Source organism: Saimiri boliviensis, chromosome 15 (genome assembly GCF_048565385.1).
Source record: "Saimiri boliviensis isolate mSaiBol1 chromosome 15, mSaiBol1.pri, whole genome shotgun sequence".
NCBI classification, from domain to species: Eukaryota; Metazoa; Chordata; class Mammalia; order Primates; family Cebidae; genus Saimiri; species Saimiri boliviensis.
The window spans coordinates 43,753,958-43,875,853 of record NC_133463.1 but is presented as its reverse complement, the minus strand read 5'-3'; the positions used below and the strand labels follow the sequence as shown (position 1 = coordinate 43,875,853).

At 37.2% G+C, this 121,896-nt stretch overlaps 2 protein-coding genes across 10 annotated transcripts; one reads left to right on the top strand and one right to left on the bottom strand.

Moving 5' to 3' along the window:
• The first annotated feature begins 7,584 nt into the window (after positions 1 to 7,584).
• On the top strand, positions 7,585 to 93,908 carry CHMP4C (charged multivesicular body protein 4C). 5 transcript variants are annotated; one of them, XM_074386936.1, is made up of 9 exons: positions 7,585 to 7,941; positions 31,981 to 32,158; positions 34,602 to 34,716; positions 37,635 to 37,788; positions 37,972 to 42,325; positions 45,032 to 45,136; positions 47,400 to 47,496; positions 82,801 to 82,937; positions 85,521 to 93,908. In XM_074386936.1, exons 1-5 carry the CDS (start codon positions 7,752 to 7,754, stop codon positions 38,034 to 38,036), a joined length of 702 nt encoding a protein of 233 aa, XP_074243037.1. In that variant the 5' UTR covers positions 7,585 to 7,751; the 3' UTR covers positions 38,037 to 42,325; positions 45,032 to 45,136; positions 47,400 to 47,496; positions 82,801 to 82,937; positions 85,521 to 93,908. The 5 variants fall into 5 exon arrangements, with proteins under 5 accessions (XP_074243037.1, XP_074243039.1, XP_074243038.1 ...); XM_074386938.1 differs by lacking the exons at positions 82,801 to 82,937; positions 85,521 to 93,908 and having other exon boundaries at positions 37,972 to 40,158; positions 42,249 to 42,325; positions 47,400 to 47,648; XM_074386937.1 differs by lacking the exons at positions 82,801 to 82,937; positions 85,521 to 93,908 and having other exon boundaries at positions 37,972 to 41,728; positions 42,249 to 42,325; positions 47,400 to 47,648.
• Positions 69,529 to 109,264, bottom strand: SNX16 (sorting nexin 16). Of its 5 annotated transcripts, XM_074386935.1 has the most exons (9): positions 109,062 to 109,263; positions 107,107 to 107,349; positions 106,880 to 107,019; positions 99,770 to 99,856; positions 93,902 to 94,050; positions 85,506 to 85,575; positions 74,685 to 74,821; positions 73,999 to 74,118; positions 69,529 to 72,863 (listed from the first exon to the last, which is right to left on the bottom strand). In XM_074386935.1, exons 2-9 carry the CDS (start codon positions 107,252 to 107,254, stop codon positions 72,767 to 72,769), a joined length of 948 nt encoding a protein of 315 aa, XP_074243036.1. In that variant the 5' UTR covers positions 107,255 to 107,349; positions 109,062 to 109,263; the 3' UTR covers positions 69,529 to 72,766. The 5 variants fall into 5 exon arrangements, with proteins under 5 accessions (XP_074243036.1, XP_010349184.1, XP_074243034.1 ...); XM_010350882.3 differs by having other exon boundaries at positions 69,531 to 72,863; positions 106,880 to 107,349; positions 109,062 to 109,262; XM_074386933.1 differs by lacking the exon at positions 109,062 to 109,263 and adding an exon at positions 108,504 to 108,831 and having other exon boundaries at positions 69,531 to 72,863; positions 106,880 to 107,349.
• Between the last annotated feature and the right edge of the window lie 12,632 nt (positions 109,265 to 121,896).

The following is a 121,896-nucleotide window of genomic DNA, read 5'->3' as shown; positions in this document are numbered from 1 at the left end:
AGCTTCTAAAGTTGCCCAGATTCCTTGGCTCATGACTCCTTCCTCAGTCTTCTAAACCAGAAAGTGGCATCCTCAAATCTTTTTCTCACCAAACCCTTCCCATTCCTTCTTTTGCTACGTTTGTCTCTAACCCTTCTGCCTTCCACCTTTAAGGACCTTTGTGATTTCACTGGGCCCATTTAGATATTTCAGGATAATCTCATTTGATGAGCCTTAACTTAATCACACCTATGGAGTCTTTCTGTGGTGTAAGGTGACAGAGTCACAGGTTCATTGATTATAATGCATACAACTTTGAAGGCCATTGCTTTAACCACCGTAATATACATTCTCAAACTTCTCATAGTATTTCCATAACATTTATCACCATTTCTGAGTTTATTTGCATGATTATTGATTAATATCTGTCTCCTCTTTGTCACTTGAGAACAAAGACTGTGTCTTATTCATTATATCTCCATCTCATTGCTCAATGCTTGGCACATGGTAAGACCTCAAAAATATCTGTCCACTGAATTAATGAATGAACAAGTCAACACTGATATATAACTGTCCCCAATGTTGTTATACTTTCAATCAGTATTAATAAAAGTATAAAATGCAGAACAAAGAACGTGAATATGGTAGTTTGTTCACTGTGGTTGGCCACTCAAAACCACTGGGAATATTTTGCTTGGTTCTGAGAACCACACTTCAAATGTGAAAGAGGCAAATTGGGGAGTATATTTAAAGGAAGGCAGTAGGATGGCAAAGGAACTAAAAACTATTATGTAAAACTGAGAGCATTTATAATCTAGGGGTGAGGCTGTACAGATGGGTAAGGGTGTGACGCAAAGGAAAACCTATTATCAAAACTACAATCCCTACTATTATCATGACAGCAGTTGTATGTGAGTTTGTGTGTGTTGAAAAGCATCATTTTTTGAAGCAATATTTGCTCCAGCAGGTAAATTTGTAACATTTTTTCAGGCAATTATTCTTTAGAAAGATAAATTTAATAGTCCTGATAAGCATACATAAAATTATTTTGAAATAATGGCCTAAATTGCATTTTGGCACTAATGGGATATTCAAGATAATTAATCTAATTAACTATACAAAAAAAATTTGATAGTACAACAGCACCCACTATTAACTTTACTCCTTGAAATTCTCACTAATGAAGAGAATCAAACATTTAAAACTATAAATTAGTTCCTAGAGAGTCTTTCTTTTTCTTTCTTTCTTTCTCTCTGCCTCCCTCCCTACCTTTCTTTCCTTCCTTCTTTCCTCTTTTTCTTTTTCCTTCCTTCCTTTCTTCCTTTCTTTCCTTCTTTATTTCTTTCCTTCTTTCTTTCCTTCTCTCCTTCCTTCCTTCCTTCTTTCCTTTCTTTTCTTTCATCTTACTCTGTCGCCCAGGATGGAGTACAGTTGCACAATCTCAGCTCACTGCAACCTCTGCCTCCCAGGTTCAAGCGATTATCCTGCCTCAGCCTCCCAAGTAGCTGGGACTACAGGCACGTGTCACCATGTCCAGCTAATTTTTTTTTTTTTTTTTTTTTGTATTTTTGGTAGAGACGGGATTTCTTCAGGTTTGCCAGGCTGGTCTCAAACTCCTGGCCTCAAGTGATCTGCCTGCTTCAGCCTCCAAAAGTGCTGGGATTAAAGGTGTGAGCCATCTCACCCAACCTAGAGAGTGTATTTTTTATAAGAGAAAGTGATTGCCTCCTTCTCTAATATTGGGTGCAATACCTGTCCAAAGTTTTTTTTCTTTTTCTTTTGCCCAAATTAAGGTGGGTCAGACATTTTGTGAGAGGCTTTGCATACTGTTCTCGTCTGAGATTTGAGGCTTAGAATTGTAGGTGTCTTTTTTTGGATCATCAGAATGATAACACAGATTCTTGGATCTAGAAAATGTGTTTACAGGCCAGGCCTGGTGGCTCATGCCTGTAATTCCAGCACTTTGGAAGGCTGAGGAGGGTGGATCACAAGGTCAGGAGTTCAAGACCAGCCTGACCAACATGTTGAAATCCCGTCTCTACTAAAAATACAAAAATTAGCTGGGTATGGTGGTGCACGCATGTAATCCCAGCTACTTAGGAGGCTGAGGCAGGAGAATCGCTTGAACCCAGGAGGCAGAAGTTGTGGTGAGCCAAGATTGTGCCACTGCACTCCAGCCTGGGCCACAGTGCAAGACTCCATCTAAAAAAAAAAAAAAAAAAAAAAAAAGGAAAATGAGTTTCCAAATGTTTTCATATGCTGTACCATCATTTGGATATTTTATCACTTATGTTGTATTTCTTTATTCATTAATTTATTCAACAAATATTGACAGAGTATATACAATGTGCCAGGTTCTGTTGTAGGAACTGGGAAAATACCAGTGAAAATAAAATAAATAAAAATTCCTGCTCTCAGGGGGAGCCTTCTGGAGGTGGTAGAGAGGCAATGGAGAAATAGACATTTAAAAATGCAAACCAGCATAAGATAGATAGTGGTAAGTACTGTGGAAAAAGATAAAGCTGAGAAAGAGGATTACAGTTCTTTTGGGGTATAGAAGTGAGACAGTTGGGTTGCAGTTTTTGATACGGTGGGTGGGAGAAGAATGTGATAAAGGTCTAAAGAAGGTGAAGAAGTGAATGAAATGGGTGTCTGGTGGCAAGTTTCTAGGCAGAGGAGCACCCGTGCATAGGCTCTGCAGTAAGAGTATGCTTGGTGTACTCCAGCCAAAGCGAGGACACCTGTGTGGCTGGAGCAGAGGGGATGGGGATGTATGGATAGGGAGACACAGGGGAAGTAAACTTAGGGGTCAGTATTATTTCATATAGGGGCATGAAGACATGTGCAAAGACCTTTGCTTGTAATTGGAGTGAGGTGGGAAGTCACTGGAAGTTTTTGTCTCAGTCTCCGTCTATTTGCTATATAGCGAGACTGTAATAGGGTCAAGGTGTTTATAGGAGAGTCAGAAGTCTAGTGGGATAATCTGGGTAAGAGATGATAGTGGTTTGAAGCGTGGTATTAGCTATATTGGTGGTAGCTAGTGGTCAGGTTTCCATCATAGTTACAACTTATGGGATCTGCTGATGGTTGGGATGTGGGTTAAGGTTGACTCCAAGGTTTTTGGCCTGAGCAGTGGGAAGCTTGGACTTATTAACTAAGAGGTAGAGGAGCAGGATTGGAGAGATTACGTGTGTTTCTCAATTGGGTACAAATCTCATGTGATTGTATTCAGGTATAGTGAAACTTTAGAGGTAAAGGAAAGAATAGAAATCAACTTTAAGTAGGTAATGCAATAAGAGTCGCATTGAGGTAGGTGGCTATATTTCACTTTATTTCCATTAAATGGATTACAGTTAAGTCTGATGAAACTTAGGATCCTTTTTATTTTATTTTATTTTATTTTTTGAGATGGAGTCTTGCTGTCTTGCCCAGGCTGGAGTGCAGTGGTGCAATCTCGGCTCACTGCAGCCTCCGCCTCCTGGGTTCAAGAGATTCTCCTGCATCACCCTCCCGAGTAGCTGGGATTGCAGGTGCCCACCACTATGCCCAGCTAATTTTTGTATTTTTAGTAGAGATGGGGTCTCACCATGTTGGCCAGGATAGTCTCAAACTCCTGACCTCAGGTGATCTACCTACCTCGGCCTCCCAAAGTGCTGGGATTACAGGCATGAGCCACCACTCCTGGCCAAACCTTAGGATCTTTAACTTCTTTCTGATTGGGGATGAACAGAGGTATAAAATACATGAATAAAGAGCTATGCAGGCAAAACCCAGTCACAGGCACCATCTATCTTCATTATGAATTAGGGCAATCAAACTTTTATTTTTGCAAAATTATAATTTTTAAAATCATAGCTACTTTTGTACTCAGTTGTGATTGAGTATTATATACAATGGATATTTGGTTCTAGGAAACAGAACTGCTGATAAAAAGAATGTGTACATGCTTGTTGAGCTGCTTAATAAATAACTATTTGATGATCATTCTGCAGTTATGTTTAAAGGGCAGTCCTTCTTCTGTTGCTATAGAGAGTTCATTTGGCTTCTAAAAATGGACATAATTTCAAGGGGTGGCCAAAATGTATCAATTAGCCTGACAGCTAGGTCTTTTTAACAGATCTATAAATTTCCAATTTCCTTTGCCCTGTTAACCATGGTAAATCATCCTGAACAAGATCATTCTTTTGAACAACAGCCTCCTTATTAGCTGAGATCAACTCAGATTAGAAAATGAAGAATATGCTAGGTGCTAAGAACTCTTTATGAAACCACATTTATAGGATGAGTACAGAATGAAGATTAATGTGTTATTTTCAGCTTCTAAATCACTGATTTAAAAATTTATTTTCCACATACCACTACTGGATTAAACACTAATATATATTTGGTTTGTTTACTTGCTTGCAAGTATTATCTTTTCCTCTTTGAGCTTATGTATTAGTGGAAAGGAATGATTTTTAATTTAAATGTATCTTGCTTTGCACACCACATGTGTTTCTGAAAGTACTATACATTAAATTGGTTAAATTAATTATTTTTTCACGTTGAATTACAGATTAATGAATAGCTTCTTTGTTTTAATGTCTGACTGATTTTCATTTGCTTTTGGAATATAATACAGGATTTTTAGCACATCATGTGGACCTTATGTGATCTGGACTCTGTATACCTTTGCAGGCAACCTTACCACACTCTCCTTTTCTGTCTCCAAGCCCCAGTGACACTGGCCTTTTCTCAACCCCTAGTACTTAAGACTTAAGATTTTTGCACATATTGTTTAAAATTTTAATTCTCCAACATTCCTTGCTTTTTTTTTTTTAAATATAGTACACATAGTACATTAGTTTCTTAATTGTTCGTCTTTCTTTAGCTAGAAAGGAGGCTCCAAAAATGAATGTATTTTTGTCTTTCTATTCACTACTGAATCTCTACATCTAAACGTGATGAATAAACAAATAAATTGACAAATGAATAAGGAATTCCTTATAATGGAATACAAATTTCACTTCTCTAAAAGATAATGCCTCATACTAACCTCTTCACCCATGTAATTTAATTAAACAAATACTTTTTTTTTTTTTTTTTTGAGACGGAGTTTCACTCTTGTTACCCAGGCTGGAGTGCAATGGCGCGATCTCAGCTCACCACAACCTCCGCCTCCTGGGTTCAAGCAATTCTCCTGCCTCAGCCTCCTGAGTATCTGGGATTACAGGCAAGTGCAACCATGCCCAGCTAATTTTTTTGTATTTTTAGTAGAGATGGGGTTTCACCATGTTGACCAGGATGGTCTCGATCTCTCGACCTCGTGATCCACCCGCCTCGGCCTCCCAAAGTGCTGGGATTACAGGCTTGAGCCACCGCGCCCGGCAATTAAACAAATATTTAATGAGTTTTTCCTCTGGTCAAAACTACGCAGGGGGAAATAACATCATGTATATAATGAAAAGACCATGCGTTTTCAAATAGAAAGATCTCTTCCACTTTTGCTGCCTGTTAAATTTGGTTAAGTATCAATTGAGCCTTGGATTCTTCATCTGTCAAACAGAAATGGAAATATCTATTTTGCAGGGTTATATAAGGATTTTGATAAGCATATATTTATTGATAAGCCTGACACATAGTCAGTGCTCAAAAGATGGCGGCTGTTATTACTGTCACTGGAAGATAAGCTCTTAGAAGGCAGATTATACTTGCATTCCCTGTGCCTTACTCTGAATAAAGGCTGATTAAACAGTCTAGCAATGGGAACCATAGCAGAATATGTGCTACTCCTCAGTTCTCAAGGGCCTTAAAAATCTAATCAAGAAAATGCACCCCAAAACATATTCATAAAATATTTAGATAATAAAGAAAAAAATACATATTACAATTTATAATACACATGAAATTAGGGCAAGATGTGTCTTACAGACCATACATGCTTTACACGGCCAGCTAGGAAATGATAGGAGGTGGTTGGCTGTAGTTACTTCGAAATGATCACGTTTGTGTGTTTTAAGATGTATAATGTAAGCCTCCTATGAAAGTGTTCAATTTCTTCGGCAAAATTTTATGCTATCTATGCCAATGTTGGATAAATAGATTAACTTGCTACTTTGTGTTAGTGTGATTGCAGACAAAATTGGGTTATTGATCTTGGGTATCAAGGTGAATTTGTCATAGTAATGGGCGCTTGTTTTTCCTCTTTAACAGCAGCTGGCTAATGATCACAAATAGGTTCTGATGATGTTGGGTAATGTTGGTCAAACAGTGCTGTATTGTGCAGAGCACATGGCAATGCTTGAAAACTAGAACATAGACAATTCCACTTCTTTGTAGTGTGCTTTGCCCAGGTTTGAAGTTGTGTTGCATCACCCATAAGCATTACATATGGCTGTCCTTTCATCATACCAAATTCTTTGCCAGCAGATCTAATAGATGGGACTGAGATAGAGAGCATAAACAAAAGAATGTTTTTCTGCTCCAGATACTCTCTCTTTTTTTTTTTTTTTTTTTTTTTTGTTACTTAAGTATCTGTGTAATGGCATTTGATATAGAGCCAAACACAAGGGCAGCCCCATTTAAGGTTTTCTTTCTTTCTTTCTTTCTTTTTCTTTCTTTCTTTCTTATGAGAGGGAGTACCACTTTGTTGTCCAGGCTGGAGTGCCATGTTGCGATCTCGGCTCACTGCAACCTCTGCCTCGTAGGTTCAAGCCATTCATCTGCCTCTGCCTCCTAAGTAGCTGGGATTAAAGGCATCCACCACCACGCCCGGCTGATTTTTGTATTTTTAGTAGAGATGGGGTTCACCATGTTGGTCTGGATTGTCTTGAACTCCCGACCTCAGGTGATCTTCCCACCTCAGCCTCCCAAGGTGCTGGGATTACAGGTGTGAGGTACTGTGCCCGACTTAAGGTTTTTGATACATTGATGATCACTCAGAAAACTTCAAGTTCCTAGTTATAGAAATGAATTCAACCACCAACACATCCCAGAAGCCCTGACATTAGGAAAAGAGATGGCCAACCATCTTTCACCCACTTCAAGTCCTTCAGGGATGATCTGGAATCTACTTGTGCTAACTGGTACCCAGGCACACATCAACCTGCCCAGACTACCAAATGCAGAAACAAGCCCAGTAGGAGCAGCTGTGCCTGGCTTGCCCACACACCTGTATCGTAGTGGCAGGCAAATGTCCTGGAAGCCTTTGTGTCCACACACTCATACCTACACGACATACACCTAGAGGAAAAGAGCTGAATATTCTTATTCACAAGAAAAGAGACCTGAATACAGGAACACTATGCTCATGCACACACAAAAGACACGCTTTGCATGTCCAGCCTTGCACACTTACACTTTCAGGTCTTGCCCCAGACTCCTGGACATCGGTTTGCTTTGCTTTGAGACATTCGCAAACTAGTTCTTCAATCCTGAGAGCGTCCTTAGTGTGGATAAAAGGCAACTTCCCTTAGTCTTTGCCTGTCTCTCCAACTTTTCTCTGCTCTGCGTTCGCTCAACTGCCAGGGGGCCGGGTGGCGCCGGCCAGCCGACCTCCCTCCCAGCAGTGCCCTCCCCGCCCCGCCCTTGTGCCGCGGGGCGGGGCCGAGCTGGCGGCCAGGAAATGCCCTGGAGTGTGTGTCACCTGTCCACGGTGACTTGTTGATTCCCGGGAGCGCCGCCTTTCCTGTCTGGGTCCCTGAGAGAACTGCCTTGCTCACCTGTGCCCCTGGCGCGGCCCTGGGGAGCTCCCGACAGACCGCCGGGATCGCTAGCTCTCCAGCTCTACAGCCATGAGCAAGTTGGGCAAATTCTTTAAAGGGGGAGGCTCTTCTAAGAGCCGAGCCGCTCCCAGTCCCCAGGAGGCCCTGGCCCGACTTCGGGAGACTGAGGAGATGCTGGGCAAGAAACAAGAGTATCTGGAAAATCGAATCCAGAGGGAAATCGCCCTGGCCAAGAAGCACGGAACTCAGAATAAGCCAGGTAGGCTGGGATCTGGCCCGCAGGCGGGAGTCCACCTGCCTCTAGCCCTTCCCTTGGGGACAGTCGGCCCACAGCACTGATGTCCCCAGGTGGCCAGGTTTGCTCCTGCAGCCTTTTCTACGAACTGGTACTGACTTTTAGGGTCGTGACTAGGATGAGTTGAGCTGGACGCTGGCCCTGATGGCAAAATACAAAGGGGCGCTAAAAATCTCAGTAATCAAGACGAACAATACTTTAATGCCATAGTTAAAGGACTCAGAACTAATGCCAAAAAAAGAAATGATGAACAAAATATCAAAATTTTAAATAAAGACAGGATTGATATTATTTTTTTCATTTGCCTTTAGCACTTACGTTGTTCTGTACAGCACTTCTTTATTTAAAATTCTCTTTTTAAAAATGTGATGCTTTGTTCATTGTGGATTTTTTGATATTTTGAATTAAAAAATATTGCATTAAAACATGATTTGTCTTGATTACTGAGCTTTTTTGCACCCCTGTAAATATTGCTCCTGGTTCAGCTCTTTCTAGGCCAGCCCTGCTGACTCCACTAACCACCAAGTTTTCTGCTGTATGTTTGTATATTAAATTACGCATTTTAACTTGCACCTAAATCTTCAGCAAAGCATATTCTATTCTAGTATATTGTGGTTTACCTTGCTCCTCAGCTGTCGAAAACTTTAGCTGGATGTTCTGCTGTTGAGGACTTAAAAAAAAAAAAAAGTAGAGAAATTAAATATTAAGTTTCCTATCACTGACTTTGGCACAAACAATGGGACTTTGAGTCAGTAATGATTCTTGGTGTTCCTGTTGCACCTTGAACACCTTGCTCTTTGCCAGAGTTAATTGGTTCCTTCAGTATAATCTCCTTCTACTGGAATCCTCTAAACAGCAGACGTGGCACATATAAAAACTCTGTGAGAAGCTGAAGTGATTTGCTCTTGTAACACCAGGTTAATGGCAGACACAGAAATGGAATTGGCAGTATAGGACTCTGCTTACCACCAAACTCAAATATTCACATCCTCCCTCCTGTTGGGCTTCTTTAGTCACAATGAAGCCTTGGGAAGGTTTGTCTCACTCTACAGGATGCTGCTATTGTTTAATGCAGGAAAGGAATGATGTCTCTAGGAGCTGACCTTGAGAATTCTGCCTCTCCCCATAAAGGTACCAGCTGATTTATGGCCCGCTTATTACCAACAATAAAAATCCTGTATTATTGCATATAACTTTTGTCCATATTATGGCCTGTTTTAGAGGTAAATGCTGATTTCTGCTTTTACTTTGTGTCTGAAAATATTCTGGGAAGTTATTCAATGTCAATTTCTAAAGAAAGACCATGTCATTATGGCTTGCTAAAAATGTTGTTGGTCATTTTGTTGCTTGGCCCTTCCTCTTCAGTTTGATACACACTCTGACCTTTGCTTAGTGTTTGTCAAGGGTTTTCTTCCCTTTGCCATCTCTTTGGATCTGTATATAGCTCTATTTATCGTGGTTGCTCAGCAAATATTATGGGTTTCTTTTTTTTTTTTTTGAGACAGAGTTTTGCTCTTGTTGCCCAGGCTAGAGTGTAATGACAATATCTCAGTTCACTGCAAACTCTGCCTCCCGGGTTCAAGTGATTCTCCTGCTTCAGCCTCCCGAGTAGCAAGGATTACAGGCATGTGCCACCACACCCGACTAATTTTGTATTTTTAGTAGAGACAGGGTTGGCAGATCCCGTCAGGCTGGTCTTGAACTCCTGACCTCAGGTGATCTGCCTACCTCGGTGTCCTAAAGTGCTGGGATTACAGGTGTGAGCCACCGCACCCAGCTGAAACAGATTTTAAAAATCTGAAAAATTGACCATTTGCTTCTAGGGAAGTGGTAAAAATGTAGATATACTTTTAAAGGCAGAGTGCAAAATAATGTGGGTTTTACCGATTTTTTTTTCCAGAAATATTCTTCAATTGGCAATGCACCAAAAATGGATCTCAATTTGACTTTATGAATAAAGACAAAAAAATTTAAAGACAATGCTAATTAAGACTACCAATCTAACTTCCTTAAATCAAGGACGTTATAGATCCAAGTATGAAGGGTGAATAACCTTTTTTTTTGAGACAAGGTCTCACCCTGTCCCCCAGGCTGGAGTACAGTGGCACCTTCTCGGGTTTCTGCAGCCTCCACCTCCTGTGTTCAAGTGATTATCCTGCCTCAACTTCCCAAGTAGCAGGGATTACAGGTGTGTACCACTATGCCTGACTGATTTTTGTACTTTTAGCAGAGATGGGGTTTCACCATGTTGGCCAAGCTGTTCTCAAACTCTGGACCTCAAGTGATCCTTTTGCCTTGGCCTCCCGAAGTGCTGGGATTACACGTGTGAGCCACTGTGCCCGGCCCTAATTTTTAATAGAAAAGTCATGAACTCTGTCGTCAGAAACTTCACTGGTGCTAGTTTCTAGAAACTCCCAAAGCTTCTAGAATGGCTCTGGGAGTAACAAGAGGCTGGTTAGCATGAGGTCATCTGTAATCTAAGCTATGGAAAGAATTCAATCTTAGGCCCATGCCTTGGTAACACACTCAATATCAGCACCTTCCATATAAGCCAGATAACTTCATATACTTCATAACTTCATGAAGATGGTTACTGTCTTCTGTTAGCCACCAAGTGATATAAAATTGTAAAATAAAACCTGATATTCTTAATACTAAATGGTCTGTAATTTATATGATAATCAGAGTGATATAATTTATGTGCATTTGAAATTTTATGAGAGATGGTTGGTCAGCTAACACTCTCTGAATGGCAAGCTAGCATTATATCAGAAAAGACCACAGTCCTAAGTCACTTCAGATTCCTTAAAGATCAGTTTCTCTATAACAACGGAAGCTTTGACAGCATTCCAAATTTCAAAATGAGTTTTACTGGTAAAATAGTAACTTTTAATTAGCACAATAAATGTTAAAAATAGGGCAGAGCATGGTGGCTCACGCCTATAATCCCAGCACCCTGGGGGGCTGAGGTGGGCAGATAACTTGAGGTCAGGAGATCGAGACTGACCTTACAAACTTGGTGAAACCCTGTACTAATTTTGTGCTAAAAGTACTAATTTTGTAATAAAAGTACAAAATCAGTCAGATGTGGTGGCACATGCCTGTAATTCCAGTTACTTGGGAGGATGAGGGAGAAGAATAGCTTGAACCTGAGAGGTGGAGGTCGCAGTGAGCAGAGATCGTGCCATTGCATTCCAGCCTGAGTGACAGAGTAAGACTACATCTCAATCAATCAATCAATCAATCAATGTATGTAAGAAATGGTGAATTTTTGGGGGGGGCAGGGTCTCGCTTTGTCACTCAGGCTGGATTGCAGTGGTATGATCAGGGCTCATTGCAGCCTTGACTACCTGGGCCCAAGTGATCCTTCTACCTCAGTTTCTTGAGTAGCTAGCACCACAGGCAGGCACTACCACACCCAGCTATTTAAATTTAAATTTATTTATTTATTTTTGTATAGATGAGGACTCCGTATGTTACCCAGACTGGTCTCAAACTCCTTGGCTCAAGCAATTCTGCCACAGCCTCCCAAAGTGCTGGGAAGAGCCACTGAGTATGGCCTCATTGGTGAAATTATAGATATTCTAAATATGTGGATTGCTAAAACAGTTTAGATATACTTCCAATACCCTCCCCCTACCCTCCCATGTATCAACAGGAGGTGAATCTACTAGGTGTATAATTAACACTAGAATGGTGCCTGAAACTAGATCTCAAATCAGTGCAGTGTCTGTCTAGTCTTTAGTTTATGTGGGTTTCTGATGGAGTGCACCTCTGACAGGGCACAGCAGGGAATATGGCTGTCTTCCTCAGTGAGCCTTTCAATGCAGGGTGAATTGGAGCGCCTGAAAGTACCTAGAGTTGGGACTTCATAGAGCTCATGGGACAGGCTGGCAAATTACTTTTATATGCTTGCCAGTGTATGTTTGTTTAATAATGTATATGCAGAATTTAGTCTGAAACTTGCTTTCATTACAACTCATAGCAAGGTGGTCCAGGAGTAGCTAATTCTCCTCCCTTCAAATTTATTACCATCATAATCTACCAAATTGAACCTGAATACACGTGACCAAATTGATTTTGCCACAGCTGCTATCCAAGGCTCTATTGATCCAAAAGAGTAACAGCTGGAGCTTAATTTATAATTTGGTTGAAAACTTTAAGAGGCCAGAAACTCTTGAATGCAGTTTATTTAGATTACTATGCTATAACTCTTGCTTTATAGGTAGTAATCTACTTTGTGGAAAAGCAAGCTTTTTATACATCATTTAATTTTTGGTTCTACTTCATCTGAGCCCTGTGTCTTAAAGTCACCTGGATGCATGGGGCTCACCCCCATTTATACTGATATAATTGGCTGGAGTGGGGATCAGACATCATTTTTTCTTAAGTGCCCCCACCTGATTCTGACCTGTGGGCCAGCATTAAGGAAGGGAAGCTTAAATCCATAGGAATGTTAATGATGTGAAAAATAAGATCTGTTCCTATCCCAGTGCTTCTGTCCTTAGGAGCTACAGAGTATCAATATCTCAGCACACTGCAGACCTCTCCTACCACACTGATCTGGCAACATGCCTTACAGGTCACCATTCCACCTATTTTTTTTTTTTTTTTTTTGCTTAAATATCCCAATCAATTTTTTTGCACATTTAGTAGAACGTATCTTGGTGTTATAGTTAAGAGCCTAGGCTTCAAAGCAGACAGCTAAATAAAGTCCTAGGTTTGATTTCCATCCCTGCCTGGCCACTTAATAGCTCTGTGACCCTAGACCAGTGCTTTTGCTTGTCTAATTCTGTTTTCTTATCTGCATAGCGGCAACGAGGACATAGATCTTCAGAGTTGCGGGGATGAATGGCATTATTGGGTGACATATTTGGTGCAATGCTTTATAAACATTAGCTCTCGGTATAAACTAATTACATTTTTAAAAGCTGTACTTGGCCCAATTTTGGCCAAATTTTGTCTTCTGGAATACCATCAAATAAATCTACTTCTTCTGTCCTATGAAGCCCTTTCACATATTTGATGGCAGCAATCAATTCCTCAAGTCTCTGTTTCTTGGCCCTGCCTTTTTCACCCTTCTCAGTGACCCCTCACTGTGCTGAGGTTTTCTCAGTAGGGGCAGGTCAGGTGTGAGGCAGGTGAGATCCGTAGGACACAATTGTGTGACCCTGAGAGTGAGCATCTCTTTATGCTTTGTACCCTACATGCCTCTTTGTCCCCCTGACCCTAGTCGTAGCTCTGTTGCTTGCCGTATCCCAGGCTTAGCAGCAACTCTAAATAAGTAAATACGTGAAAATGAGTGGATCTAGTCTGGGGTTATTCATGGGCTGATAAAGATTAATGGTTTCGATGGAGAGGAAGCAAATTTGGTCAAAACCCCTACTCAGCATCATTATACACGATTCCAGTGAAAATTGGGTTCGGAGGCTATTCTACCTCTTCATCAGATATCTGTCTGGTGAAGTGAGTCTCTAGAACAGAGAGTCCTCTATTGAATAAGGTCTCTCATTTTGAAGCCTGGGCTTTATTGGTAAGGATGAATTTGCTTTCAGAATCATGATGTGGACTTGATCTTCCTTGGAGAGGAGTGTGCACAATCCCATTCTTAGGTCAGTGGGAAGAACTTCCTCAGTCTCTTAATTTTGCTTTTTATTACGGTTGTCATAGAGCTGAGTTCTGCAGTCTTCAGACACTGCAGATCAGAAGGACATCTGTGTAAAGAGAGTCAGCTAGCTGAAAGTCAAACTAGTGATAGCAAAAACATGGCTCAGGTAAAATGACACAGCCATAGACTGCAAGAGCTTGATGAAAGTTCCCCTGGGAGATATAACTTACCTAGTAACCTTCATTCTTAAGACAATGTCTCAAAATGTGGTACTCAGATCACCTACATCAGAATTCTTTCTGTACATTTCACTCATAAGTATTCATTAAAAATTATAATTTAGTAGGTTAAGTATAGGGTCTAGAAATCTGAACTTTGAACAAGTAACTCAATGATCCCTTCCAGCTTTGAGAAGCTATGAATGAGCTGTTAAACTGGAAGGGATTACTCTCTATTCTGTTTTCTTCCTCACCCATTCGTATTGTTTCCCCCTTCCTCCATCATCACTCAGATAATTGGATGAAATATCTATCCACCTTCCCCTCTGCTTACTCTTTTTGTTTGTTTGTTTGTTTGTTTGAGATGGAGTCTCGCTCTGTCACCCGGCTCTAGTGCACTGGCATGATCTTGGCTCATTGCAACCTCCGCCTCCGGGTTCAAGTGATTCTCCTGCCTCAGGAGAGTGGGACTACAGGTGAGAGAGAACCTTCTCCCCAGTAGCTGGGACTACAGGTGCATGCCACCATGCCCAGCTAACTTTTTTTGTATTTTTAGTAGAGACAGGCTTTCACCTTGTTGGCCAGGATGGTCTCGATCTCTTGAACTCATGATCCACCCACCTCGGCCTCCCAAAGTGCTGGGATTATAGGCATGAGCCACCATGCCTGGCATGCTTGCTCTTGAAGAAACATTTAAAGAGCTTCTAAGAAGTCCTCAGATGTCCTCAATAGCCCCCTGAACCAGGTTTCTTCAGGGAAGTTCATGTTTCATATGGCACTATAACTCATGAAGGGTCTCAGACTTACCCAGTATTCAAATTAGAATCAGGCATTAAAATACATTGCTTTGTTTGCCTTTGATTATCTGATTATTTTCTACTCAGTATTCTAGGGCCTGGGAAAACAAAAAACAAAAAAACAAGTCTTATCCCTGGGGCATTAACAACCAATACCTAGGCCAGATCTTACTCCACAATCAACTGCCCCTTACCTGAAAAAGATAGATCAATGGAAACATGATCCTCTCCTCAATGATCCTTCATCCCCAGTTTTCCTCCCTTACCAGAAGCTCCACTTGGGCTTTCACCCCACAGTGGGAAAACCTAAGATATCTGCGCCTAGCCCTGGGAACTCTATTCACTTCAGCTGTTGTTTTAAAACTTTGAGCTTCCCCACTACCTCCTGTCCTCTCTGAGCCCTTGAAAAGGTCCAATATAGACTAACACTGTACTTGCACACTAAGGTGCTCGCCTGCGCAGAGTGGACTCGGCTTGTTATTTCTTTTGTTCTGTTAATACAGTTTCAGTTTGAATATGATTTTTCAGATACCCGTTTCCCTAGCTTTTTTTCCCACCGGATGTGGAAAGAGTTAAAACTCCCAGCTAAATTACTCCTCACATGCCCACTAAGCTGCACTTAGTATTTGACATTTATTCTATTAAACATCCTCTTATTTTCAGTTGTTTTAGAATTAAGATTTTAATTCCAATTTTATTGTCTTATATGCAAGCTATTTCTTTGAGTTACGTTAGCCACAAATTTGATCCGAAGCCTCTATTGTTGCTGTAGAAGTTGTTGTTAAAATATTGAGTAAGACTGAACCAAGGACAGAAACTTGGCATGCCACTAGAGACTTCACTTCAGGATGGCCTTTGCATGATAGCCACCATGTTTCAGCAGCTAAGGCGGCTGTCCCCAACCCTTTTGGCACCAGGGACCATTTTCTTGGAAGACAATTTTTCCAACGCTGTTGGGATATTGTAGGGGGGATGGTTTTGGAATTAAACTGTCCCACCTCAGATCGTCAGGTATTGAATTATCGTAAAAAATTCACAACCTAGATAGCTTGCAGGCGCAGTTCACAATAGGCTTTGCGCTCCTGTGAGAATCTAATGCCTCTACTGATGTAACAGGAGGCAGAGTTCAGGTGGTAATGCTTGGTGGCCTGTGGCTCACCTCCTGCTTTGCAGCCCAGTTCCTAACAGGACCATAAACTGGAGTTTGGGAACCCCCGCAGCTAAGGCATATCAACTGTTAGACAGATCAACACTCAATGAATTTAGGTGTTCATCTGGCTATAAATACACCTCACCCACATTTCTAGTCTTTTATCATCTTATTTCTCCAGCTTTTTCTCTTTTCTTCAACAATGCACTCAATATTCCTTGTGAATTATATTTCTAAAACTGAACTATATTCACACAACTGGGACTCACAAATGATGGCTTGTGAACTGATAGTGTGTTACCTTCATTAGATTCTCTGGAGAGCTTTTTAAAAATGCCACACCAGGAGATTCTGTTTCAAGGGATCTGGAATAAGATTCAGGATCTTGGCACTCAAAGCCCTCTGGGTGATTTTGAAGTGTGTAATGTTTGGAGGCCAGTGGATGGTTTATGATTTTTCCTTGAGTCAGTATCCAGTAACTCGAAGAAAAGAAGCCTATAAATTTTTTTTGATTTTTTTATAGCTGTGAACTCATTGGCTTAGAGTAATCATCATTTTCTAAATCCTTAGAAATTGGAGTATTTTTATTCTAAAATTTTGCTTTCAGTATATGTGGCACAGTTTGCTGATGGATTGTAGCAACTTCTATAAGAGCAATTGCTACTGTTTCTTATGTTATATAACATTACATCTAGTTTCCTTACATGAATTTGAAGCAGTATTGTAAATGTTTAAACATTTTATAATTATTCACTTACTACAAGGAAGAAAGGTGCTACATTTGGGGAAATATTTACATTAAGTAAATAATATAATTTCCTTCATTTATGCTATTTTGCAGTTTATTGAGTCAGCCAAAATAAGGTAGAATAAGTTAGAAAAGGTATTACTAACACCATGATTATGCCTAAGTCAGAGGATTACACAGTTTCAAGGAATTATGGCAGAATACTGTGAGCTTACCTACAGTTATTATTAGTATGGCTAGTTTGTTTCTCAGCATTTAGGACTACTTTTTTCAGGAGATTTTTTAAGGTAACAGAAAAGTACAAGATACTCTAACCAGTGATAAATAAGGCAAGGGATCTAATACTCAATTTAAAAATTACAAGGTTTGGATTTGGAGGTCAGCTTTGGAATGGGTAAGAATGAACTATTTTGGTATTCATTTTTTGTACTATGCCTAAGTATGTGTGAATCTATTTGTACTTTTTTTTTTTTTTTTTTTTTTTTTTTTTTGAGACGGAGTTTTGCTCTTGTTGCCCAGGCTGGAGTGCAATGGCGTGATCTCGGCTCACCGCAACCGCCGCCTCCCGGGTTCAGGCAATTCTCCTGCCTCAGCCTCCTGAGTAGCTGGAATTACAGGCACGCGCCACCATGCCCAGCTAACTTTTTGCATTTTTAGTAGAGACGGGGTTTCAACATGTTGACCAGGATGGTCTCGATCTCCTGACCTTGTGATCCACCCGCCTCGGCCTCCCAAAGTGCTGGGATTACAGGCTTGAGCCACTGTGCCTGGCCTTATTTGTACTTTTAAGGAAAAAAATTATCACATAACTTAAAATATAGAGGTAATATTGTTAATTTATTTTTAAATATCACATTCTCAATCTCCTTTAGTAAACTTAACTAGTTTTGTACTTTTTATGCATGCTGATAATTTTAGTTTCTCCTACTTTTTTTGATTATCATTTGATATGAGTTTTAATGAATACACAGTTTAAAAGTTTGCAGAAGAAGAAAAAATAAAATAAAAAACACAAACAAAAGCCTGGATTAAATATAAAACATATAGTATACCACTGTCTGAATAATTGACTTTTCCTGTGCTAGACATGTTGATTCTTTACTTCAAGCAACTGGTGCTAGTAGGGAATTGCTTATGGGAAGTATTTAGGACTCTGTCCAAAGTTTCTAAGATCGTGCTTTAAAGCAGTAAGGACTATTATACCTAGACCAGTGGCTCTTTTAACCACTGCTAAGCCCTTTTTTCAGGTATTTCTAATTTGTAGGAACTTCCAGGTAGTAGATGCGGGGAGAAGTCCCCACTACTATCGCTCTGCACAGCCTCCGTCATCTCTTCCCCAGTCTGGGAATCTAGTGACTTAAAATACCAACACTGTAATCACTACTTGCAAAACAAAACAAACCCAAAAAAAGCAAGCAAACAAGAATGGTAATTTAAAAGTTTCAGGCAAGGAAAAGTAGGTCATTCTCTGTTAAAAGATGGAAAGCCGTGCGTTAAAAGTTTAGAATTCTTGATTTAAAAATTAAAATTCAATACCAACCATCTAGCTTAAATGAAATAAAATTTACATGTGTATATTTAGTTTAGATGGATATTTGGAGGAATAAAATTATGCAATGAAATATTTAATAAGCACTTTGGACATTTAATCTTTCTGACTCTGTCACATGGGGTTATATGCTACATAGTCATACTGGGTGCGTCTTATTTGTCGTGGCAGTAATGTTGTTCAACAGGCCTTGCTAGCTTAGCAGGGCTATTTACATGATCATTTCTTTTCATATGTTTGATGTATATAAAGTGAAAGTAAATATAACCTTAGAGTTTGAACAAAGATATTATTGTAACTCAAAACTTCTACTGTATTAACTGTAAAAAAAAATTGTGACCATGGTCCTCTAATTTGTACATATTTCAAAGACCACATATGTAAGAGCCCATGTTTTATCATTTTGTAAGCAGTTTGAAAATGTTTACATATGAAAACTATATTGATTTGTTGGTGTTACTTGTATATGCAATCATTAAATAATAGTATAGTTCATCATCAATTTCAAGGTAAATCTATTCTTAAAGAATTTTATATACTAATAGTCAACTTGAGGAGCTATATATTTTTCAAGATTTGTTGACGTTAGTGTCTCAAAGGAATAGTCATAGAATCACAGACAGTGAGAATTGAGAGGGGCTAAAGGAATATAGTTTGCTGGTTCTCGAACTCAAGTGGTAGAGCACCTGCAAGCCACAGGCACAGTACTATGAAATACTGCTGCATCATATGACTAATGAATGCTTTTTTACAAGTAGACAATTGAACCATATTAAATACATACATAATACATTATATATAATAAATTACACCTGTAGGTACATACATCTAGCTTGTAAAACTAAGCATAATCAGCCATTTCTCAGTTTTTCTGTTAATATTTGCTGGTTTCTTTTTTTTTTTTTTTCCAGATAGTAAATATTTTTGGCTTTTTGGATCATCTCTCTCTCTTTTTTTTTTTTTTTTTTTTTTTAGGAAGAGGGAGAGAGAATGGGGGTATTGATTTATTGCCCGGGCTAGAATGCAGTCCAAATATGGGTATGCCTATAATTGTCCTTAATAATGGAGACATAGAAGAAAATGAGGGAAGGGAATAACAAACAAGGAGCCAATCAACATTTCATTTAAACTTCTAAGTTGATATGATGTGGTACTGATAAGAGTGTATATTTTGTGTATTTAAAGTGGAGAGTTCTATAAATGTTAATTACATTTACTTGTTCCAGATCTGAGTTCAAGTCCTGGATATCTTTGTTAATTTTCTGTTTCATTGATCTGTCTAATATTAATGTTGAAGTCTCCCACTATTATTGTGTGGGAGTCTAAGTCTCTTTATCAGTTTTGTATGTCTGGGTATTTCTGTATTGGGTGCATATATATTTAGGATCTTTAGCTCTTGTTGTTGCATTGATCCTTTTATCATTATGTAACGTCCTTCTTTGCTTCTTTTGATCTTTGTTGCTTTAACGACTATTTTATTAGAGGCAAAAATTGTAACTTCTGCTTTTTATTTATTTATTTTAGCTCTCTGTTTGGTTGGTAAATCCTTCTCCATCCCTTGTTTTGAGTCTTTGTGTATCCTTGAATGTGAGATGGATCTGGATGCAGCATACTGATGGGTTTTAGTTTTTTATCCAAATTGCCTGTCTGTCTTTGGATTGGGGGATTTAGTCAATTTAAATTTAGAATTAATAATGATATATGTGAATTTACTACTGCCATTTAATATTAGCTGGCTATTTTGCCCATTAGTTGATGTAAATTCTTCATTATATTGATGCTCTTTACTTTTTGGTATTTTTTAGAAAGGCTGATACTGTTTGTTCCTTTCTATGTGTAGTGGTTCTTTCAGAAGCTCTTGTAAAGCAGGCCTGGTGGTGATGAAATCTCTGAGTGCTTGCTTGTTCACAAAAAAATTTATTTTTCCTTCACTTATGAAGCTTAGTTTGGCTGGATGTGAAATTCTTGGTTGAAAGTTCTTTTCTTTAAGAATGTTGAATATTGGTCCCCACTCTCTTCTGGCTTGTAGGGTTTCTGCTGAGAGATCTGCTAAGTCCGATAGGCTTCCCTTTGTGGGTAACCTGACCTTTCTCTCTGGCTCCCCTTAGTATTTTCTCCTTCATTTCAACCCTGGTGAATCTGACGATTATGTGCCTTGGAGTTGCTCTTCTTGAGGAGTATCTTTGTGGTGTTCTCTGTATTACCTGGAGTTGAATATTATCCTTCCTTACTAGGTTGGGAAAATTTTCCTGAATAATATCCTGAAGCATATTTTCCAGCTTGGATTCATTCTCTTCGTCACATTCAGGTACACCTATCGAGCGTAGATTAGGTCTTTTCACATAGTCCCATATTTCTTGGAGACTTGGCTCATTCCTTTTTATCCTTTTTTCTCTAATCTTGTCTTCTTGTTCTATTTCATTGAGTTGGTCTTCGACCTCTGATATCCTTTCTTCTGCTTGATCAATTCGGCTGTTAAAACTTGGGCATACTTCACGTAATTCTCATATTGTGTTTTTCAGCTCCATCAATTCACTTATTTTCCTCTCTGAATTGTGTATTCTTGTTAACATTTCGTCAAACCTTTTTTCAAAATTCTTAGTTTCTTTGGATTGGGTTAGAACAAGTTCTTTTAATTCACAGAAGTTTCCTATTATCCACCTTTTGAAGCCTGCTTCTGTAATTGGGACACACTCGTTCTCCATCAAGCCTTGTTTCGTTGCTGATGAGGAACTGTGATCCCCTGCTGAGGGAGAGGCATTCTGATCTTGGGTATTCTCAGCCTTTTTTGTCTGTTTTCTTCCCTTCGTTGTAGATTTATCCATCTGTGGTCTTTATGATTACCGTCTTTGTAATTGGGTTTCTGAGTGGACGTCCAACTTATTGAATCTCAGCGCCGAAATCTGAGCAACCCACTGTGCCGACTAAATCAGCGGCGTTAAGATTGATGGTGCTTTTCTGACTCTGCACCAAGAACCGAAGCTCCGAGGCGCCGGCAAAACCACATCGCAGGTTACAAGAGTCGCGCTGGCGACCCGTGGGGCTCCTCCGCTGGGAATCTCCTGATGCGTGAGCAAAAGAATTCATGTGAATGTGTGGCGTCCTCTCGTTCTTTGCGCTTTCACTGGAAGCTACAGGCCCGAGCTGCTAGTGATCAGCCATCTTGGCTCTCTCTCTTGCTGGTTTCATATTTATACTTAAAAAAATTCTAGATGATAACAGGCCCACAAAGTTTATCGATTTGTGGGGTTATAAATAATACTGACAGCAAATTTAAAACTCATTCATTCAATTAGTTATATATTCTGACTGGTATCAAACAATTAATTGGGTTTTTACAAAGAGTATCAAATAGATTTTAATTAATGTATTGGTATGTTGGTGAAATATGTTAATTCCTCTTGCCCAGCAATTGACTTCTGAAGCAATTAATTACAAGAGATGAGAATTTCAGTGAGTATTTAAAATAAGTCTTTTATGAAAGCATTTCTTCCTTTTTTGACAACTCAAGGTTGAGAGCACTTTTATATCATGAACTTCCCTTCTCTGATTTACCTTCTTTCATATTCTCTTGCATGATATCCTGGTAGCAAGAATTGCCTCATCTTCAAAAACAACCTCCAGCTCTTTAGAATGAGGAGCATCATTTCTGTTGGAAAATAACCTTGATTTCCTTTGCCCATTTGCTATCTCTGGAGAAGGGAGAGGGCACTGATTATTCAACCTGTTTTTCTCCTCTTTTATGCGTTATAATGTTAATCAATCACCTTTTTTAAACACAAAATTCAGTCCAAAGTTACTACCTTGCTTATAGCAATACTGCACTTCCAAATGCCCTTAGAATATCTCTTATTTACTTTCTTCAATCTCATTCCTTTTTACTGCTTTCTTGGGCATCTGCTTAAGCATTATATAATCCTATATATCACTGTCGTGTGTTAGTCTTCTTCTAGATTGCAATTTACCCTCGATGTGACATTTAATATTGGTGAGACCTCCAAAAATATGGAGGTTACATATAAGATTCAGCTGCTGTGGCAAGCTGGATTGCAAACCTTTAAAATGAAGATGTACTCTATATTTGAGGTTTATAGTCCCTGATTCCTAATATATTTCAGCCAGAAACTTTTTATTGGTATGAGATTTGTAGTAGGAGAAAGGGCTGGGGAATGGAAGGAACACATTGTGTTCCTTCCTTTTTCATCATTCATGTTCTTTATTTATCAGGGTATTGAGTATACATATAGACAGTCACTGAGGACTTCATCCACATACAAGAAATGTTGCCATGTATGAAAAGAAATGATAATGTAAATAGAACTGCTCACTGAGCAAGGCCTGTTGAACAAGGTTACTGCTACAGTGATGTCTGTGAAGCCTTCCCTTACCCTCCAGAGAGAGCCTGTAAATTACTCTGCATACCCACTGTACATTGTACATGTCTCTTCTTATTCTCCTCTATGTCTTCTCTACTACTTGAAGTGAAGAATATAACTTACACATGTTAGTATCCCTCGGCACAGTGCCTATAGCATAGTAGATGCTTAATAAATGCCTGGGGGAATGATGAATAGGTGATTGCCCATTTCATATTTTGTCTCTCTCTGAGATTGTAGCCTTATTTCTTTGTCCCTCTAGTGCCTAACACAGTGCCAGGGATGTTGTAGATCTTTAATATATATACTTGTTAAGTGGCTGAAATGAATGAATAAAGAGTAATTTTTAAAAGTCAAGAAGTTCAGTGAAATTCATCTTGGGATGCCCCTGGCCAAATGAGTGTTAAAATTTTCTAATATTTCCCCGGTTGTTCTCAATCCCACCGGTGACATTGAGCAGATATATTTTGTTTTTATTCCATTTGGGAAATATCTATGATGATGCTTATTCAGATTCTGCTTTTCAAAAATTAAAACAATGTGCCATAAATAGAAGGTATTGTTTAATTAATGAGGTGAGTTTGTATATGAGCAAGAACAGGGCTTACACTAAAGTTCCTCAAATAAAACATGATCACAAACCTTCCCAGTTAAAAGCAAACAATGACATAAGCAATTATGTGTGACATATATTCTTAAGCATTCTCATACCTGGGCACTCTTCAGAGCCTCATCTTTTAGCTCTTCTCTAGAGATCATTCCTGGGACAGAGAAGAGCTATTACAATGCAGTTTCATATTTAAAAAACAGGTTTGTCAGTGTTCACTGGATATGATGGTTCCTAAAAGGTTCTTCCTGTGTGCTGACTAATGGATTAACAATGCACACATTTATGTACCCCAAATGAATGAAGAACAGGTTGACTTTTAAAACTGAGATGACTGGCTGGGTGCGGTGGCTGATGCCTGTAATCCCAGCACTTTGGGAGGCCAAGGCAGGTGGATCACAAGGTCAGGAGTTCTAGACCAGCCTGACCAACATGGTGAAACCCTGTCTCTACTAAAAATGCAAAAAGTAGCCAGGCAAGGTGGCATGCACCTGCAATCCCATTGGGAGGCTGAGGCAGGAGAATTGCTTGTGAACCTGGGAGTTGGAGGTTGCAGTGAGTCGAGATTGTGCCACTGCACTCCAGCCTGGACAATAGAGTGAGACTCCATCTCAAAAAAAGAAAAAAACAAAACAAAACAAAAAACCAAGACACTCTATACATTATATGAGCAATGACATTGAATCTCTTTTCTGCCATTTTTATTATTTGGCATAAATGACTGAAAGCCTTCCTCCCTGGGCAGCATAGTAGAGTTGCACAGGGCCGGTTAAATTGGTTCAAGTGGGTAATTCTTGCATTCTATTTCCTGTCCCCAGTGGGCTGTCATAAGGACTCTTACTGTATACTGTTGGCAATAATACATAAAGGACACTGTTCTGCAACTCCACTGCTGAAGGAACATCACTGTTATGTAAGAAGACAAAACCCCTGGCTGTTTCTCTACCACAAAGGAATACAATAGATCCCTTTGTCTTAGACAGAATATTGTCCAGGTATCACCAGCTGCTTAAAAGCACATGCAGGAGTTTGAAAGATTGAATTGCATCTTCCACACAGGTTAAATTTCACAGCCCTGAAAAATGTCCTTCTTTGCCAAATCAGGAACAATGCTCGATTTGCAGAATTTTTGCTTGCCTTTGAAAAAATACGGCTGCTTCTTTCCCAGATTGTTTGCTAGGGAACAAGTCTAAGGCCTGTCCAACTCATGATGTATCAGTGGCATCATCAGTTTATGTAAGACAGCTCACCAAGAGACTCACATACTTGGCTATTTGAAACAAAAGCCTCCTGTCTTTATGTTTGGGAGAAGCTAACTTGCCAGGCAGAAATCATAGTAAATGTCAGGTATCCTAGGACCAGCCATGCAGAAGTTACTGGTTTCATTCATGCAAGGTTTTTAGAAAAATATAAAGTAGCATGTAAATATTTGGGAATTTTGTATGTAAATTGAGATTTCTGGCTTCTTCTGAACATGTGGTAGGCTGGGACTACAGGTCTGCAAGGCAGCTTGGCTCCGAATCCCAGCAGTGCTGCTTCCCTTAGATCAGGTTTATGCTCCCAGGTCACTGGTGTCTCCAGTTCTTCCTCTTGACTCCCTTATACTGAGGCCAGTGTTTGTTGTTCTATGTTGCCGCTACTGCACTAGTTTTTATTTTTATAGAAGACAAACATTTCTCTCTTTTTCTTTCTTTCTCACAGGAGAAAAAATAAAGAAGGCCTTTTTCCCAACCTTCTTGCTCCTTCACTTAATTTCATTACCTCCCTGGCTCCTTCTGAGTTTGGGTCTCTGGTTGGGCCAATATGTAGTGTGTGGCATAGGAATTACAGTATAAGTTGAGATCCTAAGTGTTGGTGAATTTTAAATTTTCCCCCAATATTTTGAAAAGCAGAAACCATATGTTAACATAGATGTTTAAAATTATGTCCAAATCAGAAATTATTACTAATGGCTAACAATTGTAAGGTTTGGTGTCCTACCATGAGAGTCTCACCATTTGGTTCTGACAGTCTACAAAGGAAGTGATAATGATGAGGATCCCTAATATTTAGTAATTACTCACTATGTGCCACTGCACTGAATTTATAAATGCTATTTCATTTAATTCTCAACAACCAAATGAGTTACATCTCCATTGTTCAGTAAGCAACTTAGGTAAAGCCACATAGCCTTATATGTGAATGAGGGAGCCCAGATTTGAAGGTAAACCACTCTAGAGCATGATGTTCTATTGCTGTCTTCCAGGCATTATTGTTCTTGTCATTCAGGTGAAAGAACGTCACTTAAGATGAGTTCAGGTCATGCATCACAATTATTACACACAGGTATTAAGTGGTTTAGGTAGAATCGAAACATAGGTCTCAAGCTCCAGAGCTCCATTCTTTATACCATATTGCTTTTCTAGATTTTCAGAACGTTATCTAAAATTAATTTTTGCTAAGAAATATAACATATTTTTAAATGGAGTTTAAATGGAGAACTTAAAAATGTTGCAAAAAAAAATGTTTAGGATCAATGGATGGATACCAGTCCGGTTTCAGATATGTATAGTCACTGAACCAGCCTGACGAGTCAGGGAGGACATGCATTCTGAACATTCCACTGCCGGCTATGTTGGGTAGAGTTTAGCTATATAGATGTGGAGTTTAGCTTCTTAGGATACTCTAATGAATAATATTGTTTTCTTTACCTATTGAAATGGAGAAATGTTTTGTAATATTATGTTTCGATGTTTCGGTTATGATGAGTTATGATAAAGCAAATGGGTACTTTGTTATACAGTAGTCTGAAAAATAAGACATGCAAGCCCAATAATTAAGAATGTTATATAAATTGCTATTATTTATTTAGTTGCTACATCTCTACCATTTACAGGGCCTGGATAAGGTGTTTTCCATAAATCATTACTAATTCTTCTAATCACCCAGCCTGATATAATCCCTATTTCCAGAACAGCAAACTAAAGCTCAAAGAAGGGATGTGGCTTGCCTGAGAACACACATCTGTAAAGACGTGATAGAGGAATTTGCACTCTGGTGTTGAGAGGCCACACTCATTATATCATGCTGTTTTTATCTGATGTGCAAAGTTATCAAATTTGTTCACTTAATATCTATTCATTTGATTTCTGTAAAATGGCATATATCTACTCTTGGGATTCTTGTGAGAATTAAATGACATAAATCATATAATGCACATAAAGCACTTATCACCAATTTAACACATGGAAAATGCTCCATAAATGTTAGTTTTTGTTATGTATTTTGTTGGCCAGGTACCAGGAACTAGACAAGGTGCTGGGGAAACAGGTAAGTAAGATGTTCTATCTTTTCTCCAAGGGCTTATAATTAGGCATAAGCCCTTGGAGAAAAGATAGAACATCTTATATATAAGGAGAGGTGAGGTAGAATAGATCATATAAGGAGAGGTGAGGTAGAAGAGATTTTACAAATAATTCTACTATAGTGCGATAAATGCACCAGCAGACATGGATCCACAGATCAGCTGGTCATTATCCCTGTGTGGTGAGGAAAATCCTCACATAGCTCTGATTATTAATGTGGTAAGCCTCTTTTTTTCAACTTTTATTTTAGGTTAATAGGTACATGTGCAGGTTTGTTACATGGGTAATCTACATCGTTGGGGTTTGGTGTACAAATGATTTTGTCACCCAGGTAGTGAGCATAGTAACCAATAGGTTTGTTTGACCCTTAACCTCCTTCCACCCTCCCCTCTCAATTAAGCTCTGGTGTTTATTGTTACCATCGTGTCCATGGGTACGGCTCCCACTTATAAGCGAGAATGTGCGGTATTTGGTTTTCTGTCCCTGCATTAATTCACTTAGGACAATGGCCTCCAGCTATATCCATGTTGCTGCAAAGCCTATAATTTCATTTTTTAATGGCTGCATAGTATTTTGTGGTGTATACCTACCACATTTTACTGGTCCAATTCATGGTTGATGGGCATCTATGTTGAGTCCATGTCTTTGCTATTGTGAATAGTGCTGTGATGAACATAAGGGTGGGTACATGTGTCCTTTTAGTAGAACAATTTATATTCCTTTGGCTATATACCTAGTAATGAGAGTGCTGGGTTGAATGGTAGTTCTGTTTTAAGTTCTTTGAGAAACCTCAAAACTGCTTTCCACAGGGGCTGAACTGATTTACATTCCTACCAGCTCCATATAAGTATTCTATTTACTCCACAATCTTGCCAACATTATTTTTTGACTTTTTAAACATAGCCACTCTGACTAGTGTGAGATTGTATCTCATTGTGATTTTAATTTATATTTCTCTAATGATTAGTGATGTTGAACTTTTTTTATATGCTTGTTGGTTACATGTATGTCTTTTTTTGAGAAGTGTCTGTACATGTCTTTTGTCCACTTTAAAATGAGGTTACTTGTTTATTGCCTGTTGAGTTGTTTCAATTTGTTATAGATTCTGTATATTAGACCTTTGCCAGATGCATAGTTTGTTAATATCCCTATCCTGTAGGTTGTCTGCTTACTCTATTGATAGTTTATTTTGCCATGTAGAAACTCTTTAATTGGATCCCACTTGTCTATTTTGTTTTTGTTACAATTGCTTTTGGAGACTTTAAAATGAAATCTTTGCCGAGGCATATGTCCAGAATGGTATTTCCTAGGTTTTCTTCTTCGGTTTTTATAGTTTTAGGTCTTACATTTAACTCTTTAATCCAATTTGAGTTGATCTTTGTACATGATAACAGGAAGGGGTCTAGTTTCAATCTTCCAAAAGTGGGTAGCCAGTTATCGCAGCACCATTTATTGATTATGGAGTTCTTTTCCCATTACTTGTTATTGTTGGTTTTGTTAAAGATCAAATGGTTGTAGGTCTGTAGTTTTATTTCTAGGTTCTCTATTCTGTTCCATTGGTCTATGTGTCTGTTTCTGTACCAGTACCATGCTGTTTGAGTTACTATAGCCTTATAATATTGTTTAAAGTCAGGTAGTGTGGTACCTTTAACTTAGTTCTTTTTACTAAGCATTACTATGGCTATTTGGACTCATTTTTAGTTCCCTATGAATTTTAGTATACATTTTTTTCCAGTTCTATGAAAAATGATATTGGTAGTTTAATAGGAATAGTATTGAGTCTGTACATTGTTTTGGGCAGTATGACCATTTTAGCAATATTGATTCTTCCCATACATGAGCATGGAATTTTTTCCATTTGTTTGTAGCATCTCTGATTTTTTTCAGGAGTGTTTTGTAATTCTGTGATACGATTTGGCTGTGTTCCTATCCAAATCTCATCTTGAATTGTAGTTCTCATAATCTCAATGTGTCATGGGAGGGACCAAATTGAGATAATAGAATCATGGGGGTGGTTTCCCCCATCTTATCTCAATAGCAAGTTAGTTCTCCCAAGATCTGATGGTTTTATAAGGGGCTTCCCTTTTGCTGGACTCTCATTCTTCTCCTTCCTGCTGCCACATGAAGAAGGATATGTTTGCTTCCCCTTCCACCATGATTGTAGGTTTCCTGAGGCCTCCCCAGCCCTGAGGAACTGTGAGTCTATTAAACCTCGTTCCTTTATAAATTACCTAGTCTTGGACATGTCCTTATAGGAGTGGAAGAACAGACTATTACAGCAAGTTGATACCACAGAGAGTAGAGTACTGTTGTAAAGATACCTGAAAATGTGGAAGTAACTTTGGAAATGGATAACGGAGAAGTTGGAACAGTTTGGAGGGCTCAGAAGAAGACAGGAAAATGTGGGAAAGTTTGAAACTTCCTAGAGACTTGTAGAATGGCTTTGACAAAAATGCTAATAGTTATATGGACAATGAAGTCTAGGCTGAGGTGGTCTCAGATGGAGATGAAGAACTTGTTGGAAATTGGAGTAAAGGTCACTATTGCTATGCAAAGAGACTGGGAGCATTTTGCCCTGCCCTAGAGATGTGTGGAATTTTAGACTTGAGAGAGATGATTTAGAGTATCTAGTGGAGGAAATTTCTAAGTGGCAAAGTGTTCAAGAGGAAGCAGAGCATAAAAGTTTGGAAAGTTTGCAGCCTGATGATGCAATAGAGAAGGAAACCACATTTTCTGGGGAGAAATTCAAGCTTGCTGCAGAGACTTACATTAGTAAGGAGGAGTCCAGTGCTAATCACCAAGACAATGGCAAAAATATCTCCAGGGCTTGTCAGAAACCACTGTGGCAACCCCTCCCATCACAGGCCTGGAGGCCTAGGAGGAAAAAGTGGTTTCCTGGGCCTGACCCAGGGCACCCTGCTGTGTGTAGCCTAGGGACTTAGTGCCCTGCATCCCAGCTGCTCCAGCTAAAAGGGGCCAATGTGGCTAAAAGGGGATAAAAGGGTCCAAGGTACAGCTTGGGCCATGGCTTCAGGGGGTCCAAGCCCCAAGCTTTGGCAGCTTCCACATGGTGTTGAGCCTGCAGGTATACAGAAGTAAAGAGAACAGGACCACCATTCTCCAGAACCCAGAATGGTAGATCTATCAACAGCTTGCACTGTATTTCTGGAAAAGCCATATGCAGTCAATGCCAGCCATGAAGGCAGTTGGGAATGGGGCTTTACTCTGTAAAGCTCCAGGTGTGGAGCTTTCCAAGGCTGTGGGAGACCACTTCTTGCATCAGCATGACCTGAATGTAAGATATGGAGTCAAAGGAGGTCATTTTGGAACTTTAAGGTTTAATGACTGCCCTATTGTATTTTGGACTTGCATGGTGATTCTAGGCCCTTTGTTTTGGCTAATTTCTCCCATTTGGAACAGGTGTATTTACTCAATGCCTGTATCCCCATTGTGTCTTGGAAGTAACTAACTTGCTTTTGATTTTACAGGATCATAGAAGGGACTTGCCTTGTCCCAGATGAGATTTTGGACTTGGACTTTTAAGTTAATGTTGGAATGTTTTAAGACTTTGGTGTCTGTCAGAAGGGCATGATTGTGTTTTGAAATGTGAGGACATGAGATTTGAGAGAGGCCAAGGGTGAAATAATATAGTTTGGCTGTGTCCCCACACAAATCTCATCTTGAATTCTAGTCCCTATGATCCACATGTGTCATGGGAAGGACCAGGTTGAGATGAGTGAATCATGGGGATAGTTTCTCCTATCCTCTTCTTATGACAGTGAGTTAGTTCTCACAGGAGCTGGTGGTTTTATAAGGGGCTTCTCCCTTTGCTAGGCCCTCATTCTTTTCCTTTCTGCTGCCATGTTAAGAAGGACATGTTTGTTTCCCCTTCCACCATGATTGTAAGTTTCCTGAGGCCTCCCCAGCCCTGTGGCACTGTGAGTCAATTAAACCATTTTCCTTTACAAATTACCCAATCTCAGGTATGTCCTTATGGCAGCAGGAGAATGGACTAATACATTATTCTTATAGAGATCTTTCACCTCCCTATTTAGCTGTATTCCTAAGCATTTTATTCTTTTTGTTGGTAAGTCTCTGTTGAGTGTGATGGTGTGAAAAGGACTTTAAGCCATTTGATTTACAAAATTATTTTTGTTCTTCCCTAAAAGATTGATTAAACAAATTTTGTTCTATAAAAAAAGTTTGTATTTAACAAGGAAGACATGATAAAAGATGTAAGTGCTGTTCATCAAGAACTTAAATTGTGCTGTTGTACCTGGAGAGGGAGTTGGAACAGAGCTTGAAGATTCCCAAACTTCCATAGTGGGCAGGAAGGGGTGAGGAAGGACAGTCACCACTTATAAGAAAAAATAAAATGTCCCACACCCAGAAGGAAGCCTTTTTTTGGTAACTGTAGTAGTCCCCTGCTTGTGTACCTACTCCCTACCTCACCTTTTTCTTACACAGAGCTATTGGCAACTTTCCCTTTAGGAGAGAGGCCTTGTGGGGAACTCACATAATGACAAGATGCACAGCCACTTATATGAACTATTCCAGTCTTTTATAATATTTATAAATATGAACCTGTAATAGAAGATCAGAAGAATGATGAAGAAAGGTAATTGCATGAAAGAGGAGAATCAAGATAAGCAGCACAAATAATGGAACCCAAAAGAACAAAAATAATGTCAGAAATAAAATATGTTACAAATAAAACTAGTGTTAGTATCCTGAGGGAGATTAAGGAGGCAATTATATCTATAAAACAAGAATAGGCTGCCAAAAAGAAAAATGAGCAACTAAAGAACACATTCTTAGAAGTTAAAGGCATAATTAAGAAAATAAAGAGCAAAAAATAGAATGAATATAGCTGAAGACTAAACTAGTGATCTGAAAATAAAGTCAAGGTATTCTCCCAGAACATAGATAAAAAAGACAAGGAGGGCCAGGTGTGGTGACTCACACCTGCAATTTCAGCCCTTTGGGAGGCCAAGAGGGTAGGATTGCTTGAGGCCAGAAATTTGAGATTAGCTGGGGCAGTAAAGCAAGACCCTTTCTCTACAAAAAAAATTTTTTAAAAAATGGCTGGGTGCAGTGATGTGTGCCTGTAGTTACAGTTACTCTGGAGGCTAAGGCAGAAGGATTGCTTGAGCCAGGAGTTCAAGGCTGCAGTGAGCTATGATTGTACCATTTCATCTGGTCTGGGTGACAGAGTGACACCCTGTGTCAAAAGGTCTTTACTTTCTTTAAAAGTTCACTTTTCTGTTGCATGATCTGTACTCACATTTTTATCTATCCTTTTTCTAAAATCTGATATTTGCAAAACCATTTCTGTGGCATATGTACAGAACAGGAAAGCTGACTTCCCATTCTCTTACACTTACCAGATATTTGGAAGAAAAAAAATAATAAAATGTTGGAGACAGTGCTAATTGGTGCTGGTAATTGAGAGGACAATGTGACTTCTTTATTTCTCAAGTTTATTTTGGTATACTCATTGTCCTTAGTTATCAGCAAGTCTAAGTTCATAGTTGGTGCTGAGTAAACATCTCTTGAGTCTGTGTCTCTTTCTCTTTCCTAATAAATGTGGCTTCTTTTTTATTTAGCTGCATTACAGGCACTAAAGAGAAAGAAGAGGTTCGAAAAGCAGCTCACTCAGATTGATGGAACACTTTCAACCATTGAGTTCCAGAGAGAAGCCCTGGAGAACGCACACACCAACACTGAGGTGTTGAGGAACATGGGCTTTGCAGCAAAAGCAATGAAATCAGTTCACGAAAACATGTGAGTGATCTCTGGTCTCCCTCTGAATCATAAATTTCCTTAGTGTTGGGAAGAACCTTTGGAACCATATTATGATTTTGGCAGGAATGGATTTACTCATTTGAGGCTCTTTGACATGGTGAATGAAATAGTGTCTCAGAGAAAGATTAAAGGTTATAGCAACAACAACAAAAAAGACCTTGAAAAAAGGAAGGGCATTCATTTTTGCCTGTAATATTTCCCAGTTACTTTATGATTGCTGGAAACTGTACCTGTAAATATTTTAATTCTACGATTTAAAAAAGGCATGGCACTTTGGCTCATGCCTGTAAATCCCTGAACTTCGGGAGGCTGACGCAGGCAGATCACCTGTGGTCAGGAGTTCAAGACCAACCTGGTTAACTTGGTGAAACCCTGTCTCTACTAAAGATATTTTTAAAAATTAGCCAGGAATGGTGTTGGGTACCTGTAATCCCGGCTACTCAGGAGGCTGAGGCAAGAGAATCACTTGAACCCGGGAGGTGGAGGTTGCAACGAATGAGATTGCACCACTTGCACTCCAGCTTGGGCAACACTGCAAGACTCCGTCTTGGAAAAACAACAACAACAACAACAACAATGAATTTTAAAAAGGCTTCAATTTCATCCTCTGTGAGGGTGTTAGAACTATGGGATAGTGACTGTCAAACGTTGGAGGGAATCAGAATCACCTGGAAAATACATAAAGAGAACACAGATGCCCAGGCTCCTTGAACTAGGAAAGGGTTTGGGTCTATGTGATTCTGATGCTAACCAATGTTTGAGAACCACTGACATAGAAGAATAGTTACAAGCATGGATTTGGGTGTTAAATTTTCTGGGTTATAATCCCAGGCCAACAACTGACTATCCCTTGGGAAAATTATTTTGTCCTTTATTCAGTTTCTGTATATGTAAATTAGAGATGATAATAGTACTTACCTTGTGGTTATTGTGAGAGTCAATGAGATATTATATATAATGCACTTGGCATAGTTACTGGCACAAAGGTGGCACTCAGTAATATTCACAATTTGCTTAACATTCGCACTGGGAAATATATCTGTGACCTGATCCTTTTCTGATATTGCATATGAAAGTGGAACCTGGGTCAAAGATGCACAAGAGCAGTGAGTACCTACGAGATGTAGACAAATTTTCGTAGAATGGGAAAAGGTGAAAAAGCTGGAGGCTGGGGGAAGTGAAGACAACCTTGCTAACACTTTCTTTTCTGGATAATTCATTAACAATCAGCCTCCATTTTTACAGCTTCAGGGAGATCATTAGATTCATGATCAGAGTCAAAATTCTCTGTTGCTTTTGGGTACTAAAATATGTTACAAAATCAGCCTTTCTCTCCAGGCAGCTTGGCAACATCATACCATTGTATTACATTTGAAAAAAATTCGTTCCCAGGCCCAAAGTTTAGCCATACATTTTTTTCATGTTCCTTTTTAAAACATATTTGTTGAATATTCATTATTAATAGAATAATAAGGTTTAGAGATAAGGGATGGTTGAAGGGAAGTAAAGTATTCTTTTTTGATTATTGCATTAAAATATGTCAAAATGCTCTTATAGAGTCAGAGAAACTCACAGAAAATTAATTCCACTGTAAATCAAACTTTCGGTATTTAGGCTACTTAATAATGAGGGCACTATCGCTTCTCTTATATCCAATCAATTTTTTCTAGTTTCAGAGTTGTAGGAATTATTCAGAGACCAGCTACTACAGAAACATTTCAGAACCTGGCATGTGGACACCAACATGCTTAGGCAGGTGTTTCGGTGCAGTGAAGCTCAGGTGTTGGAAAATGTCTTCAAAGCTGCTGTTCATCCTGAGCCAGTGGCCACCTAGATTTCTCTCCTGCAGTTGCTAATTCTTCTGAGGGCTTTATAGGTTTAATCCTGCTCTCTTTAGTATCCTCTCAGGGCATCACCACTATGGGAAAACCCTCAGGGAGCCAGGATCTCAGAGCCGCTAAGTGTTACAAAAAATTGCTCTCTAGCCCTTCAACAAAGGGCTGCTGTCAGATAGGGGCTCCTGAGAGCTGCTGAAGCTCATCTAGTATTGGTGGTCCTGGTGGTCTGTGGCAATGTTTCCTGCAGAGTTGATACATAGCAGCATATATTTAAATTTGACATATGCCCTACCAGAAAAAAATTTAAAATGGGTCTATAAATATTAATAGTTATAAAATACTTTTATTTTTAGTGAGTTCCAAATGTAATAGGTATTTGCTTAGTGCTTTTAATATATGTGCATATACAGGATTATTAACTTTTAAAAAAACATAAATTATCTTTAAAGTTGGTAAATATCAGGAATATTTATCCTACTGAAATAACTAAAAGTTTATATTAAATGAACTGACTTTTTCATGTAGGATTGTATCTAAATTATAATTTAACATTCTAAAATGTTCATCAAAATATGATTTCCCAGGGATCTGAACAAAATAGATGATTTGATGCAAGAGATCACAGAGCAGCAGGACATCGCCCAAGAAATCTCAGAAGCATTTTCTCAACGGCTTGGATTTGGTGATGACTTTGATGAGGTACGTAACCCAATATGGAGAATGCAGTATTGTGGCTGCTGTAAAGAGTAGCTTCCCATCATATATGGTAGGCAGGTTCCCTTACTACTGAAGGAACAAGTGATATTTGTCAGAAAGTTACTTCTCTTAAGAGAAAAATAAAGTGTTAGTAGCTCTGATTTAAAGGGAAGATTAATATAGTTTGGCAAACAGCTACCTAATTAAGTTTTCAGCTATTGAGGAAAAAACAGCATGTGATTATGTAAAGTTAGTGACTTTTAATGGTTGAAGTCTAAACAGCCCCATTAGGAGGAACTAAATGCTCACACATCTGGGCAAAACAAAGTAGACTTTGTCATTCTGCATGAAACAGACGTATCATGCTCTATGGCTATTAAATTAGAGGTTAGGCTGCCTCTGTTTATTACTCAGGCTATGAAACCAAATAAATGTGGAGTGGCATTATTAACACACAGGTTCCATTTAGATTAATCAGTCCAATAATACAAACAGACTATAATTATAATGGTGATGTCTGCACTGTGAATTTCAATCGTTCTGCTCAAAGCACACACAAGTAGGACTAGTACACATATAGCGACATTTCCAAAGCTTGGATTAACATAGCAAATAATGCAACTTCCTTCATCTATATGATATTACAAATAATACACTTAGCAAGTAAGATGTGGTTCCATGGAATCCCCCTAAATGAGGATGGGTATCAACACCTTTTAAAAATGGTGTTGACAAAGGGTTGGAAAAAATACAGCTTGCAGGTCAAATTCTTCTCATGACCTGTTTTTGTGTATACTATAAGGTCGGGATGGGTTTCACAATTTTAAACTGTTGTTGCAAACTGACAACAAAAGAGACTGTGGAGCAGAAGAAAACATGCAGCCTGCAAAGCCTGCAACATTACTATTCAGTCCTTTACAGAAAACGTTTGCCAACCCCTGGTGTAGACTAATAAGCTTCTAATGAGTAAATTATGATGTGGTGGAAAGGACTCCAGGCTCATGTGGATATTTGGGCTCTATCGTCTATTAAAAACTCTGTGGCCAGGCGCGGTGGCCTAGCCACACGCTAATCCCAGCACTTTGGGAGGCCGAGGCGAGTAGATCACGAGGTCAAGAGATCGAGACCATCCTGGTCAACATGGTGAAACCCTGTCTCTACTAAAAATACAAAAATTAGCTGGGCATGGTGGCGCGTGCCTGTAATCCCAGCTACTCTGGAGGCTGAGGCAGGAGAATTGCTTGAACCCAGGAGGTGGAGGTTGTGGGGAGCAGATCGCACCATTGCACTCCAGCCTGGGTAACAAGAGCAGAACTCCGTCTAGAAAGAAAAAAAGACTTTGTATAAGTCCCTTTTACTTTTCTGACCCTTAGCTTTCTTATCTATGATAATGAAGATTATTACATCACTGGATTATCTCTAAAATATCTTAAATTAGTATTTGGTACCTAAAGAATGAAAATGATGGAGGAGATGATTATTCTGTTATCATATTGCTAAAGAAAACATCAATATGTTTCTGCTGTTGTTGATAATGATGAAGCACTATTGGTAATTCTGGGCATACATTTGGCATAGGATAGCTTGTTCTGCCATTACTTTATTTATGGTATTTGTCCCTAATTGTTTTGTGAGCAGAAATAGGACATCAGGGTATTCACTTTGATACCATTTTATTCATATGGCCTGTGGAAATCCAAGTGCACAATGGTATTGACTGTGCTATTTCATATGGCCCAATGCTATACACCTTCATATTTTCTTTTTATGAGGCGAATTTAATAGGTCAGACAATCTTTCAGCTTGCTTCAATTCTCATACCCACTGACTCAATCAAATGTTGTGATTGGCATAAATATCTTCTCTCTCCCCACAGTGTTACTACTCTCACTTTAATATTGGATTATTATTTGTTTATGTGCCTTTCTCCTGCATTTGAGCATAATCTCCTTGAATATAGGGAGTGTTGATTGAACTTTGTATCCCAGCATTTTCAAAATCTGTCCAGGAGCGAGTGCTCAATAAATTTATTGAATAATGAATGAATGAATTCTCTCATTCAGTATTCATTCATGAAAGAAAAATCTACTTGGATGAATATAAGGTGTCCCAGGTCATTTCTAATAGTGACAGCCACATAATTCCATCAATGGCAAGTTTATTTGTGACTCTCAAACTCTCTCTGAGAGGGCTGGACTTCACTTGAGGACTTATGCAGCCAGTGAGATCTGAACTATCTGAGTCATCTCAGAACTGCCATAAGGTGACTTACATCTTTTAAGGTCTCAAACTAGCCTTGTCTCTCAAAAGTTTTTAGGACAGGGAGTAGTTTAAGATTAAACCAGACTCTTTGGTACTATTACTAAAAGAAAGAAATATGGTATACTTATCTTAAATTGAACTTTTCTTAACCCAAATGTGTAGCCTAATTTATACTGGCTTTGGTAATTTGATAAAAGAATCATCTATCTATCTTTGATTCTTTTTACTTTCTGTGCATTATGGTTTTGCTATACCTGTTGTTTTATTTTCAATAGCATTAGCCCAAAGAAAAACATTCATTTCTACCAATTAAAGTTTTGTAGATTCTAAACAGTAGAAAAGAACACATTGGAAAAATGACAGGCAAGGTGTAAATTTCCCAGAAGCGTGGGGAGGTTATATATTCAGCTAGCACAAATTACATGAATGGCTGTTTACTGAAGTATTAGAAGATTAACTACAACAAATTTGCACAACGCAGAATATTCATTTTTTAATCATTGCTCAGTGTTGCAAAAAAGACTTAGTTTTAAAATAAATATTCCATTTCACTGGATTCTCACATATCAATTGGGTAGCAGATGTTCTTGTTATTGTGTTTGAGGAAACCCACGTCTTGAAACGTTAACTCTGTAATTCTTCCTTTCTCCTGTGTTCAGGATGAGTTGATGGCAGAACTTGAAGAATTGGAACAGGAGGAATTAAATAAGAAGATGACAAATATCCGCCTTCCAAATGTGCCTTCCTCTTCTCTCCCAGCACAGCCAGAGAGAAAACCAGGCATGTCTTTCACTGCACATCGAACCCGAGCAGGTCTGCTACCCAGCCGAACCACCTATAGTCAGATAGTTGCCTAAAATGGTAGCCAGGCCCATTCTTTTTAGGACATGTTTTTGATTTCATATTTAATACGTTTTATATGTAATTAATACCTGTTTCAAATGCTGAAAGTGTAAATGTCACCAATTACTAATTTTTATCTATTTTATGTTCCAGCATCTTCCCGGAGGGCAGAAGAAGATGATGATGATATGAAACAATTGGCAGCTTGGGCTACCTAAATTAAATGCATTTTTGATACCTAAATTAATGAGCTGTAGATAAAATATAATATATATATATATTTTGCTAAGTTCAGAAGTTAACAAAGGCTGTTTTTTTGTTTGTTTAATTTTGTTGTTGTTGTTTTTGAGATGGAGTCTCGCTCTGTCCCCAGGTGGAGTGCAGTGGCACGATCTTGGCTCACTACAACCTCTGCCTCCCATGTTCAAGCAATTCTCCTTCCTCAGCCTCCTGAGTAGCTGGCATTGAAAGCACCCGCCACCACGCCCAGCTAATTTTTGTATCTTTTAGTAGAGATGGCGTTTCACCATATTGGCCAGGATGGTCTCTATCTCTTGACCTCATGATCCGTCCACCTCAACCTCCCAAGTATGGGGATTACAGGCGTGAGCCACTGTGCTCGGCCGACTCTGTTTTATAATTACACTGAATGAATAATTGTGTTTTAAGCCTTCTAAATAAAAGTAAAAAAGGAGCCATGTGTACATATAGAATCAATGATGGAGGCTAAGTGTGGTGGCTCGCACCTGTAATCCCAGCACATTGGGAGGCTGAAGCAGGTGGATCACTTGAGGCCAGGAGTTTGAGTCCAGCCTGACCAACATTAAGAAACACCATCTCCACTAAAAATACAAAATTAGCCAGACGTGGTGGCACGTGCCTGTAATCCCAGCTACTTGAGAGGCTGAGACAGGAGAAAAGCTTGAGCCTGGGAGATGGAGGTTGCAGTGAGCCAAGATTGTGTCACCTGCACTCCAGACTATGTGACAGAGGGAGACTCTGTTTCAAAAAATAAAAAGTAATACATTTAGTATAGCTGGGAAAAGTAACGTTATTTCCTATGTGAATGAAAAGTTGCTGTGTGTATCCATGTAGCTATGGTAAATGTAAATATACTGTGTCTCTTTTGGGAGCAACTTCTAGTAGAGGAGTCTTATATGAGTCTATACATAAATAGTTTCGCTTGAGTTTTGCAGTTTGAAATCTTAAAGGAGCTTTAATTGACATTTATTATACCAATTAAGCTTGGAATGGGGCAATGGATGCATTTCCCAAAATGTCTGAAAGCACTAACAGCTTACACTGCTGAGTGAGAATCTCCTGGGTGTAATTTACCCACTTAGGGAGCTGCGTTAACACTCCCAGGCCATTATGATGCTGTTATGGCTTCAGTGTATAAATGCATGAGTGTTCTTCCTGTTCTGTTTTGTGCTCTCTTGTACATTTATTTACATTTTACAGAATATTCCTTGTAAATACATAAAAATATTGGCAATTAAAAGTATATCTTGAATAAAATTTTGGCCATAATTATTTTTAAATGAAAATAAATTACAAAATTATGTGTTACCCATAATAGATCATGGACCATCAAATGACAAATATCATTTAATAAGATATTTTAATATTCTCTACATTTGCTTACCAATATGGTAGAACAGAAAGAGCACTAGACCCAAAGGTAGGAGTCCTGGGTTTCAGTCCCTGCTCTGACACTAACATGAGCCAATAGACTCTCTGAGCCTTTGTTTCTTCACTGGCAAACTTAAGGATCGGACTTAATGATTTTCTAATGATTCCATCCTGCCAGAGGCCATGTGCACATTCTGTTCTCCTTGGCAGTCTTCCTACCCTGCACAATGCAGGTACCAATCTTACTTATTCCTTAAATCTTAGTTAAAATATCCCTTGTTTGGGGAACTTTGCTTGATTACTCAGACTAACTCAGGTTTCCCCATTATATGCTGTTGTAGTGCTCGCCCTTCTTTCATTTCTTACCATGATTCATATTACATATTTACTTGAATGATCCCTTAATTATCGTTGCTCTTCCCTCCTGAGCACTGCTAACCATGAGGGCAGGGATTGCTTTTCTTTTAGTTAAATAGTCGATCCCCAGCATTCTGCAGTTTCTCATCAGCAGGCAATCAATTAATATTTATTAAATGAATGACAATTAAGAGTTTACATGTTTCAGACCATGATAGAATAACAGGACCTAGATTTACCTTATACTCTTAAACCACTGGAAAACTGGACGAAATACAGGAAACAACATTTTTCAGACGTTGGACAACAGGCAGCACCGGACAATGTTTCTTGAGAAGGGACACCACTAATGTGAGCACTTCCATGGCCCCGGCCCCTGCCTACACAGGGAAGGGGGACCCAAGTAGGGCTTGGTGGTCTTGCTGAGTTGAGAAATTTTATGGGGAAGAGTACTAGAAAGGACGTTTCTGCAGAGAGAGAGAGACAGAGAGAGAGAGAGAGAGAGAGAGAGAGAGAGAGAGAGAGAGAGACAGAGAGAGAGAGAGAGAGAGAGAGAGAGAGAGAGAGATGCAATTAGGAGGGCATGAGCTATCTATGGTCTGAATGTTTGTGCCCCCATCACCTAAATTCATGCATTGAAATCATCACCCCTAAAGTGACGGTATTAGGTGTGGGGCTGTTTGGGAGTTGATTTCATGAAAGATGAATGAAATTAGAGCTTTTATAAAATGGGCCCAAGGGAGCTCATTCATAACCTTCCTCCATGTGAGGACACAATAAAGATGTCATCTATGAACCAAAGAGCGAGCTCTCGCAAGACACCAAATTTGCTGACATCTTGATCTTGGACTTCCCAGACTTCAGAATCATGAGAAATAAATATCTGTTGTTTATAAGTTACCCAGTTGATGGTGTTTTGTTATGGCAGTTCTAGCAGACTGAGAGACAGTGAGACAAAGAGAGAGAGAAACAAAGAGAGTGAAGTGGTGGTGGGAGGATGGGGAAAGAGAGAGAGGGAGAGGAGAGAACTCTGGACCTCAGCAGAAGAGTACCCTCAAATCTACCTCTGAGGACCGATCTGCCTACATGTGTGAGGAAACTACTGACACCAAGAACTGTTGGAAAGACAGATGGATCAATCTCCAGAGTGCACACAGGTTCAGGAATAGTTTATATAACTACTAGCCAGAGTGGAAAGACCTAATACAGGGAGCATTTGGTTAAGTCCTCAGAAGGGTATTGCTTCAGTAGTGGGGCCATGTTACACCTAGACTAAAGGGCAGACTTCACAAAGCCTAAAAGCAAACCTCAAAAGGATCAAATGATTCCAGCTGACTAAATTGCATCCCAGAACAAAGTCCTCAAATACTTAAAGGAATATAAAAACCATCAATTAGCAATAACAAAATGAATAAAACCTTAGCACCCAATAGCATAAAATTCACAAAGTCCACCATTGAGTCAAAAATGTTCAAGCATGCCAAAAAGCAAAGAAATTCAATCCATAACCAGGAGACAAACAGTAGGAACAGATTGTGAAATGACAAAAGGCAAGATTTTAAAACAGCTGTTATAAATATACTCCATATGTTCATTAAGACAGCTGTAATGAATATGCTGCATATGTTCAAGAAAGGAGAGGAAAACCATGATAATAAGAGAAAAGTGGAGAATATTTTAAAAGACCCAAATTGAAGTTCTGGAGATAAGGAGTACATGATCTGAAGTGAAAAATGCAGAACATCATTGATGGCATTAACAGCAGATTGGACACTGCAGAAGAAAAGATGAGTGAACTTGAAGACATAGCAACAGAAACAATTCTAAATAAAACAGAAAAAAAAAAACACTAAAAAAAAAAGAAAGAAGAGAACAGAGAAACAGTGAGCTGTGGGACCATATCAATCAGCTTAATGTGCAGGTAATGGGAGTTCTGAAATGGTGATGATGAGCTGGGTGGATGAGGGATGATTTAGCTGAGGAAACAATAGAAAAAAACCTTTGCAGAAATAACAGCCCCCAAATTTCCAAATGTATTAAAAATTATAAACCTTCAGTCCAATGAAATGCAACATCTCACACAGAAATCCGTCTATCCTTCAATAACAAAAGTTATTGTGGAATGCTAGATTGTCAAAACCTCATGAATGATGTCTGAATGTCTCTCCTCACTCTAGTTAAATACACATGCCTATCCAGTTTAGCTAGATTTGTGAGATCCAAAGAGTATCCATTAACCACATGAAATGAACACTCAATAAATGCTGATACAATTGAGAAACTGAATTTTTAGTTCTATTTAATTTTTGTTAGTTCAAATTTAAAAATGGACACTATTCATTTATTTAAAACTTTATGTTCAGAACACCTTGTGTATGTGAACTGACTTTTTATTTTTTTTTTAATTTTCTTTCTTTCTTTTCGTCTTCTTTGTTTTTTAGACATGAGTTCCCAATCTGTTGCGCAGGCTGGATTCAAACTGCGGGGCTTAAGCAACCTTCCAGCCTCAGCCTCCCAAGTAAGTGATACTATAGGCATGTGCCATTGAATCTACTTTTTTGACTGTAAAATTTATGTTGTCTGTATACAAACCAAGTACTTCAAATAAAAATATGCATCTCATTTAAAATGCAATCTAAGTGTGAAATATGCATTGTATTTCAAATAGTACATTAAAAAGAACATAAAATACCTCATTAATAATTTTATATTGATTACTCATTAAAATATTATTTTGGATGTATTGGGTTAAATAAAATGTATTGTTAAAATTTATTTCACCTGGTTTTTAAAACTTTAAAATAATGTGGCTCCTGGGAAATTTAAAATTACATAAGTGGCTTGTATTATTTTTCTATTGAGTATTCCTGGGCAAGACCAAATCCTGGCTACCAGCAAGTTTACAGATAATATATGACTTGAAATACTAAAATGCTAAAGTATTAAAAAGAAATGTTTATAAAACATGATATTTTACCTTGAAAAGGAATAAAAAATACTTTGAAATAAATTATAATGCTGCTCCTCTGTTGACAATAAGAAAGCAGTGAAACACAAGAGAATAGTTGTAAAAGTAAATCATCTTTGGATTGAAAGATATGAAAAAGAATAAAGATATTAATCAGACGTCTAACAGTATTTTTGGTAAAGCATCCTTAGAATTGGAAGACTTGTTTGGAAGTTATAAGTTCTGGTATGTTTGCTAACATTTGGTCCTACTTATAGGGCACCCCTCAGTTTGGGCAGTGCTGGATAGCTAGTCTGTTGGTATTCTGTCTTTTTTTAAAAAAAGGTTTTCTAATAAATAAGTTTTTTTTTTTTTTTTTCCTTTTTGGTTGTAGAAGTGCATTCAAGATAACTTAAGATAAAAAGTTGTTTTTATTGGAAGGGATTTGGATATTCCAGAAATGAAAGCAATGTTTAAAATGCAAATCTGAGGAGGGTCACAAACCTGGGAGGCTCTGGAGGTCAGGGTAGCTCTGAGTTACTCCTTCTGAGTATTCAACTGTAGAAGAAAGTAATCTATCACTACTGTGAGCAAGCTCTTCTACTGAAAAGTCAAATTACAGATGTGGAACATTTGATTGGCCAAGTTTGGTTTATGTAACTGACTCTGAAGTTAGCCATCTGAATCCTTACAAACTGAGAAGCAGTAAGGAGGTTGGTAAAGTATAGTGAAGATGATCCCAAGAAAGGAGAATGCATGTTGGCCACCTAAAACCTAAAAACACCACCTACAGCAATAAATGTCCATGCAATAACTGAGAATAATTAAATCTGAATTGCAGTGTTTCTTCATCCTTGGCAAACATAAAATCTGAGCACAGACTTCTTTAGCAGAAACTGGAGTAGCAAATAGTTTATACACTGCATTTGTATATATCTTACTAAAACAAAATGGACAATGTATTAAAGTTTGCAGGCCTAGCAAAAAAAAAAAAAAAAAAAAAAAAAAAAAAAAAAAAAAAAAAAAAGAAGAAGAAAAAAGGGAAAAACACAAAGAAGCCAGGACTAATAAAGATATCTTAGTACCATTACATTACATCCTTAGGGAATAAATTGATAAAATGTTAGTCAATTTCTGTTTCATCTCTCCACTTCCTTTCCCCCATCTTCTGAATTTAAGATGAATATTAATGTTTCCATTGGAGAAAGTGTTCCTTAAGATAGCTAAATTCCACTTCTAACTTCAAATTCACTTTACATCATTTGTTTTTTCATTTACTAGAAGTTTTATTGCACTATATACAGGACACTTGAGGTATTTTTTTTCGGAAGAAAAATGCTCAGTATGCATAAGAGGAGTACAGACAGGGCAAAGCAATAGAGTTGTTATTTAGAAGAGAGATGTACAAACAGTGAGCAAGTGGCAATGCTTCTGATTATGAACTATTCTCCTGAATATGTCTAGTTCTCATAGTCTATTGAAGGCAATATCTACCTTATTTATTTATGATATCAGAAGAATTAAGTGTTGCCTTTCAAAAGTCAGAAAACACTCCACTTGAGGCTTCTCTGTGGTGCACTGAAAGAGTGACATGTATGTGATTGATTATTTTGATTATATAAATACACACATAAACACACATGCTTAAATATGCATGTACGTAATCTGTGCTTAGATGCAAATTTTATATACTCTGTGTATATTGATACAACACGTGTGTGCCCTGTACTCTTTTGATAGTCTGCTGCTCTTTGTCTTCAATTACTTTCTGGTATTTCCTTACTCCACTTGCTTTTCTTTCATTTGCCTCATAAACGTAAATCTTTCTCACATTTTCCATGATTTAGTTATTTGTGGTCTCTCCCTTAAGATCTAGTCTCTCTATATATTATTTTAAATTATAGCTTTAACTATTACTTCAGTGGAAATGATTTAGAGTTCATATATAAATTTATTCACTCAATCAGTATTTGTTAAATATCTATTATACCCTGAGATCCAAACTAAGTATGAGGATTAAAGTTTAATAAAACATGGTCTCTGTCATTATGGATATTTATAGCCTATGACCTCTATCTGAAGCTCCAGTCAGTTAGAACTTAGAACTTAGAGCTGCTCTAGTTCTCTATTGGTTACAGTTTGCATGGAAATTTTTTTCATATTTTTACTCTTAACATATATCTGTGCTTTAATCTAAAGTCTCTTGTACACATCTTATAATGTATCATGCTTTCAAAAAAATCTATTTAATTTCTTATTCTTTTTTTTTTTTTTCAGATGGAGTTTCACTCTTTTCGCCCAGTCTGTAATGAAATGGTGTGATCTCGGCTCACTGCAACTTCTTCCTCCTGGGTTCAAGTGATTCTCCTGCCTCAGCCTCCGGTTAGTAGAGATGGGGTTTCACCATGTTGGCCAGGCTGGTCTCAATCTCCTGACCTCAGGTGATCCACCTGCCTTATCCTTCTAAAGTGCTGGGAATGCAGGTGTGAGATACTTCTCCTCACCAATTTCTACCTTTGAATTAGAGAGTTTAAAAGCACTGATATTTAATGTAATGACAGTATCTGCTATATTTCTGTTTTTTTTGTATGTTTACTGTGGTTTGAATGTTTGAGTTCCTCCAAAAATCATGTTGAAACTTAATCTCCATTGTGGTAGGATTAAGATGCATGGCATTTTGGAAAGTGATTAAGACCTGAGGGTTCTGCCCTTGTGAGTGAGATTAATATCCTTATAGAAGAGGTTTCAAAGAGCTGCCTGGCTCCTTCAACTCTTCTGCTATGTGAGGATACTGTGAGAAGATGCCCTCCCCAGACACTAAATCTGCTGGTGCCATAATCTTGGACTTCCCAGCCCTCAGAATTATGAGAAATAAATTTCTGTTGTTTATAAATTACCCAGTCTGTATTATTTTGTTATAGCAAGAGAAATGAACTAGAGTGATATGTCTGTTTTGTTCATCAGTTCCTCTATTTCTTCCTCTTTTGTGTTAAATATATTCTGAAATTACATTTTAATTTTTATTTAATGTAGCTGGCCACTAATGGAACAGAGACTTACTTCAAGGGGTACACAGAATGAAGAGTGAAAACTTATAAAATTAGTTTAGAAAAGTAACTAAACAACTACAGCAAGAAGCAATGACAAGCACTAAGGAATGAGTTATAATATTCAAATATATATTATTCATAATATTGCTTTCAGCAGAAAAATATGAGACACACAGAGAAACTCAAGAAAATATGGCCTATGGACAGAAAATATATTCAAAGGAAAAAGTACTGTTTAATTTTTTTTTAAACTACGTATTTTTGGGTTATTAGTGGTTTCCTTGAAGATTCCAATTAACACCCTAATTTATAACAAACTAGTTTAGATTAATACAAACAATTTCAATAGTTTACAAAAACTTTATTCCTATAGAACTCCATTCTTTTCCTCCTTTATGCTGTATAAATTACATATTTATACATTATGTGCCCATCAACTAAGATTTATAATTATTGCATTATGCACTTGTTTTTAAATAAAATTTTAAAAGGAGTTAAAAACAAAAAATGCATTAATGCTGTCTTTTACAGTTACTTATGTAGTTACCTTTACCAGTATTCTTCATTACTTTGTATGGATTCAAATTACTGTCTAGTGTCCATTTATTTCAGGGTGAAGGACTCCCTTTAACATTTCCTGTAGGGAAAGTCTACTAGCAAAAAACTCCCAGTTTTTGTTTATCTGGGAATGTCTTAATTTCTCCTTCATTTTTTTGGAGAACAGTTTTAATGTTTTGGTTGATGACTTTCTGATGAGTAATCTGTTACTCTTTAAGTATCTCTTGTACATGATGAGTCTTTTTTTCTCTTGCTGCTTTCAAGATTCTCTTTGTCATTGGTTTTTGAAAGTTTGACTACAATGTACAAGTATGTGTCTCTTTGAGTTCATCTTACAATTTGTTAAGCATGTTAAATATTTATTTTCATGTCTTTAATTTGGAAGGAGTGTGATCATTATTTCTTCTTTCTGTTCCTTTCTCCTCTCTTTTTGGGGTTCTCATTATGTATACATTGGTAAGCTTGATGGTGTTACATGGGTCTTTTAGGCTCTGTTCACTTTTTCTTCATTTTTTTCTTTTTGCTCCTTACACTGGAAAATCTTAACTGCCTGTCTTCAAATTCACTGACTCTTTCTCTGCCTGCTCAAATTTCCCATTGAATCCCTCTGCAAAATTTTTATTTCATTTATTACATTTTTCAACTTTAGAATTTCTATTTAGTGCTTTTTAAATAATTTCTTTCTCTTCATTGGTATTTTCTACTAAGTAAGAAGTTTTTATCATGCTTTCCTTTAGTTATTTAGAAATTGTTTTAGCTCTTTAAATATATTTGAAATCAGTTACTTAATAACTTTGTCTAATATGTCCAACATCTGCTCTTCCTCAGGAGCAGTTTCTATTGATTGCCTTTTTTCATGTGTATGGACCATATACTTTCTTATTTCTTCGGTGTGGCTGATAACTTTTTGTTGAAACAGGATATTTTGAATGTTACATATTTGAATTTTATAACCTATCCCTTAGTGCTTGTTTTTGTTGCTTCTCTCTGAACTAATTTTATGACATCTGTGTTCTTTGTTGTATGTCCCCCGGAAGTCTATTTTCCATTAGTGATCAGCTGATAATTGGACAAAGATTTCCTTAAATACCTGGAACCAAAATGTATTGTACAAAACAAAATACATATAAAGTGGTAAGTAACAGTCTCTGTACCTTTTATCAGTTCCTACTGATAATCTAAACGATTCCTTAACATTTCAGTAAGATTCTTGTTGCCCTGAATGTGACATGCAATGTCTTCACTACCTCACTACCTGGTAAATAAAGTTTATATTTGATTTTGCATTCAGCTGTTCATGCATCCATCACCAAATACTACTTGATGACTAGTGTTGTGAATTTAAACAAGACACAGATCCTCCTCTTAGATAGATCACAATCTAGTTTTGTGAATCTGGGAAGATTTCTTAATCTCTCTGAGGTTTCAAGCCTTCCATGACATAGTAGGAATATTATTGTCAATCTCATTGGGTTGACATGAGAATTAAATGGGAATATGCATGTAAAGATAGCGGTGTATCTGATATGAAGTTAATGCTTAATAAATGTTTTCTCCCTGCACTTGTCTATTCTCAGTGCAACAAAGGTACTTTAAGTAGCAACTCTCATCATCTGTCATGTGCTATTTATATGTCAACTGAGTGCAAAGAGTCTCATTCAATATTTTCTTCAGTTTATTTAAAAATGACTATGAAGTAGGTGTTAATATAGTGGATATTAATTAATTAACATAAGTAGCCATTAAAAGAACAGTTGAAAGTGACTCAAAAACATTAAACAGCTTCTTGAGGCCATGCAGCTGCTACGTTAAGATTGAGTTTGAATTTAAGTCTCCTTGAGTCTAATATCTACATTCTTAACCTCCTCCTTACATTTTTGTTGATACAAGTGGTTCCCTCACAAAATGACATAAACATAAAATTCTTAAGGAAGTAATAGTTCCAGAGTAGTAGTTCAATGGAATCTATGGAAAGACCTTTTCTTCTCTTTCTTTGGCTGTAGAGGACAACAGAGAACCAGAAGGGTCAGCATGGTAGAGATGGAATATGAAAAGAGTGAGTACCTCAGAGTGTCAGCTTAGACTGTAGTCTCTTTACTAATCTTTCTCCTAGAAGTTTATTTTAATTTGGACAATGCGAAATTGTATAGGATTAACACTGTGCAATAAGCTTCTAGAAAACTGAGCCAGACTGACAGGGCTTTTTGACATTTTAATTAATTAATTAAGTTTTCTGATGGCGTTTTTAAAAGACCATTTCTCAATTTAAAAAAAGACAGAAAGCAGACTCAAACCAAAAAATCATGCCAATAACAGTTCAAACACTGGTAAAGAATGCTCCCTGCAGCACTTATTTGAAAAGTTAGCCCTTCTGTAGCTTAGTTCTTAATAATCAAAGTTGAAGAGTTCAAGATCAGAAATATATATGTGTTTGTATGTATGTATGCATGCATATATAATTTTTATTTATCTTCTGGGGTACATGTGAAGGTGTGTTACACAGGTAAACTTGTATCATGGGAGTTCGTTGTACAGATTATTTTATCACCCAGGTATTACATTCAGTACTCAATAGTAATCTTTTCTGCTCCTCTCCTTCCTCCTACCCTCTATCCTCAAGTAGACCCTAGTGTTTGTTGTTCCCCGCTATGTGCATGTAAGTTCTTACCATTTAGTACTCACTTATAAGTGAGAGCATGCAGTATTTGGTTTTCTCTTCTTACATTAGTTTGCTAAGGATAATAGCCTCCTGCTCCATCCATGTTTACACAAAAGACATGATCTCATTCTTTTTTGTGGCTTCATAGTATACCATAGTGTATATGTACCGTATTTTCTTTATCCAGTCTGTCATTAATGGGCATTTAGGTTGATTTCATGTCTTTGATATTGTGAATAGTGCTGCAGTGAAGATTTTTGTGCATGTGTCTATGTGATAGAATGATTTATATTCCTCTAAGTTTATACCTAGTAATGGGGTTGCTGGGTCAAATGACAGTTCTGCTTTTAGTTCTTTAAGGAATTGCCACACTGCTTTCCACAATGGTTGAATTAATTTATGCTTCCACCAACAATTTATAGTGTTCCCTTTTCTCCACAACCATGCCGGCATCTGTTATTATTATTATTTTTTGACTTTTTAATAATAACCATTCTGACTGGTGTGAGATAGTATCTTACTGTGCTTTGATTTGCATTTCTCTAATTATCATTGATATTGAGATTGTTTTTCATATGCTTGTTGGCTACATGTTTGTCTTATTTGAAAAGTGTTCGTTCATGTCCTCTGATCACTTAGCGGGGTTGTTTTTCTCTTGTAAATTTGTTTAAGTTCCTTGTAGATGCCAGATATTAGAACTTTGTCAGATGTGTAGTTTGCAAATATTTTCTCCTATTTTATAGGTTGTCTGATTACTCTGTTGATAGTTTCTTTTGCTGTGCAGAAGCTCTTAAGTTTATTTAGGTCCCGTTTGTTAATTTTTGCTTTTGTTGCATTTGCTTTTGGTGTCTTTGTAAGATTATGTTTTAAAACTAAGGTTTAAATGTATTTAAACTATTTTTCTTCTCTTTTCTGAGGAGTTCTATTGGCAGGATCTAGAGTTCTCTGCCATAGCCAAAGGCTTCAAGTGGCTGTAATGCTTGAAGTCACCAGAGCAGATTTTAACATTTGGGGAGGCTAAACTTGTGACATGACTACCCTGGAAGACTATGGTCATTAGGCACTCATGAGAGCCTTCTCTTCTCTTACAATGTTTTACTTTTTAATTTCTTTAAAGGTATTTAGAAAAATAACATAAATAAGATGTGGATCAGGCTTGTGTTTAAGAAGAAGAAATATCATTGCTAAAATTTTGGGTTTCTAAAGGTATTGTTAAATAAAACAAAGCTTAAACTTAGAGAATGTTTGTGTCCTGTTTGATGTAATTATATTTTATTGATTTGATCTTAAAACCATGCACTTTAGAGTAATTTCCCTGCCCCTTCATGGCCAATAGACTAGACTGTGAGGTTCTTGAGGACAAGTTCCATAAATAAATGGCACCAACTAAACGAAAAAACAGAAGGAACAGTGAACTGACAAATATTTGTTGAGTGCCTGTGCTTAGTATCTATGGTTTATTAGCTGTGTGAGTGTTATAGTATTCCCTCGGGAGCAGAGTCTGAGATGGAGAGAAGAGTGTATGAGGCTTGTTAAGGAATGCTTTTGTAATTGCAACAACAGCAAAAATTGACAAATGGGATCTAATTAAACTAAAGAGCTTCTGCACAGTAAAAGAAACTATCAACAAAGTAAACAGACAACCTACAGAATGGGAGAACATTTTCACAAACTATGCATATGAGAAAGGTCTAATATCCAGCATCTATAAGGAACTTAAATTTATGAGAAAACAAAAACTCCATAAAAAAGTGGGAAAAGGACATGAACAGACACTTTTCAAAAGAGGACATACATGTGGCCAACAATCACATAAAAAAAAAAAAAGCTCAACATCAGTGATCATTAGGGAAATGCAAATCAAAACCACAATGAGATACCATCTCACACTAGTCAGAATGACTATTATGGAAAAGTCAAAAATTAGCAGATGCTAGTGAGGTTGTGGAGAAAAAAGAATGCCTATTCACTGTTGGTGGAAATATAAATTAGTTCAACCATTGTGGAAGACAGTATGGCAATTCCTCAAAGACCTAAAGACAGAAATACTGTTTGACTAACAAATCCCATTACTGAGTATATACCCAAAGGAATAAAAATCATTCTATTATAAATATACATGCAAGTGTATGTTCATTGCAACATTATTCACAATAGCAAAGACATAGAATCAACGTAAATTCTCATCAATGATAAACATGATAAAGAAAATGTGGTACATATACCATGGAATACTATGTAGCCATAAAAAAGAGTTAAATTATATTCTTTGCAGGGACATGGATGGCGCTGGAGGCAATTATCCTTAGCAAACTAACACAGGAACAGAAAAGTAAACACAGCATGTTTTCACTTATGAGTGTGAGCTAATGATGAGAATATACGGGCACAGAGAGGGGAACAACACACAATGGGGCCTATTGAAGGTGGAGGGTTGGAGGAGGCAGAGGATTAGGTAAAATAACTAATGGGTACCAGGCTTAATGCCTGGGTGATGATTTAATCTGTATGACAAACCCTTATGACACAAGTTTACTCATGTAACAAACTGCACATGTACCCTGAACTTGAAAGCTAAAAAAAAGGGGTGCTTTGGCATTGATATCTTTTAAAGAAAGAGAAGGAACTGAGATTGGACAGAGGAAAAGTTATATCTCAAAGAAGGCCTTTGAGCTGACCCCCTGAGATGCTCTGAATTGACAACCTAGTTGAGGTTATCTTACATAGGGGTCAGTCACTGAATGTGCCCTGGAAAGAGGGCATAACCTTGGGTGAAGAGTACCTCAGACAGCAGTCCACACAGATGAAACATAAGTCCTGTTTGTTGTTGTTGTTGTTGTTTTTGATGGAGTCGTGCCCTTATCACCCAGGCTGGAATGCAATGGCCTGATCTCCCCTTACTGTAAACTTTGCCTCCGGGTTCAAGCTCTTCCTTTGCCTCAGTCTCCTGAGAAGCTAGGATTACAAGTGCCCACCACACACTCGGCTAATTTTTGTATTTTTAGTAGAGATTAGGTTTTATGATGCTGGCCAGGCTGGTCTTGAACTCCTGACTTCAGGTGATCCACTTGCCTTGGCCTCCCAAAGAGCTGGGATTACAGGCCTGAGCCACTGTGCCCAGACTCAGGTAGTTCTTTATAGCAGTTTGAGAATGGACTAATAAAATATCCACCATCATAGCTGTCTCAGTTGTTTCAAATGTCCCAGCCCTTTGGGAGGCTAAGGCAGGTGTATTTTTAGTAGAGATGCCACTGCACCTGTCCAGTCTTTCCTTAAAGGAGGATTTGGGAGGTACATTACAGCTTCTGCCATGGTGACCTCAGATAATTTAACTTTGTTGACCCTTTGTTGACTTTGATGGCCCTAATGTTCTTCATTTGTAAAACAAATGCTAAATATCTTCATAGAATCAGTACAAAGATTAAAAATAGCCAGACATGTAACATCTTTGTAGCGCCTGGCAGTTGGTAAGAAGTCACAAAGTGTTCTCCATTATTGTATTTTCTTAACTTCTCCAACAAATATAACAATCTAACTGTAGGGCAGGAGGTTTTCAGGAATGAACATTAACAGTTTCTGCCCTCAAGAAGTCTAGTAAGGGAAGAGGCAGACACACAAAGACAATGGAATGTAATGTGATCTGTGTTCTAATGTTGTCTGTATGACTTAAACTGACCTCCTGGATGACCTGTTGCCTAAGCTGAGGACTGAAGGAGTTAGCCTGAGAAGTGGTGAGCATTAGCTAAGGCAGGGAGGTGTGGAAGGGAATGTTCATGTCTAGGATGGCTGGAAGATTGGATGAACAATGTTGAGTGGGAAGAGGTGAAGCTGGGGAGGTTCTAGGAGCCAGATGATAAAGGTCTTGATATCCTCATGTAGGAGTTTAGATTTAGGCTGAAGATATTGGAAAATCAATGAAGGATTTTTAAGCGGTGATCAATTTGCATTTTACAAAGCTCAATCTATCATAAAATACAGAATTTACTGGAAAGGGCCAACAGGGAGAACCACTGAGAAGCTGTGACCCACTGAGAAATCATCATGGCAAAAGATGATGAAAGGGTGAACGGAGAGTGGCAATGGGATTTGGGGGAGGTCGAGGGGGAGGCTTCCCTTCCTTGGGAGATAATTATAGTTATCTCCCAATTCTGGTTTTGGTGGCTCAGCAGATGGTGGCACAATTTTCTGTGAGATGAAGAATATAGGAAGAGAAGCAGATGTGGGGAGGAAGAGAATCAGTTTGGTTTTGAACACTGAAGTTGAGATGTTTAATGCCAGTTTATTCCTGTAGGGCTGGCACTCGGGATAATCTGTAGAAGAGCCAGAGTTTGGAGTCAGCAAATTGCTTCTGTGTAGCGAAGAGGATAGAGTGGAAGGGGGCTGACTAACATCTAGTTAGTGAAAATGGCAACTGAGGAAGAGGAGCTGGGTAAGTAGTAGAAAACCCGGGAAGTTTCTCAGTTTCTATGATGTGTTTTGATGTTACAGAAAACGGTCCAATTCCAACTAGTCAAGAAGCAGCTTTCTATATTTAAAATTCCTTGAGCAAAGCCACTTCTTTCAATGTATTAAACTATTCCTCTCAAGGAAGTTATGCAGTAAATAAGAGAGATTTTCTTTTTCAAAAATAAGGTGACAAAAAGTTATTAAATATAACTCAGAAAACTAGCTGAAGTAAAAAAAAATTGAGCCAAAGAATAAGGAAAGTTTTCAGAAAAAAATAAACAGAATGCGAGAAAATATAAATGGCTAATATAGGGAATGTTTCTGGTACAGAATTATTAAAATCCATTTGAAACAAACATATTTCAATGGTGTGTAGCTGGCATCCTAGTGAAAAACAGATAAAATAATAGAAATGAATAAATTGAAAGTTTATTAAAATTAAAAATTTTCAATAATAACATTTAGCATTTCGAATATGAATATGTCTAAGGAAAAGGTCAATTTCATGTTTCTGTCTCATGAAAATAAGAAGAAAATCTACAAAAATATTCTACACTAAATGAAATCTACTATTTAGGCTGTTTGAGACCTAGATAAGATGAGTATCCTGATGCAGCTAGGACGCCTTTTTAGATGAGGTAGTCACCTTGGGATATAGCTCATTTGGGTCAAGCAAGCCCATAAAACAGCCTCTCAGCACCAGGACCTTGGGACTTTCTATTTATAACGTTCCCGACGTCTCCCTTCATAGTTTTTCCTCTACAAAATGTTGTCACTACTGTCTCTCATTGTGCCACTAGGTGGCACTCTAAGCTCATCGTAAACGCTAGGACTGAGCACCAACTAAAATCGGCTGCAGGCATCTCCATTGTGCAAAATTGGTAACCGTTTGGTTTTATTCATTCAAACTTTACAATGGAAAATGATTGCTTCTAAACGAGGCAACAAGGCAGGCCGTATGGTTTAACTGAGTCTGAGAGTGTGTAGTCTTTGGAATACCGTTACTGCGTCGTCTCCTGCAGGGTGCATGACCTCAGACCCGGAAGGCAAAGCTGCCGGGCACCATAACAGGGTTGCAGTGACACCTGGGGGTGGCCCTCTCTTCCTGAGTGCTGCTGCCTTGGGACGATGGGAACTGGGAGATGCCTTGCTCGCCTAGGAAGTCTACTGCTGCCTCTCAAGCGGTTTATAAGACCCAAAGTTCTTGCCCAGTCCTGCGCATCTGATTAGAGGCGACTTCTCTAACCAGCAGCCTCAGAAGCAACGCTCTCCGCTCCAGCAGGGCAGAGGGGAGGCCTACTGCGGGACTGTAAGTGGCTGTGGGGCTCACACCCCAGTTAATTCGGAGAACAGCTCTCCTCGCTTCAGAGGTTGCAGACACTGAATTAAGCTTTCTGCATTCTTCATTGCATTTCATTTTCTCAGGAGTCTCTTAGGTAGCGTTTATTTACTTTGATAGATGAGGAAATGCAAGTTCAGAGAGCTTCCCTCTAGCTTGTGAGTTGCTAGGGTTTGGGCTGTGTATGGTTTTTTTTTGTTGTTGTTGCTGTAACCAATTACCACAGACATAGTGGCTTAAAAGGACACCAGTGTATTACCTTCCATATTGGTAGATCAGAGGTCTGGGTTCCCTTGGTGAAAGTAGCATGCATTCTCTAGGGAAGGATCTGCTTCCTGGCCTTTTCCATCTTGTAGAGGACATCTGCATTCCTTGGCTCGTGGCTGCTTCCTCCCATCTTCCAAGCCAGCAGCTCTCTGACCCTTCTTCCGTGGTCATATCGCTCCACGACCACAGGCAGGAAATGTTCTTTGCTTTTAAAGACCTATACGGTTTAATGAGGCCACCTATTTAATCCAGAATAATCTCTCATTCGCAAGGTCCTTAACTTTATGAGATTGGCCAAGCTCTTTTTGCCATGTAAGGCTACATATTTACAGGTTCTGGGGATAAGGATGTGAGCATCTATGCCGTGCCATTATTCTGTCTTCCATAAGCAGGGAAGTTTTTTCTTTTCTTTTCTTTCTTTTTTTTTTCTTTTTTTTTTTTCTTTTTTTAGCTTTTAGAACTTCTTAAAGCATATAGGCATTAAAATTGAGTCATAGAAAGAAAACTGATAGGGTCAAATCTTCTCTTATGCCAAAGATGAAGTGTGAACAAATAAGGAAAATTACAGGATCTCATAAGTAAAATACATGATACGACTTGAGTACAAATCACAAAAATTTGAAGCAAGAATATAATAGCTAGGAAAAACTGAATTCATTTGTGATTTAATGTTTAGTCAAATGTGGAGCAATTGACTATGAAGACAGAAACCATTATTCTCCCAATTTCAATGTATTTAAAGACAAGGCCCATGCAGAGAACAACATCTTTCTTTCTCTATCCCTTCCTCTCTCCCTCCCCCTTCCTTCCTTCCTTCCTTCCTTCCTTCCTTCCTTCCTTCATCCCTCCCTCCCTCCCTCCCTCCCTTCTTCCTTCCTTCCTTACTTCCTTCCTTCCTTTTTTCTATGTTCAGAAGGTACATGTGCAGGCTTGTTATGTGGGTAAGTTGTGTGTCTCAAGGGTTTGGTGTACAGAGTGTTTCATCACCCAGGTAATAAGCATAGCACTGACGGTAGTTTTTTGATCCTCATCCTCTTCCCTCCCTCCACCTTCAGGTAGGCCCTGGTGTCTGTTGATTTCCCCCCTTTTTTTGTCCATGTGTACTCAATGTTTAGCTCCCATTTAAAATTGAGAACATTAAGTATTTAGTTTTCTGTTCCAAGCAGGGAAGTTTAAATAGACACTTAATAGTTTATTTTTATATGAGTTGTAGCCACTTTCTGAGAGTAAGATTCTGTTTAGTATTTTGATTTTATATAAATATGGAGATAAGATGTAAGATTTATTTCTTGTTATTTAATATGAAAGCATCTAACCAATTTGTATGGTACCTTCTGAAAATCTGGCTAAATGTGATTGTGCAAGATTTATTAAACTCTTATTGTCTCTCAGGCATATTAATTAGGTGGTGGTCATGCAATGATCAAAAGATAATGTCTCATCCTTTAATACATTTGAGAAAAGGGAATAATATAAATAAATAAGTATAATGAAGTAATATTGGTGCCACAAGAGAAACCTGCACTAAAGAAAGTTACATTGAAGGAGAGTCCACATTAAACTATTATAACTATGAGAGTTTGATTTGATGATTGCTGTGTTTCTGTTCTAAATGTTAAATTTCCTGTCTGAATTTGGAAGGAACCTCTGCAGATTGGTAAGAGGGTGGAAGGTTCATCTTCTGGTTTGTCTGGAGGAGGAAAACAACTCTTAGATCAGGATTCATTCACTCATATGTGTCATGATCCACTCAAGGCCTGCATCCCTGCATTCATGGCTGTTGGGTCTTTGTTCTTCAGCTGAGGCTATGATGTGCCCATGGGGCACCCACTGGATTGGCTTGTTAACCCTCTCCCAAGACCTAGCACAGAGAAGGTGAAGAGCGCTGGCTCCCTCTCTGCTGCTAAACCTGAAGAGCAGGGGCCACAGCCCTTCTTCAGGAGCCTGTCCTAGAAGTCAGTGTGGAGTGTGGGAGCACAAGTGGGGAGCTGTGAAGACAGAGACCTTTTTAGAGTGACTGTGATGGCAAGGGAGGAGGCTAGATAGTGCCTTGCTCTACCTTCATCCTATGTCTGATGGAATTTCCTCTCTATGTAGCCCTTTTATTCTGCTGACTCATCCTCTAAGTCCTAGCTTTCTTCCATTCTGTCTTGGGGTCTACGGTATAGTCATAGCACCTAACAAGGTAGTGTTTGTTTTAGTAAGATCAGGATGACTCTTCATTCAAAAGCTGTTGGTCCAGTGCGTGCATGAATGGCATGGGAATGGGCAGAAGTTTCACCACAGGGAGGTGGGTATGATGCCTGCAGCTACCTCAGGCTGGGCGGAAGTTGTTGACCCTTGGTTGAAGGTGTTAAAGTGTGACTCACCAATCTCCTTCATCATCCGAGGCCCAAGAGGTAGAACTGGAATTTGGGATCAGAGACAAGACTGAGAATTCTCCTTCCACTGGCTGTGGTGGAAGTATAATTCACAGATAACTGCCCTGATCCATCATCCATGAAATGTTCACAGATACAACCAAATACAGGAGACATTTGTATGAAATAAAGCATCATTAGGCTTGGAGCCAAAGAGGCTTGTTTTCCACTCACTGTGTTCGTGTCACCTTTCTGGTTTGTGATTTCATCTGTAAAATGAGGGGTTTGGAGGAGAAGACTTGGCAGGCTCCTCAGGCATAAATGTTCTAGGGTTTGAATCTGGCACAGTAGATGCTGTCTGCAAGCTGTCACCCTACAAAGGGCCACTTCAGGAGAACTTTCCAAATCACAGTTGCTTCTGTGGGAATGGCAGGTTTGCTATGAAAGGGATTTGTGCCCCGAGGGTCAGCGTTGATACCTACTTTCTAAAGTACTTCTAGTTATAAGAGCCCCTAGGTCCATGTTACTTGTGAGTAGATTATAAAGTATTAATTGACTAGGATCTAAGACCATATACCCTATTTTGAAATGTTATCTCCAAGACTGGTCACAATCTGCTTGTACGTAACAAATATTTATTGAGACCCTGTGGTGTACACGCCAGCACTGTGACGTGATAAGCAGTGAAAGATTGCAGCGGTAATGGACTCAAGATAAATGAGTCCAGCCCAAGGTGGTAAGTGGTCCACAGGAGAAAGTTACAAGTGCTATAGGGCTAACTTCCTGGGAATTATGGAGTGAATAGAGCATGCAGAGCTGGTATACAGCATGTCTGGAGCTGGGGCTCTGGATGGGGATTGGTTGGCAGAGGAGACTAGAGAAGTAGTGAGTTTACAAAGGGCATTGTTCATCATAGTGAATGACAAGCCCATGCCGTCCCATCCAGTAGATAGTCAGTAATGTTTGCTGATCGAATGCCTGAATATATACAGACTACAAAGCGTTGAGTAATTGAAAGCAATGCCTAAAAGGTTTCTGAGGTCTTTCTGTAGGCAGAACCCAAGACCAGCAGACATTGTGTTTTTGTTGCCATCATTTTCCTAGTAACTCCATGCACAGAAACAGTAATCTCAGCATGTACAGGTATATTGGTTGAATGTAAGGAAATTCCTATTTCAATATATTTAAATTCAATCAACTTTCTTAGAGTGTACCCTTCCACTTCAGCAGAAGCTAGTGACCAAAAACAGTGGAATCAAGTTTACTCAAATAATATTTACTTTCAAACATTTTAAAGTTTAAAACTCCTGATGTGATTGAGTGAGGAACCAGCTAATGCATAAAGGCACACACTGTATGTTTAGTCACAGTGACCATTTTGTATCTTGAAGATAAATTTAGGAAGTGCCCTTCATATCAGCTGTTTATGCCTTGACAACACACAAAATCAATATTATTTTTCTGATATATTTGAAAGGTGAGACTGAGCCTAAAGAAAAATGTTTCCAAGAGAAGCTGAAGGGAATTTGTTACCTGATCTTAAATAGAGGAACTTTGTTAATTTCCCTGTTTCTTCGAGTCCTTAAATATCAGTCTTATTTGTTTGATGCATTTACATAGGAAGTTTCACTTTAACCTTCATTGTTTATAACACAATTATTAAGCATCACTTAATAAAACAAGATTTACTGGAAAGCCTTCAGAAGCAGGAAGCTGAGATATCCCTAGCTAAGGTTTGGCTTTCTTCCTCTATAGAAAGAAAATGTACAGAAAATGTTGTGTTTGAGGGTTTTGAGGTGAGAAAGTGTTTAGAACACTCATTGAACTGAAAAAGACTAGTATGGCCAGTGAATCAGAAAGAGAATGACGGGAGATGAGATTGAAAAGATGAGCTCCAATGTATGGTCAGCTTGGATGCAATGAAAATGTATTTCTCTGAAGTTATCTATTCAGACACAGATCCCATCACCACCAAGTAGGTCTTCAAGCTGCTGTAGGACTGTGGATAATTCAGTATTGCAGGTAGCATTCTTTTCTTGTTTCCAGACTGTGACTGAATTGTTATCTTTTCATAGCAGCTTAGCAGGCACTGGATGAGGCATAAATCTCTGACTGGCACACATCGTTATGTGGGCATGGAAAACACACGCTGCTGCACCACCTGCACAACACCCACACTGACCTGTGGCTTCAGTGCTGTTTCCTGAGCCACAGCAGATGCCGAGTGCTCTGTTAATACTCTTCACCTGTTCTTCTTTCAATAAACCTGATTGGTGGGCACTATTAAGGCCTCCCTTTAAATGAGCGCTGAGGCTCAGAAATGCAAAGGAATTTGTCCCACTTAAAGCAAGAGTGCAGGCTTTAAGTCTGTGGAATTTAAGATATATTTTGAAATAGAATTAGATTAAGAGGCAAGTGAGCTTGGCAGAACTGGTGAAAATTAGAAAACATTTTGCAGACAAAAAATGCTTAGAAAAGTAAACTCAACAGATTTTTTTGTTTGTTTGAGACTCAGTCTTGCTCTGTTCCCCAGGCTGGAGTGCAGTGGCACGATTTCTGCTTACTGAAATCACTGCCTCCTGGGTTTCTCCTGCATCTGCCTCTTGAGTAGCTGGGACTATAAGCTGCAACACCATTTCTAGCTAATTTTTTTTTTTTTTTTTTTTTTTTTTTTTTTTTGTATTTTTAGTAGAGACGGGGTTTCGCCATGTTGGCCAGGCTGGTCTCAAACTCCTGACCTCAGGTGATCTGCCCGCCTCGGCCCCCCAAAGTGCTGGAATTACAGGCCTGAGCCACTGCGCCTGGCCTCAACAGATTTTTTAAAAAGATGTTGAGCAAGGTATTGTAAATATATCCATGTAAGCAACATCAACCCTTAATGAGTTATCTAGCTGAAAAAGGAAAGGCAAGTGTCTTTTATGTTATTTATGTGTTTTAGTACTTACAATAAAAGTCTAATTTAGAACATAAAGTTGTTCACATATTACAAAAGGAATTTCTCTAAGACCCTGCTAAATAAATCCCTGACGCACAGAGTTGAAGGATAGGGGCGGACACACACCAGATGATAAACCTTCCAGACTGAGTGCTCTCTTGCTTTCGTCTGGCTCAGTTTTACCTGCCGTATTCTCCTGGTCATCTTTCTTTCTTCTCAGATGCTTGAGTCCACGTGATATTGTAACTTTTTTCTTTTTTTACTGTGCATACTTTTATTAATTCAATTGGAGGCAAACCCTCACTTCTTCCTCTGTCTTCTAACTCCTCTTCAGCCACCACAGTAATATTTTTGTCCCATTATAAGCAAAAAACCAGCCCTTACTTTGATTAAGAAGCATAAAATTAAATCTAGTGATAGGTTTATGCAAAAAAATTTAAAACCCTTTGCAATCATTTTATAAGCTCCTGTGCAGCAGGCCATGATATAAAAGAAACCTTCACAAGGCAGTAGGTCAGCCCTTTAGGATTGATATGCTTCACCCCAGCCTCATTTCACAGAAGGCAGGGAAGGACACAGTGGTTACTTTGCTCCTGTGCACTGTGGGAACCGGCAAACCTGCAGTCAGCTTCCATGATGACCCAGGAATTATTTGGGAAGCCGTTTCCTTGGTTACCTGTATCCCAAAGGCATAAATCTTTGGCCTTGTTTGTTGACCTATTAAGTTGAGGTGGACAACTCTGCCCACCTGTAAAAGCTCTTTGTGTTTGACCTAGCTTACTCTGAAATCTCCCACTAAATTATTCACAAAAGTTTCCACCTAACTTTTACCTCTGATTAAACTGCTTTTTCCAAGCCCCATGTGTCTAGAAGGTAAATATCTGTAACTGCTATTTCATTATTTTTGTTTAATTACTAGTTCAAAGCCGTTGTGTCCTGTTGAAAACATTACACAGATTTTCAATATTTCATGGATTCAAAAGGTATTTTAAGTTTAGTTTGAGAAATCGCTATTTAGTAATATGTAACTTGGAAATGAAATTAGAACAAAAGTCATTAGTAAACTGGATAGACCCTACTTAAGCCTTCAAAATGTAAAATTAGGGTAAACAAGTGAAATAAAATGGTTAGTTAATGAATGACATTAGATCTGTTCACCAATGTCAGTTTAATGAAATATTTATGATGTATATTTTAGGTTTACAGATGAACTCTTCTGAATGGCCAAAGGTAACAGTAGTCAGCTCAAGCTGAATGTCGGATTCTACCCATTTATAAGTGCCTACTATGAGACAGTCTGGATATAGCATATTCACACTTCATTTAGGCCACAGCAATGCCATAGCTTGGATAGCATTATCTTCCCTTTATGGGAGACAGACATATTGAGGAATTTGCCCTAAGTCAGATAGCAGATGGTGGGTCAATATACATATTAGCTTTTATTAGTTTAAAAGTAATATATGCTTATTGTAGAAAATTGAGAAAATACAGGTTCATGAAAAGAAGAAAATAAAACTTCAGAATTTCATCAAGTGGAGATAGCCACGGGTATTATATTTATTCTTTCTGTGTACAAATGCATAAATATATCTCATTTTACTTGTGAAACTGGAATCATAGTTTTGTAACTTGCTTCTTTCATTTAGTGATTGTCTTAGTCTGTTTTCTGTTGCTACAGCAGAATACCACAGACTACATAATTTAAAATAAACAGAAATTTATTTGGCTCATGGTACTGAGTACTAGAGACTGGGAAGTCCAAGAGCTTAGCAGTGGCATCTGGTGAGAACCTTCTTGCTGCATCACAACATGACAGCACGCATCACATGGCAAGAGAGAACAAGGAATTAAATTTAGCCACAAGCCCTTTTATAACCAGCATTAATCCATTCATGAGGTTGGAGCTCTCTTGACCTAAACACCTCCTGTTAAGTCCTACCTCCCAACACCATTGCAGTAGGGAATGGGTTTCCAATGCATGCTTCTTGGGGGACACATTCAAACCATAGAAGTAATATGTTGTGAATATCTTTAATCTTCCTTTTCTATTTTTTAAACTTTTATTTTAGGTTCAGGGGTACATATGCAGGTTTCATGTATAAGTAAACTTGTCTCATGGGGGTTTGTTGTACAGATTATTCTGTCATCCAGGAACTAAGCCTAGCATCCATAGTTATTTTTTCTAATCCTCCCTCCTCCCACTCTCCACCTACAAGTAAGACCCAGTGCCTGTTGTTTTTCTCTTTGGATCCATGTGTTTCACCTTTTAGCTACCACTTAAAACTGAGAACATGTATTTGGTTTTCTTTTCCTGTATTAGTTGCTAAGGATAATGACCTCCAGCTCCATCTGTGTTCCTGCAAAGGATATGATCTTGTTCTTTTTTATGGCTGCCTAATATTCCACAGTGTATATAAACTACATTTTCTTTATCCAATCTGCTACTGATAGACATTTAGGTTGATTCTATGTCTTTACTATTGTAAGTGGTGCTGCAGTGAATATTCACGTGCAAATGTCTTTATGGCAGAATGAGTTGTATTACTTTGGGTATACACCCAGTAATGGGATTGCTGGTTTGAATGGTATTTCTAGTTTGTTGTTGTTGTTGTTGTTTGTTTTTTGAGGAATTGCCACGCTACTTTCCACAGTGGTTGAACTAATTTACACTCCTGTCAACAATGTATAAGCATTCCCTTTGCTCTGCAATTTTGCCAGCATCTGTTGTTTTTTGACTTTTTAATTATAGCCATTCTGACTGGGTGAGATAGCATCTCATTTTGGTTTTGATTTGCAGTTCTGCAATGATCAGTGATATTGAGCTTTTTAAATATGTTTGTTGGCTACATGTAAGTCTTCATTTTATTGGGAACAAAAGAGTTCACAATTTTATATGCAGTATTTAACAAATCCTCTAAATACTGGAAACTTTTTAGTTGAAGTATTTGTGATAAATGTAATGCACATCCTTTGAATTAAATATTTACGCATAACATATATATCATTAATTTAAGTTCATAGAAGTGTAATCTCTGTGTTAAGGCTATGAATGTTTTTAATGGTTTTACTACGTATTGCTAAATCAGCTCCAGAAATATGATATTCTTAAAGAAATTTGCACTCCCATCAGCAATGCACAGAGTTCATTTCCACATACTCTAGTGAGAACACTGTTTTCACAAACATTCTTGCCAAATTTGCCTTCTTGTAGTTGTACTCACTTTAATTACTAGTAAGATCAGTTTTTTCATTCTTTAAATTTCCTCTTAAAGTTTGCTTTTTTCTTTTTGATAAATTGCAATTATACATATTCATGGAGTAAAATTTGAAGTTTTGGTACATATATATTATATAATGATCAAATCAGGGTATTTAGCATATCCATTATTACCTCATAAATTTATCATTTCTTTGTGGTGAGAATATTCAAAAGTCTCCCTTCTAGTTATTTTATAATATATGACTTGCTCTTAACTATTGTCACCCTACTTTGCAGTAAAACATCAGAATGTATTCCTTCTAATTGTAACATCCTTCCAACTGACCAACAGTTTCCTGTCTTTCCTTGCTCCCTCTCCTCCCCAGTCTTTGCTTCTTTAATACCAACCTCTTTTTTCCCTCTGATTCCACATATAAGTGAAATAATATATGGCATTTGCCTTTCTGTGTCTGGCTTATTTCATTTAATATGCTGTCTTTTAGTTTCATCCATGTTGCCACATATGGCAGGATTCCTTTTTTTTTTTTTTTTTAATGTTTAATGGCTGAAGAGTATTCATCGTGTGCGTGTGTACCTGTATAACATTTTCTTTATCCATTCATCGGTTGTTGGGCGCTTGGGTTGATTCCATATCTTGGCTATTGCCAATAGTACTGCAATAAGCATGAGAGTGCAGATATCTCTTCAACATACCGATTTTATTTCTTTTGGATATATTACCAGCAGTGGGTTTGCTGTATCATATAATAGTTTTACTTTTAATTTATTGAGGAATATCCATACTGTTTTCTACAGTGGCCGTACTAATTTACAATCCCACCAACACTGTATAGGTGTTCCCCTCTGTCCACATCCTCACAAACACATGTTTTCTTTTGTCTTTTTGTTAAAAGCCATTTTAACCGAAGTAAGGTGGTACCTTGTTGTGATTTTGATTTGCACTTCCCTGATGATTACTAATGTGGAGCATTTTTTAATGTATCTATTGACCATTTGTATTTCTTCTCTTGAGAAGTGTTTATTAAGGTCTTTTGCCCGTTTTTAATTAAGTTGTTATTGTTGAGTTGTATAGTTATTTAATATTCTGGATATTAATCCCTTGTCAGACTTACAGTTTGCGAACAGTTTCTCTCATCCTATAGGTTGATTCTTCACTGTGTTGTTTCCTTTGCTGTGCAAAAGTTTTTCAGGTTGAGGTGATCCTGTGACCCCATTTGACTATTTTTGCTTTGGTTGTCTGTGCTTCCGAGATCTTATTTTAAAAATCCTTGCCCAGTCTAATGTTCTAAAGCATTTGCCATATGTTTTCTTCTAGTAGTTTCATAGTTTTGGTTTTACATTTAAGTCTTTAATGCGTTTCGGATTGATTTCTGTCTATGGTTCGATGGAGGAGTCTAATCTCATTCTCTTGCATGTGACTATCCAATTTTTCCCAGAATCATTTATTAAGGAGACTGTCCTTTCCTCACTGTGTGTTCTTACACCTTTGTTGAAAATCAGTGGCTGTAGATCTGCGAATTTAGTTCTGAGCTCTCTATTATGTTCCATGGTGTATGTGTCTATTTTTATGCTAGTACCGGTGTTTTAGTTGCTATAGCCTTACAGTATATTTTGAAGTTAGGTAGTATGATGCCTCTAGCTTTGTTCTTTTTGCTCAAGATTGCTTTTGCTATTTGGGGTCTTCTGTGGTTCATACAAATTTCAGGATTGTTTTTCTATTTCTGTGAAAAATATCATAGATATTTTGATAGGGATTGCATGAATCTGTAGATCATTTTGAGAAGTCTGGCCATTTTAACAATATTAACTCTTCCAACTCATGAACATAGAACATTTTAAAATTTATTTGTATCTTCTTCAATTTTAAAGTCGATGTTTTGTAGCTTTCAGTGTATAGTTCTTTCATCTCCTTGGTTAAATTTATTCCTAAGTATTTTTTTTTTCTTGTAGCTGCTGTGAATGGGATTGTTTTCTTGATTTTTTTTTTTTTTTGCTATCTTGTTAATATGTAGAAACACAGCTGACTTTTGTATGTTCTGTATCCTGCAACTTTACTGAATTCAGTTATTAGTTCCAACAGTTTTTTGGTGGATTCTTCTCTATATAAGATCAGGTCATCTGCACACAGGGACAATTTGACTTCTTTTCCAGTTTGGATGACTTTTGTTTCTATTGCCTAAGTCAGGCATCCCCAAACTTTTTACAAAGGGGGCCAGTTCACTGTCCCTCAGACCGTTGGAGGGCTGCCACATACTGTGCTCCTCTCACTGACCACCAATGAAAGAGGTGCCCCTTCCTGAAGTGCGGTGGGGGGCCAGATAAATGGCCTCAGGGGGCCACATGCGGCACGCGGGCCGTGGTTTGGGGATGCCTGGCCTAAGTGCTCTGACCAGGACTTCCAGCATTATATTGAACGGGAATGGTGAAAGTAGGCATCCTTGCTTCTGGTCTTAGAAGAAAAGCTTTCAGTTTATCCCAATTCCTTATAATGTTTGTCATAGATGAACTTTTTAAACTATTAAATATTATTAAAATAAGCAAAGAACAGGGCCAGAATTTTGTGATATTGTGCTATTATTGTATCTCACTTGATGGAAGAAAAACGCCATCTTCTATGATAAATTAATTATGGAATGAAAAACAAATTATCCAGATGAGACACCTGGGCCCATCAGGTATATTTCCATGTTGCTTGTCACCATACCACATATTGAGCCATGTGTTTCTGGTCTTCATTTAAGTGCTGCTAACATATGAGTCCCTAATATGTTTTAGACCATTATAGTGTGGGCAAGGGATATGAAGAACAAGAGGGAGAATTAATTAATCTGACTCTAATTCTATAAGGCATGCCTCTCTTCTGAATTTTGGACTATTGTATCCAACTGACTGATGGACAGCTCCAGATTGCTTACCATATTCCAAAAGCAGCATGTCCTGAACTGCATCTACCCTCTGCCTCCCTAAAGCTCCTCCTCCCTCTGTAAGTCTCTCCATCAGTTAATAGCACAACAATCTCCTGAGAGTATCAGTTCCCAAGGCTTATATTTTCTGTCCCAATATTTTTTGTCATTGACCTCTCTTTTCTTTTTTTAATTATTATTATACTTTAAGCTCTGGATTGCATATGCAGAATGTGTAGGTTTGTTACATGGGTATATAAGTGCCATAGTGGTTTGCTGCACCCATCAACCCATCATCTGCATTAGGGATTTGTCCTGATGTTCTCCCTCTCCTTCCCCCCAACCCTCTGACAGGTCCTGGTGTGTGATGTTCCCCTCCCTGTGTCCATATGTTCTAGTTGTTCAACTCCCACTTATGAGGGAGAAAATGTAGTGTTTTGTTTTCTGTTTCTGTGTTAGTTTGCTGAGAATGATGGTTTCCAGCTTCATCCATGTGTCTGCAAAGTACATGAACTCATCCTTTTTTATGGCTGCATAGTATTCCATGGTGTATATGTGCCACATTTTCTTTATCTAGACCATTGATCTCTATTTTCTCTACTACTGCCCTAATTCAGGTTTTTAGAATCCGAATTATTCAATAAATGTTTTTGAACCCTGTGTTCCAGATCCTTTTCTAAGTGGGGAGGAGGTTAGAGAAAAATTGCAAAAGCCTGCCTTTGGGGGAAAAACTGGGGAGGAGAAAAGAGGAAACAGATAATAAAAGAGTAAATAATAACTTTAAGATTAAATTTGGCAACTGTTTTGAGGACTCTTTTAAGTTACCCAAAGAGGAAAAATTTAAGACTTGAAGAGGAAGAGCCAGACAAATAGCATTCCCAGACAAAAAGTTAGGAGACAAGAGAGTTTGAGACTCAGAGAATGAAAAGGTAGCCACGTGGGCAGGCATTAGAAAAGAACAGTTTGTAGAGGTGAAACCATGTTTGAATGTCAAGAAAAGAAGTGTAAATTTTATATTAAGTGCAATGGCAATCTTTGAACATTTTTGGGTAGAAAAAAATGATGTGATTAAGATTTTTCAAAAAATAAAAATAAACTGTGGCTCTCTTAAGAGAATGGATTATAGTTGGGGCAGAAGTGGAAATAGAAAGATCAGTTAAAAGACTATTGTGGCCAGGTTCGGTGGCTCACACCTGTAATCCCAGCACTTTGGGAGGCCGAGGTGGATGGATCAGGATATCAGGAGATTAAGACCATCCTGGCCAATATGGTGAAACCCCATCTTTACTAAAAATACAAAAATTAGCTGGGCATGGTGGTGCATGCCTGTAATCCCAGCTACTCAGGAGGCTGAGGCACGAGAATCATTTGAGCCTGGGAATTGGAGGTTGCAGTGAGCTGAGATTGTGCCACAGCACTTCAGCCTGGCAACAGAGCGAGACTGTCTCAAAAAAAAAAAAAAAAAAAAAAAAAAAAAAAAAAAAAAGGCTATTGTAGTTTTTCTCATTCCTATGTAAGAGGTGGCAAAGCAGAAGAGCAATGTAAGTATCTGTAGTGTTAGCTGGAGAACAGTCTGCTATCCAAAGGAACTATTATAGAAGTGTGGACTAGCAGATCAGCTAATTCTAGAGTCCTCCAGAATTACAAGCTTAATAACCCAAATGTGGGGCTTTACATTTCACATTTTAGCCACTATTTGACTACTGCTAATATGTCTTTAATTACAATTAGCTAGGCTGCAAACATTATTTAAAGTCTATGCTTACTCTCACCGTGTCTATTATAATAAAACATTATTGAATATACATTGGTTGCAATGATCTACTTTCAAGGCTTTTTTTTTGAAACAGGATCTCACTCTGATGCCCGGGCTGGAGGGCAGTGGTGTGGTCACGGCTCACTGCAGCCTCACCTCTGGTACTCAGGTGATTCTCCCACCTCAGGAGCTACAGGCAGGGGCCACCACACCTGGCTAGTTTTTGGAGGAATGGGGTTTCTCCAGGTATGGTCTCCTGAGCTGAAGCAATCCACCCATCTCAGCCTTCCAAAGTGTTGGGATTACAGGCATGAGACACTGCACCTGGCACTCCTCCCAAGTATACACACACACACACACACACACACACACACACACACACATTTTTTGAGATGGAGTTTTGCTCGTTGCCCAGCCTGAAGTGCAATGGTGTGATCTTGGCTCATTGCAACCTCCGATCCTCGGGTTCAAGTGATTCTCCTGCCTCAGCCTCCTGAGTAACTGGGATTACAGGCACCTGCCATTGCACTTGGCTAATTTTTGTATTTTTAGTAGAGATGGGGTTTCACCATCTTGGCCAGGCCAGCCTTGAACTCCTGACCTTGTAATCCACCCGCCTTGGCCTCCCAAAGTGCTGGGATTACAGGCTTGAGCCACTACTCCCAGCCTACGCCTGGCTAATTTTGTATTTTAGTAGAGACAGGGTTACACTGTGTTGCCCAAGCCGATCTCAAACTCCTGAGCTCAGGCAATCCACCTGCCTCCTCAGCCTCCCAAAGTGCTAGGATTAGAGGTATGAGCCACCATGCCCCATTTTTTAAAATTTTATTTATTTATTTATTTTTTAGGTGGAGTCTTGCTCCGTCACTGAGGCTGGAGTGCAGTGGTGTGATCTTGCTCTGTCAGCCAGGCTGGAGTGCAGTGACGTGATCTCAGCTCACTGCAGCCTCCACCTCCCAGGTTCAAGTGATTCTTCTGCTTCAGCTTCCCCAATAGCTGGGACTAGAGGAGCGTGCCACCACGCCCAGCTAATTTTTGTATTTTTAGTAGAGATGGCGTTTCACCATATTGGCCAGGCTGGTCTTGAACTCCTGACCTCGTGATCTGCCTGCCTCAGTCTCCCAAAGTGTTGAGATTACAGGAGTGAGCCATCATGCCTGGCCTGTATGTTCTAATAAAACAACTTAAATAGGAAAAAAAATTGAAGATGAAAAATAAAGCCATGATTACAACAGGAAAGCATAACCACACAAGTGAACTACAATTTGGCCTAGAGCTGCCAAAAGACAAAACAAAGAGGACCAACAAAGACAGCAATAGACTCTTTAAAAAGATACAAACAAATCAGGCTGCTGGGGCATGGTGGCTCACGCCTGTAATCCCAGCACTTGGGAGGCCAAGGCAGACGGATCACTTGAGGTCAGGAGTTCGAGTCCAGCCTGACCAACATGGTGAAACTACATCTGCACTAAAAATACAAAAATTAGCCGGGCATGGTGGCGCACGCCTGTAGTCCCAGCTGCTCGGGAGGCTGAGGCAGAACTGCATGAACCTGGGAGGCGGATATTGCAGTGAGCCGAGATCGCGCCACTGCACTGTAGCCTGGGTGACAGAATGAGACTCCATCTCAAAAAACAAAAAACAAATCAGGTTGGTGCAGTGACCACTGCTGTAGTGAGCTGAGATCGTGTCACTGCCCTCCAGAGATGACTTTGTCTCAAAAAAACAAAAACAAACAAACAAAAAACCCCAAATCAACTGTGTAGGAGTAGATGTTTTGCTGAGACTGAGACCCAAGAGAAGTTTCTCCAATGGGTTCTCATAAAAGGTACACTCTGTGACATACTTAAAAGTAGCCATTAGCCTTAAAAACATACATTGAAAATATGTATTTTGATGACTGTTTGCTATTTGGAGCCAACAGCATAGAAACAAAGTGTAATGCAGTAACAGTAATTCTATGAAGAGCCAAAATGTGGATCAAATATGTAGCTCTGTGAAGATTTCCTAGAGGATAAAATAAAATTTAGGTTCCTCTCTCTGCAAGTTGGGAATACAAACTTGTTTTTATCATCATCCACAAACCCATCTGTTCCTATAAGTAATAAAATCCATTTCAAAACCAAATTATTTTTATATCTAAAGCCATTGTTCCCTTTTAATATCACAGATTGAACTAGACTACACAGATAATTTTTCTAAGCCTGGTTTTCTAAATAAATGTGCTGTAAATGGCTAATCTCACTGTAGACGGTTACATTTTAAAATGCTGTTTTATGGTTGTACTAACTTTATGTAAGTTTAATTTTTAAAAAGTTAAGATTATCCACAGAAATGTTGTTTCAGTTACATCCAATTTTTTAAAATTATTAATATAGGTTACATTAAAGTACATTGCACCTAGTCACAAAGACTTTCAAAAATGATCAGCAATATAGAGGGTAAACCTAAAAAGAAAATCAGACTCATTCCACATCTGTGAAATGCAGCACTTAATATAATTCAATTTACAATAATCATAAAGGATAGGGAGAAGAATATAGAAAGTGGAGGGGAAAACAGTATTCAACATATGAACAACACAGTAACTGTTGCAATGAAAAAATAATTTATTAAATGAACATAATACCGGGAGTGAAATGCATTATAAAAGTAAAAAAAGGTAAATTATAAATATAAATAATAGTGGTTTACCTAATTAACAGATTTTTTTTTTCTTCACTCTTGCAAAGCTTTACATACAATCTTCTGAAAAGCCAGATTGAAAAAGTGGGTGGTTTACTTTAGAGCAGACAGGCAATACTACAATATCTAGAATTTGGCAAAGATCTGTTATATAAGATTCAAAATTGTACTGACTAAATGATTGTTCTTTTTAAGCCTTTTGCAAGTCTAGAATAATTTTAATAAGCAGATCAATTTGTTATATTCATATCTGTCTCTAAGTAAACATATTTCTAATACACTTTTTGGAAAATGTTCTCAGAGCATACCTGTGCACTCTGACAAAGACTTTAAAAATTTTTGGTTATTTGGTAAAAAAGTAGTTTCCTTTTTACTTCAAAGGTTAACAACAGCCATTGGATGTGTTGATATATGTCAGTAGAGTTTTAAACAGCCACATCTTAATATGTACATCAAGATACTGATAAACTTTTAGATAGTTAAAAAAAAAATGGAGATTGTTATTCTATTTCCCCAGTAAGTTTCCCTCAGTTTTTAGAAAGCATACCGACTGGGATTGCAAAATGCCAGCATTATTACAATGCGTATTAACAGCAATATGCAAAATAGTGAAAACAGAAAATAAATGAGTAACTTCACACTATAAAAATGAAACAAGGCACTTTCAATTACTGTACATAAACCTGAAATAAACATTTTTTCATAAAGCTGACTCACAGACCCTAGGAGACTTTTGTAGAAAGTGAAATAGTAAAGGCACTACATAATTCTTTCTCCTAACTCTACTTACTAAAGAAATCCACCAATGAAACTTGGCACAAAAGAGTTTAATTATCATAAAGTGCATCACTTGGCTAAATACGTTAAAAAGAAAATCAGCCATAATACAGTATAATAACATCTTCACATATATAGAAATAAAAATGCAATGCCAGGAGTCAAGCCAGTTAGGAACTTTGCAGTATATATGGCTTTTTATTTTGTTTTCTTTTTTGTATAAGACCCTATTTATTTAGACTCTATATTTTCAAAAGAATATGCCTTGATTAACAAAAAGAGGTAGTATTCTGAAAGAGGCAAACTCACTAAATCTAGGTAGATGTAAAGATTATGTGGAAACTAAACAAATATAACATATTAATAACCATTACACTTATTAAAGTATTCTGATATTAATGAATCAGCTTTTAAAATCAAGGCTAGTTTATCACTTTAGCTATATGACCGCAGCCCTTTCAAGTAGTTTTCCTTTGGTGCTAGATAGTAATTTTTTTCCCCTTAGCATTAACATTTCACATAAGCAAATTTTATTTACAGATGGTAAACATGTAAACACTAGAAACTCAACTAAATTCTATCTTTACTATGATGGTCACTGATTTAAACCATTAATCAAAATATGTCATGTCAGAGATATAAAGAAGTATCTATCACCCAGATAGTAACAAGCAATTAATTTCCATTTGATTAATATAATTGGTGATTTAACACATACATATATATATATATATACACAGCAGTTTGGAGCAACATATAGGCAAAACGCCATAATAATTTATGCACAGTATTTAAGAATGTGGGCCTTGATAACAGAATTCTAACAAGATTTTTTTTAGTGTATTAAATATAATTGGATAAAACACAATTATAAAGCAGCAGTGAATACATTTCCTATCCCAATAACTTAAAAAAACTTCTTTACATAAACTTCATACATGTGCATTCTTGCTTTTTCTGTATATTTTACAGTTCTTTTTTTCTTTTAAGATAGTATTTGCCACTCTTCTAAATTTGCTGAATCGTCTAAATGGAGGGGACTGCTTGTGGTGTATTAGTCTTCTTCAGCATCATACGCCACTTCTGCTACTTCTATCTCTGATACAGCATACTCAGGTTCACTAAAACTTAAGCATGGTTTATTATCAGCTCTGCAAAAAAAAAAAAAAAAAAAAAAAAAAGCAACATGTCAATGAAGGGATAGATGCATGCTATTATTTCATGTTACTATTACCTTTAAAAATCTTCTACCTTATAGAAATCATATTGACATACTTAGTGTAAAAGTATTTAATATAAAAAAGTATTTAAACATTCAATCAGAAATTTAATATTTTTAAGTTGTCATTGACAGGTAAGACCTTTGGAGATAGGTTTTTAAACTTTTACACCTCTCCAAATTACCACTGACCAATAAAGATCTACATGGTAATTACCTTTAACATAAAATTGTTCTCATAATTATAGTCTACCATTACCACTAAACTATTAACCATTACTCTGGATCTGTATGCAATAAAAACTCTATGTGGGCCAGGTGCAGTGGTTCATGCCTGTACTCTCAGCACTTTGGAAGGCTGAGGCAGGCAAATCATGAGGTCAGAACAAGACCAGTCTGACCAATATGGTAAAAACCCCTATCTACGAAAAATATAAAAACTGGCTGGGTATGGTGGCGAGCGCCTGTAGTCCCAGTTACTTGGGAGGCTGAGGCAGGAGAATCACTTGAACCCAGGAGGCGGAGGTTGTAGTAAGCCAAGACTGTGCCACACTGCATTCCAGTCTGGGTGACAGAGCGAGACTCTGTCTCAAAAAACCAAACCAAAAAAAAAAAAAAAAAACAAAAAAAACCAAAAAAACTAAAACCTCAAACCTCTATGTGCTTTTGTGCTTTCAAATAAATTACATTTTCATCATTCCTATTAGGTAGGAAGGGTGGTGGTTATTATATTATAGTATCCTACTTTTTGAATGGAAAACAGGTGATATTGAGGTGAGGGAGATTAAGGTAGTTTGTCAATATTTAAAAAATAATAATAAATTACCTGAGTCAGAGGCCAGTTAATGTAGACACAGCTGTGAAGTAAGTAAGAAGAAAACTTACAGCCTGATGTCAAAGATACATTTTTAGGGACAGCCTAAAATATCTACAATCCTTTGTTTGCTCAGCAGATTTGTGACACAGTTAACAGTGAACTCATAACAAAAAATGCTCTATAGAGTACTAGAATCACTTCCCTCCAATTAACAAAAATATTAAGCTATCATAAATGAAATATTATATACCTAGATTCTTCTTCCAGGACATCCTGATCAACCTCAAGTGCAGAGGACTCCACCTTTAGGATCTGTTCACCTTCTGTTTCTGACACGTCCAGTGATTCTTTAGGTTCTAAAGACATTGTTCTAAAAATATGTTATGGCAACAAGTTACTTTCTATGAACAAAACAGGCATATGTTTAATGTTGTGAATACATGCAGCTATAGGCAGTCTTTAGCCGTTAAGCCTTAATGCACTCACATAGCTAATAAACAGCTCACTCTGGGAGTATACAGAGAAATTAGTAGCTATGATTAATTTAAACTTACTTTAGCATCAATTCAAGATATGCTGACGGGATGGCAAACCAGAGCTTTCATATGTGAGAAGTTGGCATAAATGCCTAGAAAGTAAGATATCCCCTAAATAAAATAATGGTATTCCATTTAATAATGATTTATTTAATAATGATTTAACAATTATAATGAATAATGTTTATCTTGCTCAATAGTTAGTGGATTATTTTCCTGATGTTTTCCCATCCTTCAATGTTCAGCTTTCTAAACAAAGCATGATTTTCCCAATGAAGAATGCCAAAAGCCTACAACTTTCAGAATCAGAAAATTCCTAAATCATATTAAAATGTAAATGGCATTTATCCCAGAGTATTAAGAGTTGAATTAGACTAGAAATGCAAGTATCACAACACACCTGAATCTTTTCTCTAAAGTGTCTATATGAAGTTGCTTCTCATTAAGCAGTTTCTTTAGTGATTCCATCTCCTTTTGTTTTTCAAGTAGTTCTTTTTGTAAGCGGTAGTTAGTCTCTTCTAAAGTTTCACAAAATGCCTTAAAAGAACCAACAAACACATGCAGAAAAAAAATACAATTAATTACATATGCAGTATCTTTCTCAAGAGCATTATTGAAGAATCAAAGAACATAGATAATCAATAGTATGAAACTCCCAATGATTTGTTCTCTTTTAGGTCTCTCTCTTTGACCTCATCCTTTTAGGTCACTGCTATCTTAGCTTTCTTAGTCCCCATCCACCAGGGGGACATAACTACAAGTTCTTTTTCTTAAGACATATAGTAGTAAGCTAGTGTGCCTGAAGTGAGTATGTGATATCCCTCTAGCATAGAACTGGGATAAAAATGATTAGTAACTACTGCTTTAGTTTTTGTTCTCCTTAATCTATGTTCACCTAGCATACATAGTTACACTTAAAAAATCAACTGTGGTTACTGATTCCATTTGTATTAGCTCAGTAGACATACTACTGTAACAGCATTTTGGTAGTCTTAATCACTTGGGTTGCAGTACCAGGATGGAACAAGAAATGAGGAGCCAGGAACATTTTTGGGAAGTAAGTGACAAAAAATGATACATTCAGAAATAAAGCAAAGACCCTAAAGAGCAAAAGCATTAATAAAAGTCACTCAACAATACAGGAATACATCAAGAAAGATTGTTTGTCTCAATCTGGTCTCTAGGTAGACAAGGTGAAGTCTCACCTGAAGAATCTAATCTAAAAAGCCTCATATGTATTTTGGGAAAAATAATGTATCCCAAGGAAGACAAAAAAAAATAAATACATATATAAATACAAGATATTGAAATTGCAAATACCAAAATCAAATAGATCTCTAAAACACCAGGAAGACAAATCAGTTTACTATAAAATTGTAAGACAGCAGGAGACTGATGGTAGATGTCATAAAACAGTCTACATCAAAGGCAGTAGAAAACATTTTAAAGCGCTGAGAAAAGTAACTATCAAGGTAGAATTCTACACTCAGTTAAATCATACTTCAAGAATGAGAACAAAATTAAAAGACATTTGGACATCAAAGAACTAAGCATTACCAATACACATTCTCTGAAAGAACTACTAAATTACATACTTTAATAAGTAGTTAACTGAACCCCAAAGGAAAGAGTAAGATGAAAGTAGGAATGGTGAGGAATGAAAGTGGCAAACACTCAGGTAAATCAAAAGAAACATTGATTGTGTGAAATAATAATGATGGCCAATTTTGAGGAGGGCTGTAAACAGTTCGTTTCTAAAATATGAGAACATATGAGCATTAAATAAAAGACAATGACTACATAACTTAAAAAACCAAGGGCAGAGAAAAAAAGGAGAAAAAAAACTCATTAAATAACATGAAAGGAAAGAAAGGAGGAAAAAAGTAGCATTTTATAAAGCAGAATAAAAAGTAGAAAATGATAGGAATAAATACAAATATATTAGTAATTACTATACATAGAATAAACTCAACACTTAACACATATTTCAGATTGCACTAAAAGATAACTATGATGTTTAAAAGAGACGTATTTAAAATACAAAGGAAGAAACATACTTTATCAGAGAACAGATAAATGTTTGCCTTTTCTCCCCTACCAAAAGTTGTGGTTTTATTAATACCTGACAGAATGCAGTTCAAGGTGATAAAAAACATTATTAGGCACAAAGAGTCTCTGTCTAATAATAAAAGTAATAATTCACCAGGAGTATTTTAAATGCATAATTACAAGAAGAAATTGAACAAATCCACACCATAAGGGGTAAATTCGACATAACTCTAAGCAATTAAAGGACTAAACAAAAAAAATGAGTTAAGATTTAAAAGATTTTAACAATACAATTAGTAAGTTTGATTTGATGAACATATATTGAAGTCTGAGTCTAACAATTAGGAAATACATATTCTTTTCAAGCACACATGGAAAATTTAGAAAATTTATCACATATATTCAGATTACAAAGACTGAAGAACAATGTCAACAATAACCAAGAATTGTTGTCAGAGAGAACATATCTCTGAAAAAAAAATGCAAATAGACTAAAAAACAGTCAGTAGTATAGGGAAAAAGTGCTTGAAAATTAAAGAGAATTCTAAATTTATGGAGAAAATGAGATATTATAAGGAACAATTTAAGATATTAATGACAATGAAAACACTATTAAGCCAGGTGTGGTGGCTCATGTGGTAATCCCAGCACTTTGAGAGGATCATCTGAGGTCAGGAGTTCCAGACCAGCCTGACCAACATGGTGATATCACATCTTTACTAAAAATACAAAAATTAGCTGGGTGTGGTGATGCATGCCTGTACTACTCAGGAGGCTGAGACAGCAGAATTGCTTGAACATGGGAGGTGGGGGCTTCAGTGAGCTGAGATTGTGCCACTGCACTCCAGACTGGGTGGCAGAGAGAGATTCTGTCTCAAAAAAAAAAAAAATACTATTAAGACTTGTGAGATGCAATTTGACTGTAATATAAAAGAACTGTATAATATTAGAAAGAACTGAGAAAGCATCCAACTCCAGAAGTCAAAGAACATACTAAAATGAAGTATAAAAAAGAAATTAAGAGACAGGAAAAGAATTTAATCAAAAGAATCAAAAAGGAAATAAGTGGTTCTTTGAAAAGTCTATTAAAATAAACCAAATCCAAGGAAAAAAGACCAGTGGAAACAACAGTGAGATGAAAGTGGATACATAACTAAAGATATGTTAAGAGATTTAAAAAAGACATATGATACTACTAAGAACAACAGTCTTGTAAGAATGTAGAAAACGGTCAATTTCTAGAAAAATACACATTCTCAAAACTGAAAACCCCCAAATAAATAATCTGAATAACTACAGATATTAAAGTAACAGAATCAGTTGTTAAAAATCTACTTGTAAGACAAATAAACTAAAGAAAATATCAGATCCAGATTGTTTCACAGGCAAATTCTAACATTTAGGGAACAAATAATATGCACTTATTCAAATGGTTCTGGATAACAGAAAAAGAGGGACTATTCCTCATTTTATAAAACTGGTATAATTTTGATGCTAGACCCAACAAAGGGCAGTAACAGAAACAAATACTATATATGCCAAAATTCTGAATAAAATCATTACAATTCAAATCCAGTAGTTAAAAAGACATGCTGAATTTATGAGTTAATCTCATAATAAATGTTTTATCATTTGAAAAAATCTATGAATGTAATGTACCATACCAATAGATTAATTAAAAAACCCATGTGATCATCTATACAGATGCAACTGAAAGCACACACACACCCCTACAACCTCTTAGCAAACTAGAAATAGAACTTCTGTAATCTAAAAACAAAGACAATAAACAGATTGACATAACTCACAACTACTACCAGCCTACAGGAAACACCATATCCAACAGCAACATACAGGATCATTTCCATTGAAGTTAGGATGAGAGGAAAAGGATGCCCACCATAATGGTGTCAATTAACCTCCAAAGATCCTATCTAGCAAAATAATACAGAAAAATGAAATGAAAGATATTAAGTATTAGGAAAAAACACATATTGTTAATATTGCAGTGAATATGATTACCTACGTGGAAATCCGAACAGATCTATAAACTAATGAAAGCATGTGACACACAAAATAGAGATATAAAAATCAATGATAAAACTAGTAACTTAGAGTGTAATAAAAATACCAATTATTTTGTCAACAAAAATAATGAGAAATCCTATGGCTTTCCCTAGAAGTTTAAGAAAAAAATGTAAACTTTTACTGAGTAACTTAAACAAAAAAACCCCCAAAACCTCTATATGCAAAGCGCTATTTATAGGAAGATTCAATACTATAAGGACAATATTCTTCAAAATTAATACATAAATGTATTAAAATTCCTAACAAAATGGCAACAGGATTTTTTTCATGGAACTCATAAAGTTGTTCTAAAATTCATATGGAAAAGTGAATAGCCAACTTGGAAGAATAAGAGCACCCTTGTTCTGCCAGTTAATAAGATTATTTAATTAACTGAATATAGTAGCAGAGGGATAAGACTACTAAAAATGAACTGAGTGACCATAAACAGACCCATTCACACTGAACTATTTAGAATAGAAGAATTCCTAATTAGTGAGATAGGGACAAACAGCTACTATGGAAGATGCAGAGCTGGCTAGTAATCAAGAACATTAGGCTACAATAAGATACTATTCTATACCCATCAGACTGACAAAAATTAAAATACTGACGATACTTGTATTAGTGATGATACAGAGCAAGAGGAAAATATATTGTTGGTAAAAGTACAAATTGACATAACAAATTTGGGGTGTAATTTAAGCACATGTAGTGAAGTTGAAGAGGAGAATATCTAACAATCAAACAATTGTATTCCTAGGAAAATACCTTATATAAATCCTTGAGCTTCTTCCAAGATTAAAATCCATCCCAGTGAGGGAGGTACCTTAGGAAAGATGTATATAGGAATGGAGACTGTTCTTAGAATAGTCAATGGAAGGGTATATTAATATAACTACTTAGCCCTGCTAATAAGACCATAAAAATCGTTTGTATTCCTAGAAATAAAAAAAAAATCTGTATTATGTAATTATAATGTTAAAGGAGAATCTGTGATATATATCAACATCATTTTACACACACACACACACACACACACACACACACACACACACATTTTCTTCTGTGACAGAGATCAAACAGTTCCATCAGGACTGGAAAATCTGCTAGCAAGTGATTCTAAGAAAACAGTTTCATTACATACTGCAATTCTTATTGTAATTTTTTATCTGCTTTTCTGGTTTTCTCAAACTTAGAAACAAGAAAATTAAGTTCTTAACCTATAGAATAACTGAAGATTAAAACTGAGGTAGAGAATAGATGGCTTAAGAATTCTGCTTTATTTGTATTTATAATTCATATAAAATATTAAAAATTATAATTCATTTCTAATTATAAGTTATTCATTAATGCTAATATAGTAAGACCTCATTTCTTCCAATTATATTATCTCCATACAAGTAATATATTTGAATTTTCCCAAAAAAAGGTAGACTAATTTATGTCCCTAACCTTAATTCCCTCTTTTAGTACAAGTATATGAGGGGATAGAAATGACTACCTTAAATAGGGAACAGAGAAAAGTAGGTTAAAGATTTGCTGAACTGAGGATTCATTATCCTTTGAATAAGTTTAATTTTATACTCCAAGAAATGTGGGTTAAGAAGTCATTTTGGAATTTCTCTTAAAATGAGAGGCTGGTTAAGTAAGTCTGCAGACAAAAGTGATATATCTCACATTAGGTCACTGTAGATTTTACTTTAAAGAAGAGCAAGCACAAAATTTCTTCATTCATTGTTCAAATAAACATATATTTTCAAAAACACCTGTAGGAAAATGCATTTATTTTAGAGAAAGATTCTGGGAGAAACCTTCCATATTACTCTGTGAGTGTATAAACTTAGCATTGCCTTGGTGATTTATTTAAATCAGTGGTTCTACACTAGAAGTGATTTTAAATTCAAAAGACACCTGGTAATGTCTGGAGACCTTTTTACTTGCCATGCGTGGGTATGCTATTGGTATCTAATATGTAGAGGCCTAGGATGCTGCTAAATATTTACAATGTACAGGTAAGATTGTGCCCTAGCCACGGCCACCAAAAAGTTATCCAGCCCTAAATGCCAATAGCGTGGATGAGAAATCATAACTCAAATCAACTTCCACTCTTCCCCTGCCCAGTTATGATACTTAACACATACTAACTAGCATACGTGTTGAACTAAGAATAGTAAAAAGATATTAAAATTATTATTTTTGTAAAGGGGCTAATTTAAAAATGAACTAAAAGCCATCTTGCAAGAAAAAAAGAATACTATATTTTAAAGGAATAAAAATCATGGAATCCTTGAGCTGGAAAAGGAGTGACAAACACTTAGCTTCTTTAGCCCAAGGTTCACTTAAAATAGAACTATAACTTTCTAAACAGATTCTAAATCAAAGTGACAAAATGGTAGCCAAAAGGCTGAATGAAACCCAGAAGAATAGAGCCCAAATATATACTTTGGCTAATTTTTAATATTTAATAGAATTTTAATGCCTTTAGAGAGGACATGCACTCTTTATTTTGCCACTGCACATATAGGTTACCATCATGGCATCTAAATAAATTTCAATTTATAGCCATATCACTCTGAATGCACCCAATCTTGTCTGCTCTTGGAAGGTAAATGAATTTCAGTCTTTGAATTTGATCATTGTTCTACATCATTCTAATGATAAAACCTTTTTGGAACAGAAGTTTATTATTCTAAAATATCTATGTCCAAGTTAGAGAAAATATTTCTTAATAAAGCTGAATTTTTAAAAGATCACTACCAGTAGATATAATAGTATTATAGTTGTACATTTAATAGTATATGTATATATATATATATATGGTTCATTTAAGAGAACTACGTTTATATGAAAAAAATCATGATAATTTCGAATAATTTGGTTTCATATGGAGATAGTTCACTTTAGTCTGTGTATAGAGGGATGGCAAGGCCTATAATAGGGGCTATTTCCTACCTGGTCATTGTTCAAAGAGGGTAGAGGAAGCCATGAAAACCGCAGCTTTTCTGCTCCTGGTGGGGCTCACTGATTTGGAGTGTTGTCAGTTAAAGCAGCAATCTTGGTGGCAAGCAATGATCTAGCCAGGATTTAATAGGGAGTTCTGGGAAGTGATATATATATGGGGCATTGATAAGCTCTCCACATATCCTGGGACCCAAGCCACACAGGACAACAGAGCCCATATGTGTGTATTGAATAGGAGACAGGAGAGGATTCAGCAGAAACTAAAATCCATGGCATACTTGAAGATGACCTTAACTTTAAATACACTCCTTAGACTACATCCAGATCCATTACCAGAGAGTAAATATCTTACTAGTTTGAGGTATTAAAGCAAAATTTATGACCTGTTGGTTGAACATTAAGCTATGCAGAAACACAATAAAGTCAGGCTAATAAACAAAAAAAAACTGAGAAAACACACCAGTGACCAGACATTGCTAAGGAGACAACTTTACAGATTTAGTCCAGGCAAGTTACTACACAGAGAGACAAAATAATAGCAATCACTATAGGAGGAAGAAATTAGAATCAAGAGTTGCTACAGTATATCACCTAAAACATCTAGTATTCAACAAAATTTATAAAACACTCAAAAAAAAACACACAAAAAACAAAGAAGGTCAATCTAAGCATACTCAAGAAAAAAGGCTGTCAATTGAAGCTATCTCTAAATGGCCCCAAATGTTAGGCCTATCAGGCATTGATTTTTAATGCAACCATTACATACATGAAATAAACAGAAAACACTGAATTAATGGTAAGGATAATACTCAACAAATAGAAAAATCTCAATAAAGAGAGAGAACAGTTAAAAATAAGCAAAAGGGAATTTTAGAGTTGAAAAGCACAATAACTGAAAAATTAACAGGAGAGGCTCAACAGCAGATTTAACATGACTGAAAAATAAATCAGTGAATCTGAAGATCAATAGAAATTTTCCAATCTGAAGATTAGAGAAAAAAGCAATTGAAGAAAAATGAACAGCACTTCAAAGACATTTTGTACAACATGGGGGTTTACAAATATATAAGTAATCAGAGTCCTAGAAGCAGAGGGAGAGAAAAGGGGAGTGAAAAAACATTTGAAGAAATAACGGCTAAAAAATTTCAAAGTTTGATATAAAACATTAATCTGCCACATCCAAGAAGCTCAATGAAGCCAAAGCATAAGAAACAGGAAGAGATCCACATCCAAATATATCATAATAAAACTGCTGTAAGTCAAACAAACAGAATTATCTTGAAAGCATCAAGGGCAAAATGGCTCATCATGCACATGAAAACAATATAATTAAAGGTTGATTGTTCATCAGAAATAATAGGGGCCAGAAGGCTGTAGAATGACACAAAGTGCAGAAACTGTCAGTAAAAGTATCTTTCAAAAATGATCATTTCCAGATAAACAAAGACTGTGGGAATTTGTGGCTAGCAGACTTGCCTTACAAGAAAAATTAAAGGAAGATTATGAGACTGAAAGGAAGTGATACCAGATAATCACACCAACCTACAGGAAGAAATGAAGAAGGTCAGAAATAGTAAGTATGTGGATAAATAAAAGAATATATGAAATATGTTTTCCCATTTATTAAGTTCTTTAAAGCACAAAAGATTGTGTAAAGAAATAATTCTTGCACTGTATTGTTAGGTTATAAAATATATGTAAAATAGATAACAGCAACACAAAGAAAGAGGGAGGAAATGGAGATATATTGGAGCCAACTTTATGTTTCACTGAAATAAAATACTTTGAGCAGTCACTAAAAGGTAGCTAAGAAAAAGTAACAAATTCTACAGAAGAATCAAAATGGCATGGTAAAAAATATTTTACACAAGATAAAAGGAGGAACAGGGTGGAGACAGATGAGACAAACAAAACAAATTGCAAAATGGCAGATGTAAAAGATGTCAGAAAGAATAAAAGATCAAGACCTAATTACATGCTATGTAGAAGGGATGGATCTTGGGTTGAAAGACAAACATTGAAAGTAAAAGGATGAGAAAAGAGATGCTATGCAAACAGTAACCATAAGAGCTGCAGTAAACAAGACAGTATCATACTGGCACAAGGACAGAAAAATAGATTAATAGACTAGAATTAAGAGTCCAGAAACAAACCGTTCTTTTCATGGTCATTTGATTTCTGACGAAAATGTCAACAGAATTAAATAAAAGGAACTAAAAAAAATTAAGATAGGTATAGGAACTTAAGACCTTACCTAACACCTCATAAAAAATTAATTCAGAATAGACCATAAACCTAACTGTAAGAGCTAAAGTATGAAATTAGAAAAAACAGTCTGAGAAAATCTTTGTAATGTTGGGTTAGGCAAAGAGTTTTTATAATACAATAGTAAAAGCATAAGCCATTAAAAGTGATAAAAATGAACTTCATTAAAATAAAAAACTTTTGCACTTCAAAGAATACCATTAAGAGGATGAAAAAATACCTACAGACTGGAAGAAAATATCTACAAATTGTATCTCTGATAAAGAATTTGTATCTAATATAAAGATTTTATAAGTCAGTAAGATAAACAGTCCAAGTTACAAAAAAATGGGCAAGACATGAACAGACATTTCATAGAAGAAAACATGACTGGCTGAAAAGCATGTGACATGATGATCAATATAAAAAATCATTAGAAACATGAATATTAAAGCTATAATGAAGTATCACTACATATCCAAGAGAACGGCTACAATCTGAAAGAGAGATAATATGCGAGGACATAGAGAAACTAGAACTCTTGTACAGTACAAGTTAGAATGTAATACAGCAACTTACAAAAACTTTATTGGTTTCTTTAAAAAGTTAAACTTGTTACATAATCAAATACTTCCACTCCTAGGGAAGTAGAATTTCTCAGTCCACGAGAAATAAAATCATATGTCCACATAAAACATTATATGATACTGTCCATAGCATTGTTCATAATATCACAAAACTAGAAACAATCCAAGTATCCCTCAACTGATGACTGGATAAACAAAATGTGGCATATGCATACAATGCAAAACCATTCAGTAATGAAATAATTGTAGACAATAATTGTAGATGGAATACCCTCAAAAGCATATAAGTGAAATAAATCAGGTGTAAAAGATTACAATACTGTATGTATTAGGCAGGCTGCATATATAAAAGCTTATGTATATTGTTCTCATGCAAACACACATTGTATGATTTTATTTATATGAAATATCCAGAAAGGGCAAATGTGTAGAGAATGAAAGCAGATCAGTGGTTGCCTTGGGTTGGAAGTGCAGACTGTAAAATGGCTTATAAGGAATTCTTTGAGGTGATAAAAATATTCTAAAATTGGGTTACGGTAATGATGGTGGCACTGCTCTATAAATTCACTAAAAATCATTAAATTGTACATTTTCAGTGGAATAGCAAACAACAAATTGGTGAATGTTATGGATGGAAATTTTACTCCAATAAATGTTTTTAAAAGGCTATGGCATTCAATCTAATACAAAGAACTGTCCCAGCTTGAATGAAAAACATTACAAATCTACCAATTAAATCTGTTTCATTTAAGGACCATTAAACATTTAGGGAAAAAACTTGCATAAAATCCTACCTAATCTACTATTACCAAATCTGTTTTGTGAATCTAGGCCATTGCTTCAAGAAATAGGATGCTTTAACACGTCAATTAATGTAATTTGAGAAGCATCAGGCACCAGCTAAACTGTTAACAAGACAATCACTCCTACCTCTGAAGTTTTAAATTTGATTTTAGCTGTAAGTTCCTTATTTTGACACTCAAATGGAAGAAAACTCAGTATACACATAGTATTATTTTAAAAAGTCCCCAAATCATTTTATTTTTGGAAACAGTAAAAATAAATGTAGGATTTAATTTTAGAGCTTTATTGACTATCTAACATGTATGAATTTTTACTTTTTCACTGAACTAAGTCCATGTGTTTCAATGAAAGAAACCTTTTACTCAAACATTAAAAGCTTTCTGTGCAAACTACCATAGCCTGAAATTATAATATTTAGCTATTTGCTATTCCATTCAAGAAACAATGTAGTTATTATACTGTATTATTTGTTCCTCTTTTCATGTGCTATATAATACAGCACTTACCCTGCTTTCTTCTAGGCTATCAAATGGACCCGGTGGATCATCCAAACAAAGAAATTCTCTCACTGCAAGGCTTTTCAAAGGAAAAAAAAATTATCTGAAGTACAAATAAGTTTGTAAAATATAGCAAAAAGCAAAAGTTACTTTGAAGCTATACAGTGTTTTAAGCAAGCTGGTTATGTGTTATCATACAACTAAATATAAAACTACAGAAGATGCAAAGAGATTTTAAGGTGTTTTCTAAGATCTTAGAACATAAAAATCACAAATGTATTGTTACATACAAACTATAGGACATAAAACATACTACAAAATAATGGTTCAAGAGACCAACACAGTGAATAGCCTCTTTACGATTTTCAAAGAAATATTAGTCTGAACTAGTCTGTCATTATCCTTTTAAAAATAAATGCACTTTCTAATTTATACCTCACTTGTTTTTGTTTCAGATGCTTCTGAAGTGACTGAAAAGCGTTTACTCTCAAACAAGCTAAAGACTGACCTTACAATCATATTTATTATATTAATTTACTTATTTTCCCCAGATAGTTTAAGAGAAAAAATTCTAACCATCCTATCTCTAAATGATTACAAATTTTAAAATAATAATGAATATGATATTGTTATGCTTATACTTTGCTATTATTAGAGAAATAGGTTAAAGGGGAACATAATCAAACTTCCTTGTAATAAAAATGCCTCCCTGCCTTTCTATAAAGTAATTTTGAACTGAGAGACAACTCTATGTACACATCAAAACACAAATGTGCATACTTAAATTTATATTTGATTAGCAAAATAAAAATTTTAGAAATTTCCTTTGACAAAGGATTTTTCTTTCTTTCTTTTTTTTTTTTTTTTGGACAGAGTCTCGCCCTGATGCCCAGGCTGGAGTCTGGAGTGCAGTGTTATGATCTCGGCTCATTTCAACCTCTGCCTCCTGAGTTCAAGTGATTCTCCTGCCTCAGCCTCCTGAGCAGCTGGGATTACAGGCGTGAGCCACCTCATCTGGCTGGGATTTCTTGATATACTACAAAAAGGGGATGTCAACTTATGCTGAAAAGGGAATGGGGCTTTTGGGTTCAGATTAGGCCAGACAGGTTGATGATATCAGAAGGTGTCCATGAAGAGATAAATGGATTTTTACATATCCTATTATATTTAATATGCTCACATATCCTATTGTATTTAATTTTCACAACAATCATGTAAGATTAGGATAAGTATTGGATCTCCATTTCAGAAATGATACCAAACTTCAGAGATGTGAAATTACTTGTCCAATGTCAGAAAGTGCAAGTGGTAAGCTGTACCTTCAATCTTGTTTCCTGAGTGTGATTATGTGCCCTTTTCTACCTTTAAATTCTTTGTCTTATGTTTTGGTTCATTTGGATTCTCCTTGCTGGACACTTTCTCTCTGAACACATTCAATTTATCTGTATCCCTCTCTAGCAGAACACTGCAGCACAGCAGCACTGCAGTTGGTCTGATAACACAGAGTAGAACAAGGTCCTCTGATTTAGAAAGTATACTTCTATTCACCTACTATTACATACAAATGACTCGTAGGAAATCAAGTGATCTGGGATTGAGAGGTCAAGTTTGCATGAAACCCTGAGAAAATAGCATTTAAGACTGAAAGCAAACTGCTAAGAAACATAAGGAAGGGTCTTATATAATACTTCTGGTATACAATGTAAAACATTATTTTCTTACAGTTTTATATCCAAATTTCCTCATACTTTAATGCCATTTTTAAGTTTACAAATTAATTATTGGACTGTTGCTGCTAGAAAAGAAAAAGTAAGTAAAAGGAGTAAACATATATGCCTTTTTGTATCTTTGATTTACAGTAGATATTTAGCCAAGATCAACAGGGAATGTTGACAGCGTATCCAGCTGGAGGAATCTTTTTTTGGAGTGGTTATTCTGTTTATATTCACCTTCCCTAAAAATCTTAATGATCTATGGCTCACTAGAGTTCTACTTAAATGAAATCCCGTGGATTCTCTAAGTTTTTTTCCCTATATAATTCCAAGTTTATACTCGGTGCTTTACTTTCTTTAATCTGTAGCAGAGTAAAATTTGAAACTGGCTTTACAATTTTAATTTACATAACACCTTTTCAGTGGCTCATTACATTTCCTCTGCTTCAACAAGTTTCAGGTGGTAAAGAAAACAGTCAATACCCTCAAACTCTATTTCTAGCTAAGGAGAGGACACCTAAGAATCTCTGGAAGATGGTAGTATTTGAGAAAACAATTCCTTTCTTCTTAGAAATTCTGAAACATTTTTCTTCCTAGGAAAGGAAACCCTCACCTTTGCTTGAGAATCACTGACTACATAACTTTATTTAGATACAATGAATACTTATTGATCGTCTATGTGTGCCATTATTCCTTTTATATTCTGGAATACATTTTTACTGTGTTTGGGAAAACTATTTTAAAATTGGGATCAGGTGTTGACTTAAGTTGCCTAAAGGTAGATAAGAAAACCACCAATGATATCTCTCAGCATTGTTTTAACTATCAGAGCAAATCTGTACTACAAATTCAACTTTCTTGATTCTCTTGAAAAAGTTTTTTTAAAAAAGTTTTACTATATTTTCAAACGCTCTTAATAACAAAATATTTGACTTTATTGCAAATTTTATAACTATCTATAATTTAATTTCTACCAAACATTTTATAGCAAAAACTATCTAACCAACCTTAGCAATGTGTTGATTTTCATGAGATAGCATTATATGAACTAATGCATACGTAACTGAATTCATCTTTCATTTTATATAAATACTAAGATGAACTTTTCTGAATATCTTAAATTTTTTTTTAATTAAAAAAATAAAAACAACTTAGAGACATTAATGACTGAATTTCCTGTGAAAAGACAGTTCAGGTTGCAAAGGTATAAAACAGTTATCTTTAAGAATTCTTGTTCCAGTTAGAGAATTATTGAATTTTTATAACTAGAAGAGACCTAAGTTGTTATCTAATCAAACATAAACCATTTATGTGTGTACCTATGCAACAATCTTGCATGTTCTTCACATGTACCCCAAAACCTAAAATGCAATAAAAAAAAAGAAAAAGAAAAAAAAAACAAACCATTTAATAATTCCCTCTTTGATACCACTGATAATTGTCTACTCTCTTCAAATAGTTAAGATAAAGAGAAACCTAGTTTTTCAAAAGACAGAACATTTTTATATCGGACAGCTTGAAATGACAGGTAACTTTTAAAAATCTGAGCTGATAGTGCTTTCCTCTAACTTCTTGTTGTTATTTCTATTTTATGTGTTAGCCTTGCTATTCAAAATGAGGTTATTAGACCAGCCAGTATCAGCATCACCTAGATACCTGCTGGAAATGCAAAATCTTCAGCTCATACTTGCTGAATCAGAGTCAGCATTAACAAATCCCAGGTTATTCACAGGCACACTACAGTTGGAGAAGCACTACTCTTAAATATATGTAATCCATCCTTCCTCCCCAAAACAATCTTTCAAATATGTAAAGATGGCTATCCTATCTCCCGAGTAGTTTTTAAAGGATACATATGCTCATTTCTTTCAATTGTTCTGTCATATTAATGTTTGGATGCTATTTTCTTTTCTTTAAAACCATGAACTGCTATTAATCCAGATCCAACTTGAACTTTAAAAAAAATATGTATAATTAAAAATACTGAATTTTGGTACTGAAGCCCTTACAGATAAATAATGTGAAGAAAAATATGTAACTTTAACTTTCGAATTTTGAAAAATTAAAAAGGAAAAAAATTGGCAAATAAGATATGTGAAGTACTTCTGAAAATGAAGAATAGTAAAATATTTGCTGTGCTGATTAATTATGTAATAATTTAAAAGTAGTTCAAGACAGTGTAAAACAAATAGCTATATTTTAACTAAAATTGTACAATACAAGGCTGTATTCACTTTGATAAACTGACTTGTGTGTTTTTACTGGTACAAGACCTCTACCTTCTTGCTTCTGCATTTTGATTACAATATTTCCTATCATTTCCAAAGTTGTTCTTCATCTTTCTTTGCTGGTACAATTATCACTAATTCTTTAAAGTGCCATTCAACTATCACCCTTTGAGAAGCCTTGTCTCATTTTCCTAGTCAAAAGTTCTGTCTTTTCCCCCTTTAAAAGAGATCTAATTCTTTATCCATTATGATTTTTGGGGACATGTCTTCTTTCTATTCAGTTTTCTTTTTAATAGGATGAGTATCTAACTCATTTTTATATAGTCAAAATATCTTTTATGTAGCAAGCTCTAAATAAATATTTATTGAATAGATAAAATCTCTAAGAAATCTGTTTATCATGTAAATATTAATGTTTTCATCTGAATCCTTACTTTGAATTTTCTAAATAAATCTGAAAACAATATTCTAGATCTTAAAATATTCAAATCAATAGTCCTTAATAGCCGTTCAGTTCGTATTTTCTTCCATTTCTGCTTTAAGAGTTGGAGAATATGTAACACTAAGAGCTGCCCATTGTGTAACGGCAATTGCTTAGAAATCACGAAGTTAAGAAATAACTGTGTTGTAAGGTGCTAAGGATATAAAAATAAAAGTGAAAGAACAATTAATACTAATGTATAAACAACATCATATAATTATTTGGCCAGCTAAAATTAGTAAGTTTTTTCTATGTTGCTATTCCAACTGTACCAGAATGCTAACAGGCAACCCAACAGGTAATGTACAACTAAGTGATGTTTTTATGTAGTGATTCTTACATGCAGTTTTATGTTTTCATAAAGAAGTGTTGAAAGTTTGTCATTTTTCCTTTTCTTCTGTAGGAGGGATTTCCCCCCTTCCTTCCCCACCCCACTACCTTACTTTAGCAACTAAGATCTATTATCAGTACTTTAAAAATAGAGGATTCATTTATAGAATACATTTGATTTTAACTGAAAAATGAGAGAATCTGTTTTCACCCCTCTCCTACATTGTTGGATACAATCAAGCTTCTATCTCACGTCTTATGCTCCACCTGCCATTTCAATTTAGATCGCAGAGATGACTAAAATCTTGGCTATGCAGTACAACAGTAATACTGATGGCAGCATCACTGTTAATAATATAGTCTGTGACACACTGAGAATTATGTATGTATTTTATAGAAGGAATAGTACTGAGGGATGAGAAGATAAAATCTCAAAAAAGTATAGAAAAGTATTATGCTGTTTTTTAATGGATCGACCATCAATTCATAAATATTTGGCAACCTCAGACTTTCTATATACTTTCTAATTATTTGTTTCTTGCTCATATCCATCTTCCTACCCATAATCTTAAGCATTCCAGACTCTCAAAATCCCACTCCCAGTATTGCTTGATCACTGCAAACAGCACTGGTCTTCCCTCTTCTTTGAGTTCTTCTTACTTTTATAAACTGTACCATACCAAGCAGCAATTCATAAATGTCATTATTTTGTTCAAACAGGAGCCTAATTTCTCTAAATGAATTTTAAAACTAGTAAGTATACCCTCTCTTTTACACCCTTTGTTACAGGGCAAATGCATAAGATTTGCCCTGAGTGAATATCCCTTCCTTCTTTTCTCCAAAGCATGTCTCAAACAATATGTTATTAAGAAATCTCTTACATTGTGATAGTGGGTGCCAAGGCACAAGTACCCTGTTTTTAATTGAATTGAAGTTATCTTCCTACATTTCCTAAATGTCTGATGATATCATATGACAAAAGCAGGTAGGCAAACAAATACATACTAGAGTCTTTCATGCAAGATTTCTTAGAAGCTTTAATCCTCTAGGGATATCAAATGAAACCTTTCTCCAGCTTATTGGGCCAAGAAACCTTTCTTTCCCTTAAACGCCTATTTATGAATTGAGCAAGACCATTACCACTGTTCTGAGCTATGTAGCTTTAGAAATGACAGGATCTCAAATGGCTCTAGTAATGTCTACTTTAGCAACTAGAAAAGACAGGATCTCAAATGGCTCTAGTAATGTCTACTTTAGCAACTAAGATCAATTATCAGTACTTTAAAAATAGGATTCATTTATAGAACACATTTGATTTTGATTCACCACAATATTTTAAATACAGAGACATAAAGGTTTACTGAACAAGGGACAAGAGAAAAGGGGAAAGGATATGTCAACTTTTTGATGGCAGTAAAAGTCTTCTTTTATGGTATGCTATCAAACATATTTTCTTCCAAGGCTTTCTGTATAATTTTGGTGTTTACTGGTTTTTATTCCTGCTTTGTGAGTCTGAATTAACACTAATCTTTTCTCTTTTGACATGTAAAATATATATACACAGAAAAGTGGGGAGCACTAATGTTCTCACCACCTAGACTATATAATCGCTAACTCTGTCACAATGGCTTCAATTTTTTTTTTTCTAACACTCAATACATCAGTGGATATCAACAGTTCTGTCATTCATTCAAGAAGTATTTATTGAGAACCAACTATGTGAGCACTGTGCTAAACATTAGAGACTGGACGTGAGTAAAATAAAACAGCCACAAGACCTGTTGTTATACATCTTACAATCTGGTGGGAGAAAGACAAATAGTGACAGAAATAATTATAAACTGAAGTGCTATGAAAGTGAAGTACCAACTAGCCTTTCTCAACTGGGATTCCAAGAGAGAACTGAACCCTACTGATCAATGATTTAAGTAATTATTGTCTCAATTCTATTGAGACTGGCACATAGCCAGTATCATCTTAGGACACAGGAAAATAAATTAATTCATTACCTACAATGGGTGTCTTAAAGCATCAGAACCAGTTGAGAAGGGAATGGTACAGACACTATGAGAAATAACTGACCTAGTGTTTTGTGGTGGTGAAGGGTCTGTTAGGAGGCCAGTTACCTAAGGAAGTGAAATGCGTGTTGAAACCTGAAGGATGGGTAAGGTAAGGTCAGAGCTGGGTGGAGTAGTAGTGTGAAAGGTTGCCTTTTCAGGAAATAGCATATTTGAAGGCTCTAAGAAACAAGGAGCAAGCTGATTTTGGAGAATTAAAAGACCACTATGGCAAATGTGAAGAGAATTGGAGGTGGGTAGGAATAACAAAACCGAAGGTTAGAAAGAAGGCAGGTAGGTAGGCAGGGACCAGAAAGAATACTTTAAATCAAACTGCATCACAAAGATCACTGTAGCTTTACTGGCGTATAGAAATAAGAGTGGAGGAGGAAGACCAGTGGGAAAGCATCTACAGTAATTAAGGTGAGAGAAACCTTCTTGGACTACGGTAGTGATGGCAGGGATGGAGAAAGTAGACAGATATGAGTGGTGCTTGCAAGGGAAATATTAAGGGTAGTGAGGGATGTGTTAAAGATGACTTACAGGTTCTGGGTAGATGATGCTGTTGAAAACTGGGGAAAAAAGGTTGCAGACTAAACTTTCAAATGTGTTTTAGGTTTGAGGCAATTTTGAGATATCTGAAGGAGATGTCGAGAAGGCAACTGTATATATCATTCTGGAGTAGAAAGAATGGGTTTGGCTTGCAGTTCCTTCTTTAAGAGAAAAGTGAGGGAGGATGGGCAGGGATCTTGAGAACTCATCAGGCTTATGCGGCACACATTCAAAAGTAAGATGCACATATATAAATATATATATATATATCTCACATGTGTGTTATGCAGGAAAAAAACCTGATACATGCAAAGTCTGAGAAAAAAGGGTACAAAAAGTTAGATAGGATGGTTTTCTTAATTTGTTTTCCATTCTCATGTGAAAAACTGCTCAAGACAGTTATGGGCCCAAGTTATCTATAAGCTATTGCTGCATTGTAAATGCTCTGTACTTTTTTTCAAAATAGTTTTAATTTATCTGAAATATAAGTTTCAAAATTAGATACTCAGCTGATATTATACCACTAAGCAATTTTCTTGTAAATATATTGTGAAGCAAAAAACCCATATAGATCTGTTCTTTTCAATTTTAAATGCTTTTTGGTATTTTCACTCTACCTCCTATATAAATTAACCCAACTTCACAATTTTAATATTTTTGCACTACTTTGGAGAAATATAAAGAATATTACCTTTACAATTACATAGCATCATATTAATCAAAATTTTACTAATCTATAAGTGGTTTTGTTTAAGTCATGGCTAAAATACAAAATGCTAAAAGTTTACCTTTGGGTGGATTTAGTACATAGTACACTGGATTTTTCACTTTACTGACTTTTTGACATAAGCTTTGATAAAAATGAAAAGCCAAATAAAGTCCTTATTGAAAGAAAGCATGAAAATCTCTTGTAGTACTTTATTAAAATAATTACATTCCTACGCTGTATTTTTGTGCTTAAATAACTATGATCATAGATTTATTCTTTAATTTACGCCAGTTGTTGGAATGGTTTTATAATCTTTTATTTCAATTTGTTACATACCAGTTAGCAATGTCCTTGTGAGCTACTAAATTTTGAAGAAAAGCTTGCAATCCTAATTGTCTATCTTCTAAAAAGTCGGCATTGTAATTATCTTTAAACCAGCGTTTTGGAGGAAGTGCTAGTCGAAAACCTGGAAACATCTCTTTTAACTGAAAAAGAAGAAAAGAGCAAATACAATGTTTAACTCAATCACTATCAATTCTACAAAATCTATCCTGTTGACTGTATGAAATTATTCATGAAATAAGTTTAAAATAAAAAAATAATTAAGTTCAGTTCAGCTCGTTATGTTTTGATTGTTTTATTTCTTGTTTTCTACCAGTTGTGCATACAGAGGAGTTCCAGTCTTTCCAGATCCTTGCCAGAACTTGGCATTGTCTATCTTTTGAATGTTAACCTTTCTATTGGGGGTATAGAATAATTTCATTCTGGTTATAATTTGCGTTTCTTTGCTGACAAATGATGATGAATATCTTCTCATATGCTTATTTGCATTTGCATATCTTCTCCAGTGAATTATGTATTAAATTTTTTAGCACTGTCCCCTTTAAAAAATTAGGTTGCCTTTTTATTAAGTCGTAAGAGTTCTTTATATGTTTCAGATACAAGTCCTTTGTCAGATATATGTGTTACAAATATTTTCTCCCAACTGTGGACTGACTTTTTCAATTTAACAGTCTTAATGGAGCAGATTTTTAAAAATTTAAATGTTATTTAATTCATCAATTATTTCTTTTATGGTTTATGGTTTTTTTTTTAAGATCATAAAAAATTTTTGCTTACTGAAAGACTGTAAAGATTTTCTTCCATGTTTCTTTCCTAAAAGTTTAGTTTTAACTTTTACATTTTTGTTGTGACTCGTTTTATACATTTGGCTTAAATTTTACTTTCTTAGGGAAGACTTTCCCAATCCTGTAAACTAGGTAGTTAAGTCTTCCTTTCTACATTCTGTTAAGTTACCACAACTGTGTAACAAATTACCTGAAATCTCAGTGATATAAAATAAGCATTTATTAATATTAAGCTCACAAATTTTTTAGGTCAATAATTCATATGAAGTACAGTGAAGATGCTATATCTCTGATATACAACGAATTTGGGCCTCAGCTGAAAGACTTGAAGGTTGGGTGTTAGAACTGTCTGAAGTTTACTTGCTTGCATGTATAAAGGATGATGCTGGCTGCTGGCTGAGAACTTTGCCAAGGCTGTCAGCCACAAACCTAACACTGGCCTCTCCGGGTGTCTTGGACTTTTCTTGCAGCATGGAGGCTGGCTTCAAAAGGGAGGATCCCAAGAAAGCACGCCAGAATAAAACTGTGTGCTTCTTGTAATCTAGGCTTGAAAGTCACACAGCATTATTTTCACTGACCTCTCTTGGGTTGAACAGTCACAAGCCCATCCAGGTTCAAGGGGAGGGGAAATGGATTCCACCTCTTGATGGGCAGTGCCAAGATTCAGGAAGAACATATGGGACTGAAGATACTGCCGTGGCCACTTTTAGAAAAAATCTGACACACACTGTCAAATCATGAATTTATTTCTTTAATGACATCATTCACAACGTAAACAGCACATTTAATTTAGGCTTTCTTAATAGACCAGTGATTCTAAACTTTGGCTGCACATTAGAATCGCCCAAGGAGTTTTAAAAGATATTAATGACTGTTTTCTATCTCTGATAAATTAGGATTTAATTTGTTGAAATGAGGCCTGGGCACTGTAATTTTAAAAAGCTTTCCAGGGGAATCCAAAGTGTAAAATTGAGAACCATTTTACTACACTACAATTATTATGCCTTAGTCATAGCTGCATCTTTAATGTCTGGCATAGTGCCTGCAACATAACAGGCAGTCAACAACATATATTCAATAAACGAATGAATGAAATGAATCCATGTACATTTGCATTTCTATACGTAAATATAAAATGAAATATCACAACTACAAAGGAAAAATGCATTGGATAAAATGGTAGAAAAAAATGTAAATTATAACTTTCTGTCTATATTTCTATAAATAAATAAAGATAAAATAAAAAAGGTAAAAACTAGAGAGTAACTTAGATAACTAAAAACCTAATTTGATTTCAAATGTAACTAGGTATTTATGACCTTGGAGCTTTGTTATTTAATGTATCTGGCAAGAAAATAAAATAACAAAAGTCATGAGAGAAATAAAAAGTCTTTTTATTAATCTTAAGCTTTATAATTGAAATGTCATATTGTCCAAAGACATGGTTAGATTTTTTTCCCTTAAAAAATTATCCACAGAAAAGAAGTTGTCCCACAATTGGGAAATTCAAAAAAGAGGAAGATAAGGGATAGAGAAAATAATATCCAACAAAGGAGAGATATGAAAACAACTGCCAGAAAGACAGTGAAAGGTAATCTCAGGATGCCACTTATGAACCTCATAAGGAGGGGGCAGATTAGTTTAGAAGAGAGCAGTGTGACTAAAGAGACAGACATGTAGAATATCACTAAACTTCTTTTTAATGTGAGGACTGAATGCCTGGTTGAGTCTGCCGCAGGTTTTCATATGAACCTGGAATGTCTTGACAATGAATTGGTAAGGGTCCTGCTCTCACCTTCCCTAAGCTCTGCTGCCTGGAAGCAACTGAGAACAATAATTTTACCTCACAGAAATGTTCAGCTTTGTACTACTGCTGTGACCTGGAAGTAGAAATATTGAGCTTAAATTTTAAGTAGAATTTAAAGAAAAACTCACTTATCATGGCTATATTTCTATAATCAATGCATCTCCCAGCCCACCCTAAAACCCTGCTTGGTTGCCCCAACTCTGATAAGCTCTGTGCATTCCAAAACTTGCTCATGACTTTGTCCTCTGACTTCCTCAGCAGAGGCTTTTATTAGTTGCAGAGAAGGTGAAGTCAGACCATAACTCAGGAGATTAAAAAAATATATATTAATGTTCTATATGAATGTTCTCTTTATGTAGTTATTTTAGCTATGTTCAATAACTTTGGTATTGCCAATTAGCTAGTTTTACTTCACAACTATATAACTGGGTAATGCAAATTCCTTAAAGTTAGAATCACATCTATATAGTTTCTGCATAAGAGTAACTCCAAATTCCTAGCACAATGCTGAACTCAAACTACTCATTTCATAAATATTTCATGATTGATTTTATAAAATGAAAGATCCTAAGCTTTTATTTTTTACAGTAATATCAATAATGACTACAATTTAAACCATGTGCCTCTTGGTGTTTGATACACTTTTAAAACATTGCCAGTGATGGGTCAAGCTTTTTCTGGTAACTAATAACACCAACATGAACATTTACTAATTTTAAATGCCCATCTTGGAGGATCAAGGAGATATTTACCAAATTTAAATTAAACTCCTATTATCTTTTTACAAAAAAGTTCATCTAAATCTCAGCTTGCCTAAGGAAATACTTCAGTAATTAAAAATGAAATCTAAAGCGATAATAGGAAGTAAACACTAAATAACAATGGAGTCTGAAAAGAAAAATGACATCATAAAGGATTAAATAGCTATACAATGAAACTGTTTGAAATCAGTCTGCATGATCAGAATTGTAAAAATTTCATTAAAAGCTAAGTATTCTGCTTAATTATCAGGTAACTTCATGAATTGCTTTTATCTTTGTTTAGTCATTTAAAAAATCAATAGAAGTACAGAATTACAGATTTTAAATTCAGTATAATATACGAAGCTCAGGAACAGTAGATAAAATTCATATATAATTGTAGGCATACAGTAGAAATAACACTTTATTTTGGCATATTGCAAGAAAGCATCTTAACCAAATCTTAAAATGGATAAAATAATTTATCATTCTATATTTTACCTTTTCATTTAAACTGAGGTTTTTAAGAGTGGCAGAAAAAAATTTGGCAGGTAAATAACTACAAAGTTACATGGGTTTCCCATCACCAAACACTACAAAAATATACTAACTTTAAAGTTTCAAGGAGTCCAAAGAAGGAATAAAGGAAAGGACCAGTAAAGCTTCCTTATTAAACACCTGTCAAAATTGGAGAGTAATCTCTGCATGTTCTAAGATTATCTTAGTTGGCTTCTCAAAAGCATCATAAACTGCTTGATGCTTTTAGATAAATGATTTTTCTCTTGGCTTCCAAAATATCACACCCTCTGCCTCCTTCCCTATCTAAATTCCCTCTAGCTCTGGGGACAAGGAAGCCCTTCCTTTGCTATTATATTCTAATAACAATTTATTTAATTCTTTACTTTTAGAAAATTTAGGTTGCTTCCAACTTTTAACTACTAAAAACCATCTGATTTTCCTCCAGCTCTGGGGACAGCTCAGCTCTTCTTTCTTTTTTTTGCTCTATTATATTCTAATAATAATTTACTTAATTCTTCACTTTCAGAAATTTAAGTTGCTTCCAATTTTTAATTACTAAAAACAAAGTAAAACATAGATAAACAAAGCAATATTCAAAACACTGTGGTAAGTGTCCTTAAAGCTAAATCTTTTCCAGGTTTATGATTATTTATATAGGATAAATCCTAGAAATGTGATTATTATATCAAACTATGCAAAACTTTTGGGTGTCCTGTAGGAAGATTCAATCTTCCAACACCAGATAATAGCATTTAAATATCTGTCAGCTTGACAGGTGAAAAAGTGTCATTATTTTCTTTTCTTGGAGTATCTGTCACAGTAAGTGTTTTCCAGGTATACTGGTCATTTATGTTTCTTCTGTGAATTACCCTGCTCATACTGTTTGTTGCATTTTTTACTTGGGGTTCAATTTCCTAATTTAGTTTTAAGAGTTCTTAATATACAGAAGTTTATTATCATTCTCTTTTGTATGCACAGTAGACCAAATTCTAGATGGTCCACGACTTTTGCCTTGAGTTACTTCTGTGATTTTATTATGTTACATAGAAAAAGGGATTTTGCAGCTGTAATTAAGGTTACTAATCAACTGACCTTAAGATAGGAAGATTATCTGGGTGAGCCTTATCTTATAATATGACTCCTGTAGACTGTTTTCTCTAGCTGGTGGCAGAAGAGAAAGTTAGAGAGCTTCAAAGCACAGGAAGAACTTGGCTCACTATTGCTGGCTTTGAAGATGCAGGGGCTACATATAAAGACTGGCCAACAGTCTCTATGAAGTATGAATGATTGCTGGCTGACAATCAGCCAGGAAACAGAAACTTTGGCCCTACAACTTCAATAAACTAAATTCTGCCAACAACCTGAATAAGCTTGGAAGGTAATTCTTCCTCAGAGCCTCCAGATAAGTGCCCAGCCCACCTAACAGCTTGATGTTGACCTTGCTTGATGCTAAGCAACAAATGCAGCTGAACCCACCCAAACCACTAAATAATAAACAGGTTTAGCAACAAAGTTTGTGGTAAATTATTATGTAGTAATAGGAAATTAATACAATATGTTAAACATGTTTTTACTCATTATCTTATAGACATATATAATTATATAATAAGCCAAAACAGAACTGGGCACAGTGGCTCATGCTTGTAATCTCAGCACTTTGGGAAGCTGAGGTGGGCGGATCACCTGAGGTTAGGAGTTTGAGACCAGCCTGACCAATATGGTGAAACCCTGTCTTAAAAAAAAAAAAAAAGTCAAAAGATCTTATTATATACATCTTTTGGAAACTCACAAGATAATTATTTATATTCCTCTTGGCAATTAAAAGTTTCATATTTTAATACTAAAATTGATTTTATAAAAAATTTTATTTTTTAAATTTTCTATTAAAAATTTAATTTTTTATGAACTAGAAAGGATTGACTCAATAAAGAAGAAAAAATATAACAGAAGTATAGGAAATTAAAAAATAATTCAAAACTGAAATGTTAGTTTGGATGATTACAGTACTTACTTTGTCATTAAGCCTGGAGAAGTCAGTGTATCTTCTGAAAACTACCCAGCTTTCTTCTGCGGTTTTCTTTACTAGTATTTTATACACCTATGCACAGGAAGAAAGAGACAGAAATATAAATAAGTAAAGATATTTAAAAATTCAAGCCAAATATTTTTAAAACCTTTACTTGATAACTCAGACTATAACAATTATTATGTAAAAAATATCAAAAATCATTTAAATCATCAAAAGTACAAATAATCAATGCAAGTACCAAAAGACAGATTTTTTCCTTAGGAAATATAACAGATTTGAGACAAATGTCTTTTCTGTACACACTAACAATAAACTTATCAGCTTCCAAAACATGATTTAAGTCAGCATATTCTAAAATTGTTAAAGGAATTATGCTTGAAGAAGCTTTGAAAAATAGGTACTTTTGTTCTATATAATTTTTTATTTTTGCTTTATTTGGAGTTTGGATCTTGTCGCCTAGGCTGGAGTGCAATGGTGCGATCTCAGCTCACTGCAACCTCTGCCTCCCAGGTTCAAACTATTCTCCTGCCTCAGCCTCCCAAGTGTCTGAGATTACAAGCATGCACCACCACACCTGGCTAATTTTGTATTTTTAGTAGAGAAGGGGTTTCTCCATGTTTGTCAGACTGGTCTCAAACTCTCGACCTTAGATGATTCATCCGCCTCGGCCTCCCAAAGTGCCAGGATTACAGGTGTGAGCCACTGCACCCTGCCTGTTCTACACAATTTTAAAACTTAATAACTATTGAGCAAAGTTTTCAAATAAGTTCAATATTTTTATTGTCAAGAATGAAATATGGAAGTTCTAGCCAGAGCAATCATGCAAGAGATAAATAAAAGGCATCCAAATAGGAAAAGAAGAAGTCAAACTATATGATTCTATGCCTAACCCTAGAGACTCTGCCAAAAGGCTCCTGGAATTGATAAAGGACTTCAGTAAAGTTTTAGGATATAAAATCAATGTTTAAAAATCAATAGCATTTCCATATACCAATAACATTCAAGCTGAGAGCTGAATCAAGAATACAATCCTATTTACAGCAGCCACACACACACACACACACACACACACACAGAAATATCTAGGAATACCTATAATTAAGGAGAGAAAGATTTCTACAAGGAGAACTACAAAACATTGCTGAAAGAAATCACAGACAACACAAAAAACCAGAAGAATATTCCATGCCCATGGATTGGAAGACTCAATGTTAAAATGGCCACATTGCCCAAAGCAGTCTACAGATTCAACAGTATTCCTATCAAACTACTAATATCATTCTCCACAGAATTAGAAAATACTCTAAAATCCACATGGCACAAGAAAAAAAAAAAAAAAAAAAACAAAACCAAATAGCCAGAGCAATCCTAAATGAAAAGAACAAAGCTGGAGGAATCACGTTACCTGACTTCAAACTATACTGCTCGCTGTGCAATAATTTTCAACTGGAGCTCTAGAGCTGCACTTTTGGTCACATGTGGCAAATGAGCATTCAATGTGTGATTAGTCAAAACTGAGATATGCTGTGAGTGCAACATACACATTGAATTTCAAAGATTTAATGTGAAAAAAAGATGTAAATGGCTTTTATTAAAATAGTCTAATACTAACTACATGTTAAAATGATAATATTTTGGACATTTTAGGTTGAATAAGATATACTAATAAAACAATCTCACCTATTTCCTTTTTACTAATGTGGCTTCTAGGAAATTTAAAATTACAGAAGTGATTCATAATTACGGCTCATATTATATTTCTATTGGACAGTGCTCCCCTAAAGACAACTCATTAATTAGGGACTATAGATTATCCTTACCATTTGACTTTTCTCCCATACAAACTTCTCTTTCAACTTTTAAGAGGGGAGAAAAGGGAGGAGTTAAGGATAAATTCTTCAGCTTTGAAGTAAAAAACAAGCAATTTATCTCTATAACATATAAAGGTGGGAAACAAGGTCAGCAGAAGGTCCTGAGCTAAGAAAGTTGAAATGGAGATAGAAAAGAAATTCTTTTTAGGAGTCACTCACTAAAAGAAGAGAATAAATCGACTTTAAAACGTGTGAGTATAAATGACTGATACAGGATAAAAATGCACTTCATATAATGATTAGGTTTATCTACAAATAATACATACTGAATTTATTTCCTTGTTTTAGAAAATGAACTCCCCATTCTAACTAAGCTACTTTCCACTGTGGCCACTGAATACCTCTGTTTCTGTAGACAAGATAAAGTACAGACTTTTGTGTTTTATCTCTTCTAGAAAGTGCTCCTTTCACTTAAGTAGCACTTTCAATGAAAACTTTTATGAACAATACTAATCATTCCCTTCTCTATGTTCTAACAACCATTGTTCTTTCTACTCTTTACTTGAAGTTTCATATGTATTTCTTTGTACTGTTTTTATTTTAATGTAGTCTTTGTTTTTGAATTATAAAATATATACAAAAAAGTGTGCAATTCATAAGTATACAACTTGACAAATTTTCACGAAGTGAACACACCTATGTAACTAGTACCATAAGTGTATTAGCCCATTTTCATATTGCTGATAAAGACATACCTGAGACTGAGCAATTTATAAATAAAGGGGTTTACTGGAATTACAGTTCCATGTGGCTGGGGAGGCCTCATAATCATGGTGGAAAGTGAAAGGCACATCTCACATGGCAGCAGAGGCAGCAGAAAAAAGAAAAGAGCTTGTGTAGGGAGACTCCTGTTTTTAAAACCATCAGATCTCATGAGACTTATTCACTATCATAAGTACAGCATGGGAAAGACCTGTTCAATTACCTCCCACTGGTTCCCTCCCACAACACGTGGGAATTCAAGATGAGGCTTGGGTGGGGACACAGCCAAAACATATCATTCCACTCCAGCCCCTCTCAAATCTCATGTCCTCAGATTTCAAAACCAATCATGCCTTCCCAATGGTCCCCCAAAGTCTTATTTCAGCATTAACTCAAAAGTCCACAGTCCAAAGTCTTACACGAGACAAGGAAAATCCCTTCTGCCTATGACCCTATAAAATCAAAAGCAAGCTAGTCGGTTCCTAGATACAATGAGGGTACAAGCATTGGGTAAATACAGGCATTCCAAATGGCAGAAATTAGCCAAACAAAGGGGCTACAGGCCCAATGTAAATCTGAAATTCAGTGGGGCAGTCAAATCTTAAAGTTCCAAAATACTCTCATTTGACTCCATGTCTCGTGTCCAGGTCATGCTGATGCAAGAGATGGGCTCCTATGGCCTTGGGCAACTCTGCCTCTGTGGCTTTGCAGGGTATAGCCCTCCTCCTGGCTGCTTTTATGGGCTGTGGCTTTTCCAGGTGCACAGTGCAAGCTGTTGGTGGATCTGCCATTCTAGGATCTGTAAGACGACAGCCCTCTTCTCACAACTCCACGAGGCAGTGTCCCAGTAGGGACTCTGTGGGGGCTCTGATACCACACTTCCCTTCCACACAGCCCTAGCAGAGGTTCTCCATTAGGGCCTCACCCCCACAGCAAACTTCTGCCTGGGCATCCAGGTATTTCCATACATCATCTGAAATCTAGGGGGAGGTTCCCAAACCTCAATTCTTGACATCTGTGTACTTGCAGGCTCAACACTATGTGGCAACTGCCAAGGCTTGGGGATTGCACTTTGAAGCCACAGCCCGAGCTCTATGTTGGCCCCTTTCAGCTATGGTTAGAGTAGCTGGGACACAGGGCACCAAGTCTCTGGGCTAGATACAGCAAAGGGACCCTGGGCCTGATCCACAAAACCACTTTTTCCTCCTAGGGCTTTGGGCTTGTGAAGAAAGGGGCTGCCATGAAGACCTCTCATATTCCCTGGAGACATTTTCCCCATTGTCTTGGGGATTAACATGGAGCTCCTTATTATTTATGCCAATTTCTCCACTTCCAAATCATTAGGAAATATTGCTGGTTCTACCTTTTAAAATAGATCCAGAATCGGATAACTTCTCAGGACCTCCTCCACCTCCTCAGTCTACATTACCATCGTATCTCCCTTGGATTACTACAAGAACCTACTAACTGCTTCCTGCTTTGACTCTCCCCTATCTCGACCAAACCAGTCAATTCAGCAGCCTGAATGAACTTTTTAAAACACTAAGTCAGATCAGATCACACGACTCTTTTTTTTTCTTTCCTTTTTTGAGACACAGTCTTGCTCCATTGCCTGGCTGGTGTGCAGTGGCACCATCTCAGCTCACTGAAACCTCCACTCCTGGGTTCAAGCAATTCTCCTGTCTCAGCCCCTTGAGTGGCTGGGATTACAGGTGCACGACACCACACCCAGCTAATTTTGGCATTTTTAGTAGAGACGGGGTTTCACCATCATGGCCAGGATAGTCTCAATCTCCTGATTTTGTGATCCACCCAACTCAGCCTCCCAAAGTGCTGGGATTACAGGCATGAGCCACCACGCCCAGCCCCAACTTTTCTTTTAAAAACCTTTTCAGATTCCCATCTCATGCAGAGTAAAATCCAAAGTCCTTACAGTAGCCTTCTGCCCTATGCAATCTGTGTGCCACAATTCCCTGCCTGTCATCTCATTCCCTACACCTCCCCCAGCATACTCTGTTGTCAGCCATGAGGATCTTTGTAGTTGTCCCATTTGTGTTGAAAACTCTTTCTCCAGATATTCTCATGGCTTATTCTCATGGCTCTCTCATCCAAGATGTTAGTACTAACTAATATCTTCTTTGTGAGGCCATGACTGACAGTGCTATTTAAATCCCCAGATTTGGGGAAATGCCCTTTCTTCCTTCTCTATTTTATTTCTCTCTATGGTGCTTATCACCATATGACATATCAGATGTCTTACTATTTACTTATTTATCAGGCTTTCATTCAAATTGCTGTACCACTATTACCCAGAACAGTGTCTGATGCATAATAGGTCTTAAAAAAATGTTGAGTTAATGAATAAATGAATAAGACTAATTTCATATTTGTCATTTACTTCTTCCTCTACAGTCTCTTGAAATGCTTTCTATAACACCATCCTGTGTTTGGCTATATACTTGCATCTTCACACATATCATCTGTCTTAGTCTGTTAGGTCTGTGATAACAAAATACTATAAATTCAGTAGCTTGTAAACAACAGAAATTTATTTCTCAAAGTTCTAGAGTCTGAGAAGTCCAAGATCAAGACAATAACAGATTTGGTATCTAGAGAGAACCTGCTTTCTGGTTTATAGAGAGTGCCTTATAGCTATGTCCTGACAAGTGGAAAAGACAAGAAAGCTCTCTGGGGCCTCTTTTTAAGGGTATTAATCCTATTTATGAGCGTTTTCCTCCCATGACCTACTGGGTTCCAAAAGCTCCATCTCTTAATACTATCATCTTGAAGGTTAGGTTTCAACATGCGAATTTGAAGGAACACATTCAGACCATATAGTATCAACTCAATGAATGCCTATTCCTTTATTCAGGAAATTGGCCATCTGTTCATTATAATTCCTAAAATTGTTCTAAAAAAAGAGAGGCTGAGTATGGTGACTCATGCCTGTAACTGCTGCATTTTGGGAGGCCTAGGCGGGTGGATCACGAGGTTGGGAGTTTCAGACCAGCCTGGCCTAACATAGTGAAACTAAAAATACAAAAAAAAATAGTTGAGTATGGTGGTGGGCACCTATAATCCCAGCTACCTGGGAGGCTGAAGCAGGAGAATCTCTTGAACTAGGGAGGCAGAGGTTGCAGTGAGCTAAGATCCTGCCATTGCACTCCAGCCCAGTGACTGTGTGAGACTCCATCTCAAAAAAAAAAAGATGAGTTCCCTATAGATTTCCTATATCAGTTTTATGATAATTTAAAAAACTGTCTCTTCATAAATTATCTCAATAATTTTTCCTTGGAGGTCCTCCCATCCTGGCATAAATTTACAGCATGAAACATTGAAGTAAACATTAAACTTTACTAAAAGAACAAACTCTTACCAAAAAAGTAAACCTTTTGAGTTAATAACTGAGTTGAGCAAGGTTGCTGGATACATAAACATAAAAGGTCAAAATATATAAAATGTGAATAAATAGAAAACAAAAACAGATGTCTCTCACAAGAACATTAAACAACATCCATATCCAGAATTAAATCTAACCAAAAGATGTAAGAACCCTGCACTGAAAACAACAAAACATTACTACAAAAAATTAAAGCCTTAAGTCAAGGGATTAGGTTCATAGATTTGAAGACTAAGTATTGTAAAGATGTCAGTTCTCCACAGATTCATCTATAGATCTAAAAAATCTCAATACACAGGACCAAGAATAGCCAAGCCCATCCTGAAGAGAAAAGCTAGAGTACTTACACTGCTACACATCAAGACCTATTATAGGACTTTACTAATCAAGACAGTATGAAATTAGTAAAGGATGGAAAAATAGAACACAGAAGAAGACCCATGCATTTATAGTCACATGATTTATGACACAGAGAACACTGAAAATGAAGAGAAGGAGTGGTCTTTTTAGTAAAAGCCTGATTAGCTGAGCCCAACTGGGGAAAAAAAAAAAAAAAAAGACTTGACCCTCAACTCACACCATGGACAAAAATCAGTTCCCATGGTTTACAAATCTAAATGTGAAAGGTTCAACAATAAAGATTTTAGAAGAAAACACAGGACAATATCTTTGTAACCTTGAAGCAGGCAAGGATTTCAAACAGTGCTAGCCACTAAAAAAATTAATAAATTGGACCAAACTAAAATTAAGAAGCTTTGTTTATCGAATGTATTATATTAAGGAATTAAAAAGGCAAACCACAAAGAGGATAGTCATAATACCTGTATCTGAAAAAGAACTTATATCCAAAATGCATAGAAAACTACAAATCAAAAGGGAGACTTCCCAAAAGAAAAATCATGCACAGGTATTTCACAAGAGAATAGCCAAACAGCCAAATTAAATTAAAGTTCAATTTAATTAGTCATTAAGAAGTAGTGTTGCTCTCTCTACCTTACAAATAGGAGTCCTTAGAATCAACTGAAATTTAAAAAAAGGGGTTAATTTAACACTGGCTTAAATGCACAGGTTAGCCAATCTTTCACTTTGTACTGGTATACAGCAGAAGTCAATACTTACAGTAAATTTAGCTCTTTCTTCCATCACTTCATAACCCAGTATAGTAGGTGTAGAAGGTCTATCTTCCCAATTCACGGTTTCAGGATTTTGTTCTTCAGTTTCTCTTCCTCTAGCAGAATACTCAATGGAAGAAGCTGCACCTGTAAATTTAGTCCTAATGAGGGGACTGCTACAGACAGATGAAGTATTTTCCATTTGATCAGGAACACTTGTCTGTTTAAAATTACCCATATTTGAGTCTTCTAACTGGCCTTTAGAAGAGTTTGAGCTTGTTGAGACACTGCCAAAAGAAGAACTTCTTTGATTTCTGCTGTTTGTAAAACTGGAAGCAGTGTTTCCTATGGGCATAGGAACTGGGACATAAGGAGTTGCCATCTTCTTTTGGCTTTTGAACAAGCTTGCACACTGTTGAGTCCAAACACTCAGAGAACAACTAATATACAATCCATTATTTTCTTCTTAGGAATTCACTAAAAATGAAAAAAGACATAGTAAAAGATTAGTCTTTAATCTGTAGCAGGATGCAAAAGAAAAAATGTTCTTTTCGATTTTATGACACTCTTATTTTATTTGGAATGAAAACATACCTCAAACCCCTTCTTTTAATTTCAGTTGTCTCTAAGGACTCCTATTTGCAAGGTAGAGAGAGCAAAACTACTTCACACTCTTTTTTTCTTGAACCCATTTTCTACGCTATCCCTTCCCCCCCTAATTTATTTCCTTGTGAACTATTTCTGTAATGTTCATTTTAACCTGATTTCGTCTATATAAAAGTTGGTAGGAGAAAGAATGGTAAAGAGCCTCCTGAAGTCTTATTCCATGCTCATCATCCTGACAGTACTACATTCAGTACAAGAGAGAAAAAGGGAAGAGAAGAAAAGGAGGAAACCTATCTACATCACCTCTGGATTTAATTAGAAAGGGAAGAAATCTATTCACATTACCTTTCAATTTAATTAGTGAAGCTATAAAGACTTACACAGATTAGTAACAGTGAACTGGATGCTTAGATGCTACATAGTAAAATTTTATAGAACCCAAGATGTAAAAAATACACTTGGTCAAGTTACTCAAATAAAACTCAGTGAACATGAAACTTATATGCAACAAAATTAGTGAAAAGTTTAACCGTTCTTCACAGCTTCCAGGTCATCACTAATTCTGCTCTGCGGTAAACTGACGGTATTTACATCTTTATAACTCATACTCAATAATCTGTTATCAAAATAACTAGTATATCTTGTGTCAGAATAGTATCATTAGTATCATAACACAAAGAAGACATGGTTTACTATCACGTTGTTAAATAATAAACTCATTAGAAACTGCAATAACTACAGACCAACAAAACGACAAGGCTACACACAACAATAACGGATCTGCTGCCCAGCTCTCCATGGGAAACTCGGCTGGTGGGAAAGGTAAGAAACGAGTCACCCGGACTTGGAAAGATGCTGACATAAGATTTCTAACTCAGCACGTGGCTCTCGGCAACCTTTCCCATTATCAAAGATCCGTGAAACTCGCGCTGCGGATTCACCGCTCCTCGGCTCCGTCCGATGGCCTCCCCACAAACAAGCAAGTAGCCTGAAATCTCAACCTTCTCAAGGCCCGAGGGATCTACCTGGCCTTTGTCACTCTGCCACCTGAGGCCGCCGAGGTCGTCTATCAATACGGTCGCTGACGTCCAGAGACGTGAGCGCTACTTAGGCGTTCATAAAAAACGTGCTGTGCTCGTTGGGAGCGTCTTCGCTTCTGCCCCGGGGCGGAGATGCTCCCGGGGCAGTCAGCTCGGTCTCAGTCCGGAAAACCTCAGGTGAGGTGGCCCGACGCCGAGCAACCTGGTGGGCGGGAGAAGAGCCGCAAACACCGGGCACAGGTGGACCCTCGGAAGGTAAGGCCCGGGTCTGCGCCGGTCCCGCGTCTCCGGCACCGCGGGCGCCGAGACCCGCCGCTCCCCAGGCTCCCAGCCTCTCCCGCCTCCGCTGCCCGACGCGCCCCGGAGCCTCCCGGACGCACAGCCGAGTCGGCGGTGGCCTGACGGTGGCCGGGCTTCCTGCTGCGCCTCTCCACTCTCCCGCGGAGCCCCGCGCCGCCCGCAGGACACCGAGGTTGCAGGTGTCACCCGTACGGGAACCCGGGACAGCGACCGCCTGTCCAGAAGTAACGACCCTGTCCCCACCTCAGCCCACTCCGCGATCCTGAACAAGCGCGCTTCCCGTGGACGGTTAAACCCGACTCTCCTCCACCGCAGCTTTTCGCCTCTTCCCTCAGCGGCGAGAAGCCTCACGTGACACCCCCCCACACCCGCCCCGAAAGCAGCTGCTCCCCGCCTCAGACAGCCTCTGCCCTGCTGCCGGGCCCAGGATCCCAGCCGCGTGGAAGGAGGGGCCGAGCTTGGGACATCTCTGCCGGAAGTGATGTCACGCCAAGGGGACCCTCCCGCCGGAGACGTGACTGGAGTTGTCCCGCCGGGCGCTTCGGTAGCGAGGATAAATGTAATCCTGTGGCAGGAAATCGACATTCTCTTCACTCTCTTTACTTCTCCAAGTGAACTTCTAAGAAATGGATGCTACAATACCTAGTTTGCCAAACAGGTGATTAGAAGACTACAATTCCCAGAAGGCACCATGACCAACATTGGTCCACGCTCATACTTTGCATCATGGGACTTGTAGTCATCACCAGCTCCTGCTATTTCTAACAGGTTATAGATTGTTCTCCAAAATTAGCAGCGCTTTAAGGGATGACAATCGATTAGAAGAGTAGGAAGATAAAACACTGCTTAGTAGCTCATCCGTTCTACATAATTCGGAAGTCCTCATTAGCAAAGAACTCCTGAAATTTTTTGGTGTCTTTTAACTATCTAGTGAGCAATTTGATCCCAATGGTAGAATATTAGCCTTGTTAGACTTGTGCTTCTGAAGATCTATGAAGTAGGGAAAGCTGATCTTTGATAGGCAAATTCCGAGATTCAGACTGGTCTACAGGCCTGTTCATCATTAGAATTGGACAATGTGGTTGAAAAATCATTCCATGATTTCTAAGGCTTTGAGGTAGTCCCAATGTTACCCATGGAGGGTCTTGACTACAGGTCGTCCAGGTTCTTGGTGTTTTGAACAAAGTATTGGACAAAACGCACAAAGAAAGCAAGGAAAGAATGAAGCAAGGAAAGCAGAGATTTACTGAAATGACAGTACACTCCACAGAGTGGGAGTGGCCTCCAGTTAAGTGGCTCAAGAGCCCTGGTTACAGGTTTTTCTGGAGTTTAAATACCCTCTAGAGATTTCCCATTGGTTACTTGGTTTACGCCCTATGTAAATGAAGGATTTGCCTGCAACCAATCAGAGGCTAAAGTTACAAAGTTATGCTCCTATGCAGATAAATACTAGGCCCTGTCACCAAGGGTCTGGAAGGTTGGGCAGGGGGTTGCAAAGCAGGTAGCCTCTGGTTACTTGGGCATGCAAAGTTGGAGTTTTCCTTTTGATTTAGTTCTAGAAAGTCAGCATGAATGGGTCTTAGAATCCCTGCTTCCAGACCCTATTCTACTCCCTGACCAAGAGTGGGAAAAAGTGATAGTGGTCATTTTGAAATGAAGGTTGGAAAATAGTCTGGTTTTTGACATGATAGTTTTGGTTTGAGAAATTCTGCCCTTTCAGTGCAAATGAAAAAAAAAATTCTCTAGAAACAATGTTAAGTAAGAGAACAGAGTCTGAAGGCAGGAGACCTAAGACTGATTCATGCTAACTGTTTATCAGAGGAAACTCTTATTTTTGCCAGGTCTGTTCCTCAGACCCTGGCGGACAGATGAAATGAGTACTCAGACACAAGTATGCAGTGTAAGTAAGAACAGCTAGGTGACTGCCTGGCTCTGGTGGCCAGAGAGCCGCCCCGAGAAGCTGGAGCTGCTTGCTTATATTCAGTGCAGGCACAACGTTGAAAACCTGAGAGAGTACAAGAGATAAAAAGAACAAACACAACCTGCAGGTAAGTAACATTTATTGTTCCCCTTTCAAGGAATGTCAGGCAGATTATCAAAAATCAGTTCCTGGTCAATGTAAGTAAACAAGCCAGTTTAGGATAAATTCCCCTACACTCCCTTGTACCCTACTCCTTGCCCTCTGCCTCAGGGTTACAAAACAGCTGCCTTCAGCCATTCTGCCCTGGAGCTCTGCAAAACCTTCCAACCTTTCAGAAGGTTTGCATTCTTTCCTTATCCCCCACACATTTTCAAGCCCTCCTTTTTTTGCGTGGCAGTTGCTGCATGGCAGTTGCAACCCCTCCTTTTTTGGGGTGGCAGTTGAAAAATGAAAGTACCTCTTGGTCCCCTCCCACAAAAAACCGGACCTGAGGGCCTGCTTTTCACTCTGGTCCCCTCCCACAACCAATCACACTGGGCATGGGCCAATGGGAAACCTCTAGAGGGCATTGAAGCCCCAGAAAATTTTGTAGCTGATGCTCTTGAGCCATTAGCTTGATCCTGCTTCTGCTCTGTGGAGCGTACTTTCATTTAAAATAAATCTCTGCTTTCCTTGCCTTGTGTGTTTTGTCCAATTCTTTGTTCAAAACACCAAGAACCTAAACAACTACCCTCAACTGGTAACACATTTTGGTGAGCCAGCAAGGAGGTAAGCCCAAAGTTTGGGATTTGGTTTTACTTTTTCCTCTTTCTCTCTCTTTTTTCCTTTCCAAGCTGGGATTCTTGATGGACACTGTGCCTAAGCATGGAGGCAACTGCAGGTTTCTGGCCAGGGTCACTTTCTGGTGAAAATGAAAGGTCCATGTGGAAGCACCTGACTGCCACCACCTGGTTCAGGTGAGGGAACTGAGTCCTTTTCTTTTTCAGTCTTTCACTGGCCATTTTCTAGTAGCCCCTTGGTAATTGAGGGCAACTGGGGCCACTTTCTGGTGTTAACTGAAGGTGCAGGAGTGAATGGTGATAGCTGCCTTGCCCAGAAGAAGGAAGGACTCCTTTCTGTTTTTTCCAGTTATAGTCCCTGATCCCTATGTGTGATATAATTGGCATTGGCAGCTCGTCCAAGGTGAATGCACACGTTTCAGGTGACTTAAACCTTTTTTCCATATGTTAAATTCTTCCCTTCCCCTAATCGACTGGCTAAGGATAAGTCACAGGGTTTGGGCATCTTGTAGATGGTCTTTGTGACTCGTGGAGGGGATTCATTAAAGGGAATCTATGTAGAACTTAATCTTGTCCAAATTTAGAGAATTAAAGAATTGTTTTAAATGGGATAGGAAAAAATCCAAAGGTTTGTTCTAGAAGTAGAGGTCTTCATCCAGGGACAAGAGGGAAAGCTCACAGTGAGTCATCAGTGGTGGAGAGTCATTCCAAAGTGGTGCTGGCACCCATCTAAGGCTGCAGACATCCGATGGACTAAGAGGGGTCCCTGGTCAGGGTCCAGAATTTTTCCAGAGGGATGCTCCAGGTAAAATTTGGGTCACCTAATGAGCCCTCCACTTTTCTTTCTTTCTTATTTTATTTTATTTTATTTTATTTTTTTGAGACGGAGTTTCACTCTTGTTACCCAGGCTGGAGTGCAATGGCCAATTTCGGCTCACCGCAACCTCCGCCTCCTCGGTTCAGGCAATTCTCCTGCCTCAGCCTCCTGAGTAGCTGGGGTTACAGGCATGCGCCACCATGCCCAGCTAATTTTTTTTGTATTTTTAGTAGAGACGGGTTTCACCATGTTGACCAGGATGGTCTCGATCTCTTGACCTCGTGATCCACCCCCCTCGGCCTCCCAAAGTGCTGGGATTACAGGCGTGAGCCACCGCACCCAGCCGCCCTCCACTTTTCAAAGTCATCTTCTCTTTTGCACACCACTATGGGCAATTCACCATTTACTCCACCTGATTCCTCTATAGGCAACTCTCCATCTGTTCCACCTGATTCCGTGCTTGGCTACATCCTCCACCATTGGAATCAATATGCCCCTGAAAATCTAAAGAGAAAACCTATGATTTTTTTTTTCTGCAATACTGTTTGGTCTCATTATGAGCTGCCCATCCTGGAACAATGTGTGGTTAATAGTAGTCTTAATTATGACACCATCCTGCAATTAGTCATATCCTTGTAAGAGGCAGTACAAACAGAGATCACATGTATAGGCATTGATGGCCCTATACCAAAATCTAATAACACACCCCAAAGGAAAGTTCAAAGGCAGAACTAGATACTATAGATGACCCCCGTTTATACGGGCCACCTGTCTCAGGGTGAATAGTAACTGCCCCTGTCTAGCCCCTTGCCAAGTGCTCCTGAGGCTAACACCCAAACACTGTTAAGAGACCCTACTAAGCCCCGCTCACACTCATAGGGGAACACCATATTTAACTCTCCCTCCAGCCCTGCTACCCCAGGGATAATGCCAGCAAGGGCTCTTGCTTTAAGTGTAAGGAGGCTGGGCACTTGGCAAAGGACTGTGCCAAGCTTCTGCCAGGCCCCTGCTGGAAATGTGAGGGTACCGGTTATGATCCCTATACAGATTCTAAATATGTATTCCTTGTGTTTCATGCTTATGCTACAATCTGGAAAGAAAAGGGACTACTACCTAGCAAATACTCCCCAGTAAAGCATAAGCCTGAAATTCTTCAGCTATTGGAAGCAATACACCTACCAAAGGCTGTAGCCATAATCCATTGTAGGGGACATCAAAGGGACTTAACACCTATAGCACAAGGAAACAGAAGGGTTGGTAGAGAAGCCAAAGCTGCATTCCTTAGGGGATCCTAGGACTGCTTCTTTTCTGTGAATCCCCAATGGATCCTGAATACACACTACAGGAAGAACAGTTAATAAAGGAGCAAGGGGGACCAAAACAAGAATCCTCGTGATATATGGAACCAAACTAAATCTCCCTCAAACAGCCCAATGGAGATGCCACTCTGGCCATGGTTAACAGGCTCTTCATTGGCCCTAACGTAGATTCAGTGGTTAAACAGGTCTGTCAATCCTGCTCACTGTGTGGGTTTAACAGTCCAGGAAACAAAATGCTTCCTCTAATAGAACCAGTCCAGAGGAGAGGAACTTACCCAGGGAAAGCCTGGCAATTAGACTTAATCCAAATGCCAGCTTGCAGAGGATAGAAGTTTTTGTTAGTGCTAATAGATACCTTTACTGGTTGGGTCGAAACTTACCTTACCAGAACAGAGAAGGCTAATGAGATTATAAAATTTCTCTTACAATAAATAGTTCCCCAGTTTGGGTAACCTCAGAGTCTCCAAAGTGATAATGGCCCATTATTTATCTTCCAAATAACTCAAGGGGTCGTTAAGTCCCTTGGAATTAAACTGTATTCAGCATGGAAGCCTCAATCCTCTGGGAGAGTAGAAAGGGCTAACCAAACTATAAAACAAGCATTCAGTAAGCTATGTTAGGAGACATCAGAAATTTGGGTCAGCTTATGACTATAGCCCTCTTAAGGATCTGCAATACCCCTAGAGCGAAAATTAATCTAAACCCAAATGAAATTTGATACAGAAGGCTATTCTTAACTAATGATGTAATTACGGATCCAGAGACAGCTGGTTTAGTAAAATACCTAGTTAAAGGACAATTTCAGCAGGCCTTAACAAAAGTTTGGAACTCAAAGGCTCCCCATACCAGAAGCTAACCAGCAGCCCAAAATGAGGCCCAGAGATAAGGTACTTGTTAAAACTTGGAAGGAAGAATCACCTGCTCAACAACTACAGCTCAAATGGAAGGGATCATTTTCAGTGGTGCTGGCTATGTCTTCCATGGTCAAAGTACTAGGATTAACTAATTGGATACATCTTTCAAAGATCAAGTCAGTGACACCTGAGGCCTTGAACCTGGAATCTGAAGTTTCCATCAGCCACTACACCTGTGAACCTGTGGAAGCCCTGAAGTACCTGTTTAGAAGACAGCCAAAAGATAAGTAAATGTCTACCAACTTTCCTTGGGGCAATCGTTGCATAATTACTGTAGGCTGGATAATAATGGTCACATTTTTATATATTTTTGCAGTTTGTCTTTTTTCAAAGGTTTGAAATCTCTTCCTTTGTAGCAATTAAGCAGAATGTTTTAATTCCTCCCTGTAACAAACATTCCTGACAGCATAGGTATCCACCTCCTGAAGTTTCCATTGTATCTTTTAACCAAATTCATTTCCTCTCACTTAGAGACCACTGAGCTTCATATGGTCATGCAACAAGGTTGCCGGCCAATTCCAAATGAAGACAGCACCCCCAGCCATCAATAAACTACCCTGCCTACACTAGTTAGAGCAGGGAAGAAGTTCCATGATCTCCAATAGATACGGGTTCTGCCCCAAGTCAGCATGAAGCGGTTACAGAATAAAGACCATCAGTCCCTCTGCTTGCCATAAAGATTCATGGGAATCACATTTCTCAGGGGGGAGATGAGGCAGGAAAATAGGATCTGGAGGCAGGGAACCTAAGGCCAATTCATGCTGCCTAGATATCAGAGGCTACTCTCTTTAAAACCTCTCCTTTTTCTGTGTGGCAGTTGCAACTCTTTTTTCTGCATGGCAGTTGAAAACGTACCTTTGATTGGTTCCCTTCCACAAGCAATCAGACTGGTCGTGGGCCTACTTTTTATTCTGATTGGTCCCCTCCTGCAACAAATCAGACTGGTTGCGGGCCAATGGGAATCTCTAGAAGGTATTTAACCCCAGAAAATTCTATAACAGATGCACTTGAGCCACTTGCTTGTACTTGCTTCCACCCTGTGGAGTGTACTTTTATTTAAAATCTGCTTTCACTGCCTTGCTTTGTTTGTGCATTTTGTCCCATTCTTTGTTCGAAACATCAAGAACCTGGACAACTACCCTCAACCAGTAACAAGTTTAGACTAAAACATAGGTAGTTTTCAGGATAGACTTGGTAGTCTTGGCTTTGAGGTGGCAATTATATCCTTGAATTCTGTAAATAAATGAGTAAAAGAAAAGCCAAGATAAAAACGAGCCTTGGAATATGTCCTTCTTTTGTGAATGGAGGTGAATGTAGTAGCAAAAGGGACCTGTGATGAGGAAAACCTGATAGTTCAATATCTCGGAAGCCAAGGGGAATCACACTTTCAAGAAGTAAGGGTGTACAGATAACAGGAGGAGGTTAAAGATCTAGGTCATTGAAATTGTCCAAGAAGAATTTCCTTCATAAATTATTGAAGGGAGTATAACATACATACTACACGTTTTCTTTCTCTTTAAGAATATCTAGTACTGATAAACATTTAGATTTTACTTTCAAGAAATAAACATCTTTAGTAATCAAGGAAGAGTATTCTGTAATTGGTCAAAGTAAAAGTTATTACATTTTCATAGACCATATCTGATGATTAGTCCCTATGTTTGTAATATTGTAGATCAGCTTCTGGATGCCTCTGTATGGTACAATCAAACTGAATAGTTTATATTATCACCTACAGAATAACAGAAGATTGTTTATTCTGCCCCTTTCATTATTTTAATTTTATATAAAATATATACTCCTAGAAGGACAAGGTATACTTTTATACAGTGATAGATATAAATAACTGGAGAAAGAGGAAGAAGGAGGCAAAAATCACAGCAGAAGGAAGCCTGTGCAATGGGCAGGCATGTCTTAAGGTGGCTTGCTGGATCCTAACATTTCTCCCTTTCTCAAACATTGGTCTCTTCTACAAGGTAGGGTCTCTGGTGGCTTTGTTTGTAATATATCACTCTTTTTACATACTTTTTTTTTGTCATAGTTGGGTGTGCTTGAGCAGGACATTTGACCCAAATTGTGTTCAATAGATGCTCTTTCCTAGAAATTAAAATTTGGGGAAAGGAAGAGAGATACAGGTTGGAAGATATAGGAACTAAAGTCGAACTAAAGGAAAATCTGTGGTGAGAAGGTCCATGAAGTTCTACTGTTAAGATCCCTGAAGTTGATCTGGTTGTTCCCTCTTCTGGACTTTTCCTTGGACTCCATGAAATAATCTAATGTTCTTTCAATAGATTAGCTTCTGCTTAAATCCAGCTGGAGTTGGTTTTTTGCTTAAAACCAAAAGTACAGCTAATGCAGCAAGTTGGAATTAGGTAACCGATAATAAATAGTAGATACTAAGAAAATCCATGGCCGGGCATTGTGGCTCACACCTGTAATCCAGTACTTTGGGAGGCTGAGGCGGGCCGATCATGAGGTCAAGAGATCAGAACCATCCTACCCAACATGGTGAAATCTCGTCCCTACTAAAAATTAAAAAAAAAATTAGCTGGGGGCAGTGGCATGTGCCTGTAGCCCCAGCTACTTGGGAGACTGAGGCCGAAGAATTGCTTGAACCCAAGAGGTGGAGGTTGCAGTGAGCTGAGATCATGCCACTGCACTCTAGCCCAGAGATAGAAAACAGAAAATACCTTCCTAGTTTTTGCAAATAGCTGTCAACAATTTATTATCTAAATTGTTAAATTTAAATAAGACCATACTTAAAAATTGTTAAATTAAAAAAATACCATACTTAAAGTATGGTATTTCATAACCTGTTGACTGTTTACAACATAAATCTTCCATAATTTATTACTAAAATAACAAAGTAACTTCATTAATTATTTTGGTTTAATTCCATAAATTCTCTAATTCATGTATGTTGTTTTTCATAGGCAGTGTTTCTTTAATCTTAGTATTCAGGATCTGTACTCCACCTGCCCTCTATCATCTTACTGCCATGACATTGTGGGTCCAGAGAAAGAACCACAAACAATCTATCTTTAATGTGAGACAACCAAAATAGTAACAGGGTAACATAATAGCTGATTTTTTTTTCTCAATGAACTTGCGACCTATGCAACTTTTTAAACCCAAGGTAGGAGTTATATTTATAATGGCACAGAAATGATACTCTTCAATAGTGCCACCTTGATGAGTGATTTTCTACTCAACATACTACACAGAAAATTTCTGAAAACATGTGGAAATCCTACTAGAAATATAATAGAGCACCTTGTTCTTCAAAATCAGAGTCATAATCTTAGAAGTGAAAGGAAGTATAATGACCATGAGGATAATTGTCCATTTTCTAGCTAAGAAAATGGAGGTAAACAGAGTCTAGATGATCCTGCTGAAGTCACAGAGCCAATTACTCCTTGACTCTCAAACCCCAAAATTTCTCATCACACACAAGAAAACACTCTTTCCTGAGCACTTCTACACTATGCTGTGTCATTGTGTTTTTAAATTTTCTAATACGTCCAGTCTCTGGTATATTCTCAATTAGCTTTTGGTACCTGGGAAGTCAAGGATTTTATGCTCGAGGAAGTTCTGCACTGGGTCTTTAAGGGTTGTTAAAAATTGAGTAAGTAAAGAAGGCAGAGCACACCAGGCAAAGTGAGACTTGAGAGAGGACATAGGAGTGTGGGTTTTGCGGAACAGTTAGGAGACCAACCTGATTGGAATGAAGGAGTATGTTGGAGTATAGCTAGAAATAGAAAGATGACCTTCTGCTTATCCCTCAAGTTTCCCTCAAATAAAATATCAGTAATAGCTTCCTGCTTTCCTCTGATGAATTAAGTAAGCCCTCCTCTATGATCTTACTGCTTTTGGTACATGAATGGAGACAAATCATCATGTTATATCATTTGTACTTATATATGTGTGCAGCCTAAGGGCCAGGAGTGTGGATTAGACATCCATGCATTGACAGTAATAAGGTGTAGTCTTCACAATTACTATTTTTTTTATACCTGGCCAACTTACTCACATTTTTTACAAGATCCCTATAGACATTTGCATTTTCAGGTCCTAGATTAGAGAATAAATCCAAATTATTTGGGTACATCTGTAAGCCCCTTCAGGAACTGACTTTTACAGGCTTATTTCCTCCAGAATAAAAATTTAGTTGGTAAACAAACTAACCATCTATTTATTGAGGACTTATCATATGCAATTAACCTCAAATTAATTATTTCCCATTCTGAGCTCTCTATTTTTTTCTGTTTCTAGCTTTTCTTTTTGCTTTTGTGTGTAATTCTTGCACTTCTCTCATCCCATTAATGAGGCTCAGCCCTAGGTCATATCCTCTCTGAAAGCTTGTCCCAGTCTCCCTCTATCATGTCCTCACAGTGTTACTAGTGGAAGGTCTTGACTATAGGTCATCCAGATTCTTGAAATTTTGAACAAAGAATTGGACAGAATGTACAAAGCAATGAAAGAATAAAGTAACAAAAGCACAGATTTGTTGAAATGAAAGTACACACCACAGAGTGGAAGCAGGCTTGAGCAAGTCACTGAAGAGCTCTAGTTAGAGAATTTTCTGAGATTTAAATACCCTCTAGAGGTTTCCCATTGATTATTTGGTTACACCCTACGTAAATGAAGATTTGGCCCATGACCAGTCTTATTGGTCATGGAAGAGGACCAATCAGAAGTACATTCCATTTTCCATCTGTGCGCAGTGGAAGTGAGGGCATGTTGCAAAGGGAGTAGCCTCTGATCCTTTTGTTACTTGGGCATGGAGAGGTCAGGTTTTCCTTTTGATTCAGTTCTAGGAAGTCAGCATGAATTGGCCTTAGGTTGCTGCCTCCAGACCCTATTCTCCTGCCTAAATAGTTTCTTCTGCAAGCCTCTGCCATGGCCTTACTCCCATCAGTATAGTTGTCTCTGTATGTCTGCCTCCATGACCACAACAAGAAGGCCTAAGGCTAAGAGAGTGATTTGTTTTCCTCCACTGGCAGAAAGAAACATGGACACTTAGTGGTACTAAATTGAATGATTAAATAAATAAAAATGAGTAAATAAAATATTCTAATTGGATCAGTATGGTGGTTTATAAATAAACCTATATACACACATTCTCAGTGAAATTATGTTTTGTAGAAACAATAAATGGAAACTCACTTCATAAGACAAAAGCAAAACACTCTGGTTAAAGAGAAAGAATACCTTTAATTATTTGAGTCATTTGTAAACCAGTGTACTATATGGATAATTTCAAAAGTCTACTTCAGATCGAACTCTTGAGTTTATGTCTATCAATGGAAATCTGAAGTCAATAACAAAACAAGTATTATAGCCTAGTTAGCATTACTAAGATCCATAAAAGGAACTAGAAAGAGCCAAAATAAAATTTTTAAAAAGTTAAACTTCTGAAATTAAATAGACCAATGAATCAGACATTATTGTATATTTAAGTTTTTGTTTTAAGTAAGTTTGAGATAACTCACGGCATATGTGTAGAGAATGATATATATTCTGAGTTTACAATGCTAAGGGCTTTAAACCCCAGATTTTAAGAGACTCTTCCAAAAAAACAAAGTTTTCAGGGAGAAAACGGCCTTGAAAAGGCAGCAAGTCTCTAACCCATTAATACCAGGATTCCCACTTACGTTGTAGAGGAACTTGATACCTCTTCAGGGAGGACTTAAACATCTGGCTTACTCACAAGTCTTTTGTTTGTGTTACTTTTGATGTTTTTTATGTGAAATATAAAGCAATAATAGTACCTATTCATGAGGTTATTTTGAAAGATAAAAACAATCATGCTTCTTAAGTACTTAGCAAAGTGACTGGCCAAAAAAAAAAAAAAAAAAGCACAAAACATACACACACACACACAAAATAGGTATTATCATTACATCCTGAGTCAACTGGGCAGCTCAGCTACTTTAAGTGATGTAAACAATATTAATATTAGTAATAGTCTATATAAATATTTGTTAAATGAACAAATTGCAATTACGAGCAGAGAATGGTGCTGTTGACCTTGTCCATTAATTAATTTGACCCATATTTCTGTTTTTTTCTACTGACTTTTACTTATTTGTTTTTTCCAGTTTTATTTAGATTAAGTGGACAAATAAAATTGTATGAATTTAAGCTGTACAACATGATTATTCAATATTTGTATAAGTTGTGAAGCGAGTGCCATAACAAATTAGTTAACACATTGCATTGATTTATTTAATCCTCACAACCCAATGAGACAGTACTATTAATATAATTGTATTTCAAAGATTTGAGTTGCTGAGAGGTTGATTAGCTTGTCCTTTTTATATGGGAAAGTTATTCTGAGAAGTTATCTTGCTTGGCATAGTTGGGTCTGAAAACCAGTTCTGTTTGTCTCCAAAACCCATGCTCAGATTCCCACTCCGCCATATATTCTCCATCACTCTTGGAAGTGGAGGCTGGACCTTTAAAAAGCTGTACTTGGCAAGATACTGGTTGAAAACTGAGTCTCTGAACTTAGTTCCAGGAACTCCTGGGTTCCCTATACCATTTAATGCACATAATATCTAGCCCAAATGATTTCATTTCTTTTTTCTTTCACTTAGACCATTATCTAGTTCTAGCATAATTTATGCACCCTAGCTTTGGCCCCTAAAAGTATTTCATCTTGGTAAACTGATGTTATCCTGTGCCTTTTCTGTCCCCTAGTTTTCTGTTGTTTTTTTTTACTTACTCTCTGGTATTAGTTCTGATGTCTTACTTCTTTCATTTTCCATGTTGAACAACTGGATCAACTGGACAGATTGGAAAGGTGTTGACCAGGTAAATCATGTTTTTGGAGAGGAGACCAGGAATGTAGTTGGGTAGAAGAGTGTCCCAGGCAGAAATGTGCAAAGGATATTACATAGAAGTGGCTTAATGAGAGACAATATTGTTTGAATTGAAATAAAGACTTGCAAGCATGAAATTGGAAATTTTACATGGTTATAATAATGGCTTTAGTTTTGTGAGAAGCCAGATCTTAATATTCATTCAACAAATATTTCTTGAGTGTCTACCATATGTGCCAGTTTTTGTTCTAAGATTGCAGGAATTTACTAGTAACAGATATGCAAGTTCACTGTTCTCATGAGTTCCATATTCTGGTGGACTCTGGTAAAGGCTTATGCAGGGACAGTCATAAACATAATAACTAAGTTTTAAGAATTTAGCTAGATTCATATTCTTTGCAGAAAATAAACTAGAGCAATACGATAAGAGTTGCGGTGGTGTTGAGGGGGAAGTGAAGCAATTACAGATTGGGATATCAAATCATGTTTTTCTGAGAATGTGTC

Excerpts from the sequence above, each read along its gene's own strand:
- CHMP4C (XM_074386936.1), top strand. The coding sequence starts at position 7,752 with ATGAGCAAGTTGGGCAAATTCTTTAAAGGGGGAGGCTCTTCTAAGAGC. Across the intron at positions 32,159-34,601 it reads AAATCAGTTCACGAAAACAT|GGATCTGAACAAAATAGATG; the intron begins GTGAGTGATCTC and ends ATGATTTCCCAG. Across the intron at positions 37,789-37,971 it reads TGCACATCGAACCCGAGCAG|CATCTTCCCGGAGGGCAGAA; the intron begins GTCTGCTACCCA and ends TTTATGTTCCAG.
- SNX16 (XM_010350882.3), bottom strand. The coding sequence starts at position 107,254 with ATGGCAACTCCTTATGTCCCAGTTCCTATGCCCATAGGAAACACTGCT. Across the intron at positions 85,576-93,901 it reads CACAAGGACATTGCTAACTG|CCTTGCAGTGAGAGAATTTC; the intron begins GTATGTAACAAA and ends TCCTTTGAAAAG. Across the intron at positions 74,822-85,505 it reads ATAGCCTAGAAGAAAGCAGG|GCATTTTGTGAAACTTTAGA; the intron begins GTAAGTGCTGTA and ends GGTTCTTTTAAG.